General features: G+C 38.2%; 3 protein-coding genes, 2 long non-coding RNA genes and 2 pseudogenes across 16 annotated transcripts; 6 read left to right on the top strand and 1 right to left on the bottom strand.

Moving 5' to 3' along the window:
* Nucleotides 1-1,847: 1,847 nt before the first annotated feature.
* Nucleotides 1,848-2,619, bottom strand: LOC146485517 (uncharacterized). The gene is made up of 2 exons (XR_014863413.1): nt 2,499-2,619; nt 1,848-2,454 (listed from the first exon to the last, which is right to left on the bottom strand). It is a non-coding gene; the product is annotated as an uncharacterized LOC146485517 (long non-coding RNA).
* A 20-nt stretch (nt 2,620-2,639) lies between these two features.
* On the top strand, nt 2,640-17,416 carry LOC146485518 (uncharacterized; annotated as a pseudogene). Its single transcript, XR_014863382.1, has 11 exons — nt 2,640-2,930; nt 4,167-4,898; nt 5,281-5,530; nt 7,460-8,240; nt 8,948-9,081; nt 9,872-11,082; nt 12,683-12,778; nt 13,818-14,072; nt 15,014-15,283; nt 16,305-16,403; nt 16,725-17,416. The product of XR_014863382.1 is annotated as an uncharacterized LOC146485518 (transcript).
* Nucleotides 17,417-20,305: 2,889 nt separating this feature from the next.
* LOC146485519 (uncharacterized) lies at nt 20,306-45,295 on the top strand. 6 transcript variants are annotated; one of them, XM_085103381.1, is made up of 14 exons: nt 20,306-20,453; nt 23,845-25,312; nt 28,029-28,414; nt 28,731-28,790; nt 29,162-29,221; nt 30,196-30,920; nt 31,278-31,527; nt 34,232-35,015; nt 36,194-36,262; nt 36,454-36,567; nt 38,187-38,437; nt 38,953-39,226; nt 43,550-43,917; nt 44,797-45,294. In XM_085103381.1, the coding sequence occupies exons 2-13, from the start codon at nt 23,884-23,886 to the stop codon at nt 43,825-43,827; spliced, it is 4,680 nt and encodes a 1,559-aa protein (XP_084959507.1). In that variant the 5' UTR covers nt 20,306-20,453; nt 23,845-23,883; the 3' UTR covers nt 43,828-43,917; nt 44,797-45,294. The 6 variants fall into 6 exon arrangements, with proteins under 6 accessions (XP_084959507.1, XP_084959505.1, XP_084959509.1 ...); XM_085103379.1 differs by having other exon boundaries at nt 36,167-36,262; nt 44,797-45,254; XM_085103383.1 differs by lacking the exon at nt 36,454-36,567 and having other exon boundaries at nt 36,167-36,262; nt 44,797-45,295.
* LOC146485520 (uncharacterized) lies at nt 39,511-43,568 on the top strand (annotated as a pseudogene). The gene is made up of 2 exons (XR_014863395.1): nt 39,511-43,184; nt 43,449-43,568. The product of XR_014863395.1 is annotated as an uncharacterized LOC146485520 (transcript).
* Nucleotides 45,296-48,120: 2,825 nt separating the features above from the next.
* Nucleotides 48,121-71,431, top strand: LOC146485521 (uncharacterized). 2 transcript variants are annotated; one of them, XM_085103391.1, is made up of 10 exons: nt 48,121-48,318; nt 50,053-51,148; nt 54,057-54,442; nt 56,190-56,923; nt 57,102-57,351; nt 59,826-60,606; nt 62,999-63,100; nt 65,670-65,920; nt 66,509-66,776; nt 69,401-71,431. In XM_085103391.1, exons 2-10 carry the CDS (start codon nt 50,092-50,094, stop codon nt 69,676-69,678), a joined length of 4,107 nt encoding a protein of 1,368 aa, XP_084959517.1. In that variant the 5' UTR covers nt 48,121-48,318; nt 50,053-50,091; the 3' UTR covers nt 69,679-71,431. The 2 variants fall into 2 exon arrangements, with proteins under 2 accessions (XP_084959517.1, XP_084959518.1); XM_085103392.1 differs by lacking the exon at nt 48,121-48,318 and adding an exon at nt 49,386-49,682.
* A 2,854-nt stretch (nt 71,432-74,285) lies between these two features.
* On the top strand, nt 74,286-75,985 carry LOC146485522 (uncharacterized). The gene is made up of 3 exons (XR_014863370.1): nt 74,286-74,578; nt 75,024-75,096; nt 75,922-75,985. It is a non-coding gene; the product is annotated as an uncharacterized LOC146485522 (long non-coding RNA).
* A 16,475-nt stretch (nt 75,986-92,460) lies between these two features.
* LOC146485523 (uncharacterized) lies at nt 92,461-121,556 on the top strand. Of its 4 annotated transcripts, none has more exons than XM_085103353.1 (24): nt 92,461-92,567; nt 95,592-95,828; nt 96,085-96,205; nt 96,869-96,940; nt 97,611-97,682; nt 97,895-97,966; nt 98,530-98,601; nt 99,301-99,372; nt 100,591-100,662; nt 101,280-101,351; nt 102,119-102,190; nt 103,489-103,578; nt 104,814-104,888; nt 106,133-106,207; nt 107,050-107,258; nt 108,686-108,811; nt 110,137-110,437; nt 111,122-111,407; nt 113,071-113,208; nt 114,541-115,098; nt 115,353-115,653; nt 116,798-117,476; nt 118,181-118,322; nt 118,855-121,556. In XM_085103353.1, exons 2-23 carry the CDS (start codon nt 95,693-95,695, stop codon nt 118,296-118,298), a joined length of 3,789 nt encoding a protein of 1,262 aa, XP_084959479.1. In that variant the 5' UTR covers nt 92,461-92,567; nt 95,592-95,692; the 3' UTR covers nt 118,299-118,322; nt 118,855-121,556. The 4 variants fall into 4 exon arrangements, with proteins under 4 accessions (XP_084959479.1, XP_084959476.1, XP_084959477.1 ...); XM_085103350.1 differs by lacking the exon at nt 92,461-92,567 and adding an exon at nt 94,662-94,772; XM_085103351.1 differs by lacking the exons at nt 92,461-92,567; nt 118,181-118,322 and adding an exon at nt 94,662-94,772.
* The last annotated feature ends 1,794 nt before the right edge of the window (nt 121,557-123,350 follow it).

The raw sequence follows: 123,350 nt of genomic DNA on the forward strand, positions 1-123,350 counted from the left end.
GCATCGTTACATCGAAGATCGTTGTATCTGGTTTCCACTGTTTAAACAGGTCAGTGTTATGAGTCAGCCACACTCACCCCACCCCCCAGATTTTTTAATAGCTCATCTTTTGTTTGACCCGCATCAACGTTTCCGAACTTTGTTAAAAGCCAAGCAGGAAAGAAAAAAGAAGAAAGAAAGAAAGAAGGAAAGGAACTTATTGCATTCGACGTAGTAAGAGCGCACTCCTAATACAAATTGGAGTCGAGATGGTATGGGACAACGTTAACTCAGTGAATGAATGGATCTAAGGACGAAGTATCTGGCAGCCACGCAGATTTTGCAGGGGCGGATGACATCATCACCAACTGGTCAAAGAGCCTGGGATAGAACAAACGCACTCCCTAATCTTTGATTGTTACTAATTGTATTAATATACATGCCAGAAAATATGCAACAGTTGACTGGGTTTTTAAAAAAAGTCACAATGCCTCCTGAAAAGAAGATGGAGTGGATTTTATATTCATGTACAGATATGTTATCGTATCATGCGTGAGGCGATACAAATTTCGCGTGACATTACTCTCGACTCCAGAGCTCTTCCCTTTCGCGCATGATTATATGACGTAGTCAAAGCCGAGCGGTATCAAAGCCGAGCGGCCCTGGGGTCAAGAATGGCGTGACACAGAACAGAACATGACTGCACAATAATTTCCTTCAAATGCAAATTACAGAAAAATGTTTTCATGAATCATCAGACTCAGTGGATGCTAAAGAAGCCAAACAAGGGGAAGATATATTCGGAGACGTGGACGGGCTCTCAAACGATAGTTCAGATAATATTACAGTATTAAATTGCAGAAAATTCATAGTCCAAATCACAGGATTTTCTTCTCTGTTTTTGAGTGGGGAGAAGCTTTTATTTGGTAGGGCTTTCTGGGGGCTGAGGGTTTTAATGTTGGAAGATATTTACGTCCCACGTTTGAGCTAACTGAAAAACATTTTGGTCGTCAAAAACTACAAGCATAAAACTTAGTTGTTTGGTCGTCTTATAATATAACTGAGAAGTATAAACTGAGTTTTCTACCAACAGAAGCTACGAACACCCGCATAGTGTGTTTTTGTGAAGAGATTATTGATACTCTTTAAATGAGCATTGGCCAAAAGCAAAGCTTCGTGCGCTTGCACACTTGTTTTGAGAACACCAAACATGGTTGCCAATAGTTTTTAATTGATGATGAGTACCACCATCCCGTCAATTGAGACTGGAGCCCATAATAAAGAGCCTCTATCTGTATTAACTCCTTGGGTCAAACCTTTCCCGAGTAAATTTATTTTATTGAAATGCTTTTTCCGCAAAAAGGTTTGGAGTATAACTTTTGATCTATAATTATTTAATTATTATTGCTATTCTTTGACTGGGTATTCAAAATGTGGGCTTCACCTGAGAGCCGTTCTGAGAATAAATATAGCCGGGAAAGGGTTGATTTCACTGAGATTTAAAGTAACCTACATAACTACACTCTGAATTGTAGTTTCTACTTAAACAATAGAGCGTTTTTGTCGAGGCACCATCGGCTGACAGTTGCCCGTGGAAATTTGACATTAGCCTGAGATGATAAACTTCGAGGACTTATACTTGAATATTGTACTATTTTAAAAACATCATATTGATAAGGACAACTATCAAACCGACAGACACGAGACAGAAATACTCTATTTTTATTGTTCAGCACTAAGATAATTTTTTCGGCATGATTTAAAATTCACTGAGACCGGTATTTCCCATCCTACTGCTTTCCAATTTAACCTCAGTTTAATTTAAGGTGAAAAGTTGAAACAAGAAAAGACGAATATCATAAGTAATATACTAAGTAATGAATTGGATGAATAAATGGAAGGTTTTTTCGGGGACGAGTACAATCCATCCAGGCATTTTCACCTGATGGACACTTTGCCCTGATAGCACAGCGCTGATAGTGTCTCTCAGCGGATGGGTTGTATCACATCACGTGATCAATTTAATGCGATCGGGCTTGGAGAACATTTTGCAGTGAACTATACTGGGTGTTACTGTCGATCGATCTGTGTAATGACAATCACAATCAGCAAAATTTCCCATGTCTCCGATGTGTATTAGATACTGCGATGTTCGTCTGCGAAGGAAAGCTTTCAAGGAAAGTAAGCGCTCGTTACCACCAACACTTCTTGTCAGGTGAAAAACCCGTTATATACAACTAACAATTTCTACTAACAAAATTATCAGATTATCTTTTGACGTTTTTAAATGGGAGAGGATAAGTCTCTCTGCTCAGAAAGTGTGTTCCCTCTGTCAGACGTCCAGTCAATAGACACAGTAGAGTGTTCAAGAAACGTGACATGCACGAAAGAGACTAACTTGTACGTCAGGGAGAAATTCTAAATTTTACTCAGGTTGAAATGAGAGGATGAAACTCTCCAATCACACATTTCAAACTGTGGTTAAATAGTTACAACTATTTTTAAAGCATCTACTAAACCATGTGTGTATTATGTATTTTTTTTATAACATATTTCTTCCATAAGTACCAAGTGAGATTAAAGCACGAGGACCAAGAGCGCAGCTTGCCTATGTAAATGCGTTAAAGACTGGAAAAGTAAACGTGTACCGTGCTAGAATCATGCTGATAGGCCAAGATCGAGCGGGAAAGACGAGTTTGAAGAAATCATTCTTAGGTCTGCCATTCGACCCTAATGAGCAGAGCACTGATGGAATAGAGGTTGACCCATCAAAGTTCGAAATTGACGTTGATCAAGTGAAGAACTGGCAGCGAACTGACGAGAAGTTAAGTGTGTCTCAGTTTGCAAACGACCTTGCAAAGATGGTGGCTGCTCAGATTGGAGAAGATGAAACAAGTGTAAACCCAGGAGTTCAAAATGAATCAAAGGAGATGACATATCAAAAGAATGAAGTGGGTATCCTGACATACATAGATTAGAAGGGGAATTTTTAGACTGAAGTATGTAACTGTACGATGTAACAACTGCACAATACAACACAATGTAATGAATACGTTACCGCCGACACAGTGCAGTACTGTACATTAATAGTTTATAAGTTTTGTTTTATTATTCTTAAAACCCAACTTGTCAAAGCCTAGTTTAGCAGCCAGCATTTTTTCCTTTATGGATGTCACCACTGAACCATTGAACGTAAGTTCCTATGGTAACGTTGGAAACTAAACTGAGGTTTTGTTTTTCTGATTGAACGGTCTTGGAAGAAGAGTCTATGGAGAAAAAAATCTCCAGTGAATCAAGTTGGTAAAAAAAAAAATATTTGAAATTCAAATTGCATTACACAAAACCAATACGTGAGTTAACAAGCTACTTTCAGGACAGTCACCATAGCGTTGATTACAAACGAAGCACTTCCAAAAGGATGACTTGTATTGCGAGGGTCTCAAGTTAAAATCTTCTTGATGGGTTGCTAACACATGAGACCCTGCTTCAAATCCTAGGCGACCCTTTGGCAAAAAAACAAACAAACAAATAAACAAAGTAAAGTGGTCAAACTTCGGTCTTTATTGATTGAATGAATAATTAAATGAGTACGATTTATTGATTGATTGATTGATTGATTGATTGATTGACATCTCCCCTCAATTGAAAAGCGAATGGCGAAAGTAATTCGCGTTCGTTTTGATTTCAATCCATCTTGCCTTATTATAACTGAGCTAGGAGACTAACTTACAAAACTCGCATTACTTTTATTAGAAGAAAAATCAACCCTGACTTCTTCACACTCGTTTTCTCACGCTTCTAAAATATTAGATGCATGTTTCGGCTTCTGGTTCGGATGGGATTATTGTCTCGCTTGCCTTATGGTTGATCACAATGATGACTTTGGCTTAGCTTTAAAAAGTCCTTTTCAAATCGCTGTATTAGACGTAGCAATGTCTTCTTATGCGAATATCGGGGCATTAGGATTGACTAACAAGATTGACTAGCGAGATTGACTAACAGATATACAGACAATATTTTCTAGAAGCCAGTGTTTACATATTCCTAACAAGTGTCCTTTTCTTTTGCTTGTACGGATAAAAACGCAAAACGGTGTTTTAAAACATATTAAAGAGTAGTTTTACCTTTTAAGTCATGTAACAGACCAACAGCTACGATATCGTAACCATTCTAAAAATTGCTTTCAGGATCCTATCAGGGATGGAGCCACACCTAAATTTGCGAAAGTCCATGAAGCTCAAACTGGGCGCCACAGCGAGAAAGCAGCTAAAGAATCTGCATTGAATTTCGACCCTACCTTGCCTCCGGAGGAATTCACAGATCTTCTCGTTCAACATTTAAAAGGTTTAAACCTGCCAAGTGATTCAACATCAGTAAAAAACCACAAGACTCTAGACCTTTGGGAGTTTGCGGGACAGCATCTTTATTACGCTTCCTATCCAGTGTTCTTGTCATCACGAGCAGTTTATATGCTGGTGTACAATCTCAGCAAAGGATTAAAGAACATTGCTGAGCCCTCTGTCAGACAAGGTGTTAATAACATTCTTTTAAGAAACCCAAATGGCGAAACAAATTTGGAGAACTTGTTGTCGTGGCTTGTTTCAGTCAGAACTATGTGTTCAGCAAAACCAAATTTAGTGAATGACAGAGAGGAGGCTGGCAAAGAGCCATCTTACCTACGTCCCCCTGTATTTGTTGTAGGAACACATGCTGAAAAACCTTTCCAGGACATTAAGATAATGGAACAGCTGATCCAGACGGTGCTTTCTCGAAAAGACTTTGATGGTCACGTGATCCGGCCATTTTTTTTCAATTGATAATACGCGAGGGTCATCAGGGGCTGGCGTTCGTGCGCTTCAGGAAAAAATGATTGAAGTGTTACAGGAAGAGCCATACATGGGGGAGGAGGTTCCACTTCGGTAAGTTACAAAATAAGAACCAGTTGCAACGTCACGCACTCGGCTTTTGAGTGCATTAAAAGCGCACATAGTTGATCGTTGTTTTCCTTGATTATCCAGTAACTAGATATCAAGGTCAAAGTTGAGATATCTAGAAGCTCTCTTCAAATTACAATGTAATAGTAATAAGGAATGGACGTCAAAACCTTGAAAAGTTGCATGTGGTAGGAGAATGGAAAGGGTAATTTTTCACAGACTTTGTAGTTTCTATAGACAGAAAGCGTACCATATGGGCAAAAACATCCCTCTACTTTACATGCTAAGACAGCTGAAAAGTCAAAGCTACTAATATAATATTTATATGTTGCATGTATTTGGACTATCTCCCTTCTTCTTCCTTCAGGTGGTTTAACTTTGAGAAGGTCATTAAGGCTTTGATTGCAAAGAAGACGTATTACCTGAACCTGGAACAACTCCAAACCATTATCCAGGAAGTGTGCTTTATCAGGAATGAGAACGAAATTGCTACCATGTTGGATTTCTATCACGACCTCGGAATTATCGTAAAACACCACAACACTGTTGTACTACAGGCCCAGTGGTTGATTGACGTGTTTAAACAACTCATAACCATCCGTCCGTACAACGACATGGTAAGAACCTGACAGAATAAAAAGTGTAAAAAGTGAGCAACCGCGTGCCTTATTCTTGGCTGCCTTTTACCGTTGGGTGCCAAGGTGTGTTATCTAGGGGGAAACCTAGCAGGTTAATAGTTTTCTCAGTGGATTCGGAAAAAATTGTTTTGGTTAGAGACGTTTCAATATTTTTTCCCATTTTTATTTTTTTAGAACAATTCCTATTTCAAAATTCTCGCATGATGATTTACAAAGTTAATTTTTAAAAATTAAAAACTGAAATCTTCCTATTTCTTAAAACCAGGTCTGGCAAAAATAGATTGCTATTGTAACATCAAATTCAGTGAACTTTGATATACCATGCCAAATTGTTCCCAGATAAATTTCTCAAAAAGTCACAAGGTTTCGTGGCATTTGTGCAAAAATTTAAAAAAAGGAGTTTTTTTGCTTAAAGTGCATACTTAACGTGTCGCAATCATTTTCTCGTTTTTTACCGTCCACCTTTGTACTAGATAAAGGCAAATTTATACACTGAGATCCTTTCCAATGAAAGAAAACCTTCTGTACTTTTTGCCCGAGTTTTATGGCCTTAATGAAGTGTTCACATTCTCTGCTTCTCATAACCAGGCTTTGCTACAGTTGCTTGATTGCTAAAATGGGCCGTCTTCTGAAACAAATTGCCATCGATCATTTTCCCCAAAATTTTTGCCCGAAGTTCCCATGAAGTAAGCCAGGTGGTTGTCTATCATGATGTGTCTTGCCTTCAGCTAAGTTCTTGAGTTTTGTATGGAAAGGTTACCACAGAAACTGCGACTTTGACTTATAGGTACTTCTAATTAAGTTCTTAAACTCATAAAAAATACATAAAGTGAGCAGTGATTAAATGACATTTCGTTCAGGTAGATAAATTTTGGTACCCAATGAAACGCCAGGTCAAGATCTTAATGATTTTGATGTGAGTTCAAAACCTTTCTGATCTGAGGTCAAAACCTTGCATTTTATCACAAAACAAAATAACACAGGTAAGATTATTTATCCAATATAGGAAAATCTTTAACGCAAACAAGTTGGAGTATCCTCTTTATTCTGACTACTTGCGTATTAAGTGCATCTGTGAATGTTCCTGAAGGAATGCTTACTAATGTTTTAAAAAACAAATGAAAATCAAACATTTCACGCTCAAACCTGCCGTCAGTTTCACTGACGTTTTACTTTTCCCCGTCAGTCATTCATGATCCAGAAATATTAAACGGTTTACCTTAAAACGAAAACCCATATAAAGCAGTCGCTCGAACGGAACTCGAATTAAAGCCTAACGTAAATGAGATTCGTTTGCCGCACCCTGTAGGGAAGTAGTGTATGCAATGTGGAATTTGCTTCATCCAAACGTGTGATGGCAACAGCGGCTTGTCGTTGGTATTGTTTCATATTTTGTGTAATGAAACAAAGAAGTGTTTGCTAAATTCAGTGCTCTCAATTCACAACTTTCTTTTGAGACATTAGGATCATGTCTCAAACTCGGACTTCGTGCTTTATCAGGTGTTTCAAACACCTCGAAACAATAAAAGCGCTTATCCTGCGGCCTCATGCTTTCATCTGTTTCTCGGTTTCTGGAACCCCTGATCATGATAAAGCAACTGACCTCGCTTTTGAAAGTACCCGAAATATAGCTCGCGTCAGGCAATCATAATTCAGAAATTTATCAGCGAGTAGTATGATATTTCTGAAAAAGACCTAAAAAATAAGATTGACGTGTAAACACAATTTGCTGTGTAACACATTACTAACAGGATGCACTGCGGGTGTGCTTTATATAGGGTGTAAAGCATTTTTCTCTACGTTTATTTATCATTAGTAAACATGCAATAACGTTTCCTTGGTGTTTTTAGATGTTAAAAAGGCCGTGGAAAAGCGTCTCAAAAGGACCTTGTTTCGATTTTTTGACAGGAATCCAGACATTCCAAATTGTGGAGGGACATGGAAAAAACAGGCGTCCTTAGTATTCAACTTGTTGAACACGTATTCACCAAGTATTGTCAGAAAGGCGTACCCAAGGAGGACATTTTGAATATGATGGAGCATTTCGGATTGCTAGTCAAGTTTGCAAGGTCTCCAAGTGATATACAGTACTTTGTACCAGCACAACTGAAGACTCCACCTAAAGTCCTTCGAGAAATGGAAACCTCGTTGTCCGACCCATGCCCCCTGTATCTTCACTTTTTGGAGGGTTTTGTTCCTCACGGCCTCTTCTTTCAGCTGGGGTCAAGGTGTTCTCGACGGTGCCCTGCTAATGGATTCACGCGGCCTCCGAAATTTTATGAGGAAGCGGCGACGTTCTTTCTCGAAAAAGAGTTCAGGTACCAACTGACCCTTTTGTGCATGAAAAGGTTCATCAAGGTTGTCCTGAAAAACCAGACAAAGGAAGACGATCAACTCTCTCAGACTGAAAAAGAAGAGGTAGCAAGTCTGGTGCGAACGTTTCTGGAAGATGAATTGGAAAATATGAAACAAGAGCTGCCCTGGTTGAACAATTTAAAGTATGAATTGTATGTAGAGTGTTCTTGCTGTCCGGAGGAAGAAACCAAATGTGGAAACCACGGTCATGTCTCTTATGCACATGAGGACTGCATGAGCCTTGTCAAAGTTATGCCTAGAGGGTGTTTAGGCTGCTCAATTTGTTGTCAAACACCGAGCCTCCCCAGACTGGAAAAGTGGTTCTCGGTAAAAGGTGATAGCGATGTGTCCTATTAATGTTTAAAATACGATGAGCTCTAGATCAGGTATTGTAATGATTAGATGACAGGCTACCATCAATCAGTTGAAAGGTACCTGGAAAACAGCTATCTTCCCAGTGCTCCTACTTGTTATAATTAATAACAAGAACCATTGTAAACGAAGCTGACAGGTTCATGCTTACGTCCCCTGTGAGTTGTATATTTGCAAGAACGAGAGATACAGTCAGTGTTGGTCCTGTTAATTAGGTGTGCCTTAGTCTTATGAAGATCACAAAGTGCACTACTCTTTGACATCGTCCGGCGCATAAACACTGATCATTAAGAAATCAAGGTTGATGGCTATAGTAACCAATTTGACAGGGAGCAGGGTACAACGGTGAGGTTTCAGATCCAACAAGGATTTCTTTCTCTCTTGGGCAAAGCAGCAAAGGCTTATTATCCCATTCTCATCATCTCACTTCGTCCTACCTCATTTTATCTTACCTCATCTTATCTCTTAACATCTAATCATATGCCATATCTCACCTCAACTCATCTTATCTTATCTTTTATTGTTATCTTATTCCTTCTATCCTCGCCACGCACACATCAGCTAATCTCTTAACCATTCGTCACACCTCGCCTCTTTTCATCTCATGACAAGCCATATAACATGTTATGTCATGTCATGTCATCTTATCTCATTTCGCCCTTTCTGCAGCTATCCATCCTGAGAATCGCCTTGAAGCGGAGAATGTATGCAACGCGAAAGCCCCAGGAATTGATAGACTGTCAGCTAGCTGCGGATCGGACCAGGTTGCTAGAGACGAAGGGCGTTCACCGAGAACAACTCAGGTAGAGTGAGATGGTCAACATTTTTAATAAAGAAAAAAAATATATACTTCGGGTTAAATGTATAAGCCATGAACGATACTACACAGACTTACATTTGACCTCCGACATTATGTGCATTCACATCAATTAGAAAGGTTTGCCATGAGACTAATTGTGGAACAACTTATTTTTAGTTTGAACCGTTGACGATTCAAGCCACATCATTATTTTCACCTGTCAAACACGATTCTACGGAAAGAACCATTATATTACGACTTTAACATGTAAATTGTTAAGTACAATTTTGAATAGCTGAATATAAAGATTTGAGAGTATGTGCAGTTTTTCAAGTACAGAAAATTAAGTATTTCACAGGTACAAAGAGAAAATGCCAGATAGATCTTTACATAATTCTATAAGGTCGCATCATTTATGGTTTCTACTTTGCACCCGACAGCGTTTTTCTCAATCGGAATGTCTATTTTTAATCTCATGAACTCCTTCATCGTGTTAAATTGAAAGTGTGACGGAGATTAAGCTATGCAGTTTGTAAATGACAGTTGAAATAGGAAATGTGGACAGACCACTTGTCAACCGTTTGACGACTGTTCATTTAAGAAACCAGATTCCAACTTTGTGATAAAAGTGTGTGAAAATTTAGATGAAGTACTGTTCACTTATCACCGGCTGCCAAAAGGCTAGAGATTTCTTGTTTTGCTTTTGTTTGTTTGTTTGTTTTTTTTTTCGATTAAACTTTGTCTCATTCAAAACGATACATCTTTAAAAGGAGTGAACTATGATTCTCTTTCAGGAGGTACATCCTGCTTCAGCTGGTAAATCACACAGTGAACCTGGGCAATCTTGTGCCTCTCTGAAAGTTTCTCTTTTGGCTAGCGAATGGAGGTCGTCCAAGGGTGGCGTGTCCACCATTAACAGAAAGCTTGCTGTACACTTGGCAGAACAATCAACGGCAGAAATCACGCTCTTAGTTCCTCAAAACGTCTGTAGTGAAGACGACAAGAAAAATGCTGAAAGTTGCAAAGTTAATATCGTTGAAGTACAGCTTCATACAGGCTTCAATCCCCTAGATTGTTTGATATCCCCACCAAAGGATCTAGCCATTGATGTTTTAGTGGGTCATGGGGTTACACTGGGTAAACAATCCCAATTTATTAAGGGATCCCATGGTTGTAAATGGGTGCAGGTAGTGCATACTGAACCTGAAGAACTTGGACCGCACAAGAAATACAGTGGAGCCATCGCCAGAGCTGAAGAAAAGAACAAAGATGAAGTAGACCTGTGCAAAAAGGCTGATCTTGTAGTTACAGTTGGGCCAAAGCTGCAGGCAGCCTTTTCGTCCCAGCTGCGATCGACTGAGAAGCACTACTCTATTTTTCATCTGCCCAGGAACGTTCCGTCAATTTTCAGCTATTAAACAAGTCGAGAATGAAATCAGCAGATTTAAGGTGTTGACCTTTGGCCGCAGTGATCCCGAAGACTTCGAGCTTAAGGGATACGATATTGCTGCCAAGGCAATAGCTCATTTGGCAGATTGCTCTTATCGTCTGATCTTTGTAGTTGCATCTGATGGCAAGCAAGACGAAGTCGCTGCAAAACTACTCCAGTACGGAATTTCTAAAACTCAGCTGATCGTGAGGAGGTATGCACTGAGTGTAGAAGAATTAAAAGAGGTTTTACGTGAAGCCGATCTTGCCATCATGCCATTCAGAACAGAGGGCTTTGGCCTTACTGCTCTGGAAGCCCTGTCTGCTGACCTTCCCATTGTCGTGAGTTCCAACTCGGGTTTAGGAGAGACACTGCTTAGTCTGCCACTTGGCAAGTCGTTTGTGGTAGCATCCGAGGATCCAAAGGAATGGGCGAACAAAATTGCTGTTGCTCGTCGGAAACAAAGAAAACAGCGGCTCAAAGAAATGCAAGCACTGCGGACAAGCTATGAAGAGAAGTTCGGCTGAGAGGAGCAGTGTAAAGCACTAGTCGATAGGATGCGGAAGATAGCTCATGGTGAGAATGATTTAAGACATAAAGATCACACGCTAGGGCGACAATAGAGATAATAAATAACAAAACCGTTGCAAAACGTCAAGTGCTTTTTTGATACAAATTGATGCCACGAACGCTAAGGTATTTGTATCAGACAGTCCCAACATCTCATAATGGAATCGGTATCAGTCAGTACTTGGCATTTTATAACGGTTATCTTGTTATCTGACATGGGATCAGTATATTAATACATTTTATCTTTGTAAGTCAACTGTATATATGAGAATTATTAAAGGTTTTAATCGGTGAATAGGATTTAGAAATTTGGTAGAGATGTATTAAGAAGTGAAGGAACTTGTTCCCACACGAACATCGATGCCTCGTCTTCATTTCACAGCTTCTTTCTTTTTTTTCTTTTTCTATGGCAAGGTCTACTAACCCTGACGTCTACAAAGGCTTTCTCAATGTCCCTTTAAAGACCGATTATCTTCTCTCGGAACTGAAGGAGAAAAAAAAATTGAATATTGGGGTTAAGGCTGGCCAGGAATAAAGGCCGTCATTTTGGCTTGGGCTATCCTTTGTAGTCTTTTAAGAAGCAGTTGTTAGGGTATTCCTGGGCACCATCCTGTTATAAAGTAAATAATGTACCCTTTCAACATCTGGGCACTTAGCACGGTCTACGTGCTCTAGTCATACCAGTCTGCAACTGGCGACTTAATTTGCTTATTCGGTGAATTCCTGGAAAATACCTGACCGTCTCTATCGAGGAAAAATTTCGTGCTTTCGACAGCCGCAGCTACGGCCTTGCTATGCTTGAGTGAAGAAAATGCGGTCAGACAAAAGCAAAATTACATATGCACTCAAAACGTTAATGAGGACAATCAATATTGTAATTTTGTGGATCAGGGCCGAGATTCAGAACTTATGAGATCGTACACACACTCCCGAGAAACATTGATCAGAATGCCAGTCCGATTGACTTCTAGAAAATTGATGAAACATTTAAGAAACCGTGAACCTTCTAGAGTATATATTAATAGAATTCTTAAGACATTTCTAAGGAGAAATTTGAGACAGAAAGGGAAGAAAATTTTGAGAAATTCTGTTCTTGATCGTCTAACTTTTCGTAAAAGAACATGACAACCTCGTGTTTTTCTTGAATGCATTTTTTATACGATACTAAATGATATATCCAAATTTGGAGAATATTTCTCGTCAGTCCGTTTTAAATGATTCTCAAGGATTCACTATTAAAATGGATTTCTTAGTAATTCATTGGAAACAAACAGATGTCCATAATACGCCCATTTTTTCCCGTCAATTTAATTTTTTGTACACTTCTAAGCCATTTCACTGTCACGTTGTGCTATTGCAATAACAATAACTAATATTTCCTTCATAAGAATAGCTTTGTGGAAGTATTAGGTGACTAATCTCTCAAAGCCAAGTGTTTTAATACTGATGTCACACACTCCACAGACCTAAAGTATCAACGCAAGTTTACAAAAAATATTGATTACAGGTTCTCTTTAATTCATTTATCATGTTGTTAAGGGGTCGACAGACTAAATACGCATGTTGCAGCTTAGTTAAGAGAAACGTTATTAATTGTTTAATACAGGTCCTTCAAATGATGATTTGGCTGAAGATAGCAGGGCTCCTACTAAATCCAAGGAGAGATTGTCACACAAAAGGAAAAGGAACATAGAAGATACAGGTAGAAGTGTCTGAATATTTGTTGCTTTCGTGAAATAATACTCATTATTGACAACTTTTTACATGGTTTGATGGTGCAATATCACGCACATAAAACAGAAAATGTTACTTAAGAATATCTTACTTTCACTTGCACTTAATTGTTGGAAGTTTCTTATTAGGAGGTTAATTTTCCGGACTACATCTCTAACAAAGAATTATGGACTTTGCTTGCGGAAAAGTAGGTACACCAAAGAACTGCTGAGTCGTAAGATTACAGGACAAAGGTTAAGGACTCGCGTGGTCAACAAAGTACAATGTACCAAAGTACCAATGTCTAACTAGAATAAATTAAAATGAAAACCTTTGTTTGGAAATCTAATGCTGGTTTGTAATGTAACGAACGATTAGTCCTTTGCTGTTAAAAGAAGATATTGAATTCCTAGTTTTATTAAATACATTTTAAGAAAATACGACTTGGTGATATATTCAAATTTCAAGAATGTTTCGTCGTTTTGGAAATATTCTCATGGATTTAATTTTAAAATGTTTTTTTTTTACGCCTTAGTGGATGGGTACACTCTGAAACTGAAGAAAAAAATGAAGAAACTTTTTCGTAATGTTTTAATAGTTTTTATTGTTCATAACATGTTCATGCCCATGGATGGCAAGAAGAACTGGGCAAACGGAGCTGAGGAACAACTGAACAAACCAGAACCGCAAACGAACGAACAAGCGGAAGTTCGAGCGAACGAACAAGCGGGTGAGCGAACGGACAGCCGAATTACCGAGTTAATGATCAAACGGACCACGGGGCGTTCACCGGCGAAAAGGAACGAACGAAAGACCGAGTCAGGAACGAACTCACAAACTAGATAAACAGCTGAACGACGGAGTGGACAACCCTTTTGTTTGCAGTCATAAGCGCTTTGAGGTTGCATTAAAATATTAGAAAATCGATCCTCATAAGCGCTTATGACTACAAACAAAAGGATGCGTTATAATCAAGTGGAGCTTCAGAACATTTAGAAGGACTAATACGGTTTTTTGTTACTCTTCAGCGAAGCAAAGTTTACGTGATGTCGAGCAACTGCAATGTTATCCTAGAAACGCCACCAGGATGACTGACGTATCAAGGAGGTTGGACGAGATTGCTTCAGACAAAGGCTACATAGTTTCTGACAATGAGGGATTAGGAAATTGCATGTTCTACGCATTGTCAGAACAAATTTTCCTTGTGAAAGGAATTCAAATCTCTCATAACGTTTTGAGGCAGCACGCAGTCCAGTATCTCGAAAGGAACCCTACACTAGTAAGTAGCTGAGAGTGAAGGAGCTTAAAGAGGCACTGTTATGGCGATTTTGCTGTATTTTTGTCAAAACTGCTCAAATATTTGACAAAGAACCTGTTTTATAACATGACATTGCTCTTACAACACCGGGAAGAAAATATCAAGGCTTTTCTCCTAGAAAGAACAAAACACAATTAATTTTAAGCGACTTTCCTAAAATACAGTGGAAGAACTTGAAAAAATTGGCCAATTTTTCTCAAGTTGCAATCCACTTCCATCCTAGCCATCCGCAGGCAAACATAACTGAAGGTGGCTTCTGTGCTCTAGTTGCTTTATCGTTATCAAAACTGAACCATTATTCTAACGATTCCATTGAAGAAAAATACGTTTTTTGGCTATTCATAGCCACTGCCCCTTTTAAAAATGTGGACTTTCTGACTGTATCCCCACTTTCAGGAAACTGACTGTCAATTCATGACCAAAAGGCAACATAAATGAAATATAGATTATAAAACAGTCATCGAAAGTAGGATTCCAGCTCAATTCATCGTTTATTTTGCAGGAATAATGAATTGGACAGCATATTTTATTCCAAACACTAGACATTAATAGAGACTCTGAGAGTAGTTACTGTTCATTAAATTGGTGCACTGGTGTCTGACGAAGGGTTATTGGAGCTAAACTAAAATATTGTCAGATATTTAGGGCATCTCACCTTCATTCTTACAGAAATGAGTGAGATTGACCTTCTGATCATCTTCGAAAGGACGTTTTCACGATCAAACTTAAGAAATGGGCAAAAAATAGAAACAAATTCCTTGCTAGATATTGCCTTTCTCCTTACGAGCTCCAACCGAATATGATGCCAACCTCATTCCCATGGTATCTCCTCTTCCTGTCCTGGAGAGACCCTGGGAACGAGGTTGAAATGATGCTTATTCTTATTATTTTCTTGTCTTCATTCAGATGGGACACAACTGTTCAATTTTGTTCACGGGTATCAGTCTTGGTCTGATTACCTAACAAAGATGTCTGCAGATGGCACGTGGGGTGATCACATAGTTCTTCATGCTGTAGCAAACTGCTATGAAACATGCATTCATGTGATTAGCAGTCTGTCACCCAATCATGACGTTACCATCAGCCCAGAACAAAAACGTGATGTTGAAAGCAGTAACCGGCTTGTGCTGGGGCACTTACACGAGCACCACTATGTCAGTCTTCGACCCAAACCAGGTAAATGGGCTTCACAGTTAAACTTCCAAATATAGGTATTGGCAAATACAAGCTAGTCGGTTTGACCTACGAGAAGATAACCAAGGCCAAACTAAACGATAAATTGGGTAAATTTTAATGCGAGCTAAACGCATATCTAGTTATTGTTACTTGTGTCATCTGCATAGAATGTGGATTAGTTACACTGTAAAATATCTCGAGGGTTATTATTTTTTTTGGAGCCATTTCTACAAACATTTATGAATGTCAACTTTCAAAATGCTTATACAGTCAACTCCTGCTAAAACAGGGGCCTTTAGTACAAGTGAGAACTGATGCAATAAATAACAACCTGTACCTCCGCGTCTTCTATTCTTCTATAAACAGACGAGAGAAAGGTTGATTTCAGAACTTCCTGCTGAAACACAAGCGGTCTTCTTATGAGAAGAAATTCTAAGAACTTTTCGTCCGCCATGTTTTTACAGAGGAAGCAACATGCGCACTAGGCCAAGAATCGAGTACGTTGGCCGAGATGTTAAGCCTTTTACACGTACCATATCATAATTTCACATCGTTTAACACGGTAGAAAAAAGGACGCGTAAATTAATAATCAGTACTATTTTTTTGGAACGCGTACCACATTCATCCGAGTCGTGCCAAAAATGTTCTGTCGTGTAAATGGGGCTTTAACTCCTACTGTGCAATCTATCAGAGGGAAGCTTCTAAGCAATGCTTTGCGGTGCTAGGTGTCTTATCCTTTGCAAGGTGCACAGGTCTAGCCGTTTGGTCTGAAATCCTGTTCATACTCAAGTGAAAGCTATAGGGTGGTACTTCAGTGGATTCTTTTTGTTTGTTTGTTGAGTTTTTTTTAAGTAATAGCTCCAATGAAACGTCTTGCATGAAATACCAAGATTGAGACCACATTAGAACAATAAAACTGCCGAGCGCTACTTTCCCTTTGAACTGAGAGGTTCTAAAGCGTCTAGAAGTTCATGCATATCAGAACGATGGAATGGTAATATTTGAATCAAACACTTACAGGTAGTTCTAGAGATGAAGATATGCCAACGCCAACATCCAAAAGAGGGTCATCATTTCCCAGTCCTGGTCAGTGCTCCAAGCGACTTCTGGACAACACAGGTAATAAGTTCTGGAGTTTTTTACAGATGTACAACGCGACTGTCAGACGAAATTGAATGTTTCGGTTTTAATTTACATTTTATTGACATGACCACCACATATACAACTATCACATTCTAGATTTTGTATTAAATTCATAAATTGTGTATCAATTTTTAGTAATTTTGTATTCGTTGTATATATGTTACCAAATCTATTGATAATTTTCAACGTCCACTTCGCCATTAATGCCTTTCTGTCTTCCAACAAATCCCCAAATACACAGATTTTTCTGCAAATCAACAATATGAAAATAGACTCACGAGCCTTTTGCCTTCGTAGGTTTAGCGAAAGAAGGATGTCCGTCTGATGATGAACTAGAACGTCTATCAATGAATCTAGAGGAATGGAGGCCGCTTGGGCGTCGACTGAATTTTAACAATGCACAGCTGACTGGGTTTGATAAAGACACTGAATTATGGCGTGAGAAAGCCTTTGCCATGCTAATGGCGTGGAAGCGAAGAGAAGGCAAATCTGCGACATACAGAGTCTTATATGAAGCATTGCGTCATGAATTTGTAAATCGTAAAGATTTAGCGGAGAAAATTTGCTGCCACTCTGACTGAGAAGCTGTCTTATATTTCTTTTTGACAATTTTTTTGACTCCACAGCATTAACTCTCCTAAATTTTGGAGAGCAATTTGGTGTCATTTAATCTGTGTATTCTATGTATATTTTCCATAGCCAAACTGTACTGATATGAATCGCATAACTTCTATTATTACAAATAATTAATATACAATTTGTTTAATAAGAGCAATTGAACAAGTTTGAGTTCTCCTTTGATACTCTTCTCCTGTTTCTCTATTTATTTATGTGCTTATTTATTTTATTCTATACTTGTGTGTGTATTATCAATGTATTTGTTCCGAAAATTCATAGCATGCAAATTAATATTGTAGTCAATTTCAGTTTTAAGCCTCTTTTCTGGCTTTGTATTTTTCAACTGATAAATGATACCCCGGGATGATAGTCACCCAACTAGTTTAGCTTTGTAGTTATTTTGAGTGTCCAGCGACTGTGTGTTTTTATAAATTTGATATTATAGGTATTTATTCATTGAAGTTACAGTACAAATAAACGTTTTTATTGTTGCTGTTGGCCTGTTTTGACCAGCTGTGAAAGTCAAAGAATGTTTTCTTACATGAGGTACCTCTGGGTAATTTACTCATTTTTTGTATGTGAAGAGCCAGCGAACACAGCATAACTCGTAAAAATATACAGCGACAGTACAATCCGAAATATTTAAGAGGATATATCTAATTTATGTACGACCAGAGCTAAGCATTGGGAACAGCCTTGATGAAATAAATACAAAGGACGAAGACTCAAGAAAAACGAGCGGAAAGGACGAGTGACTGACCTAGAATGACCCAAATCTCCCGCCAAAAACCCTAAATACCTCAAGAACACCCCACAAGCACCCTCGAACCTCGAATTTCGTGCCGCCAGAATATTAATTTCTGACTAATTCATTTACGCTATTTAAGAAAAACGTGGTAGATGGGGCGTACCCACGTCCACTTTTGCGATTTTATTACGGTGGGAAAAAAACAGTTCCCATCGTTGGGTTAATTTGTCCGCACACTCTGTTCTAATACACTCAGTCGAACTTTATTTGACGAGTCAGTTTTCCTTTTTCTTGTAGTGTTAGTTGGAATCAGTTTATTTCCCTTAAAACGAGGGTTAATATTCTCCAGCATATCTTGTCAAAAAGAGGGTCATGAATTTATCACAGATTTTATTCGGAAATACATTGTTGAACATTTTTTCTGATATTGTGACCTCTATTTTAAAACCTGTTTCTTTCTTAGATAGCGACATAAAAAGCAGGGAACACAGAAAAGGTGAGGACACTTACAGGAGGAGGCGACGAGGCTAATATGTTTATTAATCCTTAATAAGCTTTCGAACAAAAAAAACCCTCCCCACCCCTCCCCTCCAAAAAAAATTATCGATTCGCTAAAGTGCTTATGTTTTGCATATGCACTTGAAACGGCCATAGAATACTAAACTGGCGCGAAATGTGAAATTGCGGCCTGATTGAGTAGCCTATCAGGGTCCATGTTTAAATACACTCAATACAGGACATGTTTCAGCAATGATTATTGAAAATGCGGCCGCATTTTCAGAATAAATTGGAAATGGTGCCCCCCTCCTCCCCGACAGTTTTCCCTCCATTTTCCTTTGGCTTATTGCATATTATCCGTCGTCGGGTATATTATGAAACATTTATCACAGCCTTGCACTATACGCGTTTTTGTTGATTTAAGATCACATAGCCCAATTTCGATATATTAAAATTCAGCCTGAAATTGAATAAACATCACCCATATAAACTCTACAATTTGTTCCCCAGAGCCCCGTAGTGATGTTATTGTTTCCGGCTGAATTTTAATATATCGAAATTGGGCTATAAACCTTCTAATTTGCACCTGGCGGGGGTGGTGGCAGGGGCAGGCAAATTTCTGGGGGATGATTTTTAGGATGTTTTTCTGTCCTGGACAGCATATCATTTAGCTATTGCCTTTCTTAATCGGTAAGTGGTTCAAGTGTTTTGACCCCATGCGCGTTATGGAAGGATAGGAAGGGGGGAAGGGGGATGGTTTGGGGGGTGGGAAGAGAGAGAGGGTCGATGACTTTGAGCATTACTAACTTCTGCTAGAATGTATCAGGTAGCTTTTGGGTAACACATTTTAACAGTTCATTACTCACTTCACGTACAATTGACAATGACTACACTTGATATTTCCACGGAAACAAGTTTTTTCAAATGTGAGTTTCTTTACTTTATTTTAAACAGTTTAATTTATTGGTGTTTTTCATTAGTTAAGATTTTTTGAGTCAATTTGGATGGTATCTTGAGGTTTTCAGTGTAGGGCCGGGATTAAGAAATCCAAGATGGCGGCAGACCAGAACGAAATAATGACCTGTTTCCTATGACGTAATCGCCTTATTTTTGTTGACCTCTAAGGAAAGAGCGTTCGGCCTACTAGATAACAAGCAATTGGCGTGTTTTTAATGCTCTTGAAGTTGCGAAGCGGAGTTAAGGGCACAATGTACCCACGAATGCTCTGAAAATCTCACAACCCCTTTGTCAGTAAGCAGCCTCGAAATATATCGAGTTCTTCCACCAATCTGTGAATGTGTGACCCAACCTTAGATCCCAGGCAAACGCAGTTCAAATCTCTTTACCAACTTAGAATAAACAACGAGTACAGCATCATCTGCTACGATCTTGGACAGGGTCCCAAAGTAAATCAGAGATGGCTGCATTACAGTAATAGAATCCCGATAAAACGATGTACCATGGTAGAATTGAATCATTACATCGAAGATCGTTGTATTTGGGTTCCACTGTTTAATCAGGTCAGTTTTATGAGACAGCCACACCCGCCCCACCCCGCGGAGTTTTTAATAACTCATCTTTTGTTCGACCTGGATCAACGTTTCTGAACTTTGTTAAAAGCCAAGTACAAAAGAAAAAAAAATAAGGAAAGAAATTTATTGCGTTCGACGTAGTAGGAGCTCACTCCTAATACAGATTGGAGTCGAGATTATGTGGGACAATGAACGGATCTTGGGATGTCTGGCATCTCTCGCAGATTTTGCAGGAGCTGATGACATCATCAACTTTGTTTCAAAGGAGAGGAGCCTGGGATCGAGATCATCGAAAGCATATTCTGCCATTATCACTAGTTGTATAAATATATATACCAGAAAATATACAACAGCTGACTAGGTTTTGAAATAATAACAGCAATAAAAAAGCCACAATGCCCGGCCTCCTGAAAAAAAGATCGAGTGGATATTATATACGATAAAAATTACGTGTGAGACAGAACATGCATGACTGCAAAGGAATTTCCGTGTTCATTGAGGCGTAGAGATTTCAGCGAATTGTAAAAGGAAGTGCTTACCTCGCAGTTGGATTATTCGATTGCCACGTTTTATATTGAGTTTCGCTTTTTAGTGGTTACAGCACCCGTTCAGCGACGTCTGAAGAAATTGGTAAGTACACGGGTAATCTTCAGCACTTTTCGTTGGGCAACATGTTTGCATGAATCCGATCGACTTGAATGGCGCTTATTATGTTGGTGGACTGGCTTCTCCTAGTTGTAACACAGGAAAATTTACCTTCTCTCACGCAGAAATGACTAAAAGATTGTGTTTGCAGCGTTTGTCTTTTCAGTTGCTCTCTCATTCCAGGAAGTTTTACTTGTCGGTCGAGTCTCAAAGTATCAAATGCCTCAGCAATGTTATTAGCGTGAACTTGAAATTTCGAAGAATTGCTTCGACAATTGGCTTTTTGTTCGCTGGATTGTCAACATTTGAGCCCTTATGCGCTTGTTACCATTTTATAACTGTCAGGCACTTTATTTTTTAGGAATCAAAATGGGAAATGAGAAAAGCAGTCAGACAGTCGTAAATCTTGGCTGATTTCACATGCAATGCAAATTGATTTGTCTCATACGATTGTTTTGACTGATTGTGTTCTTAGTTGTAGCGTTCTAAAATTTTTACACTGTCAAAGTTTTATTGAAATGTTTCATTTTTAACGTGATTAAACGGTTTGTTAAGGATGGATTTCAAGTCTCAGTGTGCAAGTCATGAAAGTGGCGAATTTTTCTGTCTGTCAGTCACAGATCACCCAAGTATAACATTACTTTCGGCAAATACAAAAGTTGTTTGTTTGGTATTACTAAAACTCACAATTTGGGCAAGACATTAAAGTCAAGTTACTGGTGAGTATAAAATAAAGCATCACATGGTGTTGTCTACCATTACAATGGGTTTAAATGCGTTTCTGAACAGTTTTTGGAGCCAGCAATTAAAAAAAGTCTCTATGTTGTAGAAGTGGATTAATGTATTAATAAGCAAGGACTTAATTTTATATGCAAGAGCGAATTTGACAGACGTCTTGTTTACAAACTGCCTCGAACTCATTCTCCCATGAAATTATTTTATTTTATCATTCCTACTTAACGACCTACTTGACGCGCAGAGAAAAGCATAACATACAAATATTTTTCTGAAAAGCATTCGCACATATCTTGTCATTCTTGAGAATGCCCACAAAAACACCAAAGCGCATCAAAAATGCTGGTGTGGAGTTCGTGAGTCACATTGAGTGTCACAGTCAACCCAGGTCACGCGTGAACGGTATTTTCGAAATTTGAACGCAGTTTTGAAATTTATATGTTAGTTTTGAAAATCGCCAACGGGATTTCAGAGTTCCCGTATAAATTTCCCTAGCTTATTGACAGTATAAAGCTATGTATTTTTCTTTACTTTGCAAAATTAAATATTTTAAGAATTACAATTGTTTCCCAAGTATTTTGAATCTTTTTTTTTCAGTTAATGCGTCTTTTTCGGAACGATTTTTGGAGAAATGTCCAACATTCCATTCACACGTCGGACAGAACAAAGAATGTTTATTTCATTCTTGGAAATACTGTTCACGCGTGACCTGGATTGGCTGTAAGCACTGCATGGGAACCAGAGTGAAATTGAGCCCCAGGGAGGGAGGAGCGAGATAGTTTTTGATCTCTCCTCGTTGGAAGGTGGTGAGGTAATGCTACCTCGGCTTGAACCCAACAAGACAACTGCAAGAAAAAATGGAAGTGTTCCGCATCCGTATGGCCCTTTTATGCTTCTTGTCGAGCTTGGTAAGGCTTCATTAGTTGAGTCTAGGAAAAGGATATTTGATATTAACTGAGTTTCATGTGTGTGAGCTAGGCGGCTGAAGAATACCCCGTCAACTTACGGCATTTTCAGACAAAGCAAATTAAATTAATCTTGTTAATTTTTGTTCTTTGAAGGAAAGGCAGCGGTGTGGCAATATTGTCGTTACCGGCTTGTTCTTGTCAGAAATCGTAAAAATCGTAAATATTATGCTTGGGTAACAAGTGTCTGTTACCACTGCAAGTTATAGGCAACAGACAGAACTTTTAACTCAGGAAATTAGGCAAAGTAAGGTTTTTTAAACTGATGTGTCATGTGCATGAAGTACATACAAAAGAGTACGGTTATTGGGGAGACCAAAATCTGATATAAGTAAAACAAATAAGAACATAAGAAATCTTACTCACATGATCATATACAATGTATTTGAAAACTAAAAAAAAAATAATCAATTACAATAATAACGAATTATTACAGAGGAAACAGTCCGCACTTTTCGTTAACGAGATTAGCAAGACCAACAGATTTATTCCACCTCTTGAAAGTAGGTAACGTACCAGAAGATCTTACGAAATCATTTAATTTGGACCAGATCACTATGTAGTTATGTTTACCATATGCATGGAAAGTGGTGAAATGCCCGGAGTATTCCACCGTGTTGGGAGAAGGGGGTGTTAATTAAAGATTTGAATTGATCGGCGCATGATCTCGCCAAAGAAGACTTTCCAGTTGTAATTTCAGTTCAAACTGAATTGAAATTGAGGGGGGGAGGGGGGGGGAAGCTAAAGATAAAAAAGACATTAAGCTACCTCAAGCGTCACGTCCTCTCATCATGCAGGATTCTTAATGTCACGTAAAATGTATTAAGTCACGCAGGATCCATCTCGTCATTTAGTCCAACGCAAATCACGAAGCGCGTTCCTCGGGCCCCAACGCGCGCGATCCGTGCGGAAGGGAGGAAAACCGAATACCAGCAGCTGTAGCAGGGCGGCCTTAGTTCCAGTCCTCTTTCTCCTGTTTCCAACTTAACAACTATACCTATTATGACGACTAGAAAAATGCTCAAAAATGTTTTATTGCCGGTTTTCATTGTCGATTTTTGTCACGCCATTGAAAAAAAAAAAAATGGAAACCATTCCATGAATGAAGTAAAGAAATTGACAAGTTTTGGATGATGAATAAATAAGGAATCTGTCCAAGTGTTAAGGTCTGTGCGGTATTCTGTACTCGAGTTACTTGACAAAATGTTTCACACCGAATATTTAGAGCTTATGGCGGCCGAAAATAGGAAAAAAACATCTGGAGTTCACTTTTCCAGAGAAGGGGTTTGTTTTCCCTTGTGAATTTTCGAATGTTAGGATAAATATTTCTCCTCAAACTTAAATTTTTGAGAATGCTAAAAATCACTCGAAGATACGACCGTCGTCCTTTATGGCACGCACGATGAAAACTCGGAAATTGAAACTGTTCTATTTTCAAAAAGGAAGTACGACATCGAGCTAAGAAATTGTGAAAACACATATTTTTAGGTAATCTTGCCCTGAATGAAGACCTCCCGGTTTTGAATTTTACAATTTGGTGTCGTCACGTGAAAACCAAGGATTGCTTTTTGTCCGCGTGGAAGCAGCCACCCTTCATAAAGAGTATACCAGGGTGGCTCCTATTATTACTTTAAAAATACTGATATCGATTATTTGAATTTCCATTTGAATTTCAGTCTTCCTATGTAACGGAGTGAGACAGTGTTTCCAAGGCTATGGAAGAAAATTCAGAGTACCAACAAAGCATTGAATTCCGCAAACAGCGTCTAAATCTTTTTAATGAACTTGGAGATAGACGAGCAGAGGGAGAGGAATACATACTTCTAGCCGAGACGTATTACAATCTTAAAGACCACCAACAAAGTATTAAACATGGTAAAGAAAGCTTAAGTATTGCTAAGGAAATTGGAAATAGACAAGGAGAGGAAAACGCGTACAGAGTTCTAGCGAAGTCGTATTACAATCTTAAAGGCTACGAGCTTAGTATTAAACATGGTAAAGAAAGTTTAAGTATTGCTAAGGAAATTGGAAAAAGACAAGCAGAGGAAGTAGCGTATAGACTTCTAGCCGTTTCGTATTACAAGCTGAAAGACTACCAACAAAGTATTAAACATGGTAAAGAAAGCCTAATTATTGCTAAGGAAATTGGAAATAGGCAGGCAGAGGAACAGGCGTATAAACTTCTAGCCGTTTCGTATTTCTATCTTAAAGACTACCAACTAAGTATTAAACATGGTAAAGAAAGCCTAAGTATTTCTAAGGAAATTGGAAAAAGACAAGCAGAGGGAGAGGCGTGTAATGTTCTAGCCAATTCGTATTACTTTCTTAAAGACTACCAACAAAGTATTAATCATGGTAAAAAAAGCTTAAGTATTCCTTATGAAGGTGGAGAGAGACTAGCAGAGGAACAGGGGTATAGACTTCTAGCCTTTTCGTATTACAATCTTAAAGACTACCAACAAAGTATTAAACATGGTAAAGAAAGCCTAAGTATTGCTAAGGAAATTGGAAGAAGACAAGCAGAGGAAGGAGTGAATAGAGTTCTAACCTGGTCGTATTACAATCTTAAAGACTACCAACAAAGTATTGAACATGGTAAAGAAAGCTTAAGTATTGCTAAGGAAATTGGAGAAAGACAAGGAGAGGAACACGCGTATAGAGTTCTAGCCTGGTCGTATTACAATCTTAAAGACTACCAACAAAGTATTAAACATGGTAAAGAAAGCCTAAGTATTGCTAAGGAAATTGGAAATAGACAAGCAGAGGAAGAAGCGAATAGAGTTCTAGCCTGCTCGTATTACAAACTTAAAGACTACCAACTAAGTACTGAACACGGTAAAGAAAGCCTCCGTATTTCTAAGGAAACTGGATATAAAACTGGAGAGGTGAATGTTTACCAGATATCTTCAGACTCCTATAAAAGTCTTGGAGACCAGAAACAAGCAATGGAATGGGTTAACCAAATAAGAGAAGCAGAGTCGTCGTGCAGTCTTGGAGAAAACGAAGAAGCCAGTGAAAGCAACCTTGAAATGCAAATTACAGAAAATGGTTTTGATGAATCATCAAGCTCAGTGGATCCTAAAGAAGCCAAACAAAGGGAGGATAAATTCAAAGACGGAGACGGACTTTCGAACGATAGTTCAGGTAATATTACAGTTTTAAATTGAAGAAAATTCGTAGTCTAAATCAGAGGATTTTCCTGTCTGTTTTTGGGTTGGGAGAAGCTACTATTTGGCAGGCGTATCTGGGGGCTGAGGGTTATAATGATGGAAGAGATTTACGTTCCACGTTTGAGCTAAATGAAAAGGATTTTGGTCGTGATAAACTACAAGAGTAAAACTTAGTTGTTTAGTCGTCCGATAAATATTAAAATTATCCGAACGTGACGATAGACAGGACAAAAGAACTTTAATGCAATAGATACAACCTAACTGAGAAGTACAAACTAAGTTTTCTACTAAAGAGCGCTAGGAATACCCACATAGTGTGTTTTAATTTTTCTGGCGCGATTTTTGATGCTTTTAAAATGAACATTGGCCAAGAGCAAAGCTCTGTGGGCTTATACACTTGATTTGAGAACACCAAACATGATTACTGATAGTTTTAATTGATGATAAGTACCATTATCCCGTCAGTTAAGTCTGGAGCCTCTATCTGTATTAACCCCCTGGGTCAAACCTTTCCCAAGTAGATTTATTTTCTACTCGGAATGCCCGCAGGGCAGGCCGTGTCTAAGTTTGGGTCGGGTATCTTTTTTTTTCTCTTCGTCGTAGTCACAAATCGCCAAATTAATTTATGCATTAAAATATGTCCTCCCCTAGTAGGGATGTATTGTTCTGATTGTCTTCAACAAAATTAGACCAATCAAAATCTATTATTCGGGCACATATCACGAGAGAGGGGACTTACTTATCCCTTCCTGTGTGACGTCAAATCATTATTTGATTTATTCATTAAACCTTGATTAAATTCCTCCCTCTTCCAGAAGAGATTTATTGTTCTGATTGTCTTGAACAAAAACAGCCCAATCAAAATCTATTATCGGCGCATATATCACGAGGGAGGGGACCCACTTATCTCTACTTGTGTGACGTCAAAGCAAGTCATCATTTCGAAAAGTTGTTTTTGTTCAATGGCGGCCACATGTATGAATTTAAGACTCTGATCTGCCGTTTTCAGAGATAAAACAAACCTTTTTCAAGCGGTAAATCGAAATAATAACTTCTAGGTAGTACTCGGCAGTTGAAACGGTGGAAATTGGGAGAGTTCACACCGAAGAAATTCGGCTTTCATAAACAGATCGAATAATCAACGCGAAGGATTAGAGCTAGAGGAGGCCAGGTCAGTTCAGCGGGGTCATGACGTTATTGCAGTTATTTCTGGTATGATTCCTAGTAACACAACGATAAGTGTCACGCAATATATCTGAATAAAACCATTAAGACAATTATTTCAATTGCCAAGGGAGGATAGTTTTTAAATATCTGCGAAACATACAATGGGGGATAATTGAGGCTACATTAAGCATTCCGTGTTAATGCCATTAGCAGGGCATCTTGTTTGATCTGCTTTTCCCCCAGTAGGGATTGGTGATGAATTTTGATCTATGACAATTTAATTGTTATTGCTATTCTTTTATTGGGTATTTAAACTGTGGGCTTTCCAAATTCCCTGAGACCCGTTATAAAAATAAATATACTCGGGAAATTAAGGGTTGATTTCACTGAGATTTAAAGTAACCTTTATAAGTTAACTACACTCTGAATTGTAGTTTCTACTTAAACAATAGAGCGTTTTTGTCGAGGCACTATCGGCTGATAGCTGCCCTGCGGAAATTTGATGTTCTTTCAATTTTATTTAAAAAAACAAAATTAATGTTAGCCTGAGAATTAAACTTCGAGGCTTATACTTGAATATTGTTCTACAACTATCAAACCCGATACGATAGACGTGAGACGAAATTCTATTGTTTTTATTGTTCAGCACTAAAACAATTTTCCGCATAAATTAAAAGTCACTAGGACTGGTATTCCCATTTTACTGCTTTCCAATTTAGCCTCAGTTTAATTTAAGGTGAAAAGTTGAAATAAGAAAAGACGAATATGCAACTTACAAGGGTAAAAAAATATACAACGAAAATCACCTTTTTGTTACTAAGTAATGAATTGGATGAATAAATGAAAGATCTTTTTCGGGAACAAATACAATCCATCCGGGCATTTTCGCCCGATGGACACTTTGCTCTGATAGCACAGCGCTGATAGTGTCTCTCCGTGTATGGCTTGTATCACATCACGTGATCAATTTAAACGATCGGGCTTGGAGAAAATTTTGTAGTGAACTATACTGGGTGTTATTGTCGATAGATAAGTGTAATGACAATCACAATCAGCAAAATTTTCCATGTCTCCGATGTTGTTAGGTTGTGTTTATTAGATTCTGCGAAGTTGTCTGCGAGGGTAAGCTTTCAGAGGAAAGAAAGCGTTCGTTACCACCAACACTCCTTGTCACGTGAAAGCTCCGTTATATACAACTAACAATTTCTACTAAAAAAATTATCAGATTCTCCTTTGACGTTTGTAAATGGGAGAGAATAAGTCTTTCTGCTCAGATGGTGTGAATTCCTGTCAGGAGTCCAGTCAATAGACACGGTAGAGTGTTCAAGAAACGCGAAATGCACGACAGAGACCAACTTGTACGTCCGGGAGAAAATTCTTAATTTTACTCAGGATGAAATGAGAGGATGAAACTTTTCAGCCACACGTTTCAAACTGTGGTTTAGTAGTTACAACTAGTTTTAAAGTATCTACTAAACCATGTGTGTATTGTGTTTTTTCTTGTAACATATTTCTGCAATAAGTACCAAGTGAGATTAAAGCACGAGGACCAAGAGCGCAGCTTGCCTATGCAAATGCTTTGAAGACTGGAAAAGTAAAGGTGCACCGTGCTAGAATCATGCTGATAGGCCAAGATCGAGCGGGAAAGACAAGTTTGAAGAAATCCTTCTTAGGTCAGCCATTCGATCCTTATGAGCAGAGCACGAATGGAATAGAGGTTGATCCATCAAAGTTCGAAATTGATGTTGATCAAGTGAAGAACTGGCAGCGAACCGACGAGAAGTTAAGTGTGTCTGAGTTTGCAAACGACCTTGCAAAGATGGTGGCTGCTCAGATTGGAGAAGATGAAACAAGTGTAAACCCAGGAGCTCAAGATGAACCAAAGGAGATGACATATCAAAAGAATGAGGTTGGTATCCTGATGTACATAGATTAGATAGAGAACTTTTAGACTGAAGTAAGTAACTGTACGATGCAGCAACAGCACAATACAACACAATGTAATGAATACGTTACCGCCGACCGGCAGTGTAATACAGTACGTTAATAGTTTATCAGTTTTTGTTTCATTATTCTTACCCACCTTGTCAAAGAGTGGTTTAGCAGCCAACATTTTTGCCTTTATGATTTTTACCACCGAAGGTTTTTTTCGTTATGTTGATCAAAGTAAGTATCTATGGTAACGTTGGAAACTAAACTGAGGTCTTGTTTTTCTGATTGAATAGTCTGGTTTTACCGCCGCTAAGGAAGATGAGTCTATGGAGAAAAAATCTCAAGTAAATCAGGTTGGTTACATTATTTTTAAAAGAAAAAAAGGTAAGCACATCAAAACAGAAACTATTGTTAGACTATATCGAACGCATTTTTTCGGTTTCAGTCAAGCTCGATGACCTGAACACGAACAATGTTTGCTATGGAAGTACAATGAACATAAAGGGGCCATAACGGTAAAAACAAACAAAAAATAAAAAAAAGTAAAACAAAACAAAACAGAAAAATTTATTATTCTTACAAAGCTTGTCAAAGAGTAGTTTAGCAGCCAACATTTTTGCCTTTATGAATGTTACCACTGAAGGTTTGTTTCGTTATGTTGATCAAAGTAAGTCTATGGTAACGTTAGAAACTAAACTGAGGTCTTGTTTTTCTGATTGAATAGTCTGGTTTTACCGCCGCTAAGGAAGATGAGTCTATGGAGAAAAAATCTCAAGTGAATCAGGTTGGTTACATTATTTGCAAAAGAAAAAAAGTAAGCGCATTAAAACAGAAACTATTGTTAGACTATATCGAACGCATTTTTTCGGTTTCAGTCAAGCTCGATGACCTGCACACGAACAATTTTTGCTATAGAAGTACAATGAAACTAAAGGGGCCATAACGGTAAAAACAAAAAAACAAAACAAAACAGAGAATGCTTTGCATCAGCGTTTGTTTGAAATTCATATTGCACCCTACTAAACTAATACATGAATTAACTTTATCAAGCTACTTTCAGGAATGTCATCATAGCGTCGATTACAAACGAAGCACTTCTAAAAGGATGACTTGTATTGCGAGGGTCTCAAGTTAAAATCTTCCTGATGGATTGCTAACACATGAGACCCTGCCTCAAATCCTAGGCGACCCTTTGGAAAAAAAAAGCAAAGTAAAGTGGTCAAATTGCGGTCTTGATTGATTGATTTATTGATATCTCCCCTCAACTGAAAAGCGTGTGGCGAACGGTAGTCGTGTTCGCTTTGGTTTCATTCCATCGTGCGTCATCACTAACTAAGACCAACTAATAAAACCCTGACTTCTTCACACTCGTTTTCTCGCACTTCTAAAATATTATATGCATTTTCCGGCTTCTAGTTCTGATTGCATTATTGTCTCGCTTGCCTTTGTTATGATTGATCACAATGACGACTTTGGCTTTGCTTTAAAAAGTCCTTTTCAAATCGCTGTATTAGACGTAGGAACATGTCTTCTTATGCGAATATCGGTACATTAGGATTAAGTATTGCAAGCGGGATTGACTAACAGATATACAGACAGCATTCTCTAGAAGCTAGTGTTTACATATTCCTAACGGGTGTCCTTTTTTTAGTTCAACTGATAAAAACGTAAAACGGTGTTAAGGAGAAGTTTTGCCTTTTGAGCCACTTATCAGACCAACAGCTACGATATCGTAACCATTCAAAAAACTCCTTTCAGGATCCTATCAGGGAAGGAACCACATTTGCGAAAGTCCATGAAGCTCAAAATGGGCGCCACAACGAGAAAGCAGCTAAAGAATCTGCATTGAATTTCGACCCTACTTTGCCTCCGGAGGAATTCACAGATCTTCTCGTTCAACATTTAAAAGGTTTAAACCTGCCAAGTGATTCAACATCAGCGAAAAACCACATGACTCTAGACCTTTGGGACTTTGCCGGACAGCATCTTTATTACGCTTCCTATCCAGTGTTCTTGTCATCACGAGCAGTTTATATGTTGGTGTACAATCTCAGCAAAGGATTAAAGAACATTGCTGAGCCTTGTGTCAGACAAGGTGTTAATGACATTCTTTTAAGAAACCCAAATGGCGAAACAAATTTGGAGAACTTGTTGTCGTGGCTTGTTTCAGTCAGAACTATGTGTTCAGCAAAACCAAATTTAGTGAATAACAGGAAAGAGACTGACAAAGAGCCATCTTACCTACGTCCCCCTGTGTTTATTGTAGGAACACATGCTGACAAACCTCTCCAGGACATTAAGATAATGGAACACCTGATCCAGACAGTGCTTTCTCGAAAAGACTTTGATGGTCACGTAATCCGGCCTTTTTTTTCAATTGATAATACGCAAGGGTCATCAGGGGCTGGCGTTCGTGCAATTCAGGAAAAAATGATTGAAGTGTTGCAAGAAGAGCCATACATGGGGGAGGAGGTACCAGTTCGGTAAGTTTACAAAATAAGAACCAGTTGCAACATCACGCACTCGGCTTTTGAGTTCGTTCAAAGCGCACATAGTTGACCGTTGTTTTCCTTGATTATTCAGTAACTGAATATCAAGGTCAAAGTTGAGATATGTGTAATAGTAATAGGGAATGGACGTCAAAACTTGAAAAGTTGCGTTTGGTAGGGGAACGGAAAAGGTAGCTTTTCACAGACTTTGTAGTTTCTATAGAAAGAGCGTACCATACGGGCAAAAACATCCCTCTACTTTACAACGTAATACAGCTAAAAAAACAAAGCTACCAATATAATATTTACATGTTGCATTTATTTGGATTATCTCCCTTCTTTGCCCTTCAGGTGGTTTAACTTTGAGAAGGTCATTAAGGCTTTGATTGCCAAGAAAACGTATTACCTAAACCTGCAACAACTCCAAACTATTATCCAGGAAGTGTGCTTTGTCAGGAATGAGGACGAAATTGCCACCATGTTGGATTTCTATCACGATCTCGGAATTATCGTAAGACACCACAACACTGTTGTACTACAGGCCCAGTGGTTGATTGACGTGTTTAAACAACTCATAACAATCCGTCCGTACAACGAAATGGTAAGAACCTGACAGAATAAAAAGTCCAAAAAGTGAGCAGCCGCGTACCTTATTCTTGGCTGCCTTTTACCGTTGGGTGCCATGGTGGGTTATCTCGGGGGGGGGGGGAAACCCAGCAGGTTAAAAGTTTTCCCAGTAGATTCTGAAAGAATATTTTTTTTGCTGGAGAGGTTTCAATATATTTTTTCCATGTTAAACTTTTTGTAAAACAATTCGTATTTCAAATTTCTCGCATGACGATTTAAAAGTCTTGTGATAATTTGCCTTACACATTTTTATTACGATTTTTTTTTTGCATTTTGCACCAACCTTTTTTTGTTACTTTTCTTTATAAGTACGTAAATTATGATCATCCGGGTGAGTGAAGTCCTGAGAAGGAGTGTTTGGGGGTTGCTTTGACTGACGTCAAGTGAATCGTGGAACGTCAGTAGGTGGCATATATGTCTCTGGTTGTTATCCTGACTGGTCAACGACGTCGAGATGTTATTGGCTGTGAAGACTAAAAAAAAAGGGATTGGTGCGTTTCGATCCGTCTTTTGTTAGTCAAAGACAAAAGGTCCGTGGGTCTATTGTTTGCTTGTTACGTTGATGCCTGGCATCTGACCATTTACAGGTTTATCTGTGTATGTTACACGACGAGTATTCGCAAACAAACTTTTCGTTCAAGTTCTTCTTAACCCTATCTAGCCCGGGCTTTTTTGTCTTCATAGCTTCTCAAGTATAAAACTTATAACAGTGAGAGTTAAAGGATAGATGTAAGTCTGAAGATGTTTCCTTTGAGGTCCGTAGTAAGAATTGATGACGTCACATGAAGCAGGAATTACACCACGATTTCAAAGAAATGGTAATCTAGGAACCGCCACCTTGGATGTCTTGATTTCTCCCAAAACCTCAGAGTTAAAAAAATGTTAGATGACTTTGTCTGCAAGAAAGTCAATTTTGAATCATTAAAAACCGAAATCTTCCTGTTTCTTAAAAAGAGGCCTGGCAAAAATAGATTGCTATTGTAACATCAAATTCAGTGAGCCTGATTTACCATGCAAAATCGTTCCCGGATAAATTTCTTGAAAAGTCACGAACTTTCGTGGCATTTGTGCAAAAATTAAAAAATGTTGTGTGCTTAAAGTCCATTATTAACCTGTCGCGATCATTTTCTCGTTTTTTTATCTTCCACCTTTGCACCAGAGAAAGGCTAATTTATACAGATACTTACCAACGAAAGAAGATCTGTCTGCACTTTTTCCCCAAGAGTGCTATAGCCTTAATAAAGTGTTCACATCCTCTGCTTCTCATAACCAGGCTTTCCTATAGTTGCCTGAATGCTACAATGGGCTATTTTCTGAAACAAATTGCTGTCATTCTTCCCGAATTTGGGCCGACGTTCCCATGAAGTAAGTCAGGTGCTTGTCTATGTGTCTTGCTTTCAGCTAAGTTCTTGAGTATGCATGGAAAGATTACTATGGAACTGCGACTTTGAAGTAAAGTATTTATTATTGAGTTCTCAAACTCATTAATAATACATAAAGTGAGCAGCGAATAGCTGACATTTGGTTCAGCTGGATGAATCTTGATACCCAATGAAACGCCAGATCAAGATGTTAATGGTCTCTATGGGAGTTAAAAACCTTTTTTGATCTGAGGTCAAACACTTGCAGTTTAATAAGTAAATAAATAAATAAATAAATAAATAAATAACTTTAATAGTAACATCCTCGTGAGGTTTTTCAGGAACTATTTACAAACTATTTCCAATTTATAAAAGCAAAAATGACAATAAAAACTCGAAATCACAATTTATGCTGGTGTTTTACTAAAATTCAAAGCTTATGAAGGAAATGTCTGCCTCAATAACATGGTAGGATTATTTATGCAAATGTTCCAGCAGGAAATGTTTAACACAAGCAAGTAGACGTTTCCTCTTTATTCTGACTCCTTGCACCTTAATTACATCTGAGAATGTTCGTGAACGAACGCTTACTGATGTTTTAAAAGCTAAATGAAAAACAAACATTTCACACTCAAGCCTGTCGTCAGTTTTACTGACGTTTTACTTTTCCCCGACCGTCACTCATGATCCAGGATTGTTATAATGTTAAAATGAAAACCCGTGCAAAGCAGCCCCTTGAACTTAACTCCCCAAAAGGGAAGTAGTAAATGCACGGTTAAATGTGCCCTACCCATAATGTGTGATGACATCAGCCGCTCGTCGTTGGTATCGTTTCACATTTTGTGTGAAGAAACAAAGAAGCGTTTGCTAAATTTAGTGCTCTCTATTCAAAACTTTCTTTTCAGACATTATGATCATGTCACAAACTCGGATTTTGTGCTTTATCAGGTGTTTCAAACAACTGTTTCTCGGTTTCCCTGATTATGTAAATAACCTAATCTCGTTTTTGATGGTGTCTTCAATATAGCTCGCCTCAGCGGATCATAATTCAGAAATTAATCAGCGAGTAGTATGATATCGCTAAAACAGACCTAAAAATAAGATTGACGTGTAAACCCAACTTGCTGTGTTTCACATTACTAACAGGATACACTGCGGGTGTACTTTATATAGGGGTGTTATGCATTTTTTTTCTTCGTATATTTCTCATAAGTAAACATGCAAGAATGTTTCCTTGGTGTGTTTAGATGGTTAAACGACCTTGATATAGTGTCTCAAAAAATCCTCCTTATTGATGTTGTTTTAATTTTTTGACAGGAATCTAGACATTCCAAGTTGTGGAGAGACATGGAAGAAACAGGCGTTCTTAGTATGCAACTTGTTGAACACGTATTTTCCAAGTATTGTCAGCAAGGCGTACCCAACGAGGACATTTTGAATATGATGGAGCATTTCGGATTGCTAGTGAAGTTTGCGAGGTCTCCAAGTGATATACATTACTTTGTGCCAGCGCAACTGAAGACGCCACCTAAAGCCCTTCGAAAAATGGAACCCTCGTTGTCCGACCCATGCCCCCTGTATCTTCACTTTTTAGAGGGTTTTGTTCCTCTTGGCCTCTTCTTTCAGCTGGTGTCAAGGTGTTCTCGACGGTGCCCTGCTAATGGATTCACGCAGCCTCCCAGATTTTATGAGGGGGCGTCGACCTTCTTCCTTGAGAAAACTTTCCGCTACCAACTGACCCTTTTGTGCAAGAAAAGGTTCATCAAGATTGTATTGAAACACCAAAGAACACGAGACGAGCAATTGCCTCCGACCGAAGAAGAAGAAGTAGCAAGTCATGTGCGAATGTTTCTGGAAGATGAATTGAGCAATATGAGACAAGAGCTGCCCTGGTTGAACAATTTAAAGTATGAATTGTGTGTTGAATGTCCTTGCTGTCCGGAGGAGGATATCAAGTGCGCAAACCACGGTCAAGTCTCTTGTGCACATGAGGACTGCATGAGCCTTGTCAAGGTTATATCTGGAGGGTGTTTAAGCTGCTGCTTCCAATGTTGTCAAACAGCGAATCTCCCCAGACTGGAAAAGTGGTTCTCGGTCAAAGGTGAGGACAATGTGTCGTATATGGTTAAATTAAGATGATCGATATAAGTCAGTTTTGAAAATGGTTTAATGACTGGTTGCCTTCATGAGCTGTAAGTTATACAATCAAGACCTAAACGATTGGTTAAAGATACTAGTAAAAGAGTTATCTCTTCAGAACCCTAGCCAGAACAATTAAACCCAAAAATGGACGGGTAAATGCGCACGTCCACCGTTAGTTGTCTATTTACGATAACAATCGCTATCGGTCTTCTTATTTTGTGAATAAGGTGAAAAATCCTTTAAAAAAATGCTGATAGCTATTAGATCCAAGACAGGGTATTCAAACCCCACTCAACAACCTTATAGGAAAAAAAAACACTAAACATACAGGTAAAATTGAATGTTGATATTGTGGAATAATGCTAATTTACTAACTGTATTTTTACTGTGTCCTAATATCAACAAAATAATTTTAGAAGATTCGGTTGAATTGCAGTGGGTATCTGTACTGCCCAAAATGTCTTGCGTCGTCAGCTCGCGCACACATAAAAAACATTTCGATTTGTATTTTTTTGAGGCTAAGAAAATTAAATTATTGGTCGTCTTCTTCTTAACGTGCATGGTGGCTTATTATTTCATATTATATTAGCTATTTCTAGACCGGGGGAGTGGAGGGGATTGGTTGATCCTGCCCGCACCGACTTTGAGTATTTTTTATATGTGAGGAAGCGCCCCAAAACTTCGTCACTTTTTGTTTAGATAGTTATCTGGAATCAATTTTTTGTGCGTGCAGATGCCCAAATGGCCCCATATCCTCGGTACTGTCATTTGTTTCGGCACCTTTAAAGCATTTTACTGTCACTTTGGTGCGCTCTTTAAAGAAAAATACTGTCTAGTGTTTCATTGATAGGGAGTAATGGCTTAGTATTTTAATGCTGTTGTCACAAACTTTAGTTTTTTAATGCTGTTGTCACAAACTAGCAAAATTGTTATACACTGCATGCAGCCCTAATAACGTGAAAAGAGTCTGATGAAATTTCTAATGTAATCCTGGGCTGGATGTAGTTAGCTACCGTGCAAATTTTCCAAAGAAAATTAATTACAACTTCTTGTCATCTACGCGTGTATCAGTGTAGTGGAAGGGAAAACTTTATTAATTGTTTAATACAGGTACTTCAACTGATGGTTTGTTTAAAGAAAGCCAGGCACATACTATTTTGAAGAGAGGATTGTTACACAAAAGGAAAAGAGACGCAGAAGACACAGGTAAAACATCTGAATCTCTGTTGTTTTTGTGGAAAAACACTCACTAAGGCGTTGATATCAGTAAATACAGTACGCAAAAACCTCGGAAAGCAGGCATTATTAATTTCGTCGTAAGACGTGCAAGAGATTAACTTGAATACATGTTTCAGTTAAGCATACATGAGAAGTTCTTATTAGTTATTGATTTACAGGTACGTCAAGTGATGATTCGCCTGAACAGACGCCAATATCTTGTAAATCCAAGAGAGTGTTGTCGCACCGCACTTATAAAAGTTCCAAACGGAAAAAGTGTGTGGAAGTCTCAGGTAAAAACGCCTAAATCTGTATTACTTTTGTAAGATAAAGTAATTGATTTTTCTGTGGCCTAATGAAGACAATCATTCAAGGAGATTCCATTAAATTGCACTACACATCCATACTACGGTACTTTCTTGCGTTGCAAACGCGTGGGAGAGAATGGGGCAATTATTAGTCCTTTTCTGGTAAAAAAAAAACATAGTGACTTCCTATTTTTTTTTTTTTTTTGCACGTATTTTAAGAAAATACGACTCTTAGCGATATCTTCAAATTTCAAAAATTTTCTTGTCTCAGTTTTGAAATATTCTCAGGATCAGCTATTACAATTTGTTATTTAAGTGCTTCATTGGATGGGTGCAGTAACCCAATACAACCCTATGTTTTCGTTAGTGTCATACTTTAGCAGTTTTAAGGCATTCTACTATCACGCTGTTACGTCGTTACGTTCTTACAAGAACAATAAGTAATATTTTATTGACAGGAATAGCTTTTTGGAAGTAGTGGGTGACTCATCTCTCAAGGCTTGGTTTTTTAGTAATGATGTCATAAACTAGCAAAGTTATTATATACTTCATGCATCCCTACAGCGGAAAACAAGCAGTAACCCCCATTTTTTTCTCTTCAATCTTGATATACTAGATATAATAAGCAACTGTGCAAATTTCTCACGAAATTCATTAAGTTTGTTTTTCGGTGGAAATGCTTTAACATCACCTTTAGCTTGTAAACATGCTTGCCTGCTCTCCTCCTTCCTTCTTCCCCCTTCCTTCCTTCCTTCCTTCCTTCCTTCCTTCCTTCCTTCCTTCCTTCCTTCCTTCCTTCCTTCCTTCCTTCCTTCCTTCCTTCCTTCCTTCCTTCCTTCCTTCTTTCCTTCCTTCCATTGCTTCCTTCCCTCCTTCCTTCCTTCCTTCCTTCCTTTCTTCCTTCCTTCGCTTTGTTCGTTCCTTCATTTGTTCCGTCCTTCTTTCTTCCTCCCTTATTCCCTGTCTCCCTTCCTTTCTTTCCTTCTTTCTTCCTTCTTCACTTCTTTCTACCTTCTTTCCTTTTTGCCTTCCTTTGTTTGTTTCTTCCTGGTATTCTTTTCTTTCTTCATTGACACTTTAATAAAGTGATTGATTTATTTTGTTTCATTAACAAGATGCTGCGCGCATTGAAAGGGAATTCAATTGGCCTTAAGTAACTATCAACACATGCATCATTCTTTCTTCGATCAGTACGTCCAAACATTGTAATAAAGGGAGCGAAATTAGATAGACTGTAACACCGACTTATGGTACAGTTGAGCTGCATCCATCGTATCTTTTATGTATGCAGAGATTGCAGAGACAGACGTGCATGAAACACCGGGAAGAATGATGTCATTATTAATCTATTCCCCCCCCCCCCCCCTTCCCAACCCCTTACTAGGACTACTGAGTGCCTGCATAGTTGAGCTCGAACTTTTTGGTTACCAATTCCTGACATTAAGCCTTGCTTTGTATGGTCTGATTAATATTTTAAGGATGCCTCAGTTAGTAATGGCAACTATAGTAAGTTATATATGAAAGTTCGTCTACCTGATGTGTTATAATCACTTGGAGCTTCAAAACATTTAGAAAGTCTAATAAGGTTTTTGCTTACTCTTCAGCGAAGCAAAATTTACGTGATGTCGAGCAACTGCAACATTATCTCAGGAACACCACCAGGATGACTGACGTATCAAAGAGGTTGGAAGAAATTGCTTCAGACAAAGGCTTCACAGTTTCTGATAATGAAGGATCAGGAAATTGCATGTTTTACTCATTGTCAGAACAACTGGACCTTGTGAAGGGAATTCGGATATCTCAAAACGCGTTGAGGCAGCACATTGTCCAGTATCTCGAGAAGAACCCTACTCTGGTGAGTCGCTTAGGGTGAAGAATCTTGGAAGATGTCGATGTCAATTGATGACCATGATGTAACTGTAAGGGAATATAAATTTTAAAAAAAGTCATCGCATGTGAGATGCCAACTCAATTCATCAAGTATATTGTGGAAATGATGAATTGGGAAGAATATTTTTTTCCGAATACTAGACAACATTTCATCTTTTTGATGGTAGCTACTGTTAATTAAATTGGTGCACTGAGGTACACGGAAAAATTGGGCAAAACCGAAAGATTGTCGAAACTTCACTAATATTGAGGACATTTAATGTTCATTCTTACAGAAAGCAGTGAGATTGAGCTTGTGACCATCTTAGGAAGGTTTTGGAAAATCTTAAAAAAGACAGTGTACAATGAAACTTCCAGCAACTTCAAAAAACTGGAAGAAAAGAAAACCAAATGCTTTGCTAGGCATTGCCTTCCTCCTTTTGAGCTAACATCCGCCTTAACCAAATATGATGCTTATTCTTATTATTTTCTTCTTTTTAGTCAGATGGCACAAAACTGTTCAATTTTGTTCACGGGTATCAGTCTTGGTCTGATTACCTAACAAAGATGTCTGCAGATGGGACGTGGGGTGATCACGTGATTCTCCATGCTGTATCAAACTGCTATGAAACATGCATTCATGTGATTAGCAGTCTCTCAGCCAATCATGACGTAACCATCAGCCCAGAACAAAATCGTGATGTTGACAGCAGCAACCGGCTTGTGCTGGGGCACTTACACGAGCACCACTATGTCAGTCTTCTACCCAAACCAGGTGAATAAGCTGTCACAGTTAAACTTTGAAAAATAGGTATTGGCAGATACAAGCTAGTCGGTTTGACCTACGAGCAGATAATCAGGGCCAAACTGAACGATAAAATGGGTAAAGTTAATGCGAGCCAAAAGCATATCTGGTTATTGCTACTTGTATCATTTGCATAGAATTTCGATTAGTTGACACTGTATAATATCTTATTATTATTATTATTATTATTATTATTATTATTATTATTATTATTATTATTATTATTATTATTATTATTATTATTATTAGCGGCAGATATCGCAGATGAGAGTTTATTATACGGGCCCATTGATTACATTCCTCCTGGCGTTTTTGACCTGATCGACGAGAAAATGATCTTTGATGCTGCATCCAAAACAAAGGGCTCAGCCGGGCCGTCGGGGATGGATGCCGAGCTATATCGAAGAATCCTTTGCTCCAAGAATTTCAAGGCTGAAGGCAAGGTTTTGAGAGAGGAGATTGCCTTTTTCACAAGAAATCTGTTAAAGATCGCTTACCACCCGTCTTTGCTAGAAGGCTACACCTCTTGCAGACTCATCCCCTTGGATAAAAACCCTGGAATACGACCTATTGGCGTTGGCGAGGTCCTGAGGCGAATAGTTGGAAAAACTATCGCTGGATTTTTGAAGGAAGAGATCAAAGACGCAGCGGGCCCCCTTCAGGTTTGTGCAGGCCATAGTGCAGGCTCAGAGGCCGCGATACATGCTATGAGTCAAGTGTTTGCAGAAGAAGGAACGGATGGTATTTTACTGATAGATGCAAGCAATGCCTTTAACCAAATGAACAGATCCGTCGCCTTAGATAACATCCAGATAACCTGCAAGGAAATGTCACTTTACATCATTAACACCTACAGAAGCCCGTCGAAGCTCTTTATTTGCGGCGGAGGTGAGATACTATCACAGGAGGGTACAACGCAGGGGGATCCCTTAGCCATGCCCTGGTACTCGGTCAGTACATCTATCATGATCCAGAGCTTAAGGATAAGCACACCAGGTGTTAAGCAAGTATGGCTAGCCGACGACTCTGCGGGGGGTGGACTAATCGTGCCCTTGTATAATTGGTACAATCACCTGAGTCAGGAAGGAAAGAAGTATGGTTATCTAGTGAATGGACCAAAGAGCTGGCTGATTGTCAAGTCGGACGTACTTGCAGTTGAGGCAAAAAAGGTGTTTGGAGACGAGGTTAATATTACAACTGAAGGTCAGTGCCACTTAGGGGCCGTCATCGGATCTCAAGAGTTCAAAGATCAATATTGTCGGGAAAAGGTCCTTGGATGGAAAGGAGAACTCGAAGCCCTATCTGAGATAGCAAGGAGCCAGCCTCATGCAGCCTACACTGTTTTCACGAAGGGTTACAAATCCAAGTTTACCTATTTCATGCGCACAATAGAGTCGTTTGAAGATTACGTTGACCCTATTCAAGAGGCGATTGACGACTTACTCCTCCCAACACTATTCGGTCAAACGGAGCCCCTCCCTAGCAATCTGCGTCAGCTTTTTACTTTGACACCCGCTCAAGGAGGGCTTGGCGTACCTGACTTACGGTTTGAAGCTCCATAGCAGTTTGCTGCTTCTACGACAATAACAGCATCGCACGCAGATTCCATCACCAAACAGAGCACTTTCATGGTGGCAGGCGAGAGGTCCACGGAGGAGTTAAAAAGACAACATCAAGCTTCAAAAATTGCGTTGGTGAAATCGAGAATGGAAAGTATTGATTCCACTCTACCCTCGGATCTGCTGCGGTCAGTTAACCAATCGAGAGACAAGGGTGCGAGCTCGTGGCTTACCGCAGTACCTCTTGTCGATCAAGGCTTAGTGCTGAATAAACAAGAATTCAGAGACTCTCTGCGTTTAAGGTATAATTTTCCCCTGACTGATTTACCAAGCAAGTGTGTTTGTGGGGAGAAGTATACCGTCTGCCATGCCCTGTCATGCAAAAAGGGAGGGTTCGTGGCGCAGAGACATGATGGCGTCCGCAACTTACTTACCTCTTTTCTTGGTAAGGTTTGCACCAACGTTGAAGTCGAGCCACAACTACAACCTCTCGACAATGAGCAATTCAACCTCAGAAGCGCGGTGACAAGTCCGGATGCAAGACTGGACATGAAGACAGGGGGCTTTTGGTCTCGAGGAGTTACAGCATTTTTCGATGTCAGAGTAACGCATGTTAACTCCAAGTGTAACCAGAGAAAAGCAACATCGACAATCTTTAAAGAGCAGGAAGAGGAGAAAAAGCGGAAGTACCAACAGAGGGTGCTGGACGTTGAAATGGGATCTGTCACTCCCCTAGTTTTTGGAACCAACGGTGGGATGGGAGCCGACTGCAATTGCTTTCTCAAACGCCTAGCCGAGAAGCTCTCAGAAAAGAATGAGGAACCTTATCACATTACTATCACTTGGATTAGAACATTGCTTTCTTTTGAGATTTTAAGGTCGGTACACACATGCGTAAGAGGCTCCAGGACACCTTTTCACAAAATTCCATTTGAGGATTTCATTGATGACTGCCGCTTAAACGCTAGCCAAGCGTGTCTCCGCTAATTTTAGAAAGTGAATGATGGCGTGACGTTGTAAATTAGTATTTTAGGATCTTTTTAACAACTTTTTTTATTTCATCAAAATTTTAGTCTTACTATTGTTAAAAAATTGTGCTTGAAAATAGCTCTGTTGTGCTTGGAAATAGTCGCTTTTTTTTTAATCGAAATGAATTTTAAATATTGAATTGTAAATAGGTTTTAATAGCTCTTTTTTCTACTTTTAACTTGTAAATATCAATTTTGCTTGGAATATTATAATAAAGAAAGATTTTATTATTATTATTATTATTATTATTATTACTATTATTATTATTATTATTATTATTATTATTATTATTATTATTATTATTTCTAGGCATTTCTACAAACATTTGTGGATGCCAACTTTCAAAATATTTAATGTCAACTCCTGCTAAAATAGAGGCCTTTAGGACCACGATCTAGTGCGGTGCGTAATGTTACCAATTCATCCTCGCTGGGTCTTCATTCCTATCCACAATAACAAGATGTCTGTAATGGAAAGGTGTTCGCAAGACTGAACTTAACTGTATTTGATTACAGTTGAAGGGTTTGGTACGTGGTGAAAAGGGGTGTGAGTGATAGTTTGCCACAAAAATTCGACGCGCTCCACATAAGCTTTTTCCTTTACAGATTGTTATTTACATTTTTATTGTTAATATCTTGATAAGTAAACCAGGGCTATCACTTAATGTGCTACGTAGAAGCTGTTGGTATATTTTGGAACAGCGTAGTATTAATTGGCAAAGAGGACACCTTCTGAGGATACTAAAAATTAACCAAGGTCTCTGTCTTGCTAGTTGCGACTAAAGAACAGTTTGAAAGCAGCTCGTATGGCGCTATCCCCAACCTCTCTGAACGCTCTAGCAATCACTCTTCCCAAAAAACACATGCACTGCCAAAGGATGGGGAACAACAAGTCATTGAACATCTAAACATTCAGTGATTTTCTACGTTCGTTATATGTACAATGAACAGTATGAACAGTGTGAAATTCGCATTTTGATCGTTGTAGCGGAGTTAGAAGAGTTTGCACGTACAAATGACGTCATTAAGAGGTGTAACTGGCGCACGTGATGAGAGTCTAGAGTCCAGTCAGATTGACTGGTCAATAAATTTTTTCAAACTGTTTTGGCGAGTAGCGGAAAACACAGGAAAATTTTTTGCGGGAAAGTAAAACTTGTCCAATGAAAATCTGTCGACGCCCGTTGCAAGTGACTTCAACCAGGTTAGAAAAAGCTAGAATTTTGTTGTGGTGTGAAAAGAAAGGAGGTATTTGTCGAAAAGTGATGTCCATAGAAATCCTGTAATGGCGAGTAATCGATTACAAATCGCAGTGAAGCGGCTGGCGTGCTGTAATATTTTGGGGTCAGAAATTCTCATCGTGACATTTGTCACGCTACTCGAAACGGCTCGTAGCGCACTTCTTAGTTCTTGCCGCAGTTTGACGTAATCTGTTTGTTATCAGACAACAGACGCACTTTTTACATAACTAACGCCTTGAAGACGGTGGTTTGCTGTATTTATTGGCCGATATTTTCAGGGATTTTGATACATAGCAAATTACATGTGCTTGCACTGTTTTGTTCTTGTTAGGTTTTTCAGGGAGTCATTACTTCGAAGGGATTTTAGTGACAGACTTTAATTTTGCTGCTTGCTTCTTTCAAACAATGGCAACCATCGGTACTTTACGTTATTCTTATTTAAATGCTCAAGCACTCTGTTCTTTGTAGTTGCAGTTAAAGATGGCAGTCCATCTCCTGATGAATTGGAGGAAGTATCAGTGAGCATTGGCAAATCTTGGCACGCGCTAGGACGTCGGCTAAAATTTGACAAAGCAAAGCTGGATGGGTTTGACCATTGTAAATGGGAGTTAAGCGAGAAAGCATATGAAATGCTGATGAAGTGGAAACAAAAGGAAGACTCAGCTGCAACGTACCAAGTTTTACATGAAGCATTGTGTCACAAATTCGTAAATCGTACAGATTTAGCGGACAAAATTTGTCGTTAAGCTCAAGTTCAAGTTCTTGGAAAAGTTGCTGAAAAGTAATTATGGTCTGCCACCCCTTGGATAATTTGTGCCCCACCGTTATTGCAAGAGGTTAGTCAGTGTTGTCAACCATAGTAATAGTAATAATTTCGTGAGATACCATAGGGGTTAATAATCACTGAGCAAATAATCACTGAACTACCTGTTCCTTACTAAAGACTTGTTGAAAACATGAATACAACAGTTTAAAACTGTAAATGCTTTAAACCCAAGAGTCACGCCAAGATTAGGTAAATTATTATCATCCGAGTAGGTGTAATTATGAGAAGGTATGTTTGAGATGACATTGACTGTCTGGACAACCTGAGTTGAAATCATCACCAAGGTTAATTTTCTGATGATCACCGGTTTGTCATCTCTCAAACTGTCCCTCTCACGACTACCCGCACCCAGCGGTGATCATAACTTACCTAATTATAAGTTCAATCATACTTTGAAGTGAGACATGAGTATAAATAGACATGAATGAAAAATAAATATGAATAAACGGAACAGAAACAGAGGAAAAATTCCTAACATCACCCTATGGTTACTTTCACGTAGACGGCTATGCCACATAATTAATCCACTTTTCTTACAGTTCTAATTTAGTAAGATAGAGGGCCACAGATACCATTTAGTGCTGTTTAAATAAGGGACCTACTTACTAATTCCATACTAAGATTCAGTTTGAAATCATTTACAGTACTTAGCAAATGACCTGGAGGAGTCTCCTGGTAAGAAGACACACTGTTGTTGCCTTATCTAATTATTCACAAAGAAAGACTTCTATCATTCGAGTTTTTCATACGGGACAAATTTAAAACAAACCGTCGGTTTCAGACATGTACAACATTGTAAACATGCCAAGTCCCCGTTAAAATGTTACTTTAATACCTTTTAATTACTAGCTGCAAACTATTAACCTTTTCTTTATTTTTTCCTCAACAGGAAACTAGCAAAGGTGTGTTTTCTCGACTGGTCACATCTCAGTTTCAATTGAGAAGTCTTCTACTGCATGCTTTCAATTTAAATATGTCTAGGTAAACGGTTTCTTTCGCCGTTTCTTGATCTTTTCTTGGAATAACTTTCAACTGTAAAGCAAAGAATGACGAATGAGTAATCAATGAAGTTTTCCCCTTGTTCATTGAGTTTAAACGTTCAGTATTTTAATGTTCAAGGAAATGGTTCGAAAGTATTCGACTGCAATTAGCCGTCACGGTGATGTTATTGGCTGTGAAGATTGTAAGAAATGATTTGTAGATCTCGATCCGTTCTTTTTTGGTCAAATGACCGTCGGCCTTTTGTTAGTAATATTAACTGGTCTGTCTACTTTTTATCTGTCTTGTTGATGTCGTAATAAAGTTGCTTGTGATGTACACGAATGACCACAAGTGACCACGAGTGTGAACATGAAAATATTCTACTGACTCATAATGACGTCATTTTTATCAAAAAGCCACTATTTAACCGCAAATAGACCGTTTTCGGACACCTAGATAGGTAAATTTGATACTAAAGACATTTCCGACGGACAGGGGAGAGAGCGGATGGTAAGAAGATGGGGGGGGGGGGGGGGAATGTCTAAATTTACCGCATTTCATTACCCTTACGAAAAGGCTTTTGTTAGTGAAACACCGGTTGTCACGAAGAGATATGCGTCGAGTATAAATAGAAAGTGTTGAGGCGTGCACCAAATTCATATTAAGCCAACTTAAATGGCCGCGTGGGAATTTTTAACGGGGTCATTATACCGAGACTCAGAAGATTGTAAGTTTTTTTTTTATCACCAGCCAGATGTTCCCTTCCGTTGACGCTCTTATGGCGGGAATGTTTATCTATGACACAGAGGATATTACATGGCCGCGCGTAGATACGAAATTTCTCTTCGAGTGTTGAAAAATATTTCACGAGTGAGCGCAGCGAACGAGTGAAATATTTTTCAACACTCAAAGAGAAATTTCGTATCTCCAAGCGGCCATGTAATGTTCTGTTTATTATATAACGCCAATGAAATAGCAAACCGATTGCAAAAGGCGCGATTTATCATGTAATCATAGCAGCGGTGATATCCACGCTTGAAGATAACATGTTATTTTCACGTGTGAAGATATCATGTTTTCGCGCGAAAGCTCACCTGGTATTTCATTGGTGTTTACACTGAATAAACAAAGTTATTTTATACCTAATTTTCGAGAAGACTTAAGCCCCATTTTATACACGGATAAAAATGGTACACGTATCAAAAACTATAGCACTGATGTCCTGTTTACATGTCTTTTTTCTGCCGTGCTAAGCGGTGTGAGAAAATGTTTTGGTACGGGTAAAAGACTCAACATCTTGGGTAGCGTACATGATTATTCCTTAGGGCGCATGCGGCCAATGGCTTATTTATTTACAGTCAATCGTTTACACTACACATTTCGTCCGAGCCGGGCCGAGTTTTTGGAAACGCGTACCAATTTCACCCGTGCTCGGACTACCTTTTAAGAAGGGCCGAGCACGGGTGAGATTTTAGGTCGGCGGGAATAAAATTTGGTAGGGCAAAATCATTTACACTAAAAAATTTACCCGAGCCGAACCCTTTTTTTGGGTACGCGTGCCATTTTTATCGGAGCCGTGCCAAAGATTTTCTGTAGTGTAAATGGGGCTTTAGTCTCAAGAAATCGAGAGACTAGTATTTGCAAGGCTTTATTTTCGCCTTTAAAAAATGCAAATGCCACAGACGTTGCATTTTTATAATTATAGTTATTTTTAATGCGATTTTCTATTTTTCACTAGTAGTTATTGCAGAGGAACAAATCTAAGCAAATGACTGAACCTAAATTTGAATGAAATTTGAAGAGGTTTTAAGAAGGGCTAGAAGAAAGAAAATGATTTTTAGAACAACAACAGACAGTGGATACCCACGCAAGAGCACCCCAGGTTGCCAGTGGACTAACTTGGTGTCCGTCTATTAATTATTAACTGCAAATTCTAATTTTAAAATTTCACTAAATCTTCAATATTTCTTACTTCTCTTAATTTTACCAATCCTTCTAGAAAAACTATCTCCTCCCAAATATACCAAAAAATCACCCAAAAATTCACAAAAGACCCCACAACATAGATTCACGGGATGAGCATAGAGTTTTTGGATTGCTTGCAACGTGAACGAGATATTTCCATTAAAGCCATGTCAAGTGCTGAAAAATGGCGTTTAGGTTAAGTCCCCCCTTAATTTGATACTGAAGACGTTTCAGAGAGACGACAGGGGAGCGGATGGGGGGAAGGGTGTGATAGGTGGGGTGGGGTGGTCTAAGCTTACCTCCTCCCGTTACCATTAATCCCACCCTCTACTCCCTCCTTTTTTGTTGACTTTGCCTTTTGAGAATTTTGGGACTGCAAAATGTAATTAATTACATTTTCTCAAAAGGCAAAGTCAACAAAAAAAAGGGGGGGGGGGGCTGGGATTTAAGGTAATGGGAGGAGGTAGATTTAGACCACTCCAGCCCCCATATCACACCCCTCTCCCCATCCGCTCCCCCCTCGTCTCTCTGAAACGTCTTCAGTATCAAATTAACCTATATTGGTATGCAAAAACGGTCCATTTGAGGTTAAGTAGTGACTATTTGATAAAAATGACGTCAGTATAATATTTTCATGCTGTTCTCACTCGTGGTCACTCGTAGTCACTCGTGGTCATTCGTGGTCACTCGTGTGTACTTTTAGACACGATCCGTTGTATCAGGGTCCCTTGTTTAAACAGGTCAGTGTTATGAGTCAGCCGCACCTGCCCCAACCCCCCGGATTTTTTAAATAACTCCTCTTTTGTTTGACCTGAATCAACGTTTCTGAATTTTGTTAAAAGCCAAGTACAAAAGACAAAAATAAAAATAAAATAAATCAATTCATTGCGTTCGACGTAGTAAGAGCGCACTCCTAATACAGATTGATTGTGTGGGACAACGTTGACTCAGTGAATGATGCGTATGTGACATAGATAGACAGAGCCTGGGATCGAAATCATCGAACGCATATTCTTCCATTATTACTAGTTGTATAACTGATAGATATCAAATGTGAATAAGGGAGAAACGAAGACACACACACATTTGATATCTTGTTGTTGTTGTTTGTTCGTTAATAAATATAGATACCGGAAAATATATAGCAACTGACTGGGTTTTGAAATAATAATAGTAATAAAAAAGCCGCAATGGCTCCTGAAAAGAAGATAAAGTAGATTTTATATTCGGGTAAGATAGATATCTGTACCACACGTGCGTGATGGGATAAAAATTTCGCGTGACACAGAACATGCATGACTGCACAAGAATTTCGGTTTTCATTGAGGCGTAGACATTTCAGCGAATTGTAAACGGAAGAAGGAAGTGCTTACCTTGCAGTTTGATTATTCGATCGCCAAGTCTTAAATTGAGTTTCGCTTTTTAGTGGCAACAGCACCCGTTCAGCGACGTCTAAAGAAATTTGGTAAGTACACGGGTAATCCTCAGCACATTTGATAGCTGTTTGCGTAGGACAACATGTTTGCATGAATCCGATCGACTTGAATGGCGCCGATTATGTTGTTGGACTGGCTTCGCCTAGTTGTAACACGGGAAAATTTACCTTCTCTCACGCAGAAATGACTACAAGATTGTGTTTGCAGCGTTTGCCTTTTCAGTTGCTCTATCATTCGAGAAAGTTTTTATTGTCGGTCGAGTCTCAAAGTATCAAATGTCTCAGCAATTTTTAAGTAGCGTGAACTAGAAATTCCAAGGGATTGCGTCGCCAATTTAGTCGTCGGATTGTCAAGACATTTGAGCCCTTATTGCGCTTGTTATCATTTTATTACTATCGGGGGGGGGGGGGGGGGGGAGGGGGGGAATGAGAAAAGCAGTCAGATAGTCGGAAATCTTGGCTGATTTCCACACGCAATGCAAATTGATTTCTGTCTTACGCAAGAGGTCAAGTTATTTAATATGCTGCACGATTGTTTTGACTGATTGTGTTCTTGGTTGTAGCGTTCTACAATTTTAAAACGTTCAAAGTGTTATTTGGATGTTTCATTTTTAACGTGACTAAACGGCTTTTTAATGATGCATTTCAAGTCTCAGTGGGCAAGTCACGAAATTGGCGAATTTTTCTGTCTGTCAGCCACAGATCACTCAAGTACAACATTACTTGCGGCAAATACAAGAGTTGTTTGTATGGTATTACTAAAATTCTCAATTTGGGCAAGACATTAAAGTCAAGATACTGATGAGTATAAAATAAAGCATCACATGGTGTTGTTGCCTACCATTACATTGGGTTAAAATGCGTTTTCGTAGAGGTTTTGGAGCCAGTCTATTACAATCCCTGAAAGTCTATATTTTATAGACGTGTTAATGTATTCATTGGCAAGGATTTAATTTAATATGCAAGAGCGAGTTTCGACAAACGTCTTGTTTACAAACGGCCTCGAAGGCTCGAACTCATTCTCCCATGAAATTATTTTATTTTGGCATTCCGACTTAACGTCCTGAGAAAAGCATAACATACATTTTTTTTTTCCTATACAGTTGTTTTAAAAGATTCGACTTGATCGGCGCGTGATTTCGCCAAAGAAGACTTTCCAGTTTTAATTTTCAAACTGAATACAAACTGAGGAGAAAAAAAATGAAATTTAAATCATCCACATTTTCTGGATATTAAGATCCCTGATGACGGTTTGACAATATACCGCAAAAATACTCACACTGGACGATACGTGGATTTCACTACCTATACTAAATTGTCTCCCAAGATTGCTTGGATACGATCATTGGTCAATAGCGCTCTAGATAGTCTATCTGCTCGCCGAACTACTTAAGGTATGACATATATACTCGACTCGCTAATTTATATCTTGGAATGGTTTTCCTAATCGTATAGGGGAAGCAATCATATAGAAGACGCGAGATGCGCGAAAGTGAGAAAAACTGAATACCAGCAGGTGCAGCAGAGCAACCTTAGTTCCAGTCCTCTTTCTCCTCTTTCTAACTTCCCAACTACACCTGCTGTGAAGACTAGAAAAATGCTCAAAAATATAGCTTTTAATTGCTCTTTGTCCGCGTGCGGTCGCCTTCGCTCTTTGGAACGCGTTCAAATAGCAGCACGGAGCAGCCACTCTTCATACAGAATATACCGGGGTGGCTCGTATTGTTACTTCAAAAGTACTAATATCGATGATTTGAATTTCAGTTTTCTAATGCAACAGTGTGAGACAGTGACTCCAAGGTTATGGAAGAAAATTCAGGGTACCAAGAAAGTATTACATTCCGTAAACAGCGTCTAAAAGCTTTTAAGGAACTTGGAGATAAACAAGCAGAGGGAGAGGAGTACCAACTTCTAGCCCAGACGTACTATGTTCTTAAAGACTACCAACTAAGTATTGAACACTGTAAAGAATACCTAAGTATTGCTAAGGAAATTGGAAATAGACAAGCGGAGGAACACGCGTATAGACGTCTAGCGTGGTCGTATTACAGTCTTAAAAACTACCACCTAAGTATTAAACACGGCAAAGAAAGCTTAGGTATTGCTAAGGAAATTGGAAATAGACAAGCAGAGAAAGAGATGTGTGCTGCTCTAACCCTGTCGTATTTCTATCTTAAAGACTTTGAACTAAGTATTAAACATGGTAAAGAAACCCTCAGTATTGCTAAGGAAATTAGAAATAGCCAAGCGGAGGAACATTTGTGTAATGTTCTAGCGTGGTCGTATTATAATCTTAAAGACTACCAACTTAGCATTAAACATAGTAAAGAAAGCCTAAGTGTTGCTAAGGAAATTGGAAATAGACAAGCAGAGGGAAACGCGTATAGACTTCTAGCCTTGTCGTATTACGATCTTCAAGACCACCAACAAAGTATTACACATGGTAAGGAAAGCCTCAGTATTGCTAAGGAAATTGGAAAACGACAAGCAGAGGAACAGGCGTATTTAATTCTAGCCCGATCGTATTACGAACTTAAAGACTACCAACAAAGTATTGAGCACGCCAAACAAAGTCTTGGCATCTCCAAAGAAATAGGTCATAAAATTTTAGAGCCGAGATCTTACCAGATACTATCAGACGCGTATAAACGTCTTGGAGACCACAAACAAGCGATGGAATGGGCTAACCAAATAAGAGAAGCAGAGTCGTCTTGCAGTCTTGGAGAAAACAAAGAAGCCAGTGAAAGCAACCTTCAAATGCAAATTGGAGAAAATGGTTTTGATGAATCATCAAGCTTAGTGGATCCTGAAGAAGAGGAGGATATATTCTACGGAGCCGGACTTTCAAACGATAGTTCAGGTAATATTTTAGTATTATACTATTAATAAATTTGTCGGGCCGAGCCGGCCCGAGCGGAGCTAAGCCGCGCGAATTCGAGCGAAAAATATATTTATATATGTTGATATATGTTTATATCTTTGAAGGTGTCCGCACAATGACGTCTGACTGTCTGGCGTTGTCTGGAGCGAAATTTGCATACACCGAAAAACATATGCGTGCATGATCAAATTTCAACTGCAATGTTCATCAATATTCACTGGATACAGAACTATCTCTCCAGAATCTTTTCCCTTTCTTTTAGAAATCTTTTTTTGTGAAATAGTGCATTAAAGAAATTACACGCTTTGTGGCCGCGGTAAATAATTTTCCGTGGGAAATAAATTCATCGAACACGACAGCGCTGCACGCCCGTTGTACATTACGTCGCGACAGAAATAGATTTTCAACCGCAAACTAGCCCGTGGAACTACGAAAACACTATGCTCATAAAAAAAAAAATCTTATGCGCCTTTTAATCTCCTCGTTTGATGCTACAATACGTGTAAAGAGGGCTTTCCACCCAGCCCCAGCTTCGCGAGGTTTTGCGAGTCACGTATTTCTAGTTTAAAAAAAATGGTTAGAAAATTGGTAGTTCCGTTCAGAGGATTTTCCTGTCTGTTTTGGGGTTGGAGGAAGCTTCATTTTTTGGTAGGGGTCTGTGGGGGCTAAGGATTATAATGTTGGAAGAGATTTACGTTCCACGTGTGAGCTAACTAAAAAGCCTTTTGGTGGTGAAAACCTACAGGAATAAAATTTAGTAGTTTAGTCGTCTTACAAATATTAAAATTCTCCGAAAGTGACGATAGACAGGACAAAAGAACTTTAATGCGATAGACTGAGACAACATAACTGAGAAGTATAAAGAAGAGAATATGAGAAGTTTTTTACCAACAGAGGCTACAAACACTCACATAGTGTGTTATTGTGGAGAGATTATTGACACTCTTAAAATGAGCATTGGCCAAAAGCAAAGCTTCGTGGGCTTATACACTTGTTTTCAGAACAACAAACATGATCGCTGATAGTTTTTAATATATTGATGATGAGTACAATTATCCCGTCAATTAGGGCTGGAGCCCGTGATTAGGAGCCTCTATCAGTATTTAAAACTTCTTGGGTCGCGAGTTTATTTATTATTATTTATTTTTTTTTCTTTTTGAACTGCTTTTCCCGGGAAAAGGTTTGGTGGATGAATTTTGATCCATGACAATTTAATTGTTATTAATATTCTTTGATTAGGTATTTAAACTGTGGGCTTTCCAAAATCCCCTGAGACCTATTCTAGAAATAAATATTCTCGGGAAAGGGTTGATTTCACTGGTATTTAAAGTCACCTATATAAATTAACCACACTCTAAATTGTAGTTTCTATTTAAACAATAGAGCGTTTTTGTCTAGGGACTATCGACTGATCGTTGCCCTTCGGAAATTTGATGTTCTTTTAATTTTGTTTTAAAAAAACAAAGTTAATGTTAACCTTAGAAGTTAAACTTCGAGGGTTTAACATCAAATTGATAAGGACGACTATCAAAGCGATAGACGCGGGTAAAAAAAATACAACGAAAATCACTTTTTTGTTACTAAGTAATGAAATGGATGAATAAATGAAAGGTTTTTTCGGGGACAACAAGTACAATTCATCGGTGCATTTTCGCCCGATGGGCACTTTGCCCTGCTAGCACAGCGCTGATAGTGTCTCTCCGCGGATGGCTTTTATCACATCACGTGATCAAGTTTGAAAAGCGATCGGGCTTGGTGAAAATTTTTGTAGTGAACTATACTGGGTGTTATTGTCGATCGATCAGTGTAATGACAATCACAATCAACAAAATTTGCCATGTCTCTGATGGTGTTAGGTTGTGTGCGTTAGATTCTGCGATGTTCGTCTGCGAAGGAAAGCTTCCCGAGGAAAGTAAGCGTTCGTTACCACCAAGTCTTGTCAGGTGAAAAACCCGTTATATACAACTAACAATTTCTACTAACAAAATTATCAGATTCTCTTTTGATGTTTCTAAATGCAGGGAGAGAATTAGTCTTTCTACTCAGAAAGTGTGTTCTTCCTGTCCGGAGTCCAGTCAATAGACACAGTAGAGTGTTCAAGAAACGTGAAATGCACGAGGGAGACTAACTTGTACGTCAGGGAGAAACTCTAAGTTTTATTTAGGATAAAACTAGAAATACGTGACTCGCAAAACGTCGCGAAGCTGGGGCTGGGTGGAAAGCCCTCTTTACACGTATTGTAGCATCAAACGAGGAGATTAAAAGGCGCATAAGAAATTTTTTTTATGAGCATAGTGTTTTCGTAGTTCCACGGGCTAGTTTGCGGTTGAAAATCTATTTCTGTCGCGACGTAATGTACAACGGGCGTGCAGCGCTGTCGTGTTCGATGAATTTATTTCCCACGGAAAATTATTTACCGCGGCCACAAAGCGTGTAATTTCTTTAATGCACTATTTCACAAAAAAAGATTTCTAAAAGAAAGGGAAAAGATTCTGGAGAGATAGTTCTGTATCCAGTGAATATTGATGAACATTGCAGTTGAAATTTGATCATACACGCATATGTTTTTCGGTGTATGCAAATTTCGCTCCAGACAACGCCAGACAGTCAGACGTCATTGTGCGGACACCTTCAAAGATATAAACATATATCAACATATATAAATATATTTTTCGCTCGATTAGCTCCGCTCGGGCCGGCTCGGCCCGACAAATTTATTAACCTCGCTACGCTCGGGCCTTCGGCCCTCGCTTCGCGAGGAATGAGAGGATGAAACTCTCCAACCACACGTTTCAAACTGTGGTTAAATAGTTACAACTATTTTTAGAGCATCTACTAAACCATGTGTTTATTATGTATTTTTTTTATAACATATTTCTGCCATAAGTACCAAGTGAGATTAAAGCACGAGGACCAAGAGCGCAGCTTGCGTATCTAAATGCTTTGAAGACTGGAAAAGTAAAGATGTACCGTGCTAGAATCATGCTGATAGGCCAAGATCGAGCTGGAAAGACGAGTTTGAAGAAATCGTTCTTAGGTCTGCCATTCGACCCTTATGAGCAGAGCACTGATGGAATAGAGGTTGATCCATCAAAGTTCGAAATTGACGTTGATCAAGTGAAAAACTGGGAGCGAACTGACGAGAAGTTAAGTGTGTCTCAGTTTGCAAACGACCTTGCAAAGATGGTGGCTGCTCAATTTGGGGGAGAGGAAACAAGCGTAACTCCAGAAGTTCAAGATGAGCTAAAGAAGACCGCATCTCAAAAGAATGAGGTTTGGGGCCTAACATCCATAAAACAGACGGACAATTTTTTACTATGAATATTGGATTCTATTTGTTTACAAACACATCCAAACACTGCGTAAGGCCTACCCTTTACCCCGGTTGTGCGCTTAAGTTTTTGTGAATTTTTTTTTCATTTCGGTGGGCTTTGTTGATGCTTTTAACTCCGATACCGCTATGGTTTCGGTAGTGAGGCGACAAATGACTGAACATCGTCTCGCTCGTTTTTTTTTTTTTTTTTTTTTTTTTTTTTTTCCTTTTTTTTTTTGTAGAACTACATTTACTATGGTTATTGAGATGGAATTCATACAGTTAGTTCCTGATAATTTGTATTTAATGGAAATATATTTCTTTGACTGATAACCTTTCTTGAGTAATCGCCTCACTCCCCTCCCTAGCTAGAATCAGCTGTTAAAAAAACGAGGTCTGATATCTGATTCGAATTAATACTTTATTTATTTTGTTGCATCACAACATGGACTTACCTGAGGCTCATAATTATACATTTTTTAAATACCTTTTAAGGACGGTGCCTACCTTTGTTACCGCGCGAACGTTCTGCACATCTGGAGATACTCGGGTTTCCTATGGTTGTGCCTACTAATACAGGGATATTTTTGCGTGGTTTAATTAAAACTATGCGGAGAAAGCAGAACTCAGCCCTCTTGGTATCCAAAAACAAAATTTTCGGTAACCATGCATTTTTCAGAGATAAGAAGGCTTTAATCTGGAGAAAAACGCCATATATTGCTTAGCATTTTACTGCTTTGTAGAAATAATTGTAGAATATTAAATTGTTGCTTAATTATTTCCGAAGAATGCGTGGTTACCCCCAATTTTCTTTATGGATTTCAATAGCCCTTGGTAAGATCTACTTTTCCCGCATAAAATACCTATGTATTAGTAGGCACCGTCCTTATCATCATATCTTTATTTACCCTCGGATTTACAGAGTAGCTTTATGCAGCTAGTAATATCTCCGAGCATTTACCCACCCAACCATGAGAGTATACACACAAAGACCAGACCACATCACCGGGAACTATTTCCCCTACTCTTCGCGAACAGTGAGTGGGTTCTTTAATGTCCCACAGAGTTATTAACAAACAAGGATTGTGAGACGGGGCCTACGGTTTATCGTCCTTATCCGAGAAGACTAGAAAGTCTAACCATTTGCAAATGTCAGAGCAAAGGCAGCACTTTCTCCTCAGTTATTTAAAGACCCCGAGTGTTGGTCCGGCCGGGGTTTGAACCCACGACCTCCCGCACGGTAGTCCGGTACTCCACCAACTGAGCCAACCGGTCGGCCTTCAAATCCCTCCCTTATACTGAAAGTTAGTTGTTCTTATGAGCTTATCCTGATGCACAACAAGTTTCGATTTGTCCATAATATTTTCCAGAATGCCTAGTTGCACCTGTCAATGACTTTTATTCGTAACACAGTTATACCCATTCATCGTTCTGGGAAGTTTGCAATGATTGATTGTAAGTTTTATTTGGTCGTTTATTTCTATATTATCTTTCATTTTAAAATTCATCAGAGTTATGTATGTTTTTCATTATTTTTGTTATTAAGAAATTTTCATATTTCCATATGTCTTGGATTTTTTGGTTTTAACGACGCCCAAACCTTAAACTCATCTTAAATTTGAAATCATCGAATGAGCCTCCCTTTCATAACTACTGTTTTAATTAAACCATTCCAAAACGGCTGACGATTTAAAAAATTTCATTTAGATTCCTTTTAGGGAAGAAAAAACACCTGAAGCGGCGAAAGTACAAGAGGTTCACACAATCCACCACAACCAAAAAGCAGCTGGAGAATCTGCCCTACCTGCATTGAATGTCGATCCTACTTTGCCTCCAGAAGAATTTACCCGTCTTCTTATTCAGCATTTGGAAGGTTTGAAGCTGCAGAGTGACACCACATCGACAGAAAACCACATGACCCTAGACCTGTGGGACTTTGCAGGACAGCATCTTTATTACGCTTCCTATCCAGTGTTCTTGTCATCACGTGCAGTTTATATGCTAGTCTACAATCTCAGCAAGGAATTAAAGAACACAGCTCAACCCTCCGCCAGATTAGGAAGTGCTGACATTCCTCTGGATAACCCAAGTGGTGAGACAAATCTGGACAACCTGGTTTCCTGGCTTGGTTCAATCAGTACTCTGTGCTCATCGAAACGAATGGATGACAGCAGACAGCCAGAGAACGTTTTGCCATATCTACGTCCCCCAGTATTTATCGTTGGAACGCATGCTGACAGACCGTGTCAAGACATTGGGAAGATGGAATCCGAGATTCAGGGTGCGCTTTTTGGAAAGGAAGTCGATGGACACGTGATCCGAACTTTCTTTCGAATCGATAACACGAAAGGATCATCTGATGTAGGAGTTCGCGCACTTCAAAAACTCATGATTGAAGTTTTGAAGCAAGAGCCATACATGGGGGAGGAGGTACCACTGCGGTAAGTAAAATTCTCCGTAAAAAAATTGACTTGAATCAACTTACTGGTATAATGCTCTTTTTCTGTCAAGACCTCTGTCATGTCACTTCCTAGTCGCTCTTCTATTGTGTTAATGTTTTACTTACAATATGACTGAATCAGACTCAATGAAATTCGTCTTTTTTTAATTACCCTTTAGGTGGTTTAACTTTGAGAAGGTTATCCAAGCTTTGGTTGCCAAGGACATGTTTTACTTGAGCCTCCAACAACTTCAAACTGTCATCCAGGAAGTGTGCTTTATTGACGATGAAAATGAAGTTACCACTATGTTGGATTTTTATCACGACCTCGGCATCATTGTAAAACATGGCAGCACCGTTGTGCTACAGGCCCAGTGGTTGATTGATCTATTTAGACAGCTTATAACCATTCGTCGTTACAATGACATGGTGAGAAACATAAACGTAAATTGCATGTATCAGTTTGACCTTGCACTGCCCGAAAAGGTTTTTCCTTCCGCATTCTGGTGTGACCTGTACCAGGTTGATCTATTCCAATCAGATTTGTACTGGTGTGACCTTAACCACTCCGGGGTCAGATTCACGAATCCATTCTAATTAACAATTAGATAATGAGCTCGAGATTTCTATCACGTGATAGCTGATGTGGGCTCAGCCCGAATCAGCTATCACGCATAGAAATCGAGAGCGAATAATCTAATTGTTAATTAGAATGGATTCGTGAATCTGACCCCGGAGTGGTTAAGGTCACACCAATACAAATCCTCCTCACAGAGACTTCGAAAACGCGAAGAAGCGGGCTGAATTTTGTTGACAACCGCTACTCACTATCTATCACACAATAGATAGCGGGTAGCGTAGCAAATCAGAGAACGGCATTCGTAATAAAACGCAAGTAGATTTATACTACTTTAAGATGTACACTTGATTGCAAAAACGTTGACCCCCTTAAGCATAAACCGTGAACATTGAGACCCAATGGCTTTATGGGTATAAGTGTACTAAATTTATTTGCATAATATTCTATTCTCGTGTGACGGTTGATGACCAAAATTAGTTGCACGTGGTGAATGATGGAAACTGTTGAAACAAGTTGGCCAACAAGGGCCAATTTGAGTGATATAAAATTCGCTTTTTGCCTAAGTTCAAAAGGGGCAATGAACTTAAGCAATATTTGGTAGAAAAGTATTCGGAAGAATTAAGTCAGCATTGTATTTTTTATTGCAAAGAATGAAAATGGTAATTATTGATTATGGAAATGAGGTTATTGTTTAAACACTACCCACAAATCCGCTGGGCCTCATCGTTCACGGTTTATGCTTTTTAGGTGTCAACGTTTTTGCAATCGAGTGTATCTTAAGTATTGTCTCTGAACAATAGCTTATTATTGGCCGAACAATTGACTTTTTTTACGAAAATACTTAGGATACATACAGTCGAACCTCCATGTGCGACCACCTCTCGTAAGCGACCACCTCTCATTAGCGACCACTTTTCCAAAATACCAAAAGTTTTTAAGTCAAATCACTATAGCTGGAACCTCTCGTAGGCGACCACCTCTCGTAAGCGACCACCTCTCTTAAGCGACCACTTTTAGAGATGATTGTTTAAAATTTTCAATTGTTTTTAACCTCCCGTAGGCGACCGCTTGCCACACAATCTGCTGTATCTCTCACGGGCGGAAATTGAAAAATGTGTCGCTATAACATATTGGCCACATCATTGCAGCTGACGCCGTAAATCTCACAGTCAGAGCTACCGGAAATGCTTCCCGATATAGCTTAGCATTGAAACAATTGATAAAATACACATGCACTATAGTCACACTGAAATAAACTTTAATCAGATTGAATCCCTTGTAGGAAAAAATATCTCTTATCTTTTATCTTTCTTATCTTTTTGCTTATGTTCCGTTCCCTGAAAAAAATTTAGGCAGCGCCACATGGAGTAATAACAGAGTCAAGTTGCTTTCACAACAATAATATTGGCTCAATCCCTGAATTAAGTAATTTGCCATAGACTCTCAAATTTTTTGCCTAGAATAATTTTGGACCAGTCTTAATATACTTGTACCTAAGAATAGTTATTACTTTGGGTTTCGATAAGCACTGGCAAAAGGGTTAGGTCTCCGCAATTACCATATGTAAATTACCCGAAATTTAGACCCCCTGTGGTCTGACCTCTGGTAAGCGACCACCTCCCGTAAGCGACCACGTATCCTTGACATTATGGGTGGTCGCTTACGGGAGGTTCGACTGTATTAACTTAGGAAGACTTCGTAAATCTGGCCCTTGGTCCGTAGACGAGGATTAAAGTGGTCTCTTGTCATTAACTGCTTTTGAACCCTTTATCAGTATGACATCAGATATTTTATAAGCCTTGCAGATGCTACAAATGGCTTTGTGCCTTCGCAAAGAAATGAAAACTGAAAATTGAGTTACTAGCAACGTGTTAAAATGTTACTTTACATTAGACCCAGCTGGGTTGAGGTGAGGAAAATTTGGCGTATGTAAAATAATATGTTGCGTTGTTCTGTTATTAATTTTTCACCGTTTAGGACCCAAAATGACCGAGGACCAAGCAATCCTTAAGTTGCACCCAAACCTGTTTCCATCCAATTGATTGGTATGATTTGTACCAATGTGACTAACACCAGGGTGTTGAACGGGTCCCATCCAATCAGCACAGAGATTTTCACAGTTTATTTTTCAAATTCAGGCCTTCCTTTGTGGGAAAGATCTCTAATCATTTAATGATAATTATTGCCTTAGCATTTTGACAAACCGAAAGAACTGTCGTATAAAAGTCTCATTTAGTTGTGTCTTTGTACTCAAATCATTCCTTTATTTTTTGTTGTCTTAGTCTTTTTTTTTTTTTTTTCTATTTGTTTTTCTATTTTTCAGGAATCGCGGCATTCCACGTTGTGGAAACAAATGGAAGAGAAAGGTGTCCTCAGCATGGGACTTGTTGATCACGTGTTTTTCAAATATTGTGAGCAAGGCTTAATCAAGGAAGACATACTGGGTATGATGGAGCAATTCGGACTGATCGTTAAGTTTGAATCCTCTCTGACTGACGTAAAGTATTTTACACCAAGTCAGCTGAAGAAACCATCTGCACGCCTTAGTAAAATGGAGCCTTCACCTGCAGATCCATGTCCATTGTACGTTCGTTTTCCAGGGGGGCTAGTTCCTCATGGTCTCTACTCACACCTCGTTGCATGCTGCATCAAATGGTGTTCTGAGAGTGGATTCATGCGGGAGCCAGTGTTGCGCCACATGGTATCCAGTTTCACCATAAAGAAGGAAGAGGCTCACCACTTGATCTTGTTTTGTCAGAAAATGTTCATCCGTGTCATCTTAAAGCAATCACAACCAGACAAGGAAGCCCCATTGGCTGAAATAGAAGAGGTGGCCAGTCTTGTGAGAAATTTTCTAGAAGAAGCGCTGGAAACATTATCAAGGGAGTTATCCTGGTGGGGAAACTTAAAGTATGAGTTTTGTGTGGCATGCCCTTACTGTCCAGAGGAGGAAGAGCCATGTACTAAACACCGCCAGGTCTCCTGTACCCACGAAGACTGCATATGTTTTCTCAAAGTTCAACAAGGAGGAGAGCTGGGCTGTTGCCAACACAGTGGTGAAATACCGACGATTCCCAGCTTGAGAAAATGGTTCTCAAAAAAAGGTGAGTTGAATACGAAAATGTGATTTAAAAAAAAAGAAAAAACGCTTGTCCATGTGAAAGTCAGGTTTAATTTAGTAACCGTGAAACGCAGGCTGAATCAAACTGTTCTGAAGATGTCAAGAAAAACGATGACTTGTTCATAAAAAAGTCTTATGGTTACTGTCCCAATAGTGTAGAACTGCATAGCAAGAATAACATGAAAGTGCAAGAGATCCGGTAAACGTCTCTTAAGAAAGTTGATGTTTACAATAAGTATCCAATTTTCGCGCCCTCATTGGCTAATTTTTGTTGGATATGAGAGAGAAAGCGGATGAAAAGCGAATAGCTGACGACAGCGGCGAAAGAGTGTTCCAAAGTCTTAAGTTTTAAGTTCTTAATTATTGGAGAATTCATCATTTTATCTATCCTGCATGAGTGGGTAAATTGGTCAGAATACTTCTGATAAAACTCATCTGGAATGAAAGGACGAGGATAGTTGAGGATAGACTGTGATCAAGAATCACTCAGCTGATCAGTGAGGGGACTGCGTGACGGGAACTGAACTTGGAAGTGTTCCTTCTGTTTATTGTTGCAAAAAAAAAAAAAAAACAGATTGATGTGAGTTTGTGATGCGTCTATCCTACTCGTGATAATAAATTTTCGTCATAACATTATCAACGTTTGCTACAAAACCACGATCTGAAGCAGCAACTTTGGCACTTCAAATTTATTGAGGTAATATTTTAATCCTCATTCAAAATTTTGGCCACGTGGTAATTTTATATATCGATATTTGTGAAAAGCAGATCTTGGTAAGGGGTGTTGGTATCCAAAAAGAAAATTGGGGGTAAACACGCATTTCTAAGAGATAATTGAGGTTCAATTGTATTTTACAGCTCTTCAGAATTATTGATGAAAAACGATTTGGAGAAACATTTCAACAAGAAAATTAACGATAATAAAACAGCATGACGTTTCGACGACTTCATATCGTCATTGTCAAATGAGTAAAAATGGAAATAACGAAAAGGCATATTTAAAGTCATAAAGAAATGCCGTGACAAATTTGAATGTTTGGTCTACGAAATGCTGTGGATCAAGAACAAAAGAGCGAAACTGAACACGCAAGCGGATTCCATTCGCGCGAAACTCTTTACCTGAATACTTTCATGCTAATTTATTTTCTCACTTTCAATACCTATAAATATGCCTTTCCGCTATTTCCATTTTTACTCATTTGACAATGACGATATGAAGTCGTCGAAACGTCATGCTGTTTTATTATCGTTAATTTTCTTCAGAATTATTGTTGCTTAATCATCTCTGAAATGCATCGCTATCCCTAATTTTCATTTTGGATTCCAGTAGCCCTAGCTTGCTAAAATCTTCTTTTCTGGCATAGTCATCAACTACGTCTGTATAAGTAGGCACCGTCCTTAGAGGCCTTCTGGTGGTGCATCGGTTGAATGATGCGAACATCTTCCAAAGGAAGATCGTCGTAAAAAAACAAAAAACAAGAAAGCACCTGGTCTTTTAAAGAAGCGGGGCCTTATATTCAATGTGTTCCCACCAAGTGACCAAAACCTTGCTGGCTGCCATCTGAATGAAAAAACCTTTAGTGGACGGGTGCTTTGATTGGTTGAAAGTCGTGTTTGCCTTCCTCGAGGGTAACACCGCAAGTTTTTCTTGGTTTATGGAATAGAGGTCGAAAACATTTTGTCGGTGTCGATGGAGTTATGAAGGTACGAGTGAAAGTGGCAATAATCTTTTGAAGTGCCTTGGCAAATAATCAACTAGACCACCGACTGTAAATACCTTATTTGCGTCCCCGGTCAGTTTTTTTTTTATAGCACTTGTACTGTCACTATTTACTATGGCCTATCTGACAGTTTAAACTATCAAGCCACCATATTGACAGTTGTTATGGACATTGTAGCCTTTATGCTGATGTTCATTTGCCGAACGACACGTCAAAATCACAAGAATTGAACGAGCATTGAATACTCTAAAGGACTTTAATGATACTTTCCTTCAAAACTCTATGAAAATTCCTGTCTGTTGGGCATTTTGGCTGTGACCAGGGCTCTTGAAATATTTTAAGTTATTCCAAATTGCTTTTCATGAACCTTGCGTGAAATGGTATGTTTTCAAGCCTATTGCCAAGTATTTGTGTTAAATTTTAACTGAAATACTCAGATTGAGACAATACAATTTAACGCTGACGAGTACTACTTTCCCTTTGAGTCGTTTTTTTGTAATGGTTTGTTAAATCAGATTTTTAAATTAAGTTTTAATTTCGGTGGAGTGAAAGCGGTTCTAAGACTAGAGGTCACTCAAAGTTACCTCAAAACGTATACAACGAGTTTGATACAAATCAAAATAATGGAGTTTTGTTGTTTGAATTGTACTCTAGGTGGCTCTGAAGATAAAGAGATGGGAGCACCCGCAAAGAAAAGAGAATCATCACGTCCCTCTCCTGAGTGCATCAAGCGAAGGAAACTTTCAGACGATCCAGGTAATGTGGTCTGTTCGATACTTTGTTGTTTTGCGTTGAACGACATTTTGGTGGCGTCAGTAGCGCCTATTAAACGTTCGTGACTTAAGTAGAATCGTACGTTATCTCAAACATCCCTCCGTTTGACAGTCCACCTATCTGTTCGTTCATTCATTCCTACGATTGCTGTTTGATTCCTTTCTTTGTTTACTATTTCATTCCATTCTTATTCCATCTGATTCCATGCTAGTACAACTTTCACTCCTCCGTATAACGGAGAGTTTTCTTTGTCCCGTTGAAAATCTGTAGATATTTTCTATTATCTCTAATATATACACTGACTATAAGCATTGGCGAAAAGGGAGTAAATTCATGTAATCTTAAATCTCCAGTGATGACTCACCTAGAGCCTTTATATGAAAATCCAAATTGGCTAAAGAGCTACATAAAGTGATTAAAATAAAAGAAGATGTCAGCCAGTGCTTTTCAACAGAGGAACATCTCTGTTTTCATTAATTTGAAGCAAGTTATATAATTTATAATAAACAAAAAGGAAATACTTTTCGCCATGGTTTAAAATATTGCAAGGCATTTTGTTTTGAAATTGAGCCATGCATTGCTTTTTACACAACATGTATTATTTTCAAATGCTTTGTTTTATCTACAGCAAGTTGCGGAATCTTTTGGGTAGAGGAATGGATATTGCGCCAACGAGTAACTTAAACTGCAATCTTCTGCTTTTCCTTGGGAATCGCGTAGCTTGTGTTAAACAGTTTTCACTTAAAAGAGTTTTTCCTATAAAACGATCTGTCGAGAGATGCACTTATTTATCGGCGCTATTTCCATCCGTCTAACCAAACGATCCTATAATCCCTTACTCGTACCAGTCTCCCCATAGTTTCAGAAGATGTTGACTTCCTAGTTTCATTTCATATATTTTAAAGGGACACTGTCATCTAAGCGCATGCACCAACTCCTCAAACCGAAACTTGAAAACTTCACACTGACTTTTTAAAGTTTGAAGTGCAAATTTCAAAATGGCGTCGATCTGCGGCGGCGATCACGGTGGAAAACGGAGACTGAAACTCGGCGGGAAAAGGCGATTTAGAGAATAGATCGGGCTACGACGAGGCTGGGAAAGATGTCATAAGAGAATATTTAGGATGAAAGTATTTTCAGTCGTGCTTTGAGGTGTAACACTGCTCATAAGATACTGATTTGCAGGAGTTTGTGCCTGACGATCGACGTTGCTTGCGCAGCTTGTTTGCGAGAGGCCTTTTCTCCTCATTTGTCCTCCTTACAATTCTTTCCTGTCCGGCTTTAAGTGACTCACTGTGGTAAAGAAAACAGTTTTGGGAAACGAAAGAAGATTACCACTGAAATTATAATCAGTGTACTCGAGAATCGCACTTCAAACCGGCCGTAACTGAGTGGAATAGGGCAAAACGTTTGGTCAATTTGAGGGCCCTTGACCTACAAATCGTCGTTTGCAGAAAGATCTACAGTCCCTTAGTGATCAAATAGTGTATTTAGCTAAGCAATCCGTTGAGATATTTTAAAGAAAATAATATTTGTGCGAACGTTTTGCACAGTGTAGTAAAAATATATTTACACTGAACCCAACTAAATCATCGCCTTCACAGATAAATTCTCTATTTTCGGAGCTTTCAAATGGCGTCTAAAACTTAGCAATCTTTTGAGATATGTTGAAGAAAAAAATATTTATGCCAGACATTCGCAGTGAACTGAGATTGTAAGTACTAACTGCTCAAAATGGGTTCCGCTCGCGTTACAATGAAGCCGGCAAATAGTAAGTGAAACGGCATAAGTTTTGGCGTATTCGACGTCTCCTTTGCCCTCCAAATCATCGCATAGAAATGAAACTACAATTCTTTTAGCTTTCAAATTACTTACTAACCTTAGCAATTTGTGGAGATATATAAGGGGAAATAATTTATTTGAGTCTTATTTATGTGAGAAGTAAGGAAATCATTTGTGTCAATACCAACACTGTGTAATTACCGGCTCATTCTAGTTTTGTATTTTTCCGATTCCTTTTTCTTTCTTTTTTTTTTTTTGACAAGAAGCAATTTCGAAATTTTATTGTCAAGATCCAATTTGCTCCTAGTAAGCATGGCTTCTTCAGTAAGGCAACTAGGGCTTGTGGCAGAAAGAGATTAATTTAAGTGATTGTACGTAGGGCTAATGTTGCACTCAACCTGAAGTCATGTATGTCTGCAGGAATGCGAGCTTGGATTTCACTAGTAGGACCAGATCTCATAACAGTAAACTTGAATACGAAAAACTGGTGGCACTGATGTCAGCTTGTCACGATTGGATTCCCTCAACCCCGCCCCCTGCCCTTGCGAGTATTGTCTTTGTTTTCCACTTCTTCAGAGCTGAGTTTTAGTAACTTCGGGACTTGCCAGCTGCCGAGTCATATTATTAACACTTGCTTTGTATGGTCGAATATGTTAAAAGGTATCGCAGACAGTGTAAACAGCTATTTTGCAGGCTCGTTGGTTGCATTTAATCTGCATGTAAAGTTCCAGACATTTAAATGAACTAATACAGGTTTTCTTATTCCCAGTGGAGAAAATTTTACGTGATCTTCAAAAACGGGAATTTGATAACAGCAACGCCACCAGATCGACTTACTTGCCAACGAGGTTGAAAAAGATTGCTTCAGACAAAGGCTTTACAATTTCTGACAATGAGGGTTCAGGAAATTGCATGTTCTACGCATTGTCAGAACAACTGGACCTTGTGAAGGGAATCCGACTATCTCATAACGAATTGAGGCAACGCATAGTCCAGTTCCTTGAGAAAAACCCTAAACTGGTACGTTGTTGGTCATGTCAAGGATAGAGTATTGTTTTCTTTTTTGCTGGTGATTTAAAATTCACAGAACTATGAAACATTTAGGTAGACCATTCTATAAATCTTTTTTTTTTTTTTCTAAAAATCTATCAGCATATCAGGCCAGGTTACTGAAGACTTTTCGTCATTTTGTGAACATCTTCAAAGCTTGGCGAAGACAGCCATATTGTTTTTCAAAGATTCTCTTGGAATATCCGAAGATGGTCAGAAGTTCATTCTAACCTTTCTATAAGAATGAACTTGAAATTCCTAAAATGTTGCTCAAATCCGAAGATGTTTCATTATTGGCCCAGTTTCACTTCCACCTCAGCTCAGAGGGTTGAACTATGGTTCATTTAAAATTACCTACAATAAGTATTACTGCAATATACATGATGAATTGAATAATTATCCCACTTCGGATAGCTTTTCCTTACCCAAATTCCCTTTCAGTTACAGCCTGGTCATGGCGTCGAAAAAGCGTACTTAAAAAGCCCACACACCTGGCAATCTTCTTCACTCTAGCCACCCCGGATCTTTACTGACTCTGGGTGTTTTCTTGTCTTGCAGCTGAATGGTACAGAACTGTTCAATTTTGTTGACAGATATCAGTCATGGGATGATTATCTACGAAACATGTCACAAGAAAGTACGTGGGGTGACAACGTGATTCTTCATGCAGTAGCAAACTGCTTTCATACATGCATTGACGTGGTCAGTCTGACACACCAGCAGGACCTAAGAATCACTCCAGAACATGATGTGGATAGCAGCAACCAGCTTGTGCTGGGACACGTGCATGAGCTTCATTATGTGAGCCTTCGACCAATTAAGCCAGGTAAACAAACTTACGCTCGGCAAAGTTAAATTTGCAAGCCCCCGTTGGGAAATGCAGTTAAATGTGTGTGACCCATGGGTGGATGATTGCGGCTGGGAGAAAGATGTCTGTTCAGATGGCCTTCATCGCCTCAAAAATTCTGATTTGGTGAGAAAGCTTTTACAAAATGAGACACTAAAGTTTTCCTCGGTTTTTCTTTAGGATCTAAAATTGCTCGTGGACATCCGTTGGTCTTAAAGGGCCTTTGTCTCGATAACGCGCATGTGCGATCTTGATTGACAACAATTTTTTTTACCCAATAGGAAATCGTAATAATCAACACTGCGCCGCAGCGCTAACCGCAGGCAGTCTGAAGTTTTCACGTGCGTTCTAAAACCTCTTTGTTTGGCCTTTAACATTTTGTATTTGTAAGATATTTATGTTTTACAATGTTTTATTATATGGCCGTGTCTCAAAAGGACTGGAAACGATCAAATTCAAGAACCTGATTGGCTAAAATTGATATTGACGGCGGTCTAGATTTTCCCATCTAGACCGGCATCTAGACCGATTTAATGTAACATTTGTCCTCAAAAAGTTACAAACAAAATAAGAAGAAAAAAATGGCTTGTTCCTGTTAATACAGTACTAAATGGAAGAACCAGTAGCCCTGAACTTGGAAGCAGGTAAAGAGAATGAGCAAACGTTGCAAATTTGAGTCCAGCCGGGAAAGCTACGAGCAAAGATGAAGTCGAAATTGAGAAGTTTTTGCAAGCGCATAAAATACAAAAACTCTCAATACAAGACTTAGAGCGACTTAAACGCAAGAAAGAAATTTTGTGAGTCAATGAAAGAGTCTAGAGCAATTGAAAACATACCTGCCAACGAGCTCGACCTTCCTTTGTCTGAATTTTTTATCTCCGCTCGTAAACAAGATGGCACCGAGTACGAACCGTGTACATCAAGCGGCTTCCAGCGAAGTTTTCAACGCCACTTGCGTGAAAAAGGAAGTCTGATCAACAAAAACAAATGAAGATACCCAGTTGAATTTTACAAAGTGTTTCGAAGCCATCGTTCCGAAGCCATGTTAGATCCAGATGCTCCTTTTTATCTCGCCGTAAATCACCGACGAAAACCAAGTGACGAAGTATGGTATCTGGATAGGCCCCTCGGAAAGAATGAAATTGGCAAGTTCCTCAAAAACGCCTTTGCTTCAGCCAAACTCGATGAAACAAACAAGAAGGTTTCCTAATCACTCCGTTAGGAAGACCAGTGTTGGACGACTCCTCGAAGCAGACGTTCAGACAAATTTCGTTGCACAGCTAAGCGGTCATAAAAATTTGAAAAGCCTCGACAGCTAGCAGTTCAGCATCTCTCAAGCGACAGCGAGAAATGTCTACTGTCCTGAATCGTGGACCAGATACATCCGCTCAGTTCGAAGAAAACCAAGTCAGTGCCTCTACTACAACTCAGCAAAATGTCTTCACAGTCCAACAAATCTAACCTCAGGCAATTTTTGAAAGCTGCACATTTAACATTAACGTTTTCCGTGGTGATCAGTCAAAGGTCGCAAGGCTGAATGAGAACTTATCGCTGAGCGATCACGGCACAGACAGGCATTAAAATTTGTTGCACTTTTGGTCGCATTTTAGAAAATTTTCGTTGAGCCTGTAGGAAAACAACGGTTATTTTGTCTTCATTCATTGACGAAGTTTGTACAAAGCTGTACTTTGAACAGTTATTTTTGTCCCGTTTGGACTGGAGACTAGTGACAGAAGTAAGCCAGCTAAATGCTTGAGCCCGCGCAGGGGAACAAAATACTTTTTTCCTTTTGATTTCCTGTTTGGCCATATAATAAACATCTTATTAACCGAGCTAGGTCGGTCTGTATGGGAGAATCTTGACCTCGGTCGCTGGTACAGACCTCACTGCGTTCGGTCTGTACTGGCGACCTCGGTCAAGATTCTCCCATACAGACCTCTCGCTCGGTTAATAAGAACTAAATATAGTAGAACTCCGCTAATTCGATCTCTAAGGGAAGCAAGGAATAGTTCGAGTTAGCGGGGTTGGTGTTGATTCTTAAACACCCTGTTAACAATTAATAAAATATCTTGGTGTTATAATTCTTTCATAATCACTAGCCACATTGATGCAATGGTTTATAGACCCTTCTGACGATTAATGTGAGGATTTAACCAAAATTCAAGGATCGTATTAACGACAACATAAAGGCTGAGATCTTGTTAAGGTCGTTTCACATAGGACTTCGCCACGTCCATTGTCTCCATTCAGTTATGTGACATTTTGAGGTTCAGTTGGACTTGCTTCCGTACAATGCAACTTATGGCAAAACAATAAACTGAACTGAACTGAACTGGTAAATTTGAACGAAGGGAAAGTCAAGTTAGTTCGAGTTAGGGAAGCGTTTGAGTTATCCGAGTTCTGGTTAGCTGATAGTAAATGACTGAAAGCAATGGGACCAAATCCAGACAAAATCGAATTCTGTTTGAGTAAGCGTCACCTGAGTTCAAATAAACGGGGTTCTACTATAGTTTATTGATGATGATGATTAAAAGTATCCGTCCGGCCGGCCGTCTTCCGTTACTTGTTCCTTTTTTGATGTTTTCTCCTCTTTTCTGTTGCAGTTAAAAAGGAAAATCCATCTCTCTATGATCTTCAAGATCTATCATGGAAAATCACTGATGTCTGGAGGTGGCTTGGGCGTCGGCTTAATTTTGGAGACAATGAGCTGACTGCGATTGATAACGACAACAAAGAGACGGTAGAAAAAGCCTATGCAATGCTGAGAAAATGGAAAGAAAGAGAAGGTCTCAATGGTACTTACCTAGTTCTATATAAGGCATTGTGTCATGACCACGTAGGCCGTGGAGATTTAGCGCAGGAATTTTGTTGCCAAGTTTAATTTTTTTAGGCTCATTTTTTGCCTTGAAAAAATCAATGGAAACTGATTCATTATTATTCATGTTCTTAATGTTGGCGGGTTGATTTGGTAAAGTAGTATTATTTTTATGTCCAACGTGGACCCTAGGATCCGTGATGTATTACTGATTTGTGCAACCACGTTAAATCAAGTATCTTAAGAGTTCATTGACTGAACATAGGCAAGCGGCGAGGTATTGTCAACAGTTACATCAATATTGCAGAGAGCCATTAACAAATCTATTACAGAACTGATTACGACTCTGATTAGTGTGTTACCTATCCTGTATGGCATGGACTACTTACCAACACCTCTTTCAGTAAAATTTTAATTATACTGACTTTCAACAAAGACCTGCCAACAGCTATCAATGAAAGTAATGGAACAATAGAATCGTTTTTGGGCTGTTCGAAGAGAGACAACAAAAATCACTTTAATGGCTGAAGAAGTAGAACCGGGAAATAAATTTTCCCTGCAAAAGAGTGGTAAAATTGAGCCAGCAAAGAGTCCCAGTCAAAGTCAAAGGCATTTTAGTTCACCCAAATGCATCAAGTGTAACACTATTGTTCTTGAACAAAGCATATCTGTGAGGGTAATTGGAGGGGAAAAGTAAAAAAGCTTGCATAATTTATAAACGACTCAATGATTTTAAAACTGCTCTTGTTTAATACCCGCCATGTCCGCTATATGTGAAATATATAGAACATGACGTTATCTTATCTTCATGAATTTCCTCGCTAGTCGCATTTTCCTCGTGAGTACGAGGCAATAGCCTATGACGTCAATACACAGTAATGTATTCCTCAGCAAAGAGGGAACCAAATGTGTCTACTATACCATTTACATTAATGGTTTCACTAAATGACTTGCAAGAATACTCCGAAAAATATGAGATTGGAGTCGTCTGCAAACCTTACCAAGAATTTTACAAAAAGAGTCACCCAGCAGATATCTATAGACTGGTTATGCATAGGAAGTCCCGTGCCTATCGGCTCCTGGAGTTATAATGGAGAAACGGTTAGAAGTTTTGAACTAGAAAAAAGAACAAAATATTAGTTTTTCTAGATTTGTAAAATAGATCCAAACATTTAAAGTTAGGTGCTTGTACAAATGAAGATTCAATTGACTTGCTTCACGAGCTATAGCACTGAACGTTTTAAAAATTTGTTTATTAATAGATTTGCTTATGTAGCTATTATTTCATTACTATCGTAAGCTTTGCAGCAAATTCTTATTTTCTCAGATTTTAATGCAACACTTGATGGTATGTCTTTTACCAGTTAAAGAAAGATTGATATTATACTGCAGGTAGCTGTAGAATACGACTTAATGGAGTGGACAACAATGTAAAATTCAATTCTTTTCAAACAGGTTGATTTTTAATTTTCCAATTAGAATTTCTCTAGTTTTTTGTATTTTTATTGTATATAGCTTGATCCGCCGTTTTTCTGTTAGCATTTTCTGCATTTACTTTTGATATATATTCGCGCATTCTCTACCTAAAGTTTTAAAAGTTTCAGTATGGCCTAGAGCCTAAAGCATACCGTTTTTAAGCCTATATAGACTAGAGAGTGCTTCACAGTCACATGAACTGAAAACTTTGACTCTGTTGGTGTGTTTTCAGATAACTAGTCCTTTAAATTTTTTTGGAATTGTAGTTAGGGAGTTAAAAATCGCCAGTTGTTATTTAAGCACAGCAACGGAAATGTTTGTAATAAAGCTTGTTGTGAACCGATGTTATTTTTGGTTGTGTTGAAAACAAACTTGGTAGGAGGGACACCCCCACGTGGAAAGTAACCGTCGTAGTCTGGGGGACGTAAAGTTTGTCACCCATGAAGAATATTGGATTCCATTTCCCCCCTTTGCTTTTCTCCTCCTTATATTTAATATCTTGCAGCCCGATTGATAGAAGCCGGATTTGATCCGCCTGCCAAGATATAAACACTTGTGGTACATTAGGTAATGTTTGTTTGTGTGTAATTCATAGATCACTAGTTTCCCTCAGGGAGCGTTCTGACTGTTTTTAAGCCTGGTGAATGAATGAGAATGATGCATTATTCAGTGAGTGACCCAGGCATACTCGGAAAAAGGAAATTCGAGTGCTCCTATCAGGAATCGAATCTAGGACATTCTGCAAAATATGTAACAATGTGGCTTAAAGGTCGTTCCGTGTAGCATCATCTAACAGTTTGCGCCTGGTCGCAAATTCAAGTTGTTTTGCAGACATGGTATAAAAGGTTTGTCAACTGGTTGTATATTTGTCAACAACGTGTGTGAGCGCAAATTCAAACTGCAGTATGCGCGCGCACATCACGTGGCTATAAACGAATCTGATTGGCTGATTTACGCGCGCGCGTTTTTCCTCCTTTTTTACGTCATAAAGGACGGTATCAGTTGCAAAGCAAAAATTCTTGATTCAGCTGTGTTTTGCGGAAGAGGCAATAAAGTTTGCTAAATAAATCGAGAAGAGAAGCGTTTAATATTCTTTTGAAAAAATTAGAAGTTGAAAGGTATGTCAAATTCAAGTTGCTTATTAACAATTTCTAATGGACTAAGGTAAAGATGATGTTAAAGTGTCATGAGGCGGCAAACAAACGTTACAAACTGTTGCTGGTAAATTGAAATTGGGGTGTTTTAGTAAAATAATTCGATACTACTTGAGAAACTACAATTTAGCGTGTGTAAACCGATAAGAAAACAGTTTGTCAAAACACTGTTTCACAATACAACAGCTTACCATTTTTGCCGAGTTTACAAACTTAAGGTTCGCATATGGAACCTTTCATTGCAAACCTAGGCTTGTAAACCGTCTCTTAGGTCTATTTTTCTGTGTTTGCAAATGTGGAAACACATAGGCACTGTACATTGAAACTAATTGCAAGCATGCAACTTTTAAACTTCTGCTCGATTCCACGTTGTTGTTTTGCTAAAAATGGCTCACAATGATTCTGAATAAAATAGGTAACGTATTATCAAAAATGGACACTGGTTCCCACTCAATGTGGGATGCAATGTGTAGCCAAATTCTTTTCGTCATATGCAAAGAAGATTCAAGCCTTTTCCTTATCTCGTGGGAAACATGTTGTGCCTCGCCCCAGATTACAACCAGGTCTCCATCAGCTCCCGTGGGGGGGAGGGGGGGAGGGGAGGGAGGGGTACTCCCCTATATTGCCTATACGGGAACTTGCCACTGGTTAGGTTATGGGTTTTGGCCCCTCTTCCCATAACAGGGTATATGATATCAAGCGAGTCTGTCCAAATCAGGGTCTTTTTTATTGGAACCTTCCTAGACAGGGTGTGGCTGCAAGGCTGTATGATCGTCGAGCATTTAGCAATCCGAAATTGGAGACGTTCGTCTGTATTTATTCAGCAGGTCATCAGTCAACATGGCATCATTTTCAGGACAAGATATTAGCGCTATTTCTTTCAATATCTAATTAGGGTTTTAGAATAGAGGGCGTGGTTCTACAAAGGGTAGGTATAAGTATGCCACCCGGAAAGGGGGCATCAGCTCCGCTGTGACGGTGTATTGCCTTCCTTGCAAGACGCGTACTGTTGAATCTTTTGATCACGCCTTTAGGCGTCTCCGTTCAGTTGACTAGTGGGACTGATCAGTTAAATTGTACTTCTATATTCTCTAATATCCTTGACTGAGAAATTCCAACCTTGACTGTCATTTTTTGAGGACATTGCTGCGAAATTAAAGGCGCGTGAACTTCAGTGATAATCCATACTGTTGTGCTTCAAGAAGCATAAAAGCAAACAGGATCAGTGGTGAATATTGTGTTAAAAACAGTGCTTCCTTGTCTCAGCAAGAAGACCATTTATTTAATATTTTAAACGTTGAATTGCTTTTAACCCAAACATTATTATTCAGGTGCCTGAGTTCAGACCATGAATCCTAATTTACTGCAAATATAATTTATTGAGAGTTACAGAAAATATTCAATTTGTAACTTTCCGCACCTCTTTGAAACTTGGTAAACAATATCTCGGGAACCAAGGCGAAAATTGCTGGATTGTGATCTGAATTGCAAATTAAATGCAAAAATGTACCTCTCACCTTCGACTTAACCGGTGACCGTTAATGCGAAGAACGAAATATTTCTCCGTGAAGGTAGTATTGTTACCTTTTCTTCAGAGTTTTCGCCACGCTAAATCCCTCATGATGTCCCATCTGGTGACAGAAAACCCCGAAAAAAGTACATAAGGACAAAATCGTCGTCGTATATCAAAGAAACTCCAAAAATTGAGCACGTGGAGGCTGGGTCGTGGTCGTTCAAGAATCCTCGTCAACTTTGAAATTTGAATTTCGAAAACAACGTCGTCCTACTCCAAGGAGTCTCCAGGTAATTTCCGTTATTCTTTTTTCCTAGCTTAGAATTTATATAACCTAATTGTGATGCAAGTTGGTGTTCTACTAGATTCAGCTCTGATAATTAAGAGCCGTTCAGAGCTCGAAACAAGTTAACGTTTGCGTATTTACTCGTCAGTAAAGTGTATGAAAGTATTATTTCAAAACAGTGACAAAACCACATTTTGTAGCATGCTAAAGAGCCCCACAAGAAAGTGCTATAATGCATGCTCATTGGGTTTTAAAGGATTCATAATTTAAACAGTCGGAACCACATTACGAAACTATAGTTTGTCCCTACTACGGTAGTGTTGTTCACTGATTTCTTGCTGAATAAGACGTTTGTGGTGGGCTATATTTTATTGCAGCATCGATTTCCCCTCATCTCGATGACAAATTCTAGGACTACAGGTAGTGCATTGAATTATTTAACCAATAAAAGGTATCTTCGATTTTAAGGTTGGGCACAATGAATGCAACTGATTAAAGATTTAACAGAACTTCAACGCAACGAATTTATAGCTGAAGGTGAGCTTTTTTAGCATTTGCATAGTGCATGGTAGCAGAATCGTCATTAGTAATTTCTGTTATTAGTTGTCTGCAGATCTGTTGTTGGACCGACTGAAAAGCCCTTAAATGAAATGAGTTCCCCGCTTAAATATCATCATCATCATCGTTATCATTGTCTTACAATACAATACAATTTATTTCTCTCAATAGACAGATACAGGTAGATACATAAACAATAACTGACCAGAGCCTAGAAGCTAAAACTAAAGCTAAACTTGTCATCATCATCATCATCATTATTGTTATTTTGTTGTTGTTTTTGTTGTTTATGCCATTGCTGAAAGGGGAGTTACTGATCAGATCGGAAGTTTTCCTATCTTCTCTGATGTTTCACCCAAATCTATATCTAAATTTAAAAGGCAGCTACCTAGCATATACTAACGTAACTGTTATTTACCTCCAGTGCATCCAATTCCATCCAACTTTCTGACAAGGAATCCAATGAGCAAGTCTGGTCATGAAAATTAAAGATCAAGGTGAGACTTCATAATACTTTGGTACACCCGACCTTCTAGTTAACTTGTGGTGAGGCTTCCCAGCATGGGGACTTCTACATAATAGTAACGGGGTGATCGTCGTACCTTTTAGGGGTTAAACTCGTGGTTTGGTACCCTTTAGGGTGCTAAAATCTAAAATGACTTACGTCAGAAGTACCTTTCAGTGTATTGAACTGAAAAATATGAGAGGAAGTAGATGCCAGTCAACTGTTAGTCACTGTATTGTTTTAAAAGCGTTGGTACCTGTTGCGGGTAAAAAATTCTTCGGACCACGCTCATAAAATAGAAATCTGGTACTTTTTAGGGGTGCTTTTCATAATTTCAGACGATCAACCCCGTCACTTCCATATGGGAGCCTGATCTTACGTTTGCCTACGTTTTTCTAAGGTAAGACGAAGCTTGAGTATTGTTGATGAACCAACTGCTTTTTGTAAGTAACACTTGGGCAATACAAGTTTCCCTTGGATGCCTTTACGAACCCTGCCCCTGTTATCTGCATTTTTGTGTCCCTTCCTTGCCCAAGAAACGTTTCTCCACACTGCCTGTATCCAGGTATATAAAGGGGTACCAGGTCAGCAAGCCCTTATCTGAAATCGAACAAATGGACTCTAATCTCATCCAGGGGGTATAGTAATACTTCTATTTTTCTGTGTCATGGAATCCAGTTTTAGCTTTTGATTTTGGTCCGACTGCCCACGACTTCAACTTTACCTCTAAAGGAGAGTAACGAGAACCATGTGTTCCGGAACCGTCCCTTAACTTCACTTCCAGTCGCTGATCCTCTATTTAACTCTTTCTCTCCAGGTAAATTTCAGACCAGGGATGGGAAACCACGAAAGACGTGTTAAGAAATCACTGTCCAAATAGGTGAGGTGGTTATTTGTAATACATAAATCTATAACTACTCTTTGGTGAGATATTATTGGGGTGTTTAAGCAAAATCATTTATTGTGCAAAGATTGGCCCTTTTCCGGAATAGGAATACATACAATAATTTTTAGGAGTCTCTCATAAGAGGTTTTTATAGTTAATGGTTTACAAAATGGCGTCTAAATTATCGCTTATTAGCGAACGTTTGCAAAACTGTCTTCCCGAATTTATTTAAAACGAGAATCTAACAGCTATTCCGGTTTTTTTTCTTATTCCATATAGGGTTAATCCAACGCAAGCTAATTAGCTTAGAATGCGTTCAATACCGCCAGAAAATGGTTGCTAAAAATCGTTTATAAGGAGTTTTGGGATCACCTGGATACAAAATGGGTCTTAAACTTCGTGCTCGAGCCGACGTTTGAAGATTCGCCTCCCAAAATTTGCTAAACGAGAGGTTTAATATTACTTAAAATCCAGAATGTGGTCAATCGAACGCAACCTTAGACAATAAGGCAAGAAGGAGCACAAAGGCTTTGCCATTGTCCTGTTCATTTTGACCAGTTCTTTTTAAAAACTAGCAACACGAAATATCCAAATTATATCTCACATATTGATACATACATCGTGGACAGGGCACTCTTAAATTGCCCACAAAACCATCTCAAAACAGTTAAGCTTTTAATAAAATGTTGTCCTTGTTTTATTAAATTTAGTGATCGATGTATTTTTGTTTTCTTTCTATAAAGGATCCAAGGAAATTTCAGACTTGAGATGAAAACAAGCAACAAAGATGATCATCTCTACAACTGAGCAAGCAATTCAAGTAGGGGTAGAGAAAATAGTTTAGCATTATCGCATTTACTCACGGTTACGCCATATGAATTTGAACAAAAACTACTTTTACATACAGTACAAGGTCTAAAGCTAAGAATGCAGCTTATACGCGAATGCAAGCCATCCTCGGGGACCCAGAGGCAGCTAGTCGGGAGGAAGGGATTTTCATGGGCGAACATTTCCCACAAGAATAGGAGAGCTCCCGTTCTTTTTTGTCATAGTTCATAGCTGGGAGTGCGCAAGCAGCTTATGGTACACCCGTGAGTAAATGCGATAGTTTTTGCTTTAGTTTCGTTTCGGTTTCAGCAGCCGAACAATTACAACAAAATTTTTTTTTTTCAAGATACAGTGCAATCACAGACATAACGAACCCAGTATGGTATTAAATTTTTCGGGGAGAGATGATGAAAGTTGAATGCGTGCGTATCCTAAACCGGTTATATCTAAACGGTATAATAAACAGCACCATTTGTCATTTGAACAGTCACACTTTAGGACTTCATGATAAAACTATGAGGCGTTTTGCTTTCTTTTTGTCTAAAAAATGGCTTACCATTTTCTACAATGAATTCACAATGATAAATGATTTAACAAGTTTGGGGAACAAGAAGTGATTATGCATAGAAATTATTACGCTGATTGTCTATTTTCATTAATTAAGAGTTTTGAAGAAGGGGCACCATTTTTCAGTGTACTTGATGCAATTATCTTTCTCACCGAGGCTGCCATTTCTCAAGTTGTATTCTCATGATAGCTTCACAATAGCTCTGATATTACAAAGTTAAAATAATGGATGAAGATGATTATATTTGAATTCGGTTAAAGTGTTGTCTGTTGTCAGCTTTAATTGGAGATCTAGATGTTGAGAAATTTCCCCAAAACGAGAAATCTAGCTAGAGGCCTTTCCGTTTATCGCTATTTATCTGAATACATGGACAATTCATTTCAAGCTCAAAGTTAAAAACGACTTATGTTTCCTATGCCTTGACTTGACGCTTGACGGTTTATTGTTTATTGCATTTAGGCTTTTGTTGCCAGGGTTCACAAGAGCTCTAAATATTACAAAGTTTAAATCATGGATTATGATCATTGTCTTCGAATTCAGTCAAATGATGTCCGTTTGTCAGCTTTAATTGAAGATTCTGATGTTGAGAAATTCCCAAATTTACACAAAACGAGAATTCTAGAGGCTGTTCCGTTTATCGCCATTATCTGAATACGGTCAATTCAGCCCATCCTTACAGCTTAAAACGACTTGTCTTTGCCACTTCTTGATGCTTGTTTATAATGTGCAAATTACATTAATTTTAGTCTGTTTTGAGTAAATGTACTAAGATAGAAAAACATGGTATTATTTTTTGTATTTTAAGGCTAAAATCAGTTTCTTCGTGCAGATTTAGCCATGCGCCATTTTGTATTCACTGATTCGAGAAATGCATTCTCTGTGAAAATGGGATTCACAATTTGGAAACGGCATATACCGTTTCAATTAATAGTCAGATCTTAAAGTGATGATGGGAAACAACATGTCAGTAAAAATATAGGGTGTATAGGACATCTGTGTTTTCGGTTAGATTGGTTTTACTGAATTTTTTTTTTGAGTGGTTTGTTAATATGAAGCTTGACTTGAAAGAGCTTACATGTTCAATGTTTTTCTGTCTGTTAAAGTTTCATCAGGTCTCACAATTTCATAGTTTTCAGTAAGGATTCTAAGGACAATTTTCTTTGTTTTCCAGTTTAATATTTTCCGTTGAATGTTCAATACTTTGTGTGAAAAACAAAGTTCCAAAAATGACTTGGTTCTTTGGATCTATTCTTGGTACTGTCTAAATTTTAAATTTGTTCTTTTGTCATTTTTCAATAAGAATTTTCAAGCCAAAAGGCGTTTTTTATTATTGAAAAGCTGTTTCGTGTTCGACAACAAGCTCTGGCGTTTGAAGTGATTTCTCGAAAAGTTAATTTTCTTAGTCCGTTTTCGTGTTGTTAGATTTCTCGCTAAAAAAAATGAAGGCCGTCATTCGCAGTTGTGTTACGGTTTAAAATTTGGCTAACCTTAGTAAAATTTTGAAGTTAAAGATCAATTTTAAGTGATTCTCAATTTGTTATTTTCTACTAAAATTTCAGTTTTCAATAAAGGAACTGAGACACGATTTTTAGGTAAATTACTAGCACATGATTTATTAAATGAGTAACAAAGATTCCGGGCGCGTTGTTGTGAATTCTGTTTCGGTTGAGGCCAAAAAGTGATGATGATGATGATGATGATGATGATGATGATGATGATGATGATGATGATGATGATGATGATGATGATGATGATGATGATGATGACGATGATGATGATATGTCACTTTTTGTTTGAAATTTAAAATTGTATTTAAGTTCTTGAAACCCAGTGTCAGGCTTTCTGTGGATCAGCCCTGTTTCATCTTGATTTTTCCTGTTAAACTTTCCATGGGCTTTAAGATTTTCAGACATATACTGAGTCTGGATCTTTAGGGATTTTCTAGTCCTTTCCTAGCCAGTTGGCTATAGAGAGTGAAGTTAAAAAAATCCATGATTTCTCAGTAAATTTACTGAGAACCGAGGCAACCGACAAGTTTGACGGCCTTGTAAAGTCTTGTTTTTTTTTCCACAAAGCAATTGATTGATGAAGAAACGCCATTGACTGATTATAGCTTGATGGGTGTGTGGCAATTTTCGCTCGACTTTTCGTTCGTTTTTGGTTAAGGGTGATTCGGGTTTTACTACAAATTTTACATTTTCCTACTGCTTCTCATAGAGAGATCGCGGTAGTGCATGTAACGACCTGTTGTGATCAGCTTGTTATGTTGGTCTTAGTCTAGCTTTCACAAGGATTATCTGGCTCTTTTTACTTTTTAAGGTCATGTTAGGAAATAAGATGCTCTGCACTTCTGTTTACGTTACGTCAGTTCGTCAGTTTTTGTCCAAATGATTTTCCTGGTCATTTTACAGGCCTGATAAGAAAGCTATTCAAGTGAATGTTTAAATCTGGCCGACGCTCGATATGTTAAGGAGACTACCTATTCCATAGGTCATACGCGAGTCTTCTTGCGATATAGTTTCATCTTTTGATCAATGTTGTTAGATGTCTGTTGGAAGATTAGGGATGAGACATGATTTCAAAGTGGCTCAAGCTGGTGAGTCCTGTGAAGAAAGTGTATTGTCGTCACTTTAACATATCTCAACCATTTCATTTTTTGTTATTGGTTTTCATTATTTGTGAACGGTTTTCTAAGGTTATGCCCGTGAAATCAATAAATCCAAGATGGCGGATACAATAATAGATGGCGACAGTGAAGAATCAAAGACGTGATTACCACGTCAGACGACCTTATTTTCCCATATCAGCTCAGCACTTAAGGAAACAGTTTTGGGCATACTATTAACCCTCAAAGTTTCATTGTCATAGAGTTAATGCTCTTGAAGTAACGAAGGGGGGCGATACAAATTTCCTCCCACCCCACCTACCCTCAGGCTGAACAGGATTAAAAAAATGTGACTTAGAAATATCATAAGCTGGACGTTCCCGTGTTTGTTCGCAGTTTCAATGTTTACCGTTCGTCAGTTTTCAGTTACGTGGAGTGCAATTCAAGTTACACATAAGAATTGCATGGTGCTCTCTGTTTTTAATTTTTAGGCCTGCTGTATGTTTTCAAACTGAAAACAGGAATACTTGTTGTCTTTGTGGCTCTGTTGAGCTTATTTGACTACGAATTCAACCAATTCTTTCCGCTCAAAACTTAAATTTAATGCCATTCAAATGTCACTTATATTAACAATTGAAAATTGGGCGTAAGAAACAACAATTTCATAGCGAAAATGGTGTATACGCTATAATGCCGTTTTCATTTTAGGGTTGTCCATCATTTTTGATCAGGTATTTAGTTCAAGTTCAAATAATTTTTCAGGGAAAATTCCGGGACGATTGGTCTGTTTTGAGTACGAAAAATCGTGTGGTCGAGTGAGGCTCTGTAGAATCTGTGGCCATTTGGCAAGAGATGCAAGCTTGACCTACTCAATTTAAGTTAAAACGCTAAATCATTTTTCAGTTTTAATTAATGTAAATAACTATTTCTTTGCTAGTTTTCAGTAAAGTCTGCAATCGATTTCCCATTGAAAAAGGCAGGCTTTTTTTTAGCTTTTTCGTTTAAATTCTGTGTGTTCAGTTTTCAGGAAAAAAAAAATTCGAAGGTCAGAGACATTATTGCTAAGTGTTCAGGCACGAGCTCGTTTAAGTTAACATCTGTTTATATAGATTGGATGTTAGTTTTCACTACTTGATAACTCAAAAATTGCCTGTCATGTCAGCAAAAGTGGAAGTCATTTGTCTGTTCACTCTTGGTTAAATTCTGCATGTAAATAAATTTCAATTTTCTTTGCTTTCAATCAGACTTTGGATGCTCTTCAGTCCCGGCTTAAAGGTCATTTAAGACGTGTTTTCTGGAGAAAAATTTGAAGTTATTTCCACAAGGTCTTCAGTTTCCTATTTATTAGTGTGCAGTAAATATTAAGCAAAGTTTGATTTTTTCAGGGAAAATTTAAACCACCGGTCAATTCATTCAGGACCAACGATTTCTGAATAAGTTTTAAGCCTCGTTATCGTTTTCTTTATCTTACCAGCTTTCCAGCAATCCGTCTTGTTTTCAAGGTAACACTTCCAATCATTTAAGGATAAAAATTAACGAGAAAACAATATTTCGATGTTGCCATAACATCAATTTCAACGTCAAAATCAAAATTCAAGCTGACTTAATGTAAACAGTGCACGTGTGAGGTGACAAAAACTCTTTAGCATTGTAAGTGTGCGTGCATGCTATGTCTAAACAAATAGTTTTGCGCGGATGGAGTCCAATTGCGTGTTCAAGCTAAGCTTTTTCTTCTTTATAAAGAGCATCTCATAAATTAAACAGTGTTACTTTCCGTTAAATTTCTTGAGGACGGAGAAGTTGCTGCTAGCGCTAATTAAGGTCCATGGTTTTAATGCCGTGATCGTTCACCAAATGCTGAAAGGCGGCGTTTGTCAATAAGATAATGTAAATACCGGCTAGTGTAGCCGACATACTTTGCATCAAAACAGATCACATTGACAATTGTACACCACTCATTGTTGGTGATTATAGGTGCTTTAGATTTCACAGCCAATCAGTGGGAAAAAGTTGACCTCCTAACGCAATTTGTTTGTGTTCAGCTTTGTTTGGACTGTTTTTAAACAAGAAGGCGCGATCCAAAAGGAACCGAGCCTCCCTCATTTTCAACATCAGTAGATTTACATATTTGGTTTTTATCCGTATTACTTCAAAATTTTACCTGCTAAAAACAAAAAGCTTCTCCGTTTGAAAGTGCATTGTAGCAAATGCCGTTTATCTCAAAATAAACGATTTAATGAATTTCATGGAATTTATAAAATTTGGAGTGTTTCCTAGTGTTAGCGTAAACATTACACTTCAAATACAATGCAAGCTGTGAAAATTACAATTTTGTGCTTTCTATCTCTCCCTGCTTCTTACAAATTCAATTTTTTCGAAAAATTCAATTTTTTGATCTTTCTTGGTTTAAGCAATAACAAAGTTAAACTACAAATTTGAAGCTTTTGTTATTGCCTTCCGATTGACAAATGACCTCTAGCTTTCCTTGAAAAAGTTTCATGAAATCATTCAATAATAATTGGTGATTTATAGCTTAAACTTGGGGCTTGAAACGTTTCGGTCGAGTAATTTTTTTCTTATTGTTGGGCAGTTATATCTGTTTTGCACTGTATCAATAAGCTGGCGACAATTTACACAGCAAACATTTCCTTACAACGGTACCACGGCAGTATATTGTTCTTTAGACAAAAAAGCGCCGAACGCGTAGACAATTTTAGACGTTCAACGTGGCTACCATTACTGAAAAGTTTTTTTTAGCGCGTTTCCAAAATTTGTCGTTTCGGTAAGCAAAAGTCGTAATTCTTGTCGTAAGGTGACAATTGTCGATTGCAAAGTTTGAGGACAAATCAAAACAAAAACTCCGAGTGTATTTAGGCTATGATCGTTCCAAAAAGTAGGCGTTTTTTCATCATAGAACCTCCTGTATAATTTTCCATATATAATCTTTTATTCAAAGATACCTAACAAATATTGTCACAATTTGTTTTATTGCCAAATCTATATAAATTTTGTACTCCTTGCAGTTTTGATTGTGTCTCTTGATTTTGTTTTGCCTTAGTGTTTATCTATGCCAACCGCCGTTCAAATGATTCCAATTTTCCCGCCAAAAAACTTAGAAAAAATACGGGCGCTCAAAATACGCATGCGCCGTTTTTTTTTTTATCATTCAAACTAGTTATATTCTGTTCGAAAATTTTCTATTTTCCCGCCAAAAAAACTTAGAAAAAACACGGGCGCCCATAATACGCATGCGCCGTTTTTTTTTTAAAAAAAAAAATCCAAGTTAATATTTAATATCTACTTTAGTCGCAAGTATTTATTTTTATTAGTTAATAATAGAAGACAATAAAGATCAAACAGTTGTTTCAGTTGTATCATGTTTTCTTTATTTTCTTTCTACCATGATATCTTATATCTTTTAACAATGCTTTCCAATAAGTTAATTAATTAAGTAAAAATCTCTTAACTAATTAAAGGTGTGACTAAACTTTTTCTTCCTATATATACTAAGTCTTTTGGCGGGAAAATTTGACATAATTTGCACAGCGTTTCCCCTGGCAACAATTTTTGCAATAAATTTAACGGGGCACTCCTTAAGATGTTTTTATCAAATAAAAATTTCAAAGAGTACCCCAACAAATTTAAACCCGCCAAAAAAGCTTACACCACTTCGCAAACAGAATTTTTCTGAAAGTTGTCAAGCTTAAGATTTTCTTTGTTGCCAATTTTTAGTCTCTAGTTTTAGAAAATTTTCAACAAAATTATTGTCTAAAATAGTCTCATTTGCGAAGTGGTGTACGCTTAAAACGCGACATGGCAAGCTGTTAAATAGTTTGACAGCAGAAAGAATTGGATCATCACGAAAATTTTGATAACATAACCAATAGAATAACTCAATGTTTTTGTTTCCCAAACTTTAACTAAATTTATAATAGCTGCAAAACCATTTAGCTTGCCATGTCGCTTTAACAGAACTTGTTCAACTAGCAAGTGAAGTCAGCACATGCAGGCTAACAACCTACAGTGTTACAGAGGACAAGACAAATTTAACGAGTGAAAGCATCTTTTTGGTCAAACTAATCAAGTTGGAAGCTCGTGATGTTTTGAAATATTAAGACTTTTTCGATAATTTGTTCCCAGTGACAGTTTAATTCTAGAATACGTTTGTTGTTAGTTAATACTCTTTCCGTACTTTATTTCGCTTGAAACATCAAGCTATTTTCTTTTCGGCGCTCCTTGATTGAATTTCTCGAATTCTCGTGCCCAATCAGTGCTTTCAAATTCAAAACTCATTTCTCTGGTCAATTTTCCACTTCTTTGAGTAAACGTTTTGGAGAATAATTATACAATAGCTGTAATCATATTTGGTTAATTAATATTTTGCTCTTCAGTTGAAGACAATATTTTGAAAAATATCAAGACAATTTCAGTACAAGTCTTTTGTTGTTAGTTGATATTTTTAATCCGCAGTAATTATAAAAAAATTGAAGATAATTTCTCTTCATTGATATTTAATTCATTTTCTTTTTTTAATTTCCAGTTCCAAATAACAGTTTCGCAAATATCTAGACAATTCTCCATGTAATTTAGCAGTAAAAGTTACAATCTTGATCACTAACAAAACAGTCTTTTGGTTTTAATTGGAGCAATTATTGCTCATTTTTGGAAATAATTTTTTAATGGTCAGCTCAATTTCTTTACATCTTTGATCGCAGCTGCTTTGTTTACTTTCTGGTTCTAGATAATATTCTGGCAAATATCAGCAATATCCTCCATGCCTCTGATGATTTGGGTCGTTACTTGGTAGTTTAATTTTAAAATACGTGCTTTCACTCGTTTTTTTTTGTCCCATGTAACACTGATTTAGTTTAACAAGGTCTTAAATATTTAAATCATTAAAAAACTAACGTCTGGTTGAAATAATGAGAAATGGACAACTATTAAGCCCCAATGCTAAATCTTCTCACCAGTATGAGTAAGAAATATCCCCCGAAATTTCAAATAATGTATTTTGTGTCATTGACTTGTTCCATTTTTATAGTCAGCAGGACCACAAAGGACGGTACAGATTGTTCCAGCAAGTTTCAATCAGCTCTAAAGTTCTGAAGTTAACTTGTGATCTTCAGAAACAACTCTTTTATTCATGATTTTAGCATGATTTCTTCTGCTTCAAGATTTCCGATTCGGAAAGGCATTAATTTGAAAGTTCACTAGCTTTATGCTCTCAAAACTTAACTTATATTCAAACGTTTCTAATACTTGAATTTGACCGTGCCCTTGTTTACGAAGCATTTGAAGCCAGCCACCTGAAATTTATTTCGCCTATCTGATACAAAAGATAACTTGTCGTATTCCCGTGAAAATTCCAAAATAATTATTGAGTGCGATCTCTGGAGAACAATTATCTGCTCTTGTTGTTTTCATAGAAAAAGGATAAAAAAAACAGAGGCCTAGTTTTGATATAGAGAGCTCAAACTAATCTGTACAAAGAAATAAAAAAAAACAACAGCAGAACCTACAACTGAAATGAAAACTGGGTATATTGTTTTCTTTTTCTCCCAAAATTTCAATTTGATTTAAGATTTTTATTGTTTTTGCACGTGACATAAAAGTGCCAACAGCAAAGAAAACTCCCGTAAATTATTTTGAAAACAACTCGGCTATATTCACAGCAAAATTTGAATTCAAATGCAATATAAAAACTTTTTTAAGGGCTCAAAAAGTTAGAAAATATTAAAAACCAAACGTTTTCGACTGAACAAGTCATCCTCTTGACTATGAATCTGCCCGTCACCTACGTGAGAACCCGACCCATTTTTAGTTGGCGCATACTTTGTACGACCCAACCTTTTCACAAGCGTAGAATCATTGAAGGCTTAAAGATTAAACAATGGAGCCTCAGGCTGCACAAACAAGTCCATTCTTACGTAGCGAAACTGTTCCAATGGGGATTTCTTAAATAATATAAAATATGCATGTAGTTGACGACCTTTTTACCCTGAGGATGCCTTGTTAAGTTGGAAACGTTTGGTTTTTAATTTTTTCTAACTTTTTTAAGCCTTGTAAATAGGTTTTAAATCTCAAGCGAATTTTATGGACAAGTACATATAGTGGTAAAATTCCCTGTGAAATAATTCAAAATGAATTTAAAATTTGTTCAAAGTTCACTCTTTTTGTGTTATCACATGGGCTGAAGTCTTTCTTTCTTGGCTTCAAAACTTTTTTAAAGAAGATTGTTTGTCCTCTGATAATTTTAATCCTTAATTGAAAAATTAAACCGTTTCCGAACCGCCGGATACAATTCAATTGTAAAATTCTCTGTGGAATATTTCAAAATGAATTTAAATTTTGTGTCTTTTTTGTAAGCGCGATAAATTTGTTCAAGTTCACCCTTTTCGTGTTACCTCTATTGTCTGTCCTCTGAAACTTTTGTTTTGTTCGTTTTTGGTGGTAAATGAATGACCTACTCCTTGAAGCACTCTTTTGGTTTGCCTTCCTGTAATGATTTTAATCTTTAAAAAAAAAATGTCTCCGAACCGATAAGCAATTTATTTTAGAAAACTTGAAATACAACAAAAATGTAATTCTCTTAATCTCTGCCAGAAATAAAATGGTGCAAAATTACTCAGTCCTTTGTGGTCCATTACCCTAATTTGGTACGAAATGTGTTCCCGAGACGTTACGTCAGCATTATTTCAACTAGACGCTTGTTTTATCATACATACTAGGGCATGTAAAAGGAACATAAGGGGTATTAATAGAAGGATTCTCGTCCATAATTTTTCGTCATCAGTATTTGATCAAATATTTCGACCTAGGAACTCTTTTTTAAGTAAGTCCAATTTTTGACGTAAACCTTCAACAATTCAATAAGTAATACACGTTCCCATGGGGATCCTCTTTAAAACCTTGTGTTCCCTTGACAACAGTAAACGAAGGTGGAACTGTCAAGTGTGTCAAGTGTAGATGCTTAATTTTATTTTTGTTCCCGCAACGAATTGGCCAACACTGAATAATTTATTTTTGCAAATTGGAAGCTTCTAGTTTTTTTCGTATTTCAGTTAAAAGATCACGCCAATCAACAAACTTTAATTTCTATTTCACAGACCAAATGACATAGAGTCTTGAAGATTTTGCTAGAAAATGAGGCAATCATTTGATACCGAATTAACCAAAATGAGATCCAAAACTGAAGAATATATTTTGAAATTTGAAGCTTACAGTTTCTTCAAAATTCATTCAAAATATCAAGGCAATCAACAAACTTTAAATTTCTATTCTTAAGACCAAATGATATAGAATTTTGGAGATTTCATATCGAATTAATAAAAACAAAGAGAGATTTAAAATTGAAAAAATTATTTTAAATTTTAATTGTCCAGTTTCGTTAGGCCATCGATAAGGTTTTCTTCACAGACCAAATTAATGATATTAAATTTGGAAGATTTTTATAGATAATCAGGCAATTCCATTTTAAATTAACAGAGAAAGATAGAGAACCCAAACTGAAGAATTGTTTTTGCTTTCATTTCCTTTTAAATTCAGCCAACCAGCAACTTTTCACAGACCAAGTATTCTATAGCTTTCAAGACTTCTGTAAGGAATAAGGTACTTTTACATTGGCTTACGAAAACAAACATTTGTTTGGGATGTTTTTCAACTGCATCAATTCAACATAATAATATGATTAAGGAAGAAAGCGTATTTACTAGCCTCATCTCTCTCAGATTTTGATCGAGTTGTCCTTTTTTCAGGGTAATTTTTTGGTCATTTTACATTTACACAACTTGCAGTTCCACCTTAGCAAAAGCATATAACTGAAAAAAAAACTTAACCGATTTCTAGAAAGCGCAACACTGAGCGATCGCCGATCTTGACATTTTCGATATATCCTAATTCAACTTTACTTTTAGAAAAAGGTGAACTAAAATTTCAGGATAAATTTGTTAGAAAATCTTTTTTAAATTTGTTGGAAAATCTCACATAAAGCAAATTAAAATCGCGAGCTGAAAAATGTGGCCTTAACATAAAGCTTGTATATATTGACTGATCGCTCAGAGTTAACACTAAAAATGCCTTAACCGATCTACAGAATAATGCCTTAAAAAAATAGTGGTTGGTATATTTCAGAAAGAATGCAAAGAAATTCTGCTGCATCAACAGTGTTTCAAAAATTGAGCGATCGTATATTCGAGCGTCCGCATTTCTGACTGAAAATATCAGCTTAATTCCCCCGGACCTACCCTCTCACAAATTGGTAAGATAGTTACAAAATTTAAACATTCGATATGTTAATGAACTGATCACCCAAAAAATTTCGCCGAATCGTTTTAATGTTCATAAACCACCACCATGTTTAAAAGGCACCATTTTTATACAAAAATGAAATCTTATCTTTTCCCGCTTGCTTTAGTTAAATCCTCTTTCCTATCTTCTGATCCTTTTGTTCCTCCTGTTCTGTCTTTCGTGAAAACGTCCTTTCTGAAAATAAAACAGGCAAAACACACGAGTTTGTGTTCAACAAATATGCTAAATTAAAACCAACACACATGCTTTGTTAAACACTTTGACACTGAGCTCAGCGGCTCAGAAGCAGATCCTCCCCCTCAAAATCAATATATCCGACTTTCATTTTGTAAAGGAACGAAAATCAAAAAGCACCACAGGAAAGTTCTGCTTCTTTCATTTGAACGGTCACACGTTAGGATTTCATTCACAGACTCAAAGTCTAGAACCATCTTGTACAGCATAATAAACTGCACCAAAGGGAAATTACTGCTCAGTAGCTTTCACTTGAATAGCCTTTCTTTAAGATTCCATCCACAGAGTCAAAACTTAGAACCACCTTGTAAAGCATAATAAACGTTACCACCTGGCAGTGAAAGTCGCAAACAAAGCCAACAAATTGTGACAGTAAATTGGTACCTGATTTTCAAGAGTACAAATAATCTGAGTGAGTTTTCGAGGCAAAAGACTGATCAATAATGCAAAATAAATTTGTGCTTTTTCAATGAAAAATATAAAGTTCTCAACACGTGGTCGCTTCGGAAAATTTGGAAAAAAATCTTCTTGCCACAGAAATGACCTTAAATTCAGTTTATTTATCGCTAAGTCTTCTGCCATATGTCTGTTCAGCTCTTCTTACAAGGTGCTGTTGAATTATTATAATATAAAACCACGAGGAGAACAGCGGCCACAACGTCAATGAAACCAAACTCCAGCATGCGCTAACGATTAGCTTCGGCATTTTACGCACTGAAAACATTAAACAAAACTAAACACTTACCATTAGCGTCTTCGTGAAGCGACATTTCCCTTCTTCAAAGTCTTTAATGATCCTTGCGTATCAGTAAAGCTTCAACGACGGAGGTTAATTTTTACGCGTCCTCACTCGCCAAATAGTTGCTGGGTTTGACGAGAATTCTGCACTTTTTGCCATGAATATGGATTAGAAGTTGGAGCCAATCACTGGTCGATAGAAAAGGCATATTTGCATTGGAATTCTATGCCCATGTTGCAATGAATAAATTAAACTTGACATTTCTGATATTATTGTTCGCGAGAAAGCTATTTGGAGCATTTTTTCCGCACATTCAAGGCGACTTAGGGTGGAAGTTTTGAAATTACAATCACGCATGGAAGAAAAAGTTCGATCTCCTTCATACTACATCATCATTTCAACATATGATCAAAATTAATTTTCTCATCGGTTTCCAAACAACATTTATTACCATAACAACGGTAGTGCATAGCCTCTCGTTTTAAACATTGTCGATCATCTCGAAATCTAGTCAGACAGTTTATGACGAAACTTAAGGGATTTAAACTACTCAATCTACACAGCTTGTAGGGGAAATTATAAAAAAATTTAAGTCACTTAAGAGAAAAACATTTCGATAAAAGAGACGGCTATTACAAAAAATAAAAAATGGCAACAAAGTAAGTTATTTAATCTTTCAAACCTCATAGGCTAAGGCGAAAAATAAAAATATAATGCAAATAATTATTCACCTCAGTGTCGGTGAAAGTGATGGATATTTATCGAGCCGCGAAGCGACGAGGTAGATATCCATCACTGTTCACCTCCACTTTCGTGAATAATAATTATTGTTAAATATTAGGACGAAATCAGGCCAAAAATTATGGTGTATATTATGGGTCTATTATTAGGATGAAATTTGGAGGAAAAACTCGAGTGTAAAGTATTAGGATGAAATTTAGGCTAAAATTCCTAGTTTATAGTATTAAGCCAAACTCTATAGTATAAGGACGAAAACGAGGCCAAAATCCATAGACTATAGTATCAGGATGAATATTACGTAAAAATCCGTAGTACGACGAAATTTAGGTTAAAATCCATAGCGTATAGCAGTAAGATGAAAAATAGGCTAAAATCCATCGTGTATAGTATTAGTTCGAAAATTAGGCCGAAAACCAGAGCGTATAGTATTAGGATGAAAATGAAGCTGAAGACTAAGGTTTATAGCCCTTAACTGAAGTATATAGTTTAAGTATTGATATTAAGCCGAAAACTAGAGTGTGTAGTATAAGGATGGAAATCTGGTCGAGAACTATAATCTGTATACAGTATACGGATTAAAATTAAGTCAAAAGCTAGGGTCTATGGCATAAGGATGTAAATTGGGAAGAAAATGTGAAGTTTAAAAGTTTCAAAACGCTGTAATTGTATGTAGCATTGTGCATTTTTCTGTTAATATTTTCTTCATTTACCTATGATGTACATATTTATCGTCTATATTTTGCATACTTAACGTATGTATTTCCTATTTTGCGCTTTCTCTATCTAAACGGTTTTTTAAAGTATTTGTATGGCCTACAGCCTAAAGCATACCCTCTTTAAGACGATTCAGACCAGAGAGTGCTTTACTGAAAACGTCATATCTGATGATGTGTTTTCAGTAAACTTGTGCCGTTAGTTTCTTAGTTAGTTCATTTGTGGGACTTACAAGTTTTGAATCTTTCTTTATAAATTGTAGTTAGGGGTTAAAAGTCGCAGCTGTAATTTAAGCACAGCAGGGGAAATGTTTGTAATAAAAGATGGTATGAACCGACGTAATTTAAGAGTATCTTTTGTTGTGTTGAAGACAATCTAGGTAGGAAGGGCACCCCCACGCTGTAATTCACAGTGGCATTCTGAGGGATGTAAACTTGTCAGCCATAGGCCATAGACGTACTTATTCATAAGATGGCGGGCGATAAAATATTTTTGTATCATTTTCATGAAACTTAGCCTTACTAGCCTCGTTAGCATGTGTAAAATTCAAAGTAGAAGTTTTACTCTAAAATGAGGTTAGTAGAACACATTGAAAACAATAAAAAAAACCGGCCGCCATCTATGAATAAGGCCTTTTATGAGAATGGTATATTTTAATCTTCCTTCTGCTGTGTTCCTTCTTATATTTCTTGTGCCCTATTGACAGAAGCCGGATTTGCATAGATGGGTCCAATCCGCCTGTCAAAATACATGCGCCTGGAGTACATTTAGTAATGTGTGTAATTCATACACAGTCAACTGCCGATTATAATCCCCCGGTTATAGCCATCTACCTGTAAACCAAAATATACATCCCATTATAAGCCCCCCCCCCCCCTCCCCCCTCCTCTAGCTTTCGTTGTTTGGAGTGATATTAAGTACTTTCACAGGACTCAGTGTGCTACTTTAAACAAAAAAATTGGAACAATTATTGCGGAACAATAACTTTATTATCTACTCTTTGTATATACTACCGTACAACTTTATTGTAAAATATCATTAAAGTAACTTTTCAGTGCTTAATTGTAGTATTACTGTACAAAACTGAGTAAACAGGCTTCAACTTAACGAAGGGTTTTGAATGAATGAATTGGACTTCATCATGACGTTTTAAAGGTTAATTAAAAAAACAGTAAATGAAAAACGTATTTCGATCAACACTGCTATAGCTCGTTTCGGAGCGGTTTTTTTTATTCCGGTTTTAAGCCCCCTCAGATATAAGTCCATCCGTTTATAAGCCCATCTAAAACCTCTCACGAAGTTTTATACTGACTTAATTAAACTAACAGGAACTACGCACGGACCCTTCTAGCGAGTATATCTGATAGTTATTAAATTGGAATGTTTGTGACTTTCAGTATGTTTGGAAGGAAGAAGAGGAAGGAATTTTATAAAACGTAGAAACGAAAAATGATGAACAAGGTATTGAGATTAAATATGAAGTTAATTAATAGTTAGATGAAACAGAAAGCAAACGAACAATTAACCTCTAAGGAATTGAAATGACAGCTCCTCGTCGGTTTAAATAGAAAGAATACCCTCTGAGGAAGTAACGTCATTGTACAAACATCACGTGGTTAAAAGTCAATAGGCTACTTTCGATGTATCAAAATCCAGTTTGAAAACGAGGTCAAGAGGACATGAACAAAGGAAATTAAATAATCATGTTTATTCATGTCTGTTGTTTGCGTCCTCTGGACCTCGGCATCAAGTTGGATTTTAATATTTCGAAAGGAACCTATTAAACTATCTGTTTGTCACTTCTTCGAAGTGCAAGTGCAGGGTGCGTCAGGGAAATTAAGGTAAGATTTATATTATTTTTAAAGTACATTTATTCGTAAAAAGAATCATGGAAACAAGTTGGTCGTGCTTTGTGCTAGTTTAAATGCATTTGTTGATAATTTAAGTCACCTAACTAAAATATCTGGGAACTAGAATTCATACAAACATCACCCGATTTTGCGTTAGTACAACAATTTACTGAAACCACGTAAAAACTTCCGCGACATCTTAAATCTCGTGGCATATTGTGAAGTTCGGAGTAAAACTAAGAGAAAAAAGATTAAATTTTTCACGAAGGAAATTATACTGAAAAACTGGTCGTGGAGATTTGCATTAAAGTTGATATTTTTTTCTGTTTATAACCTGCTCGAAGATTTTCTCGTTTTAAGAAGGAAGGAAAATTTCAATAAACAGAAAATTCACCGAATTTTAAAACAACTGAACATAATATTACAAGGGTTCAAGGCAGATTTCTCTAAACTTTTTGGTTTTCTTCGTTTTCGAATATTGTTTATTTATGCAGATATCCTTGCAAGGGACTTGCCATAAGCGCAGATGGTCGGTTAACAATGCTCACTTTAGAAGAGGTCATTGTTCATCTATCCTTAATAGCATCGCTGTGAATCTTGCGCACTTAAATTTTTTTTTTGGATTACTAAGGGCGGGTATAAATTATCCGTTTTATAACATTGAAAAGCCAAGAAAGTTTGTCGCTGAATACTAACATTTTTAATCAAGTTGACTATGTGGTAATTAAAAAAAAGAGTTCTTAGTGAAAGTTTAAGGTCTATAAATAGGAATCTTATTAACTTGAAAAATATTAGCATCTTTTATTCGAGGTGAAAGCTGTTTTTCAGCAGGAAGCCTCCTTGGAGATGTTCATTTGAGTTATTGTCACTAGTAACTCTTTTTCACGATAGTTTGCCTTGCCAGATACCGGCAAACTAATCTTCAAAACATGTGGCTCACAATTGTTATTCTTCATCTTGAACCTGACGTCGTTTTAATTTTCATCCACGTGCTTGAAATTAAGATTTTACAAGTTCCTTAATTCTTCGATTCAGAAAACACTCTTTGCAGGCATCTAATGAACAGTTTTCCTTTAGTTAAACAAGAGAAAAACGGTAAAATGTGTAAAACCTAGAAAGATATTAAAAATTCTGCTTATGAGGCACGAAATTATCTCCAGAGGGTAAGAACGAGCTCCATTAGCTGAAAAAGTCTGCAAGTTGGTCATGGATGATCATTCACACAGGGTTAATTGCCTCTCCGTTGAACCCTAAAACAGCAGGAGAACGAAATGTTTAATATTTGAATTTGCAAAGTAGTTTGAACATCTTGTCCATAGCTTTTAACATGAAACAAAACAAAATATAACAATGATTGGGAATTCGATAGTTCCAACATACTCTTCTTTTTTCCCATAAGTTTAAAGTTATACGATATAATTACAAACATGCATGGTCATTAGGAAGGGCGAATGGCGAAAAAGTCAATCTTTCTAATCATAAGCTTTATGGACAATGCTTCGGCCGTGTTCCAGGTTGTTATAATCGTAACAAAAGAAGTATTCTTTGAGCTATCGATAAGCTCAGTAGGAACCAAGATAATACAGACACGGTATTTTAAATTGCACTTTGCAAGTTGCCAGAACATGTGTTCAGAGATTTGAGCGAACTTCGTATCAACTTATTCCAAGGTTTTCAAATGATGTCTCTATCCTAAGAAAAATGAAGATAAGGTTCATGCAACTATTACATCTTACACTTTGATCGATAGAGATGGCAAAAAAAAATGTTCTGGCTCCAGAAACAGAAAGATAACATTCGCATTAAAAAGAAAATAAAGTCGAGCATTTGCCACGCATGCGCAGTTCAATTTAAGTTATTTGCTGTCAATTCTCGCAACCTAAACAAGTATCATAAAGGCTTTAAAAATTGCAAGATGTTTTCAAAAACCTGCCTCTTTGAATGAATTATTTATTTCGCTGCTAAGGACTACAACTGGTAAAACGTAATCCGATACTCCCAGCATCCTCTAGCAGTGTTGTAAGGATGTTGATACGTTTTGGACGGCCCTTTGAAATAGTATTCTGAATATTTTATTTTTTCTGTAGAGCTGATTTCTCCGACTTGACGACATTATGAAAGAAATACACTACTACAAGATCAAAATACTTTTACATCTCCTCACGGTACTGTTGAATTGCCGTTCTGCCTCAACTGGTAAGACACAATCTATAAATATTTTGAGGGTCATGACATACCAGTAAAGAATTTGAATTTCGCTATCAAACCTTTGCACAATATAAACCTAGCCATAACATTGAATCACCCTTTTTATCCTGCAAGAGAAATATGAGAGAAGATACCCTCCCTTCCCCCAGCTTTCGTCGACGCCTCACCTGTATAGTTGAGTAAGAAGAAAGGAAAGGTCAAGAATAGCTCCGAACCACCCACAAACTGATGTGGTTTCAAAGAGACCTGGATGAGCTTCAAAGTCTAACAATTATTTGCGAGGATTTGGTTGTCCTTTATCCTTTGTCCATAGAGCAATGAATCTGAGAACTTTATTAGAATTAAATAGACTTTAAAGTAATAAAAGTAAACCAATGGTTCAAAATCCTTGAACGATGGCACAGATTTGAAATGTATAAAGCGGGATACAGCTGTATATAGCTTTTAAAGAAACTGTGGCGCTGCGTCAATGTTGTAGTGAAAACTTAAGTTTTGTCAAATTAGTTGATAAGGTAAATTGGCAAACGTGAAGAGATCCAGAAGACGACGTTTCCAGCGTAAGCCCGTCGTTTACAAAGCGTTTTTAAAAGCCTCATATTTTAAGTTGCCAACAATATACACCAATAAGCCTGACATCCTCAGTCACCCTTGACTTACTACGGTTACAGTTTTATGACTAGCTAATTCGGTATACTTATTAGTAGTGGCTAATCCAAACATAACTTAATACAGATCACCTATAGAATAGCGCACGTGTAGGAGAACTCTCTTTCCTTTGTGCTCTCTTGTTGTGTTATCTTACAATAGCTGCACCCAAGGTAGTGTTACCTGCCCATGATGTGCTAGCATTACCAGGCTACACACTGTGGTGTTCAGCCTCTGGCACTCTTCCCATAAAAACATCACTGATGTGGAGCTCACACTTATTGGCCACCACAACGAACGTTACAACAACGATTCCATTGAACATGGAAGGAAAATACACTTGTAAAGCAACAAACCAGTATGGAACTGACAGCAGAGACATTCAAGTCAGGTTTACAAGTAAGACGTCCTCTTTTTCTCCTTTATTGTTTGATATCGGCTACAGATTTAGTCCTCGATGTGAGATGAAACCTTAACTTTGTAAGAACTAAAAAGAAATTCAAAGTCTTGTTGCAATGCCAATGGGGAAGTATGCTCTTCCTTGATCGAGACGTGATTCATACCGTTTATCTTTTTCTCCTGATCTTGTGACAAATTGAACATAGCTTACTGCCCTCATTGTTGTTTTACCTAAACATTTTCTCTTTCATTTCAGCTTGCCCTCGATGTTCTCAAGGCAAGGGACAGTGGTACTCTCATTGGGGCAATACCTTGTCCTGTTGGAATGTTCGTTCTCCTGCAGACGTCAATTGTGCTCCTTCAATTGCCGAAGTTCTGTAAGACTTATCTGGTTCTTGAAAGTTAATTACACGATGTGTTCACTTTTGTGGGGGGCGCGACGTTTCAACTTACTGCTGGTTTTATGAGACCATAAGCTTGCCAATCTTGCTTGTTGGTAACTCAGGTATATTTTGATTTCCACTCTTCGGCAAGAAACTTCTCTGGTAGAAGCTTTTATTTAAAAAATAAAACTTCTGATTGGCTTATAACCTTAGTTCTTTGCATTTTCTATGATTGTCCAGGAATTCAGTATACATTTGAGATAGTTTGAATATACGGCGGCGGTCATTGTTAAACGTTACTATCTAAAAGATTAACAATTCCAACTAAGAAGGAGAGGAATTGTCATTTGCATGGATGAAGTTGGGTCACAAATTAACGCTTCCAACTTTTTTCATCAACTTAAACTAATGATTCTTGAAGGCTGAAAAAAACTCTCAAATCAGTCAGACATTGCGAGGTGTGGGATACTTTTGAGATGAGACATTTGGACACCACTCCTGTAGTGGCCGGGATTTGGCGATATTTTTTACAATCCATACTCATTTAAAGTAAAAATGTCTTGGTGTGCTTTTCAAATTTAAACCTGATTGGTACATTTGTATATTCGTATTTTGATTGTATATAAAACTTTTACTTTCATTTTCATCATCATGCAGGTACGTGTATGGAAGCTATTTGACAACTCTACCTGCTGACATGTTTTCTAGTCTCACTAACCTACGTTATCTGTAAGTGAATTCGTCTTGTTTCCTATTATCCATATTTTCATCAGTGAAATAATCTTATGGTCTTTACATTGATCTGTCGCATTTTGACTGTGTTTTGTCCGTCTGCAGACTGAAAGACTGTCAGTTTGACTATATTTTGGCTGTGTGCAGAAAGACTGTACCTGTGTTTTGGGTCCTCGCTTCTGGCCATTTTTCTTCTCTGAATGACCGAGTGTCTGGGTTCTTTTTAACATTTCGGCTGGCTGTGTTGGTGTCTCGACTACCTGTGTGTCCCTTTTCCTGTTCGTTTGCCTGCCTGCCTCTTTTTGTCCGTATACCTGTCCTCTTGTCTGTCTTTCTCTGAGTCCAACTATTTCCTTGTTGGTCAGGTGTCAGTGTTTCTGTTTGTATGGATTTCACGGCCGGGTTATCTGTATATCTGACTGTTTTTCTGCCTTTCCGACTGTCTGTGTGTCACTTTTCCTGTTCGTTTGGCTGTGTGTCTTTTTGTCCGTATACCTGTCCTCTTGCCTGTCCTTCTCTGAGTCCGACTATTTCCTTGTTGGTCAGATGTCAGTGTTTCTGTTAGCTGGATTCTGGGGTTATCTGTCTATCTCACTGTTGCTCTGCCTGTTCGACTGTCTGTCTGCCTGATCGTCAAACATCACAAAAAAAATTGTTTTCTTGCCAGGTTCTTAGGATCAAACCACATCGAAACAATGCACGCCGACTTGTTTTCCAACCTCAAAGATTTGTTGCAATTGTAAGTTGAATAATTCCATATTACTAAGAGAAACAACTGTTAGTATTCAGTTTTCATCATTGTAATCAAGTTTCATTGCTCATTCGGAACAATTTCGTTCAAAACAAAAATACCTGTTAGATTTTCAATTAAATTCCCTACCATTTTAAGTGTTTTATCATATTGAGCATGTTATGTCCTTAGCTTAACATTATGTTTTCTTCTTATCTGAGGGATTTGTCGTCAAATGACATTAAAGTTGTACCACCGGAACTGTTTTCCAGTTTGACGCACTTGTCTACTCTGTGAGTTGATCAAATATATTTTTACAATGTATATCTGTGGGAGGGGAGGGAGGTGAAAGATAAGGAAGAGGAAGAGAGGGAGGGGTGGGGGAGGAGACGGGGCCAGGGCTCAAAGCCTAGGCCAATCTTTTACTTTGAAACCAGAGTATCACAATATTTTCAAGTATTTTTGTTCTGCGTTCTCAAAATTTATCATATTTAGGTAGAATGCTCATATTTAATACCCAGTTTACACATGGCTGGAAATTCTGGCTATTTGGGCAATATGAATGTTTCGCCCGTTCTCGTACCTTTTTAAATTAAAAAATAAACCCACAGTTTTAAAAGCATACCATACTTAGAATCTATGCCATTTTTAGAGGTAAAAGCCATACTTTGTCTCCCCAAATGCTCAACTGCCTCAAAAGTGTAGTCTTTCCTTCGTTATTTATTTTGCCCTTATATTGCTCACTCCTGTCGTTTTGTGGACGGATGAGCTTAATTTTGCAAACTGTTGGCCTTAAGATAAATAGTTAATAATCTATTTCTTTCTTTATTCTATTAACATTTCATTTTATTTGCAGAAATCTTAGTTCCAACAACATTGAAAGCCTTGATGCAAACGTCTTTTCTAATCTCACACGGTTAAACTACCTGTACGTGTTACAGAAGAATTGAAAAGGAAAATATTTTATTATACGTTAATAAATTTTCTGACGAGGTAACTTTTCATTAAAAATTGAATGAAATAGTTTCCAAGAAAAAGTATAGTGAACGTTAGGTAGAAAAACGATGGACTACAAAGAGTCAAAATTGGGGAACTATAACGAACAGAGCGACATATTTACTCTGTTAGCTTAACAGCAAAGTGAAGAAATACTTAAGAGAAAACAAGTCATAAAAAAGTAATTGTTTTCTAAGGCAGAAAATAACTCCAAACGGAACGAGAAAGGAAGAAGGTTAGTTAAGATTTTGAGGATTGAAAATGATTCTAATTATAGATGTACTTCATGGTGTCAGTTTAGGGAAGCTAGGAAAACTTCTACTTTAGAAAGCAATTCTCCTCAAAAGTCAAAAGTAAACGGTGGTAACAAAACAATTACGAACATAAAGAGTAGAAAGATTCCGCTAAGTAGAAAACAAAAGTTGAGAAGTGAGAACAAAGAAGGAATGAAGGAAGGTAGTTAAGGCCGAGAAAGCTGATAGAGACAAATTTTGAACGAGAAAATTCGTTTACTTGGAAAAGGAAGAAATGAAACCCTCAAACAAATTTCCAAAGTTGAAGAATACTAAACGGGGCATGATCAGCCAGTAACGAGGCAGAAAATGAAGACAGGGTAAATCATTTCTTTCAGGTCTCTGTCTTTCAACAAGTTTGAGGTCCTTCCTGACACGATATTTGCCAACTTCACAGAACTGCAATACCTGTAAGTACCTTCAGTAATACTGAAACCCATTAATTATATAATGTACCTCAGATGCGTGCAAGTCATAAAAATTCGTGCAGATAGCTCTCTCCCAATGATATAGCTACACTGTATTAGCGACTCCCTGAAACGAATATTGCAGTTTAAGGTCTTTCGACTGTGAAACAACAATAGATACTTAGATGATTTATTAACATCTCAATGACAGTATAGAGTGTTTTCACATGACGTCACGGCGGCCATGTTGGTGTCCCAAAACAAAGAAATGGCGGCCATGTTGATGTCCCAAACAAAACCTCTGGGAATTGGACTCTATTTTTATGCAAATACTTTCTTTTGTTTCAGTAAACCAATATGGCCGGTAGTCACGTGAATGAAAACGCTCTATAAAACTGAATTGCTGAGGGCTTACAAGTAATGCTAATAAAAGTAATAACAATAATTTACAATTGGAAAATTACAAAATCCTGTTATTAAAGTCTTAAAGTACTAAACCTAGATAGCTTGAGCCAATTCAGAGGCTATTAGAAACAATAATACTAGTACTGGTATGACACTGATATAATTAAAAACCTATCAAGACTTATTAAAGGTGCTTGCTTAGTTGTTAATGAACGTATCTTTAAACCTCTTGGTTTTACATAATGCTACTCCAAAAGGCCTTTTGTTTCTTAAGTTGACATGATCTTGGCAGGCATTAAATGGTAAGAGGTGGTGCAAGCTGTCTGAAGGGTTGGTTAAGATGTTGTCAAAGAAAATTTTTACATAGTTCTGCCCGTCTCTCCTGTAAGGTACTAAGGACGGAAAGTGAAAAAGCGACATCATACTGCACATCATAACCGACGACAGTTACCGTGCCCCATTTCAACGTCCTGAGCAATCTTAGTTGGTACATGGGTCTAGCGATGCAGTGATGACTGTTCTACGAAAGTACAAATGGATTCCACAAATAAAAGTGATAAAAAGAGATTATGAGGAACATGACTGATTTTCTGGGTAGAAGTCTCCTTCAGAGGGAGACAGATGTCATGTTCATCAACGTTTTGAGTATGCGCCTGGCATATATAGTTGTGTAATTGCTATTAGTAAATGATAGCTAGGAATCAATTAAAATGGCTCAAAAGACTAATTTCAGACTAGATAATGCCTTGTTTCGACGGCAAAACATTGCAGCATTTTTGTGGTGAGGCTTTGATTCAAGCCACGCTTTCTTTTCAGAGATTTGTCCCACAACAGAATCCAAAACTTGACGGATGGTTTATTCTGTTGCGTGAGGCACTTGGAGTACTTGTAAGTATTGCCTCTCTTACTAGTGTGTTTTCGGGATATTTGACTGTAAAATGAACTAAAGAAGTATAAAAGGGTCGCAGGTTCAGAGCAGTTCGAAGTTCTCTTGATTGTCTCCTTTCTCTGTAAAAACTTATTACGGGTATCAATGAGGATGAAATTCAAATTGACGAAGACAATGAGAGGAACGATGACATGACAATGACAATGATAATGACAATGACGACGACGATAACGATGACGATGACGATGACGATGATAATGACGATGACGATGAAGATGACGACGATGATAATGATAATGATAGTGGTAGTGCTGTTCTTAATCATAATGACATAACAACGACAGTGACAATGAGAAGGGCATTGGCATTAACCCGCATTGTTGATGAAAATGAGACCATCAGAAAATGAAAATGAGGCTATCAGTCTATAGCCTGTAAAGCTTATGTTTTAATCTTTTTAACCAGAGAACGTTTTTTACTTCAGTTACAGCTCTATTTTTACTAACATTGGTATTGATGTTGATAATAAGAATGACAGCGACTGACAATGTATCATTAACAGCAATATATCACATAAACTTCCAAATAATGAATTTAGATCACGTTTATTTGGTAGGTTCTTGCAGCATAATTTCATATCGGCTTTTACGAAGCACACATTTGGCAGTGCCCTAAACCTAAGATACCTGTAAGTACAACATCGTTATTTGGTTGGCTCTTTCGTTTACTGGGTACCACTTTGGAAGGCTAGAATGTTCTTATTTTCTACGAAAATAAGGCGGTTTGGTTAAAGAAGGTGTAGTTGTAAACTCCTTTTTTCTAGGCTATATACGTATTTTTGATAATGAAAATTACGGGTAGAATCATATTTAAGACAACGTTTCGGTATCCTCATGACACCATCATCAGGTCAAAATATAATATTCAACAGATAACAAGAATATTAATGTTCAAGTTCAAGTTGTTAGTCCTATATAGGTATTTGCTGTTCAAAAGAATATGAATTTTGACCCCCTCCCCCTCCCCCTTTGTTTACAGTTAGGGCTTGCGTGACTTATCATCAACACAACTGTTGGGATATTACCTACAGGGCCGGGTTGTTCGAAAGCCTATTGACGCTAATCCACGATTAAAAGTTAAAGGAGGTTTTTATCTCGCTCCTTAAAAATTATTTTAAAGGCTCATTTTAAGCTAATGGTAAAGAAAAGTCGAAGGCAAAACTTAGGGACAAAATCTTTCGGAGAATCCTTATGGATAAGTAAATAAACTCAATCAAAGTTCACGTTAACCCAGGATTAGCTTAATCGGGCTTTGAACAACTGGGCCCTGAATACCAGAAATGGATAGACGGTGTTAAAAGAAGCAAAGCTGGTAATTTGTTTGTTGGCTTTACTCTATCTGGCTCTATCTCATAGAGTAATTTAACATATCTCTTTATATTGATTCAACCTTTAGATTACTGAATTACAACAACATAAGTGTCATTCCAGAGGAAGCTTTCTTCAAACACCGGCTGATTGAAATCTTGTGAGTAGCAAGTGCTTGTCTGAAGAAACTGTTCTTTTGCTTTTCTCTGATAGAAACTGTTCAGGCTTGTTCCAAGTTACTATTTATTAGTATCTACTGCGTGGCGTGGTTTGATTTTCTGGGAGGAAATGCCTGGATTACACGAGTGGAAAACACGTTAGAAATTTTATAATTCGATCAAAGTGCAGCCTTGGAGCACGAATCACGATCGGACGCAAAAAGAGCATAGCTATCAGTTAGACTAAGATGCTAGTTCTTATTACATTATTCATCACTGGTTGTCCAAATATCTGGCCCTTACTCAAGAGAAAGAAAACAAGACAACAAAAATTGGGTTTCGCCAAATACCTTCGCCAATTGCTGTTTTATTGTAATTGTGGGCATCCGTTTGGGAACATCTGACGACGTTCTTTTAAGCAATTCATATACGGCCGATGATTTAACTCCCCTCCTGTAGCAAGAAGTAACTTAGAGTATTACTTAACCAAACCGCTAAAGTTGTTAGATTTCCTTAACTGTTTGCCAGTACACTTTTATTTATTTTTAAAGTAACGAGAGGTGATTTATTGTATAAGTAACAACACAACATAATTAATAAAGGCCAACCTCTAACTAATAAACTTCCGATCCTCTACTGGAAAGCCCAGTAGTGGCAAATGTCGAGTTATCTATAAACAAATCTTATACTATCAGACATATTCATCTACAGGATAACATGCCAAACGTCTTTCAATAGTTTATTACCGGGAAAAGGAAAATGGAAATTAAAACAGGAAAAGCGTTTACTTCTTATTTACTTTGACAATTCAGATTTCCAAGTAAATGTTAGTGATGGCGTGATGGGATATACTTTAAATGAGCAGTGAACCGATCAGATTGCGGAAAACTACAATATCCTAATGCACCATTTAACCATTATTCCACGAACGAGTTGGAAATGAGATCATAGATAGCCAGCGAAATGCGTGGCACCAAGGTCGTCATAATCATTTCATACCCAATAAGCGCAAATGGTATAATTGTTTCAATGAAATCAAGCATGAAAAAGAAGAACGAGCTGAAGACGATTTTAACGGCCGCTATTTCCCGATCATGGTATCATGGCATGTATCCCATTGTCGCTGAACCAATCCCAAACCGAAATTTTCATTAACAGATGATCGTGTTTTCAATAAATTGCAATATGCCACAAAACAGGTTACTTCTTTTTGTGGCTGTTACAAGTGAAAACATTAATTTTCGATCCTTGTACTGATTCGAATTTTCCTAATGATGTTGTATTGTTTTTATCTTACAAGAATGCTTTCTGATAACATAATAACAGAAGTCAAGGAGAAGGCGTTTGGTTTTGGTGCTGTCAACGAGAGTCTAAAAGGTGGAATGAAAGTGTAAGTAATATCAACAAGTACTCAGTCGCCTCTCTGAAGCATTCCAGCAGTTATTAGGCAGCAACCTTTACGTGAGACCATGGGTACATCGTTGTGTGGTTGAAGAAAAAAATTTCCTTACCGCTAACAGAAGTGAAGTTCGTTAGAAAATACAGTGACGATGAGGGGTGGAAGAGGGAATCTCAATAGTCAGAGTTTTAAAAAGAAGTCATGTAACTAAATTGGACTTTCCAAAGTGATATACGCCCAGATGAAAGCGACTTAAAAGGGAGGGTTATGGAATTTTTCTCACTGGAACAACGCATAAACTAAGTCTTTTGAATTTCAAACCAGACACTTTCTCGGGGCCATGTTTTCTCTCTGATGCTAACTGGTTGAACAAGAGGTTAAAGGACGGACTGTTGGTGTATCACGTTGCAGTTTAGCACCAACACTAGTCGTAAAAGTCATATACTTGCACTCAACCCTTCACTAGTAATAAAACCTGAAAGTCTCTTAATAACAGGTCAAACAAATCTATTCGCCATCCTGAGTAAGATCAAACAGTTTACCTTTCAGTTCTGCCTCCCTTCCAAGTACGTAGTGTCTCTTCAGTAAGCAACCCGAAACATGTTGTGGGGCTGCGAGACAAGGAATCGTACTGAAACTATTCCAGCTTTACGCATATTTAATTGAGGGACTGGTTATGAAACTTTGCCATGAAAACGATGGTGCTGCAATTGATGTTGGAAGGGCCGCGACCCTGCACAATCCTTTGTTTTAACGTTCACACCACAGTTGAATATCTTAACAAAAACGTTTCGATTGGTAAGTTGCTCCAACACATTCCAAAGTCTATTATTGTATGTGCAGGGTCAAGGCGAAAAAGGCAAACAAAAACATACAACAAAGAAGTTTGTCAGGTTTCATAACCATTGCCTTGAATTAACTATGCTTTACGTGACTCTCTCATAACTGGTGAAGAGGGACTCCTGGGAATGAGGTTCAAGTCGCTATCTAAATAAAAATTCAAAGCATCAGGGTGGGGGAGGTGGGGAGGAGAGTTTTTTTTTTTGGCTTTTACATGTTCGTCCCCCACCCAGTTGTCCGTGAGGGGAAGCAGACACTATATATCCATTGTCCACTGCCCATCTTGGGCCGCTGTCGCTTACAAAGGTGTCTTTCTTAAGAAGAACACAGGAAGCAGTCAAGTGTATTCTTTGTTCACGTATGTTTTCTTTCCTTGTTTTTGACAGCTACATGATACGGACATGGGTTCCTGAACTGAACCTGCACTCTTTCCATGACCTTCATAATCATTACTCTGAACTGTAATGTATCTCACTCAATATCTACTACAATTACCCTGCGAAATCGCGTGGAATATCGCCTGATTCTTAGCCGACAAGGTCGTTGGGTGAGTTGGCTAAAATCAGGGGATTTTCCGCAAGATTGAGCAAGGTAATTGTTTTATTATTGAACACAATGATAAAAAAGCACAGTTTTATTACAGTATATCGCAGGTTATCTATTGACTACGGACAACGAATATTCAGTGTACCATAATATATTTGGGCAGGGTTGCAAAGTGTTAAAAATTACTATTAATAGTAGTCGAAAATTGCAACAATTAATTAATATAAACTTTAACAATAACACCAATAAAAGAGTTATAATTCGAGGCCTTTAGTCTATAGCAGCTCGAAATGCTTGAAATTATACTTATGTTATGTCAATCCTTTCCCTTTTTAAGTCTTTGTTTACCGTCGTTGTGCTTCCGTTGCTGGCTCGCCATCCCTGTCAAAAGTAAGCAAGGATTAGAAAAGAAGAAAAAAAGTATCAAAAAGAGCTCTGAAACAAGAAAGCTTGACAACCTGACCTCGAAAGTCCAACGGAGGCAACAGTTATAGTAGCGAAAACAAGCCGATTACAAAAGTATCGTTGTCTAGACCGGAAGTTTGAAAAAAGCATTAATGATACTTTACCAAAAGTGTCTTGGGTGATCGAACTGTCGGAATTGCCTTGAGCGTTAGCCCTTCGTCAGAGCGAGTATCATATTATAGTTCTTATGATTGTCGACTTTCACCTCTATACGAGTTGAAAAAATCTGCCGGTTCAAATAGTTTTAGATAAACAACGAGAAAAATTCCTGGAAGTTAAAATAAGATACATATACGTCACTGCTAAGAAAATAAAACACATGCATTAAATTTGACCAGTATATCTTAAAAAACAATGACAATATTGCAATTAAAACTCAGACCCCGTCCACACGTATCCGGATATCTTTGAATCCGAAACTTTTTCTTTCCGGATACGGCTATCGTCCACACGCATCCGGCGAATTCGCAAGCAAATCCGGAAATTTTTGAATCCGCTCTCCAGAGTGGAAATTTTTGAATGCGATAACATTGTTGCGGATTCAAAAATATCTGGATACGTGTGGACGGGGTTGCTACTGGTTTTCCACGATTGCCACCGTTTTCTTTCGTTTCTTCCATGTCAGGCGAATTAAATCGAAATCACAAAAGGCTTATTCAAGAACGAGAAAATAATGACAGTTGTTTCTGTTTAGGACCCTAAATGATGATTTGGTTGGTACATTAAGATATTACACCACGTCAGGAGAGGATCGAATCAAAGTATATCTGTAAGTACGTCATTTTCCTGGGGTACCTTAAGCTCTCACCGCGCTCATACAAGGTCATAATGCAATTTGAAAAACAAAATCCAAATGTATTATTGCAAAATGACAAAAATCAAACAGAAGATTGAAGAAATGTTCCTGGATGACTTTGTTTTAAATGATAAAGAAAATCATCTATGCGCTTGAGAATTAGAACCACCTTGTATATAGTTGTAAGCCATGCTACAGAAAAAAAAGAGCTCTATAGCTTTATAAAAATTGGTCACACATATGTAATGTTGAACACATCTTAAGAAAGGTAATGATTGTGTTACTGTACATGTAAGAACTGGAAGTTGACCGATCGAACGAACCCGTACAGGTAGTCTTAGGGACAGTGGACAATCCAGTGAGCTTGAGCTTGATATTTCTGTTGCAGGTGGTTTTATGAAATTTTGTGTCGGACAGTTTTGGCTATATAGCCACAGAATGCCAAAAATTAATCACTTTACTGAGGAGTTTGTTCACGGAATCAAAATTAGCGCGACCTTGAGTGTAATAAGAAGGACGAAGCACCTGATAGCTTTTGCTTGCATGGTCAAGCTTTAATGAGGATCTTATCTACAGACTAGAAACCTATCCTAAGGAATTTGTACATCACAGTGTAGCCTACCACAGTGACTGGAAAGCTCTCTTTATCGATGTTTCTTTACATGATATTTCTTGTGTCCAAAATTACTTTGATATTCAACGAAACATAAACATTAAATGAAGCCAAACTTAAACCAAACTCGCATAACTTGACATTCGCTCATAAAAATCCTGCTACAAAGGGCTAAGAGCAGATACTTAATTCTCTTATTTAGGAATCCTGCTTATAACGAGACCGAAGCGATTGAAATCAAGGCCAAGGCTTACGAGAGGGCAGACTTGTCCTTCGTGTCTACCTTCCTGGATCTGGGCTTCACAACCCACATCCACAATCACACGAATGTGACACAACATTACAAGATGTTACCATGTCCCGAAGGAACATATTCCCTGAAAGATAAAGGATGCGTGGAATGTCCCCCAGGTATTTTACATGCCAAGAGGGAATGTATTTTTACTTCTACTGACCTTAACTTTTCTCAAGTGTCCCTGTATTCGTCTTGTCCCGCCTCGATTAGTTTTGTAACTATTTGCTGGACAAGCCGTTCATTGTTACTTTTCAAATAAATTGTTATGTCGCAAATCCGTGTCGGTGCCACCCATATCTCAAATTGCATGGGCTATGTTGGCGGCGAATATAGTTTACCCCAAATAAAACATTTCAGTCTGGGCAGTTAGGTATTACATACACGCTTCATAATCGTGGCTTTCATTGGTATTCCCTCTTTTTACATCAGGAAAAGCTGTTCATATTTCTCTGATTCAAATGATTCATTAATTCCTAGTGAATTCTATACAAAACAATTTCCTGTCTGAGGTGAATTAACTTGGATGTCACATTTTTGAAGGATAAATCTTTACTTTAAAGAGCAGAGAATGGTCCGACTTACGTAATGTTGAACACATCTAAGAACCCAAATGATTGTGTTACTGTAAGAACTTTAAAGACCGTTCGAACGAACCGCACGGGGAGTCTTATGGACAATGGACAATCTAATGAGCCAAGGATCGCGCAGTACATTGTTCAACCCTATTCAGCCTGTGGAAAGTCTGGTGGTGACTTTCTAACAAACACCACCAGACTTTGTGGCATCTCCTAAAATTTATCTGACAACAATTTGGTATGTCATTTAAATATATTCATATAGCTTGATGCTTCCATGGCAACAAGATTTCGAAAATTATGTTTAGTGTATCATCGTTACTTTTGCATTTTAGCGCTAATTTACCATTTCTTTGTTGGTTCGACAATTTTTTTTAAATCAAATTAAACGTAACGGTTTTCATAGTTTTGGAAGAAATAAAACCAACTCTAAGATGGTGCATCCAAGAGGGCGATTGCGCAGAACCAAATGAGTCAATTCTTACGTCACATGACGTCATCATCTCATTTTTGGTATTCCAAGGGAATAGTTATGGATCTGGGCCCAGTTGTTCAAAGCCCGATTAAGCTAATCCTGGGTTAACGTGAGCTTAGATTCGAGTATATTTACTAATCCATAAGGATTTGTCCAATAGGTTTTTCTCCCTAAGTTTTACCTTAGACTTTTCTTTACCATTAGTTTAAAATGAGCCTTAAAAATCATTTTTAATGAGATAGACGAAAACCTCGATTAACTTTTAATCGTGGATTAGAGTTAATCGGCTTTCGAACAACCCGGCTCTGGAATATACTCTCCAAGTTTCATTTCCGTAGGCTTGAAATTCTATAAATCACGAAGGAGAAGGGTGCGTAGGAAGCAAAAAAATAGAAACACAGGCTGAATCAATTGTTAAACCAATCAATCATTCAATCAACCAATCAATTAATTCAATTGATCACTTTTAGAATTGGTTCGACTTCTTTTGCAGGTGGTTTCATGTCGGACAGTGTTGGCTACGTGGCCACAGAATGCCAAAAATGTCCCATAGGTGCCTTTGTGTCACTGGAAAAACAGCCAGGAACACGAGCTAAGCACTGCAGGGCGTGTCCTCGAGGTACGTTCAACATTTTGGTTGATAGATATTACCACGGTTCTGTGGTTGTGGATCCATATGTTGCATTATTAGGTGGAGACTAAAGTGAAAGATGGGCATAGTACAAATCTTTCTTTTTTTCCTTGGTACTTTCCCTCTACATCCATCCATTCAATCGTTCGTTCGTTTATTCTTTCATTCATTCATTCATTCATTCATTCATTCATCCATTCGTTCGTTCGTTCGTTCGTTCGTTCGTTCGTTCGTTCGTTCGTTCGTTCATTCAGTCAGTCAGTCAGTCATTCATTCATTCATTCATTCATTCATTCATTCATTCATTCATTCATTCATTCATTCATTCATTCATTCATACATTCATTCATTCATTCATTCATTTATTCATTCATTTATTCATTTATTTATTCATTCATTCAGTCAGTCATTCAGTTACTCGCATAAGTCATTCAAGTATTCATTTATCCCTTATGTCGACTTGCGATTTGCAGTGTGCAATGCGTGAAGGGGTTTGGCAGGGATATGGTATTTTTCCATATTGGGCGTCCTTGGAACCTCCTTGAAATTCTATTCTAAAATAGGAATATAAATTTAAAGCCTTATAGCCTGGTAGATTACTTGGAAAAATCATATATTTTGGTCTGGAAATACTGTAAGAGTTTGGAGTTCTAGGTGGCTTGAAGACGTTTAACGTGTGATATCATCCACACAGTTGAAAAGCTGTATCAGAGGTATTTTATATGTGTGTTCAGTACGTAATCACACTTATTATAGAGATTTATCATCGCGGCAAACGTCACCTTGCCGTTTCACGTCTCAAGTAAAATAGCGTGTAGTCTGAAATGTCAGCCGTCTCCTCCCCCTAACCCACAGGGGGCGCCCCCTGTGGGTTAGGGGGAGGAGACGGCTGACATTTCAGACTAAATAGCGTGAACCTTTTGACTTTAGCTGGAATTTTGCGAGTTTCGATGAAGCTGATTTGCGACTCACTGTGGTGAGTTAATGAAGAAAAATGCAGTAAGGAGTGAGTTATGAAGGATTTTTAAACATGAAACTTAATTGCCCTAGTATGACTTGTTAGAAAAATCATTGGGGTACTCGTTTTCAAAATTTAACTTCTTATATGTATAAGAAAAAAAAGAAAGAAATACTTACGTAGTTCTCACTTGGACAGCAAACGCGAAATAGCCTGTTTTCAGGTAGAAACGGCAACCGGCAAACGCAAAAAATAGCGGGAAAATCGTGGTCACATGGTCATTTTTGCCGTTCGCATTTCACGTATACGCGATGCTAAATCTCTCTATTACATCATCTTTTGGTTCAATTTTCAGGTACTAACACAGAAGCAATGGCTGGACTCCTGGCATGCAACTGTTTGGATGGATTTTATCGAACTCATATTTTCGGGAAGTGCTGGGAATGCGAAGAAGATGGTTTGGATTGCAAAGGTGATTATCTCAACTTAAAGCCCGGTTACTGGTGGGACTGGCAAAACGGGACGCACAAAGATCGATACAGAAATTTCACCTCAAATCTCAACAATCCTGTTCCGGCGTACGAGGAAGGTCGTGGTAAAACGTTTATGGACTTCACCTATCCTATGCCAAGGCCTACCAAATGTCCTCGAGAACGGTAGGTCACTTTTTATTCCATCGTGGGGACCTCAATTATACTTTAGACAAAAAGAAAGGACAGTGATAGCATGCTATGTGGCAAAACACTGAAGCAAGATATGTTTGTGAGTTGTTTTTAAGGTGGAACCGTTGCCCTTTATTGTGCAACAATTAAGTGCCACAATTTTCCGCAAACGGAATTATTTATAGCGTGATTATATTATGTTTCTTAAATAAAGGACAGGTTCATCACAAAGCTGTGCGAGGAAAGCACAAAATAGTGTGCGGTAAAAACACTGGTAACCTGGGACGAGTTGCATAAAACTTAACGACGGGCGTAAATGTTATCATCAGACGTCAAAATACTTAATGTGACTGGGCTGAAGGTCTAGCGTTAGCAGTTACGCCCGACGTTAAATTTTATGCAACTCACTCCTGATGCCATAGCATCTTAGCGGAGTTCCTCTAATCAAAGTGATGTAGCGAAGGCATCAATTTACAAAGGTCTAGAGCTTATGTGTGATGTTTTTAGCTCCATAAAGCAAAATGGTAAGTTTGTTCCTAAGGAATATGTTCTTTGATCATCCACATTCCATATTGTCCTGACGAGGAGAAAAGCCATTTTTGGCTTACCATTCCTTCCAACCGCATCTTCGGGCGTCTTTATCAGGACTCTATTTTGTAACATTTTGCTATTTTCTAGGTCTTGTGTAGGTGGCGTAGCGTCTCTCAACAATCCTTGTGTCCCTGGTTACGAAGGACCAGTTTGTGGCATTTGCAGTCATGGATACTACAAACAGATACAATCCTGCAAAGAATGCCCGACCAAGACACAGGTCGCCATCCAGCTGGGAATTATAGTGGCATCGCTGATGTTCATAGCAGCAGTCGTAATGTGGTATAGCAGAAAGAAAGTACAGAAAAATGAAGGGCGTGCTCTGATTGACATCGTTTTTGCCCGACTCAAGATCATTATTGGTTTCTATCAGGTATTAATAAGGTGTATTCTAATTGTCGAGTTTGCAGGATATGAAGAGAGTGTTTGTAAGAGGAAAGGTATTAAGGAGAAGGTGTAACAGGAATTCGAAAGGCCAGGAAGTGGCAGTGGGGGAGGGGGAGTTTGATTGGGTAAAGAATGGGAAGAATGGGCTTAAGGGTAAGGGGAAGGGTGGAAAGTGGGACAGTGTGAGAGTAAAAGGTAGAGAAAATATGGGACGAAAAGTTACAGGAAAATGGGTTTGATAGGTGAGGTGCAAGTCGTCACGAGAAAAAGAAAAGGTGTACTAGTGAAGCGAAAGAGGGACGGTTATACTACTTTAACGGAAGTCTCCACTGTTGAAATAAATTAACGTTCAATTGTTGAAACTACATTCTTATTTTGCATTTTGTTGGAAAACATGGAAATAAGATTTCTGTGTTGGACAAATCCAGGATTTAATTATCTCACATTTTCGCTTTTAAATTTCCCAGGAGCCGCCATGTTGGATTTCACGACATAATACGGTTGTTCAATTGTTTCACACAAAAGAACTTTCGCTCACTGACGATAGTAGCAACCGTATGACGGCATAAAATCCAAAATGGCGGCCCTCGGGAAAATCAAAAGCGAAAAGAGACGATGATAATATCTAATTTTTGGCGCACTTAACTGTTGTTTCTACTTTTCAAACTGAAATTTACAATTTAGACATTTCCAACAACTTAACGTCAAAGTTTCTTGTTGGAGTGGAGGTGCCCTTTAAGCCAGTGGAAATTACCCGAAGTTATTATAAATATCACTGCTTGCCAAAAAATTAATAGTTTGGTGTGAGACAGTATCACAAGAACTGTTTTATCATAGATAAAGTCTTTTCAATAAAATTGGATTGATTTTTCAAATTGTTCTTTTAGCGTTTTTCTGTCGAGATGCTGGCATGAGGACGAACAGAAAAAAAAAACATTGAGCTTCCAATTCTCTTTTATATATTGCGTGCGAAATGGGAACATTTCCGTCGCTAAGGGCTAACATGTCTTGGATACTCTAACTTCCACAGAGCAGTTGTTTTGGTCCTTGTTTTTCCGTTTGAAAGGTTTTCAAGGTTTTCAAATCACAAACACATTTGGCAAGTCACGTGATCAGAACAGAAAAAAGGCCTGACACTCAAACGACATACACGTGTGAAAATTGAAAACAGTGCCGATAGTTAAAGATCGCAAAGGCGCAAGACGTGGGCTGTTGATTTTTCGAAATTTTAAATTTTTTAGATGTTATGGAGTCATAAGCAACTACATATACCTATTTTCGCAGAAGCAAGCAGTTCTATTATTTACAAAAATAGTAGATGCTTACGTCAGGGTATAGGAAGGCTGGAATATCTCCAACTCGAGAATTGAAAAGAAAATCGGAACTCTACCTCCTTTGTCCGGGTTTTAGGGATTTTTCTCACTGCCGATCTTCGGGAATGGGCACTAGTTACATGTGTGTCATCTATTTGCCCTCATTTATTTCACAGATAAAGGGCCACAAAACACTGCAAAACAGAGTATCGCAAAAGACAATTTCTAAAAATCCCCAAGCCGCAACTTTTATTCGGTAGTCAAGTTAGGCCCCCTTAAAGTTTCGTATGTTAACATAATAACCTACACTTGGACCAACTATTATCGTTTTTCCAGGTCACCTATGGATTATTGGAGGCGTTTTCATTTGTCAGCTGGCCTGAGGTTCTAGATGATATTGCCAAGTATTCGGAAATACTCCAGCTGAATTTCCTTCAGATTGCACCTCTCCATTGCCTTTTCTCGGGATTAAAGGTCAGTGCTAGGTGCTGCAAGAACAAACGATTACAATTTTAAAAGCTGTAAACGATCAGCACCACATAAAAGCAGTTCTTTGTGATCACACCTAAGTGTTTCATGTTCAGCATGATAATATCACTACACAAAAACATGTATCAGTAGTTCGTGCTGGACTGATGCCATCATAACTTAGGATTTCATCTGCAGACTCGAATGTTAGAGGAGTTGGGATGGCACAGTGGTGAGAGCACTTGCCTCCCACCAATGTGGCCCGAGTTCGAATCCCCGACTCGACGTGATATGTGGGTTGAGTTTGTTGTTGGTTCTCGTCCTTGCTCCGAGGGTTTCTCTCCGGGTTCTCCGGTTTTCCTCCCTCTACAAAAACCAACATTTCCAAATTCCAATTCGATCTGGAATCCGAGGGACACAGGTTTTTCAGTCGTCAGACTGTCAAGTGTCACCCTCGTTAAACAAAGTTACACAAAGTTGATTGTGAAGCAAAATAAACCTTTTCCCAGAGGAGCAGTACTCAATTGCTTTTACTTTCGGTCAATATAGCCTACTGTAATAAACAGCACCACAGGAAAGAGCAGTTCAATAGCTTTCCTTCGAATGAAAGGATTTTTTTCCAGATTGAGAATTTAGAATCCCCTTCAGCATAATAAATGTTACCACAGGAATATATTGATAAACAGCCTTTATTCGCATAACCTTCCTTCGGAATGACGCATTTAGTCGAACCTTATTCCGGGACGTAGCCAAACTCCACAGCCATACAGGGCACAAGGTTTCTTTTAAAGAAACATTAGTTTTACGAGCTGACACTTAAACACCACCCTTTTCTCCAATAGGTGCAAACAAACGAAAAATGTTAAACTTCTCTGCCATTTTTGTTGTATTCTATCTTCAACATACTTAACACATAGTATCATCATCATCTTTATTAGTACTGGCTGCTGCCTCAATTAAGTCTATTAGCATATTAAAATGCAAATTCTCCTCACCAATCCTCATATGTTTCTCATGTATTAGCTAAGAGAATTTTCTAAAACATATTGGGTCAGTTATTTAAACGGAGTTTAACTTAGGCCGCGGTATAAGACACTCAGTGAGCCTTCAAATCTGTTTATAAGTGGTTCATTTTAAGTAGATAAATAGTTTTCTAGTCGGTAAACAAGCCTTCTTGTTACTGTCAGTAGCAGACAGTGTTTAAATATGGCTGTTGGCAAAATTGAATATGGTTTAGAACGTGGTTTTGTTAAACATCGTCTAAACCTTCTTTTAATAACTGACCCTTTGGGTTTTATTTTATTTACAATTTGGGCTTATAAAGATGTTTCTGTTTAGGTTGATGCCTTTGGCAGCTTGTTTGCAGCCATAGGATTAAACGTCACCGTAATTACCCTGTTCTTTGCTTTCTACTGGATACGTAAGTTGATGATCTGGTTGAACCGAGGCTTGAGTGACGCCGAAAAAGCAAAGAAACTCTCACACACCAAAGAGCTTATCTACAGGAATCTGTTTTTCTTCTTGTTTGTGACGTACCTTAGCACGTGCTCCAAAACAGCCAATGTCCTGCCACCCGCTTGTCGACGACTTTGCCTGGATAAGGAAGAGACACTTTGCGACAACTACTTGAAGGCTGACTATGGCATTAAGTGTCACGGCACAAGATACCACTCGCTTCTCATAGTGGCGTATATAAATCTCATTTACATCATCGGCCTCCCTGCTTTCTGCATCATTGTTCTCTGGAGACAGCAAAGGGTGTTTCTGGGATCAAAGGACAGCGAACGATACTTGGCGCCTCAGGAAAACAAGGAGATGATCACCGGATTGCGCTTCCTTTATGAGAACTACCGAACAAAGACGTGGTACTGGGAAGTTATCGAGATGATACGCAAGGTAACCCTAGTCACATCTTCGTGCCTAGCTCCTGTCGGTTGATGTTTTAACTATGTCCCTTGAAGTAACATGCTCAGCCACACTACTATCCCGAGTAAGAGTAACCAGTGGCCATTTTTAGTGATCAAACATATACAAATTTAATTCTCGGGGATTTCTGTTTTAATTGAAATTAATATGGATTGTAAAGTAGGCAGAATTGTTCGTTTAGATTTAATAATGCAGATTTGGATTTCTCCTTTCTTTCATTTCAGATAGCCCTAACCTCCGGTCTGATCCTTGTGGGACAGGAATCCAGGGCCACAGTTGGCGTCACATGCGTTCTTGCCTCTCTTTATGCCATGCTCTTTGCTTACACCGCCCCTATTCAAGACTTCTTTGAGAACAAGCTGATGGTGACAGCTCTTTCCGTGACCTTTGTGAACCTAGGAATTGGAGCAGTGAGTAGAATTCCTGCAGAGAACCGCCCACCAGCTGAAGATCCGCTATTGGACACAATCATATTCAAGATAACGGTGGTTGGGGCCAACACATTGGTGATCGGACAACTCATACGTAAGAGTACAATTAATTTTATAGTGCGACGCGCCTTACCGTGGCCACCCAACAAACGTTTCAAGTTAGCCAATCAGGATACGCCAATTTGATTTACGGTCATTCCTCCTTGCAAAGTCCAACAGGCAAGTGACGCAACAACGAATAATTGAAAACATGTCGTAAAAAACGTTTGTTGGGTGGCCACGGTAAGGCGCCTCGAGTTTCCGATGTTAAAATTTTTACTAAGAAATAGAGGTATGTGGACGTAGAGGTCATTAATTATTCTTTTCTCGATGATAAGACGTTTTCACTCAAGATTGAAAAGGTTCAGTCACCTCGTAAACCGTATTTAACGGTGTCACAAGAAAGACAAAAGTATGACTTAACAGTTTGTAGTTGACTGTTTACGAGTCTGGATGTCGTCTACAGATTCAAATGCTAGAATCAACTCGTATAGCATAATTACAGAATAACCACACAGTGCTTTTTTTTCATAATTATGTAAAATATTAAAAAATAAATAAAGCAAGCGACCTCACTTCGTTTACGGCGAAACGTTAGTATCTTCTTGGGGAGAAATGAACATGTTGTCTTGCAAAGTAACAAATATTATTTCACGACTCGTGAGATGCAGTTTACTAATGGTTTACAGATGTGTCATTGCCTTTACCAGTTGTACCAATACCAATAGTAGTAATCGCCAAAATGATTCATTGCTCTCACAGCTGACTTAACTTGAAAATATTCTAAGTCACCGCAATGAGGTGACGGAGGTTAACCAACAGTATACGAATCGATTAGTAATTTTATCATTTGTTCCAGTGATACCAACTAACAAAATGATTCCCCAGTTTCCCAGTTGGCTAAGCGTGCCACTCCGAGTCCCCTTCATTAGATGTAGTTTATCAATGATATGCTGATGGCTATGGCTTTAATCATTTGTACCAAATGTACGAATCGTGATGGTGCTTTGACAAATAGTGTTCCTTCACCCTGAATGGTACAGACTGTGAGGTAGCTTTTACAAATGGATTCCGTTTGGGTTGTATAAGACGTGCATGAGGGATTTCCCTAAGAATGCGCCGGAGATGTTTTCATTTTATACTCACTGAATCCCTGACGTTTGTATTATTAATTATTAATTCTTTTTTACTGTTTCCAGTTGAGTACTTTACGCACGTGATGATCTTTCTCAAGCGCTGGGCTAAACATCCCCATTGGTCCGCAACTTGCTGCCAGAATCTGCTGCTTCCAGTACACGATTTACAGGAAGATACTGGGAATTTGATTAGCAATGGCGACCTCAAAGACAAAGATCAGGTGGAAAGCGGGCAAGTCGAAATGGTACCTATTCACGCTGGCGAAAAAGACAACGAAGGCTTTGAGGCTATTTGTGGAGAGAATGAGATCGATGAAGTTGATTGTCAATCGCTTATTAAGCGAGCTGACACAATTTACCGAGATCCCGGTCCCGACGACCAGCCCAAAGAAGGTGAAGAGATAGCGACCGGAATCCACGAGATCGATCTTGGAGTTGGTACAGGATTAAACAAGACCAGAGTCAAAAGAAACCAACCGCAAGTCCACGAAGTCATTGTTGATGTCCACGACGTCGATATTGGCGTCAACCGGGCTGGTGGTAAAGGAAAGCAAGTTAGCAATGTTGGATGCAGTGGAGCAGATGTAGGAGTCAACGACTTTGATGCCGGAGACAAAGAAAATACAGAAAAGGGGCTGGGAGTGGAAATGTGTGATCAAGAGAGTCAAACAGACCTATCACTGCTGGATGAGATGGATGAAGAGGCAATTGTGCAAATGGGGTTTGCACACGATGAATCGCTGTGAGTATTATTTTCCTGCTTATCAATGGATAATATTGTACTTTAAGCCGAGGTGGCCTCTCTTATTAGCCTGGTGGTTTCTTGAGGTCTCCTCGCCATTATCGTAAATTCTATCATTTCTTCTTTTTTTAGTGAGGCAAATAAATAAATGATGATGATAATCATGATGAAGCCGGTGATCATTTTAGATAAGGGACGCGTTGAAAAAGATATCTTTCTTAGGGGAAGCGTCACACAAGGCAAATTATCCGTCTGAAGGGCGACAAGTTCCAAAATTGAAAGCCCCTCAAAAAATGAATACCTCGTGTGAGGCAGAACGTTTGTGAAGAGAACCTACGGAACAAATGTCTCACTGGGCGAGTAAAACTTCTTGAAAGGAGAGTCCGCCAAAATAGAACCCGCGATGTAGGGTACATAAACTGCTCCTCCTTGAAACACCCTCAAAAAGGGAAACTCTTAAAAAAGACATAGGTGTCTGCTTACTTTTAGGAGGGGGACTATCGCTAAGGAAACATTTATCTTTCCACAAAAGGACGATACCTGTTGCGGACACCTCCTACCAGCGGACAACGGACACTTAAAAAGTAACATTTCCTTAAGGGAAAATTTCTTCGTAACGAGTGTCTCTCAAAGGAAGACACATGCAGGCAATTCTTTCAAACTGATCATTCCTTCTTTCGTTAAGCAACTGTTACTTCTCTTAGTTGTCAATCAGTCATACAAGATAACATTGAAGCACGCTATGATGAGTTGGACGCAGAAGGGGACATCAAGTTGAACACGCCCGGTTTCAGCGACGGAAGAGAGAATCTTGCACTCTGATGATGAGACCGTCAAAAATGCCTTGTAAAACCTTCTATTTGTTATTTTTTTTTCCTGTTTTTATGAGAGAGCAGAATCAGGACCAGTGGACGGCAGACGTTTAACTTTGTTTACACCTGGGGACTCTGAGTGGATAACGGGAATGGGTCGTGTCGCTTTGGCAGTTATCTATAAAGGGAGAAAGAAGGAAGTCGGATGTTTCGCTGTTGAGATAGGATGGGTTTTTAAGGACATGATAACTTTGGCAAATTATCCCGTTTGCATGATTTTAAGAATATCTGTTTGGAATGCCATGGCGACCAATGAAATTAGAAACTTTTTGGGACTTCAAACTTCGGAAGACAGGGAATTTAATTCTTTCTGTCATGTTGTTTACAATGCTAAAACCATCTCGGAAACTTCAGGGATTAGCTCTTCTCCTTCGCTTAAACATTTCTGTGACATAAATATTAAGCAAAGAGCCCGAGCAGGTTCAGCAGTGCTAGTTAACACTTTCTAAAGTGTTTTGTTTCTTCATTTGTGTCCGTGACTTTCCTTTCTCTTCATTTCCTGCCAGGCCACAGCCATTGACTCAAGGCATCATTCATACAAAGGAGGATAATCACGCTGGGAAAGAAAAGGAAGTTGTAGTAGATATTGAGCCGGATCACGAGAAGCTCTCTAGTGCGTTGTAGTGTGCAATAACGTGATACAGGAGACTCAAGAGCAGAGTTTTGAAAAAGAATACTTTCGGAGGACATTTATTTATTGTAGAGCACTTTTCGATATCGATTTTCACACTCGTTTCTTTAACGCAAAGCAAAACGTGACCGGTTTTTGTTTTATTTTCAGGCTCAATAATGTTTCATAAAAAAAACCTTACAAGCAGTGCCGAGTTTTGTATTTGATCACAGTTCCAACAGCCATTACATATAATAATTCAGAAGGCAAAGGTAAAGGAAGTCATGAAACTGTGAAGGATTTGATTTTCTTTTCAGTTCCTAATATAACTGAACAAATCAATCATTCATAGAGCAAGGGAAAGTTTTGAGTTGGTTTCTAGGTCCTAAACTCGTTTATAATTCAAAAAGCTAAGACAAAGAAGATCCCTTACGGAGGCTACGACCAATGTTATTAAATTTTTGTCGAGTTGCAGAGTGATTTCTGTTATTTTAATTTTACCACGTTGTGCGATTGTTTCAGAAATTATCCAGTATTTCAACCGATAAGAAGCAAAACTAACTGCGTTGACGTCACGTAGTGGTCTCGAGTTCTGATTGGCGTATTGAATTATTTGCGTTTGTAGCGTGAAAATTTTGTTTCTTGGATTTAAATAAGGCTGTCAACCGAAAACTACTCTATCTTTTCCCGTGCTTAGCTTTATTCAAATTTTAATTCGCTCAGTGTGATTTATTTTGGCCTCTCTTTTCTTTTGGAGGGTGAGTTGTGGAAATAGGGTTGGGTAAAGGACGTCTTACAGCAACGTTCAGAGTGCGTGTCTTTGAGGCGCCTCCATACAGGTAAACGTATACGTTGGCAAACTTCAGAAACTTGGCAAACATTGTGTTTCCACGCGACAAGCCTCCAAAACCGTAAAATCCGAGTTTGAAAGCAATTCTTGCTACACATTCCTCTATGGCATCTGAAGTGATTAGCCATATGTTTGTAAGGCCCCTTATAGTATTGACAGTTTTAGAACCCAAAAATGTTATCAACAGAGGTGCAGGTGTTTATTGTCGCCAACAATTTGCCATCCTTGCCAACTGTTACATTGTCACCATACTCTCACACAAAATTGAGTTCGCTAACACGAGTCTGCTGTGTGAAGGTGACTTGAGTGCTTGTATGGATTGGTATTTGTATTGATGAAGTACACGCCATAAGCTTCTCCAAATTCACCTGAATATTCAGTAAGTACCATTGATAAATTTACATCAAACTCTGCTCTTGAGTAAAGAAGCAAAATCGTTTAGTGCTTCGTTTAGCTAGGGCTTGCGTAATAACGACACATTCAGTTAGTTTAAATTAATAGCAGTTAACCTTCGCCATAAGATCATCCATGAACCTCTTTAACATATGAATGGCAGAGTGTTACGAAGTACTAAGTTAGTCTTTTAGTCGGTATGTTGCTCACGGGAAATGATATTTGGAAAGTCAGGTAGCTCGTGGTATAGAAGCAATCCACGACTACCCCTTTATTTCTGAAAGAAGGAAATCTATCGCTCTTCGGTGTTATTCACCATTCTTTAGCAAGTTGTCGGAAATATAACATTTTCGGAAATCTGCGCGAACCGTTGTTCGGTCCTCACTGGGCAATCTCCGGCAATTTTTGTAGCGGAATATCTTTGGAGGTTGAGCGCAAGGATGTACTCTTTCGGAAATGTTAAAACTGCCCTAATATTTTTTGCAGAAGGTCCTTGAAATGTTTTGCAATGATCGGAGCGTTTCTGTCTAGGTAGAAATGCTATAGACTGCTATTACTCTGACTACAAAAAGCCGGTGAAGGAACATAGGAGATTTTCAGGAGTAGCTGTGGTGAGGTTTAACTGATCAACGGTAATCTCTGCGTTATCTTCATTTATTAGTGCATGCAACATTTTTAGGGAAACGGATGATAAAGACAGCTGTTTAGGCTTTTTGGTAGTAAAATGGGGTTCACCCACACGGGATAGTCCGTTTACAAAGCCATAGTATCTAAAGCTTGCTACTATATCCTCAAATGCACATGGTATCTTAACAAATGATACAGCTTAGGGAGAATAATGGAATTTGCATGGCCGTTGGCTCAAAATTGATTCAACAAACAAGAGGTACAGTTCGCAGAAATGAGGCAGGAAAGGAAATTAATGACAAGTTGTTGAGCCAAAACATTGGTGGGGGCCAGTTACAAAATATTAAGAAACCAATTAGATTCTCCTATTTGGCATTTTACTTTTCATTGGAGTTTCTTCAATGAGGTCTGTAAAGGAAACGGTAGCTCCCAGTAGACATGTTTCAACCTGGATTCAAGGGCTTCCCTTGACGAAGACCTCATCGTATTGCCACTTAGCGACTTCCCGTTAAGAAGCGCAACGTCAATTTTGTGTAGATTATCGTATATTAAAGCAAAAGACAGTATTGTTATTAAGCAATGTAATAATCACGTTTACTTCATATTAATCATCGCAGGTAATATTTATCCATATTAATTTTGTGCTTGTTTGATTGCTAAGGAATATGTATACGTAATTGCTCTGCCAATGCAGGTTAAACGAAATAACGAACATTAAATAGCTCCAGAGAAAATGTCTGAAAACGTCACTTTACTATCATAAAGCTTGTGGAAAAAAAACCCTTAACAAACTGAGCAGATCATATCTCCAAAGAAAACAAATTTTATAGAACGCCAATGTCCAAAGACCGAGAACCTTGTGTACAGTCTCCAAGCAGAAAACGGTCTTCAAGCTCCAAAACAACCCCCCCCCCCGCCCCGCCACCCCTTTTTGTTTCCCTGACGCCACATCCAACGAATGACAGTTCCGTCTAGTACGTCTAGTAAGTTTTGACCAGGGGGTGTGTCGCTTGGCAGCCAGCAATTGATCCCTTTTCGCTAGAGTGCCCAAAGAGGAACAATTCCCCCGCTAGCAACTCAACAAAAGAAAGACAAGCACGCAGCTTATTTTTGGGGCTGATGGCTGTTGAACGTAGTTACCACATGCAGCCATGGGGTACTATTTTTATTGTTCAAAAATTAACTACATGTCCTACACGAGCAAATGCTTCATCCATACGTTAATACTCTAGGGCAGTGGTTACACGGCAAGACGTCATCTCGATTCCCTCTCGTCGCTCTGTCTTTGCTTACACAACACCAGTCCAAAATCTCACGGCAGTGCGAGTTATTTCGCCGGCGCATGTTCTTCGTGTTAAAAACGGAAATCACACTGGATTCATGTGGATTCCAGGATTTTTTTGGGTAGGAAAATTTGGCAAGTATTTTTTGGGTGGCTTGATTTAAGTAGGGATTTTTTGGGAGTATTCAAAACAATCTGAATATTCGTGGTAGTGCCCGATTATACTGACTGCGTAGTTCTGCGAATAAAGTACAACCAAACTTGTTTTGCGGCTGTTTTAAAATTGGGTGTCTTGGATGTCTCAAGTGTTGTTAGAATGACTACTAGATGCGGCAAAGATAACTTCAGATGATATGATGAATAAACAAACACAAACATTCAATTTCTAATGTTTTTATTTTTCGTGTTATATCATTTAATGCTTTCTGGAAAATTTTAAGGCTCGGAAATTTGGGATGGGATGTTTTGGGGGTTAATTTTTGGTCCAGAGATTTGATTTTGATTTTTGCCCCCATTCGATCATCCCCGTCACTTGATATCTGCAGTACCCCCCCCCCCCCCCTCCGGGGAATGAAACTTTGAGTAAACATAGCACGTCCCAACTTGTTACGTGATATCCGCAAAGTGGGAAGATGACGTCATTTAACTTGTTCATTGGGTTTAGGCCGCCATCTTGGATTTTTGGATTTCTTTAAAATCGCAGAAAACTATATCATCCACATTAACCCAAACGTTTTCATAAACATGCAATAAATATAAAAATGAAAACTTTAGGATGATAAACCTAAAATTTCTCATTAGGTTAAAGAAATACAAATTTGGAATGGAAAGATCAAGTTAAGTGAGAAATCACAAATAATACCAATTCCTTTCGTGAAATATTTTAGGAAGAGCCACAAAGCTTGGTTGTGTTTGCTGTAATATTGAAAAAGCTATAAATATTCAAAGTCAGAGCTGGGACTTTCTGCGCCTTTCCTCAACAAAGAAAAACGAAAACTTATTTACATAAAAATGAAATGAAAAAATGAAAACTCGTGTCCATTTCTCTACTTCTCTTGCTGACTGGTTTTTCTACGCTCCTGTAACATCGAGTATACGTCAAGTGGTTTAAAGATGTCTTCGTAAAGCGATCGGCATTGCTCCTCGGTCAGTTGGTAAGCTGCCTCAGTTAGCTTGATTCCGCGGCTCTCTATAAGCTTGGAATATTTGTTAATGCAAGGTTCACTGGCAAAACGTGGTC

The sequence above is a fragment of the Pavona decussata genome, unplaced genomic scaffold (genome assembly GCF_977016875.1).
Source record: "Pavona decussata unplaced genomic scaffold, jaPavDecu1.1 SCAFFOLD_26, whole genome shotgun sequence".
Lineage (NCBI taxonomy): Eukaryota > Metazoa > Cnidaria > Anthozoa > Scleractinia > Agariciidae > Pavona > Pavona decussata.

Excerpts from the sequence above, each read along its gene's own strand:
- LOC146485523 (XM_085103350.1), top strand. The coding sequence starts at position 94,691 with ATGAAAGAAATACACTACTACAAGATCAAAATACTTTTACATCTCCTC. Across the intron at positions 94,773-95,591 it reads TTGCCGTTCTGCCTCAACTG|CTGCACCCAAGGTAGTGTTA; the intron begins GTAAGACACAAT and ends ATCTTACAATAG. Across the intron at positions 102,191-103,488 it reads CACCGGCTGATTGAAATCTT|AATGCTTTCTGATAACATAA; the intron begins GTGAGTAGCAAG and ends TTATCTTACAAG.
- LOC146485521 (XM_085103391.1), top strand. The coding sequence starts at position 50,092 with ATGGAAGAAAATTCAGGGTACCAAGAAAGTATTACATTCCGTAAACAG. Across the intron at positions 56,924-57,101 it reads GGGGAGGAGGTACCACTGCG|GTGGTTTAACTTTGAGAAGG; the intron begins GTAAGTAAAATT and ends ATTACCCTTTAG. Across the intron at positions 63,101-65,669 it reads GAAACTTTCAGACGATCCAG|TGGAGAAAATTTTACGTGAT; the intron begins GTAATGTGGTCT and ends TCTTATTCCCAG.
- LOC146485519 (XM_085103379.1), top strand. The coding sequence starts at position 23,884 with ATGGAAGAAAATTCAGAGTACCAACAAAGCATTGAATTCCGCAAACAG. Across the intron at positions 28,415-28,730 it reads TGACATATCAAAAGAATGAG|TCTGGTTTTACCGCCGCTAA; the intron begins GTTGGTATCCTG and ends CTGATTGAATAG. Across the intron at positions 28,791-29,161 it reads AAAAATCTCAAGTAAATCAG|TCTGGTTTTACCGCCGCTAA; the intron begins GTTGGTTACATT and ends CTGATTGAATAG.